Source organism: Bufo bufo, chromosome 2 (assembly GCF_905171765.1).
Source record: "Bufo bufo chromosome 2, aBufBuf1.1, whole genome shotgun sequence".
Classification (NCBI taxonomy): Eukaryota; Metazoa; Chordata; class Amphibia; order Anura; family Bufonidae; genus Bufo; species Bufo bufo.
Genome location: NC_053390.1, coordinates 523,756,720 through 523,900,898, shown reverse-complemented (window position 1 = coordinate 523,900,898; position 144,179 = coordinate 523,756,720). Strand labels below are relative to the sequence as shown.

Below are 144,179 nucleotides of genomic sequence, written 5' to 3'. Positions count from 1 at the left end.
CCAGAAACATTTTGGCCTCTGACACTCCCCTGTGCAGGCCCTGGGACTTCTCTGACATACTGTTAGATCAAATAATCATAGGTTAGATCAAATATTTTTAATTTCACCACTAATACACAGCAAACAGGGCTTTAGAAAATATCACAGCACCATTGAACGACAATTAGGCCCTAATTTTTTTTCTACTTTTGCACAACACAAGAGGATTTTCAACAGATAAGTGCAACGCCGAATGGCAAATACCGTATTTTTTTTTTTGACACTAATACACAGCAAACTGGGCTTTAGAGTATATCACTGAACCGCACAAGGGCAATTAGGCCCTAATTCTTTTCTACTTTTGCACAACACATCAGGCTTTTTAACAGATAAGTGCAACGCTGAATGGAAAATACCGTATTTTTCACCCCATACGACGCACTTTTCCCCCAGTATTCCATTGGTGCAAACATTATAGTACAAATAAGCAGTAGCTAACTAGAAATGACTGGACCCCACAGCAAATTTTTAAACAGCCCTCTCCCCCCCTCAAAAAAAAAAAACTGCAACCCCTCTCCTTCCGTGCAACCCCTGTAGCTGGCCAGCTAAGACCTGTTCTAGGTTGCTAATATAGCTTGTGTATTTATACAGCTAGACCTGCCAATAACCTTAATACAGTTCCTATGTTTATAAGTTAAAGACAAAAGCAGAGTTATTTACTGTGACTTCATGTTTGGATGTCATATAACTATTATATATTGTGTTCACAGGAGCAGAAAACATAATATGCCTTTAAGATTCATTATATAATGTAAGGTAAGGTAAATGACACAGCAGAAGCAACAGAAAGCATAGTTAAACTGTTGTTGCTGGGCATGAGTCTGGACCAATCCTAGCCAGCCTCACACAGCCCAGGAGTTTGACCAATTACAGCCAGCCTCACACACAGCTTGTGTGGGAAATTCCCTATCAGGAGCTGCTAGAAATTATTATTCACCAGAGAGAAAATCTGAACAGACATTCACTCCACTAAGAGCTGTGTTTTATGGAAGCAGAGAGGCCAAAATAGGTATTTAAAAACAGTTATATAATGTTCCTACTGTTAATATAGTGATTAGAACTGTATACTGAACCAGTTATATGTGTGTTTACTTACAGTTCCACCATTTGCAAACTACAAAGTTCACAATCCAAATTCAAATTCTATATTGCAATCCAAATTGCATACGACCATACCAGATCATACTTAACCAATCTGCAAATAGTTAATGCTAACGGCATACTGCAAATTGTGACCAAATTCAGCAAGTAGAACTATTAGTTAGACCTCAGATATACCTCGCAGAGAGATCATAAAGTGCCTAAATAACTTAAAGTGAGAGTACAGATACCCGAGAGAGAAATATATCCAGCATTTTATGTTGAATGACAAGATTGAACAGTTGAACTACCATCTTATGCATATCACCATTTTGTGATACTTTTTTCAACACGTGTTTTGTACATAGACAATCTGCTGCGGAGGCGGCAGTGTTATATGAAGAAAAGTTGAAGTTAATAAAGAAGTTATTTCAAGCATTTTGTGTGATCTTTAAACCTACTGTTTCCATAGAACGGCGCTAGAAGAATTACAGAGTAACAAACAGTCTGGTTAGACTAAAAGTCAGAGATATCAGAATTCTTCTAATGACACAGCGCATAAGGCACTTCATAGTGCTGCGCCTGCCACAACCCCCACTCCTGTGGCTAGTCAAGATCGCACTTTGATGAGGCCCGACAGCAGCTCCATCCATGTCCTACAGTGTCATTGTATATAATACCATTGTATAATACTGTTGAGGGGTCCCTGACAATAAAATCTTTTAGTCCTCATCCTGGGTGGGCCCCTTCTGTGTTTGGACCCCAAAGCAGCCACTCCCCTGCTTCCCTTATAGCTACGTCCTGCAAATAAGACTTTACAGCACAGAGTCAGCAAACGCAATGACCATTTGAATCATAAATGACAACAGCCAAGCTCAATGGATACTCACCTACCCTGCTGCCCCAATGCTCCCATGGTCTGTTTCTGCCAGCATCTCTTAGTTCCTTCCTGGCAGGCACAGCCACAAGCTTTGTCCACTCTATGCCCTCTGTGGCCTCCTTGCATTCTTCTTCCACTCATCTCTTCCCATAGGATGTGTTTGCACCCTCTTCATTTCTTAAAGGACCAGCCTTCATCCTAATCAGTTCCCAGCTTATGGGTAGTCTTCCTTGGGTATTTAAGATGTCCCCCCCCCCCCTTATCCACTAACAGCTATTCTGCCTGTCCCCTTTGGTGCCACACACCAATGTCTTTTGACCTGGGTCATCTGTCACTGAATGGAAACCAGTGGCCTGATGATTCCCCTGCAGCAGAGACCAGATCCCTGAAAGAGTAAAGACCAGGGGGGCCTATACTGTAGAAGTAGCCCTAAGCGAAATCCATCCACACCTCCTGTTTTACAGTTTTCTCAGATTATAGATTCTGGTGGTTTTCTCAAATTTGGATTACACAATGTATTTATGGAGCTAACTAGAGATTTAGTGACCCACTTGAGATTCGGTTCGGTTCAGGTTCGCTGAATTTTTGAAAAAGTTCAGTTCGGACCCAAATTGATTCGGACCAAACTGAAGTTGCTCCAATAACCTTGAAAATTGGTACTTAACACCCTTAACACCCTATAGTCTCCTACGACAAAAACTTGTCTCTTTTCATAAATTTTTTACGATTTCTTTCCCCTCTCCCCTCCCCAAGCTCTCAAACGTAATGGCATTAATAGTCAATGATGTCTGAGTGACACTGAGTAGTAGTGTGGTGAAGTGTACGGTAGAGGTGTGGATGGGGTGTATATTTCACCCGGTTTCCAGTTTAGTTGGGTGAGGTAGCAGAAGGCATAGCTCGCTGGAGATCTTTTGTTTAAGTTACATATGGGCTGGATTTCTTTGGACTGGGCGACAGGTTGGTAGTGGTAGTCTCTCAGTCCACACCCTAAAGGTCCGCATGAATGGGTCCAAATCCGTTCCATAATTTTGCTGAACGGGTACGGACCTATTCATTTTCAATGGGGCCAGAAAAGATGCGCATCCGCACTTTCGTTCCTCATCCGTACTTCCGTTCCGCAAAAAAATAGAACATGTCCTATTCTTGTCCACAGACACGGACAAGAAAAGACATTTCTATTAAAGTACCTGGCATTTCTATTAAAGTACCTGCCGGTGTCCGTGTTTTGCGGATCCGCAATTTGCGGACGTGTGGATGGACCCTTAATCCACTAGAGGTATTTCCCTGGCACAAAATGAGACCAGCTAGGATAATCACTGGGGGATAAAGCAATCCTCAGTGTGTGTGTCTTTCTTAGGAATTGAGAATTGAAGAGGATGAGTGCAGAGGCTCCGTGTGGTCCCAGCTAGGAGGGCTCGGGGGAGCCACAAGGCTGAGTAAAGCCTATATTTGGGATGTGTTGATGCCTTAAGAAGAAGGGCATCATGTGGTCGGAGTCGGGAGGACTGTTGGACCGTATCTCCCCAAGGTATAGCATGGTCACAGTCAGGAGGACTGGTGGGCCAAGACCCCAATGTGCCATGTTGGTCACAGCCATGAGGCTGTGTAAAGACAGATTTCCCAATGTGAACAGCAACCTATAGGTGAGATAGACAAGTGATGTATATTAGAGAGACCCTAGATGGGCAAGGTTTGTCTATTCTTGTGGTGTGACACTGGAACTGTGTTCATCGTGCCAAGTGATGCCAAACTTTGAAGTTTGATGTGCTGTGTAACAAATAAAGCACCGTTTGAGCTTGAAAACCCCCTGCTTGATGAGAAGTCTGTCATCACTGCCGCAAGCAGAGGGAGCGATCCTTACAATAGGTATAGGTAAACGCACATTTTACAGCATTAACATACAGCGTGTTTATCAAATCAACATTGTCCCTTATTCGGGGCAAATGATGTTTAATCCTTTCTACCCCGGGCCAGTTTTCACCTTCCAGCCCATGTAATTCTTTGCAAATCCGAAACGTGTCAGTTTATGTGGTAATAATTTTGGAACACTTTTACTTATCCAAGCCATTCTGAGAATGTTTTCTCATGACACATTGTACTTTGTACTAAATTTGAGTCAATATATTTTTCCTTTAATTATAAAAAAAATCCCAAATTTACCAAAAACGTTGAAAAATTCACAATTTTCTAAATTTGAATTTCTCTACTTTTAAGACATAAAATAGTTATCAGTCATCATTCCCCATGTCTGCTTTATGTTGGCATAATTTTGTAAATGTCTTTTTATTTTTTAGGACATTAGAAGACTTTAGAAGTTTAGCAGCCATTTTTCAAATTTTCAACAAATTTTCCAAAACCATTTTTTTAAGCACCAATTCACTTATAAAGTGATTTTGAGGGGCTTACATAATGGAAACCACCCATAAGTGACCCTATTTTAGAAACTACACCCCTCAAATTATTCAAAACTGATGTTACAAACTTTGTTAACCCTTTAGGGGTTTACAAGAATTAAAGGAAAATGGAGGCAAAATTTCAACATTTAATTCTTTATGCTGATTTTTCATGTTAATCAATTTTTTCTTGCAACACAGCAAGACAACTGCGACTAACAGCCTACTTTGGTGGGAGAGCGCACACCCTTACTCATTGCGCAGAGGAATACCCAAAGGTCAGTACCTCAGGTTACGTCGCAACTTCTCTAGCATGAGTAAATTCAAAATGCAGGCCAATGACTTAATAACCAGATTCAGCAATAGGGGATATCCCGATGGGATCCTCAGATCTGCATTTGAAGCGGCATGCACTGCTAACAGGGATTTGCTTTTGGTCCCTAAAAAAATGGACACTGGAACATCATCTATTAGTCACATACGAATCATTGGTACATACGATAATGCACACCTGCAAATCAGACAAACACTTATAAAATACTGGGATATCCTGTGTGCTGATCCAGACCTTGAAGAGGTGATTGGACCGTACCCTCAGATTACTTATAGAAAGGGGCGGAGTCTAATAGACTTCCAACCCCCACAAAAACAGGGAACTGGTTGTCTAGAAGACCACTAGGAATGTTTAAATGTGGGAAATGCGTAGCCTGTGGCCAGGTTAACACTACCAAAAAATGTAACAGCTCCCATACAGTAATTGAATATGAGATCCGGGACTTTATAAGCTGTCTAACAACGGGAGTAGTATACCTGGCCCAATGCAGCTGCCCTCTAGACTATGTAGGGAAAACAAAGAGGGAGCTTAGAAGCCGCATGAGAGACCACTTCAATGACATTGCCAATGAAAACCTCAGTGGCAAGACACGTAACCCAAGTACATGGGGGTGATGCATCCTGTTTGAAATTTGTAGGCATCCAACACATTCCTCAACCAAAAAGAGAAGGTGATTGGGACAACAAGATCCTGAGGGCCGAGGCGAAATTGATATTCAGGCTGAAATCTGTAACACCAAGTGGACTGAATGAATACTTTATCATTCAAACAATTTTTACATTAGAAGGCCTGTAACTAAAATGAGAGTAACCATCTGACCCCGTACCAATAAGCTTAAACCTTCAGGGAGGAACAATAATAATAAAAATGAAAATTCTTTGTTTACAGGTTGAGTCTGAATAGGCATTTAACTTGAACCAATCTACCTCTCTACAGTGTATACAGTGATCACCATCCAGTAATGGATGATGATCAGTGACATGGACATGCCCCGCATAACAGAATGAGATCTGTGTTGATTATTTAGATGCTAAATCATAAATATGGGGGCCTCTTAGAAATAAAAGAAATGAGGCGTTAGTTAAACCACATCAAGACATGACGTTTTTAATAGCCTTCGCCCTCCTATATTCACCATATATAATAGACACATGTCATGTGTCTATGACTGAGTGCACACATGACCATAAATCTCCCCCCCCCCCGCTTAATCAGGCAGTAAGGGTTAATAAATACACCCTAGCATGTAACATTATACACAAGGGATGAATTAACCCCAAATATGCAATAAGGTCTATTAAATATAACCCCAGCCTGAAAATATCATCGATCGGGGGTGAATGAGGTGCAAACTAGAGGATAAAGAAGTCATTGAACACACTCTCTCTATTTAAAAATATTATATTAATATATGGGCCAGATCTTCCAGCGGCCCGTAAGATGCAACTTAGTATAGATCACTTGTTACTGTATAAGCGGCGTGTCAGCGCTGAAATATACAGGAAGTGAGGGCGAGGATCCCAGCCGGGGATGAGTCTCTAGATCCCCATGGAAACTACCCCACCCCCTAGTGCGTCACATCTAGAAGGCGGGGAGAGCGACGGGCGGGCTGAGGCAGCTGAGCTCTGCACTGTCGGTCCTTCCAAGGATTGGTGAACGCGAATTGAGGGGGCGTGGCTTTGAAAATAAAAGGAGCCAATTTCAAACACAAAGTTGCCACTGCCTTTTCAAACACAGAAGCGCTGCCCAGCACAAATCGCTCACTGATGAGCCATTTAATTATGGCGAAACGCGTTGGATGGTGCTTGTAGGGAGTAGAGGGACTACTAGATCAGGCCCGAGGTTCCAGTGGCTGGGGGTTGCTCTTTTCAGGGTGAGTGCTCCAACTATAATCTACCAGTCTTTCCCCGCTCTAGATTACATGGTAAGGGACAGTAAAACTTGACTGATTAGAGCAGAGATCAGAGAGCACTCCAAGCAAATTATACCCCGTCAAGCAACCCCCTCCGCAAATTATCTAAAAGATAACAGGGCCAATTGCAAATGAGCACCCCTCCACTAAGAAAAAGAAATGCGTACAGTGGTGCATACAGAAGATTCTTAATAATACTGCCTCATTTGTTTTAACCAAAGCAAAAATAAAAGTTACGTATTATTTTTTCATTAAGGTACACTCAGTTCAGTGTAGTTTAAATTGTCGAGACCACTGAGTAATTAGAGAGTAGGTCTGGTACAACCACCTATATCACATTGTGTCTTATATCAACAGCAAACTAAACCTCAATATGCATCACTCTGATTCTGCAGTTTACAGAAATACCCTATATGTGGTTGTAAACTGCTCTATGGACACGTGGCAGTGGTCAGAAGAAAAGAAGCACCATATGGATTTTGGAGGCAGATTTTGCTAGAATGGTTTTTGGGCACCATTTTGTATTTGAAGAGACCCTGACGGGGTAGGGGTACTACAGTGGAAACCCTCAAAAAGTGACCCCATTTTGGGAACTACACCCTTCAAAGAATATATTAACCCCTTAAGGACACATGACGTACCGGTACAGCATGTTTCCCGAGTCCTTAAGGACACATGACGTACCGGTACGTCATGTGTTGCTCCGATCACTGCCGCCCGGCGGGCGGTGATCGGAACAAGGTGCCTGCTCAAATCATTGAGCAGGCACCTCGGCTAAATGCGAGGGGGAGTCCCGTGACATCCCCCCCCGTGTCGGCGATCGCAACAAACCGCAGGTCAATTCAGACCTGCGGTTTGCTGCAGTTTCTGACCGCGGGGATCAGAAACTTTAATATGCCTAAAATAAGATTTTTCACCCCCCCCCGTGGCCACAACTGAGCAGACGGGGAAGGTTCCCATGGCAACAGGACGCCTTTTTAGGCATCCTGCTGTCCATGGTGCTGAACAGATCTGTGCTAAAGGCATAGATCTGTTCATACAAAGTGTAAGTAAAATACAGTACAATACACTATATAATGTACTGTGCTGTATAATACAGACATCAGACCCACTGGATCTTCAAGGACCAAGTGGGTCTGGGTAAAAAAAAAAAGTAAAAAAAAGTAAAGAAAAAAGTAAATCTAGTAAATTTTATCACTGAATAAAATAAAAATTTAATAAATACACTACACATATTAGGTATTGCCGCGTTCGTAACGACCTGATATATAAAACGGTCATGTTACTTTCCCTGCACGGTGAACGCCATAAAAATAAAAAAATAAAAACTATGAGGAAATTGAAATTTTGCCCACCTCACTTCCCAAAAAAGGTAATAAAAGTGATCAAAAAAGTCACATATACGCCAAAATAGTACCAATCAAACTGTCATTTCATCCCGCAAAAATCATACCCTACCCAAGATAATCGCCCAAAAACTGAAAAAACTATGGCTCTTAGACTATGGAAACACTAAAACATGATTTTTTTTGTTTCAAAAATGAAATCATTGTGTAAAACTTACATAAATAAAAAAAAGTATACATATTAGGTATCGACGCGTCCATATCGACCGGCTCTATAAAAATATCACATGATCTAACCTGTCAGATGAATGTTGTAAATAACAAAAAAAAAAAAACGGTGCCAAAAAAGCTATTTCTTGTTACAATGCCTCACAAAAAGTGTAATATAGAGCAACCAAAAATCATATGTACCCTAAACTAGTACCAACAAAACTGCCACCCTATCCAATAGTTTCTAAAATGGGGTCAGTTTTTTTGGAGTTTCTACTCTAGGGGTGCATCAGGAGGGCTTCAAATGGGACATGGTGTCAAAAAAAACAGTCCAGCAAAATCTGCCTTCCAAAAACGTATGGCATTCCTTTCCTTCTGCGCCCTGCCGTGTGCCCGTACAGCAGTTTACGACCACATATGGGGTGTTTCTGTAAACTACAGAGTCAGAGCCATAAATATAGAGTTTTGTTTGGCTGTTAACCCTTGCTTTGTAACTGGAAAAAAAATATTAAAATGGAAAATCTGCCAAAAAAGTGAAATTTTGAAATTGTATCTCTATTTTCCATTAAATCTTGTGCAACACCTAAAGGGTTAACAAAGTTTGTAAAATCAGTTTTGAATACATTGAGGGGTGTAGTTTCTTATATGGGGTCACTTTTATGGAGTTTCTACTCTAGGGGTGCATCAGGGGGGCTTCAAATGGGACATGGTGTAAATAAACCTGTCCAGCAAAATCTGCCTTCCAAAAACCATACGGCGCACCTTTCCCTCTACGCCCTACTGTGTGCTAGTACAGTAGTTTACGGCCACATATGGGGAGTTTTTGCAAACTACAGAATCGAGGCAATAAATATAGCATTTTGTTTGGCTGTTAACCCTTGCTTTGTTGCTGGAAAGAATTGATTAAAATGGAAAATTTGCCAAAAAATCTAAATTCTGAAATTTTATCACCATTTACCATTAACTCTTGTGGAACACCTAAAGGGTTAACAACGTTTGTAAAATCAGTTTTGAATACCTTGAGGGGTGTAGTTTCTAGAATGGGGTAATTTTTGGGTGGTTTCTATTATGTAAGCCTCACAAAGTGACTTCAGACCTGAACTGGTCCCTAAAAAGTGGGTTTTTGAAAATTTCAGAAAAATTTCAAAATTTGCTTCTAAAATTCTAAGCCTTGTAACATCCCCAAAAAATAAAATATCATTCCCAAATTTTTCCAAACATGAAGTAGACATATGGGGAATGTAAAGTAATAACTATTTTTGTAGGTATTACTATGTATTATAGAAGTAGAGAAATTGGTAAATTTGGTATTTTTCTATAAATAAAAATGAATTTTTTTTTACTTCATTTTACCAGTGTCATGAAGTACAATATGTGACGAAAAAACAATCTCAGAATGGCTTGGATAAGTCAAAGTGTTTTAAAGTTATCAGAACTTAAAGTGACACTGGTCAGATTTGCAAAAAATGGCCCGGTCCTTAAGGTGAAATAAGGCTGTGTCCTCAAGGGGTTAAGGGGGGGGGGGGGGGGGGGGGTACTGAGCACTTTGACCCCCTAAGCATTACGGAATTTGAAAACACTTTGAAAATTTGCTACCAATTTTCTCCTGAATATGGCAACACCCCATATGTGGTGGTAAACTGCTGTGGGGGCACATAGCAGGACTCAGAAGGGAAGGAGCGCCATATGGCTTTTGCAGCGCAGATTTTGATGGATTGGTTTATGGGCGCCATTGGTTTTTATTTTTTTGTGATTGTCTTATGTGGGGGCTCATTTTTTTCAGGATGAGGTGAGCTTTTTAATGGCACCCTTTTAGGGTACATAAGACTTTTTGATCGCTTGGTATTACACTTTTTGTGAGGCAATGTGAAAAAAAGGCGTAGTTTAAAAAAAAATGTTTTACAGCCTTTACCTGAGGGGACATCTCATGTGATATTTTTATATAGCAGGTTGTTACAGACTTGACGATACCTAATATGTCTATAATTTTTATTTTTGTTAAGTTTTACAGAGTAAAGGCATTTTTGAACACAATTAAATCTTGTTTTTGTGTTGCCATTTTCTGAGATCCATATTTTTTGGGCGATTGTCTTAGGTAGGAACTAATTTTTTGTGGGATGAGATGACGGTTTTATTGGTACCATTTTGGGCTAAATACGCCTTTTTGATCGCTTGGTTTTACATTTTTTGTGAGGGAAGGTGACCAAAAATGGCTGTTTTGGCACTGTATTTTTTATTTTTTTATTTTTTTACTGCATTCATCTGACAGGGTGGATCATGTGATATTTTTATAGAGCCGGTCGATACGTATGCGGCAATACTAATATGTCTACCTTTCTTTTTTTTCCTATTTTTTTGTTACTTAATTATGGGAAAAGAATGCTATTTTTTTCCTTAAAACTTTTATTTTTTTATTATGCAAAACTTTATTTTAACAATTTTTTTACTTTTTAATGCATTGGCTATAAATGTATTACACACTGTAATACACTTACAGCCTTCCTGCCTGTGAGATCCAGGGGGCTGGATCTCACAGGCTTACATGAAAGGCAGCCCCGATGCCTGTGGAAGGCATCGGGATGCCTTCCTTGCCATCGGGTCCCCGTCACAGCAGCATGGGGATCCGATTGGGATTCCTCCCTCCACACACCCCACACATACCGCGGTCAGTGCTGACCGCGGCATAGTTCGGGTTAATGCGCCGGCATCTGTGTTTTCACCGATGCCGGTGCATATAGTAGGGGTATGGCTAAAGGTAACAGCCAATCCCCCGCAGCTGATTGGGTGGGGAGCCGGTCGATACGAACGCGGTAATACCTAATATGTCTACTTTTCTTTTTTTTCCTATTTTTAAAAAAATGTTGCTACTTAATTATGGGAAAAGAACATTATTTTTTTTTTACTTGAAACTTTTTTTTTATTATGCAAAACTTTATTTTAACTTAATTTTTTTGCTTTTTATTTCCCACAACTTTTGGGGGTCTGATCCCCTGTATAATGCATTACAATACTTCTGTGTGGAAAGCTCTAAGTTAGTCTCCTGAATATCTCTAGTGCACTAGAGATATCTAACAAATTCCTTACCTGTTTTGAAGTAAAGTGGTTGAGTAGCCACCAAAAACACAGCTGAAGTTCTGCTGTTTTGAAGCAGAGTGTCTGAGTAGCCACCAAAAACACAGCTGAAGTTCTGCTACAGTGGAAAGCTCTAAGTTAGTTTCCTGAATATCTCTAGTGCACTTAGAAATGATGCACTTTGAGAATGATGCAAGCCATAACAGATCCTAAGAGAGAATAAATTGTATGCTAAGATGGAAAAGTGTGTATTTGCAGTTCAGGAAGTGCAATTCCTGGGTTATCTACTCTCATTCCCAGGTTTTCAGATGGATCCTGAGAAGGTCCGTGCTGTGTTGGAGTGGGATTGTCCTGAAAATTTTAAAGCCCTTATGCGGTTTTTGGGGTTCACCAACTACTACCGTAAATTCATTTTGAACTACTCGACTGAGGTTAAACCTTTAACTGACATGACTAGGAAAGTTTCGGATATCTCAGTCTGGTCGGATGCAGCATTACAAGCCTTTTCAGTGGTGAAGGAGTGTTTTGCTTCTGCCCCTATACTGGTGAAACCGGATGTGTCACAGCCGTTCATTGTGGAAGTTGATGAATCCGAGGTTGGGGTAGGAGCAGTCCTGTTGCAGGGTACTTCACCTAGTAAATGACATCCATGCGCGTTCTTCTCTAAGAAACTCTCAGACGCTGAAAAAAATTATGATGTGGGTAATAGGGAATTGCTGGCCATTAAGTTGGCTTTTGCAGAATGGCGTCATTGGTTGGAAGGAGCATTTCATCCTATTACGGTGCTCACTGATCACAAAAATCTGGCTTAGTTGGAGTCAGATAAACGTCTGAACCCAAGACAGGCCAGATGGTCGTTGTTTTTTTACCAGATTTAATTTCATTGTCACCTATCGCCCTGGAGTTAAGAATATCAAGGCTGATGCCTTGTCACGTAACTTTCCTGGGGGAGGTGATTCGGAAGATCCTGGCCCGATATTGTCCGAAGGGGTAGTAATATCCACCCTATACCCCGACCTTGAGGCAGAGGTGTTGGAGGCCCAGGGAGAAGCACAGGATTCTTGCCCTCCGGGAAAGTTGTTTGTTCCTTCTGAGCTACGCCACAAGGTGTTTGAGGAACATAACTGATCCAGACCTTGAAGAGGTGATTGGACTGTACCCTCAGATTACTTATAGAAAGGGGCAGAGTCTAAGAGATAGGCTTGTGAATAGCCACTTCCAACCCCCACAAAAACAGGGAACTGGTTGTTTAGAAGACCACTAGGAATGTTTAAATGTGGGAAATGCGTAGCCTGTGGCCAGGTTAACACTACTAAAAAATGTAACAGCTCCCATTCAGTAATTGAATATGAGATCCGGGACTTTATAAGCTGTCTAACAACGGGAGTAGTATACCTGGCCCAATGCAGCTTGCCTCCCGCTCCTGTTATGGTGGACGGTAATTTGGAATTTCAAATTGCCAGGATAATTTACTCCTGATTTCTCCGTAGATCCCTCCAGTATCTCGTGCACTGGAAGGGCTACAGACCGGAGAAAAGGATGTTAATGCTAAGCGTCTGGTGAAAGATTTTCACAGAGTTCATCCAGATAAAGTGGGTCCTGGGTGTCAGGATGCTACCCGTAGAACGGGGGTACTGTCACACCCGTGACAGGTGGTAGAAGATCTGAAAGACTTGCTGCACGTGAGTGATCTGACAGCTTCTTTTGGTTTCACTTTGTCTGTGTTGCTGGTATGTCCACACCTACTTTTCAGGTGTAGATCGTGTGACCATTACTACTCCCTACTTAGTCTGGCTTTACCCATCACTCCTTGTGGTTGATAGCTCATTCTGGTTGTGGATTGTTTGGTGTCTGGATCTTGGCTGAGTTCCTGCTTTCCATTTACCCGGAGTTAAGTGTCTTTCCTTTTTGTATTGTGTTTATTGCCCTGTCTCTTGGTACCAGATCCGAGGCAGACTCTTGATCCTTCAGCTGGGAAAGAACAGGTCGACTGTGGCCCAATCTTTAGGGCCTTCTAGGGTGAGCCAGGCTTAGGTTCCTGGAGATGAACAGTCCTACCAACGGGGTCTGTTCATTCTGTTAGCAGTCAGGGCTCAGGTTGGGATTTTATTAGATGGTGACCTTTCCCCTTTCCCTAGTTTGCAGGCCTGGTACCTTCTCCCTCCCTCTTGTGTTTGGTGTGGAGTTCCTCTCCCACACCACGCCGTGACAGGTGCGTTTTTACAATCCTTTGACCCAACAGACCAGATAGTGAGGCACAACACATCATTCATGGAGCCCGAATTACTTCTCTAGCTCCTATCTTAGTTAAGGACATTACCTTGTTTATTCTTGTTGTGAACAGCAGGAAGATCCTTGCTTGGAGATATAAGTCTTAGCTGACTAGGCACCCAGGTCTCCACAAGATATTTCCAGACACTATTGGTCTACATATTCCTGGGATGTCTGAGACTATGTTACCTCCTGTGCACAAAACAAGTGCAAACTCCTTCCTTTGTCTGTGCCAGATGCTCCATGGCAACTTTGTCTGGCTATTTCCAATTCCTCCTATGTTTTACACTTCAAACTGTTGGTGCTTAACCATTACTCCTGATCTTCATTCTCTGCTCTGCATCCAGTCATCCCTGAAGGTGAGTTTGAGTTGAAGAGTAGGGATGAGCGAACCCGAACTGTATAGTTCGGGTTCGTACCGAATTTTGGGGTGTCCGTGACACGGACCCGAACATTTTCGTAAAAGTTCGGGTTCGGTGTTCGGCGCTTTCTTGGCGCTTTTTAAAAGGCTGCAAAGCAGCCAATCAACAAGCGTCATACTACTTGCCCCAAGAGGCCATCACAGCATTGCCTACTATTGGCATGGCTGTGATTGGCCAGTGCAGCATGTGACCCAGCCACTATATAAGCTTGGGTCACGTAGCGCTGCACGTCACTCTGCTGATTCAAGCATAGGGAGAGGTTGCAGCTGCGACGTTAGGGCGAGATTAGGCAGATTAACTCCTCCAAAAGACTTCATTCTGTGATCGATCTGCAGCTGTGGATCATTGAAGTGCTATTATTGACTTGCTCACTTTTTTGAGGCTGCCCAGAGCGTTTTTAGATCACTTTTTTTCTGGGGTGATCGGCGGCCATTTTGTGACTTGTGGTGCGCCAGCACGAGCTATCACCAAGTGTATTTAACCATCAATAGTGTGGTTATTTTGTGCTATATCCTACATCAGCTGCAGGCTGAGCATGTGTCACCGAAGTGCATTTAACCATCAACAGTCTGGTTATTTTTTGGCCATATACTACATCAGCTGCAGGCTGAGCCTGTGTCACCCAAGTGCATTTAACCATCAACAGTGTGGTTATTTTTTGGCCATATATTACATCAGGGGCAAGTTGAGCCTGTCACCCAGCGCCTAAAAAATAGACCTGACATTTCTATTCAACCAAATCTGCACAGTTTTAGCTGGTCAAGTTATTTGTAGTGACCGTCAAAGCAGCTTTTTTGTTCTGGGTTGAAAAAGCATTCCCAAATTTGCCATTCTGAAAATAACTAGTTTGTGGTATTTCAGGCCTACTTGAAATCTATCCCAAAAAAAAAATCTTACATTGAAGTTATTGATAGTGTCATTCAGAAAAACCTAAGACACACGCTAGCGTGCTGATAGAAGTGTCATTCTGTGATTAAACCTATAACTGTCACACAGCGCAAAAAAAAACAGGTCTCACATCTCTATTCAACCAAATCTGCACTGTTTTAGCTGGTCAAGTTATTTGTAGTGACCGTAAAAGCACACTTTTTTTTCTGGGTTGAAAAAGCATTCCCAAATTTGCCATTCTCAAAATTGTGGTGAACGGGAACAATGAGGAAAACATCTAATAAGGGACGCGGACGCGGACGTGGACATGGTCGTGGTGGTGTTAGTGGACCCTCTGGTGCTGGGAGAGGACGTGGCCGTTCTGCCACAGCCACACGTCCTAGTGAACCAACTACCTCAGGTCCCAGTAGCCAGCAGAATTTACAGCGATATTTGGTGGGGCCCAATGCCGTTCTAAGGATGGTAAGGCCTGAGCAGGTACAGGCATTAGTCAATTGGGTGGCCGACAGTGGATCCAGCACGTTCACATTATCTCCCACCCAGTCTTCTGCAGAAAGCGCACAGATGGCGCATGAAAACCAAGCCCATCGGTCTGTCACATCACCCCCATGCATATCAGGGAAACTGTCTGAGCCTCAAGTTATGCAGCAGTCTCTTATGCTGTTTGAAGACTCTGCTGCCAGGGTTTCCCAAGGGCATCCACCTAGCCCTTCCCCAGGGGTGGAAGAGATAGAATGCACTAAAGCAACAACCACTTATTTTTCCTGATGATGAGGACATGGGAATACCACCTCAGCACATCTCTGATGATGATGAAACACAGGTGCCAACTGCTGCGTCTTTCTGCAGTGTGCAGACTGAACAGGAGGTCAGGGATCAAGACTGGGTGGAAGACGATGCAGGGGACGATGAGGTCCTAGACCCCACATGGAATGAAGGTCGTGCCACTGACTTTCACAGTTCGGAGGAAGAGGCAGTGGTGAGACCGAGCCAACAGCGTAGCAAAAGAGGGAGCAGTGGGCAAAATCAGAACACCCGCCGCCAAGAGACTACGCCTGCTACTGACCGCCGCCATCTGGGACCGAGCACCCCAAAGGCAGCTTCAAGGAGTTCCCTGGCATGGCACTTCTTCAAACAATGTGCTGACGACAAGACCCGAGTGGTTTGCATGCTGTGCCATCAGAGCCGGAAGCGAGGCATTAACGTTCTGAACCTTAGCACAACCTGCATGACCAGGCACCTGCATGCAAAGCATGAACTGCAGTGGAGTAAACACCTTAAAAACAAGGAAGTCACTCAGGCTCCCCCTGCTACCTCTTCTGCTGCTGCCGCCTCGGCCTCTTCTGCTGCTGCCGCCGCCTCGGCCTCTTCTGCTGCTGCTGCCGCCGCCTCGGCCTCTTCCTCTGCCTCTGGAGGAACGTTGGCACCTGCCGCCCAGCAAACATGGGATGTACCACCAACACCACCACCTGCGTCACCAAGCATCTCAACCATGTCACACGGCAGCGTTCAGCTCTCCATCTCACAAACATTTGAGAGAAAGCGTAAATTCCCACCTAGCCACCCTCGATCCCTGGCCCTGAATGCCAGCATTTCTAAACTACTGGCCTATGAAATGCTGTCATTTAGGCTGGTGGACACACACAGCTTCAAACAGCTCATGTCACTTGCTGTCCCACAGTATGTTGTTCCCAGCCGCCACTACTTATCCAAGTGAGACGTGCCTTCCCTGCACAAACAAGTGTCCGATAAAATCAAGTGTGCACTGCGCAACGCCATCTGTGGCAAGGTCCACCTAACCACAGATACGTGGACCAGTAAGCACGGCCAGGGACGCTATATCTCCCTAACTGCACACTGGGTAAATGTAGTGGCGGCTGGGCCCCAGGCGGAGAGCTGTTTGGCGCACGTCCTTCCGCCGCCAAGGATTGCAGGGCAACATTCTTTGCCTCCTGTCTCCTCCTCCTCATACTCAGCTTCCTCCTCCTCTTCTTCCACCTGCTCATCCAGTCAGCCACACACCTTCACCACCAACTTCAGCACAGCACGGGGTAAACGTCAGCAGGCCATTCTGAAACTCATATGTTTGGGGGACAGGCCCCACACCGCACAGGAGTTGTGGCGGGGTATAGAACAACAGACCGACAAGTGGTTGCTGCCGGTGAGCCTCAAGCCCGGCCTGGTGGTGTGCGATAATGGGCGAAATCTCGTTGCAGCTCTTGGCCTACCTGGATTGACGCACATCCCTTGCCTGGCGCATGTGCTGAATTTGGTGGTGCAGAAGTTCATTCGCAACTACCCCGACATGTCAGAGCTGCTGCAAAAAGTGCGGGCCGTCTGTTCGCGCTTCCGGCGTTCACACCCTGCCGCTGCTTGCCTGTCTGCGCTACAGCGTAACTTCGGCCTTCCCGCTTACCGCCTCATATGCGACGTACCCACCAGGTGGAACTCCACCTTGCATATGCTGGACAGACTGTGCGAGCAGCAGCAGGCCATAGTGGAGTTTCAGCTGCAGCACGCACGGGTCAGTCGCACTGCGGATCAGACACACTTCACCACCAATGACTGGGCCTCCATGCGAGACCTGTGTGCCCTGTTGCGTTGTTTCGAGTACTCCACCAACATGGCCAGTGGCGATGACGCCGTTATCAGCGTTACAATACCACTTCTATGTCTCCTTGAGAAAACACTTAGGGCGATGATGGAAGAGGAGGTGGCCCAGGAGGAAGAGGAGGAAGAGGGGTCATTTTTAGCACTTTCAGGCCAGTCTCTTCGATGTGACTCAGAAGGAGGTTTTTTGCAACACCAGAGGCCAGGTACAAATGTGGCCAGACAGGGCCCACTACTGGAGGACGAGGAGGACGAGGATGAGGAGGAGGTGGAGGAGGATGAGGATGAAGCATGTTCACAGCGGGGTGGCACCCAAAGCAGCTCAGGCCCATCACTGGTGCGTGGCTGGGGGGAAACTCAGGACGATGACAATACGCCTCCCACAGAGGACAGCTTGTCCTTACCTCTGGGCAGCCTGGCACACATGAGCGACTTCATGCTGCAGTGCCTGCGCAACGACAGCAGAGTTGCCCACATTTTAACGTGTGCGGACTACTGGGTTGCCACCCTGCTGGATCCCCGGTACAAAGACAATGTGCCCACCTTACTTCCTACACTGGAGCGTGATAGGAAGATGCGCGAGTACAAGCGCACGTTGGTAGACGCGCTACTGAGAGCATTCCCAAATGTCACAGGGGAACCAGTGGAAGCCCAAGGCGAAGGCAGAGGAGGAGCAAGAGGTCGCCAACGCAGCTGTGTCACGCCCAGCTCCTCTGAGGGCAGGGTTAGCATGGCAGAGATGTGGAAAAGTTTTGTCAACACGCCACAGCTAAGTGCACCACCACCTGATACGGAACGTGTTAGCAGGAGGCAACATTTCACTAACATGGTGGAACAGTACCTGTGCACACCCCTCCACGTACTGACTGATGGTTCGGCCCCATTCAACTTCTGGGTCTCCAAATTGTCCACGTGGCCAGAGCTAGCCTTTTATGCCTTGGAGGTGCTGGCCTGCCCGGCGGCCAGCGTTTTGTCTGAACGTGTATTCAGCACGGCAGGGGGCGTCATTACAGACAAACGCAGCCGCCTGTCTACAGCCAATGTGGACAAGCTGACGTTCATAAAAATGAACCAGGCATGGATCCCACAGGACCTGTCCATCCCTTGTGCAGATTAGATATTAACTACCTCCCCTTAACAATATATTATTCTACTCCAGGGCACTTCCTCATTCAATAATATTTTTAATTTCATTTTACCATTATATTGCGGGGCAACCCAAAGTTGAATGAACCTCTCCTCTGTCTGGGTGCCGGGGCCTAAATGTGTGACAGTGGCCTGTTCCAGTGGTGGGTGACGTGAAGCCTGATTCTCTGCTATGACATGAATACAGATTCTGCGCTGACATAAGGCCAGATTCTCTGTTACGGGACCGCTCTCCTCTGTCTGGGTGCCGGGGCCTAAATGTGTGACAGTGGCCTGTTCCAGTGGTGGGTGACGTGAAGCCTGATTCTCTGCTATGACATGAATACAGATTCTGCGCTGACATAAGGCCAGATTCTCTGTTACGGGACCTCTCTCCTCTGCCTGGGTGCCTGGGCCTAAATGTGTGACAGTGGCCTGTTCCAGTGGTGGGTGACATGAAGCCTGATTCTCTGCTATGACATGAAGACAGATTCTGCGCTGACATAAGGCCAGATTCTCTGTTACGGGACCTCTCTCCTCTGCCTGGGTGCCTTGGCCTAAATGTGTGACAGTGGCCTGTTCCAGTGGTGGGTGACGTGATGCCTGATTCTCTGCTATGACATGAAGACAGATTCTGCGCTGACATAAGGCCAGATTCTCTGTTACGGGACCGCTCTCCTCTGTCTGGGTGCCGGGGCCTAAATGTGTGACAGTGGCCTGTTCCAGTGGTGGGTGACGTGATGCCTGATTCTCTGCTATGACATGAATACAGATTCTGCGCTGACATAGGGCCAGATTCTCTGTTACGGGACCTCTCTCCTCTGCCTAGGTGCCTGGGCCTAAATGTGTGACAGTGGCCTGTTCCAGTGGTGGGTGACGTGATGCCTGATTCTCTGCTATGACATGAAGACAGATTCTGCGCTGACATAAGGCCAGATTCTCTGTTATGGGACCGCTCTCCTCTGCCTGGGTGCCTGGGCCTAAATGTGTGACAGTGGCCTGTTCCAGTGGTGGGTGACGTGAAGCCTGATTCTCTGCTATGACATGAATACAGATTCTGCGCTGACATAAGGCCATATTCTCTGTTACGGGACCTCTCTCCTCTGCCTGGGTGCCTGGGCCTAAATGTGTGACAGTGGCCTGTTCCAGTGGTGGGTGACGTGATGCCTGATTCTCTGCTATGACATGAAGACAGATTCTGCGCTGACATAAGGCCAGATTCTCTGTTACGGGACCGCTCTCCTCTGCCTGGGTGCCTGGGCCTAAATGTGTGACAGTGGCCTGTTCCAGTGGTGGCTGACGTGAAGCCTGATTCTCTGCTATGACATGAATACAGATTCTGCGCTGACATAAGGCCAGATTCTCTGTTACGGGACCGCTCTCCTCTGTCTGGGTGCCGGGGCCTAAATGTGTGACAGTGGCCAGTTCCAGTGGTGGGTGACGTGAAGCCTGATTCTCTGCTATGACATGAAGACAGATTCTGCGCTGACATAAGGCCAGATTCTCTGTTACGGGACCTCTCTCCTCTGCCTGGGCCTAAATGTGTGACAGTGGCCTGTTCCAGTGGTGGGTGACGTGATGCCTGATTCTCTGCTATGACATGAAGACAGATTCTGCGCTGACATAAGGCCAGATTCTCTGTTACGGGACCTCTCTCCTCTGCCTGGGCCTAAATGTGTGACAGTGGCCTGTTCCAGTGGTGGGTGACGTGAAGCCTGATTCTCTGCTATGACATGAATACAGATTCTGCGCTGACATAAGGCCAGATTCTCTGTTACGGGACCTCTCTCCTCTGTCTGGGTGCCGGGGCCTAAATGTGTGACAGTGGCCTGTTCCAGTGGTAGGTGACGTGAAGCCTGATTCTCTGCTATGACATGAAGACTGATTCTGCGCTGACATGAAGCCAGATTCTCTGCTATGGCATAAAGAGACTGATTCTCTGCTGACATGAAGCCAGATTCTTTGCTATGGCATGAAGAGACTGATTCTCTGCTGACGTAATGCCAGATTCTCTGCTATGGGACCTCTGTCTAATTGATATTGGTTCATTTTTTTTTTTTTTTTTTTAAATTTTAATTCATTTCCCTATCCACATTTGTTTGCAGGGGATTTACCTACATGTTGCTGCCTTTTTCAGCCCTCTAGCTCTTTCCTGGGCTGTTTTACAGCCTTTTTAGTGCCCAAAAGTTCGGGTCCCCATTGACTTCAATGGGGTTCGGGTTCGGGACGAAGTTCGGATCGGGTTCGGATCCCGAACCCGAACATTTCCGGGAAGTTCGGCCGAACTTCCTCGAACCCGAACATCCAGGTGTTCGCTCAACTCTATTGAAGAGTATCCTTGATGTTAAGAAGGGTGGGAGAAGAACTTTCTATTTAATCAGTTTAATCAGAGGCGGCAAGTTCTTCACCACGGCGAATCAATGGATGTCGTATATCTTGACTTCTCCAAAGCATTTGATATTGTACCACATAAAAGTTTAGTATACAAAATGAGAATGCTTGGACTGGGGGGAAAATGTCTAAAAGACTAAAAGAGTTCAAGAAGAGCCTGGATGTATTTCTGGAGTGTAATAATATTACAGGCTATAGCTACTAGAGATGAGTCGTTGATGCAGGGAGTTATTCTGATTGCCTGATTGGAGTTGGGAAAGAATTTTTTTTCCTCTAAAGTTGGGAAAATTGGCTTTTACCTCACAGGGGTTCTTTTTTGCCTTCCTCTGGATCAACTTGCAGGATAACAGGTTGAACTATATGGACAGATGTATTTTTTTCAGTCTTACAAACTATGTTACTATGATTGGAAGGCATTTGGTCCTTAACCCCTTCACGACCGCAATCTGTATATATACGTGATATTTGCACATGCCCCGTCAAGCTACCACGTGTATAGACGTCAAGCCAGCTCTTTAATCCAAGCTCTGCAAAGCGCTTGGATTAAAGCTTCTGCCCCTGCCCTGCTGCTGTCACGGACAGCATACAGTGCAGTAATGCCGATAAGGGACCAATCAGAGTGGCCCCTTGCCGACAATCGATCCGATTGGTTAGTCTGTGCAGACTAACCAATCGGATCGCGGCAATAAAAAAATGCCGGTTTCAGGCTCTGATCGGCGCTCTGCAGATCAGAGCCTGAAATCAGGTAGTGTTCCTCATGCCCCCGATCTGTGCCCCTCCAAGCCCTTGGTGCCCCTCTGTGCCCCCCCAATCTGTGCCCCCCAGATCTGTGCCCCTCTCCTGCCTCCTGCGCTCATCTCCTGCCCTGATGTGGTCCGCCCCCTCCCCGCCCCATACATTAGTCCTGCGACCTGCCCCAGTCTCCCTCAATGAATGTTTGCGGCCGAATTCCCCCCCCTTTCCAGCGCTGCCCCCGGTCCCCCTGCTGTGTGTGATGGCGGCGGCTCCATTCCTGAGCAGCCGCCATCAGCAGGGAGTGTCAGCTCTATGCTGACACTTTGCTGTAACCTGTAACCCCATAGATGTAACTACCATCCGGGCTGCCGCGCTGCGATTACAGCGCCCGATGGTTGCCATGGCAACCGGACGCTTTCCAAAAGCGTCCGCTGTTGCCACCTACAGGCCATCTGATTGAATTATACTTTGCAATGCAAGAGCATTGCAAAGTATAGTACAGCCATCAGCCCCACTGGATCTTTCAGATCCAAGAGGGACTTGCTAAAAAAAAAAGTGAAAATAATAAAAGCAAAAATAAATAAATAAATAAATAAATAAAAATGTAAAATTAAAAAAAATTAATTGCCTTTTCCTATAAAAAATGAAAAAACAAACAAACACATATTAGGTATCACCGCGTCCGTACCGACCGTCTCTATAAATATATCACATGATAGACCCCGTCCGATAAACACCATAAAAAAAATAAAAAAAAACTGTAAAAAAAGCCATTTTTGTCACCTTACATCACAAAAAGTGCAACAGCAAGCGATCAAAAAGACTTATGACCCCCAAAATAGTATCAATCAAACCGTCACCTCATCCTGCAAAAAATGATACCCTATTTAAGACAATCGCCCAAAAAATAAAAAAGCTATGGCTCTTAGACTATGGAGACACTAAAACATCATTTTTTTGGTTTCTGAAATGCTATTATTATGTAAAACTTAAATAAATAAAAAAAGTATACATATTAGGTATTGCCACGTCCTTAACAATCTGCTCTATAAAACTGTCACATGACCAAACCCCTCAGATAAACGCTGTAAAAATAAATAAATGAAAACTGTTCCAAAACAGCCAATTTTTTGGTCACCTTGCCCCATAGTGTAATAATGAATGATCAAAAAATCCTATGTACCCAAAAATGGTGCCAATAAAAACCTCAACTCTTTCTTCAAAAAACGAGCTCCTGCACAAGACGATCGGCAGAAAAATAAAAAACATATGGCGTTCAGAAAATGGACACATAATTTCTTTTTCAAAAATTCTTCATTATGTAAAACTGAAACAAACCAACACAGAAAGTAGACATATTTGATATCATTGCGTCCGTAACAACCTGCTCTATAAAAATAGCACATGATCTACCCTGTCAGATGAATCTTGTAAAAAAATAAAAATAAAAACGGTGCCAAAACTTTTCGGTTACCTTGCCTCACAAAAAACTTAATATAGAGCAATTAAAAATCATATGTACCCCAAAATAGTACCAATAAAACTGGCACCTTATCCCCTAGTTTCCAAAATACGGTCACTTTTTGGGAGTTTCTACTGTATGGGTGCATCAGGGGGGCTTTAAATGGGACAAGGCATCTAAAACCAGTCCAGCAAAATCTGCCTTCCAAAAACCATACGACGTTCCTTTCCTTCTGCGCCCTGCCGTGCGCCCTTACATCAGTTTACGACCACATGTGGGGTGTTTTTGTAAACCGCAGAATCAGGGTAATAAATATTGAGTTTTGTTTGGCTGTTAACCCTCAATGTGTTAAAGAAAAAAATTTAATAAAATGGAAAATCTGCCAAAAAAGTGAAATTTAGAAATTTCATCTCCATTTTCCTTTAATTCTTGTGAAACACCTAAAGGGTTAACAAAGTTTGTAAAATCTGTCTTAAGTTACTTGAGGGGTGTAGTTTCTACAATGGGGTCATTTATGGGGGGTTTCCACTTTATAAGCCCCACAAAGTGACTTCAGACCTGAACTGGTCCTTAAAAAGTGGGTTTTGGAAATTTTCTTAAAAATTTTAAGAACTGCTTCTAAACTTCTAAGCCTTCTAACGTCCTAAAAAAATAAAATGACATTTCCAAAATGATGCCAACATAAAGTAGACATATGGGAAATGTTAAGTAATAAATATTTTATTAGGTATGACTTTCTGTTTTAGAAGCAGATAAATGTAGATTTAGAAAATTGTGAATTTTTCAAAATTTTTGGTAAATTTGGGATTTTTTCATAAATAAAGGTGAAATATATTGACTCAAATTTTTGACTATTATGAAGTACAATATGTCACGAGAAAACAATCTCAGAAAGGCTTGGATAAATAAAAATGTTCCAAAGCTATTACAACATAAAGTGACGCATGTCAGATTTGTAAATTTTTACCTGGACACTGGGGCATCAATGACCCTTGGTCATGAAAGGGTTAAGAAAGATCTTGGTAACATGCCGAGAATCAAGTCATCTGCCTGTCACCGCCGGCTCTGGGAGAGATCTTAGAAGTTCAGATAGATGGAAGACTCAGGAGTAGTTCAGGGGTATGGTACCAGGATGTCAATATTTTAATTTGATTTTCAATATAGGTAGTACATAGCTTTTAAGTGCTTTTTACCAGATCACCTTCCAGGATTCAGGGGTTAATTCGCTTCCCAGCAAAGTCTACCAGCGCAACATGTAATGATGTTTGTAATCTCGGGTGTAATCTAGGGTGTAAATTTGAGATATAAGGCCATTAGTTGAGGGACCTTGTTAACATATCCTTTCAAAAGGAGTCAAGGATGGTAAAGATAAAGACCCCATGGAAGTCTGAAAGTAATGTCTAATCTGATAACATGAAAACATTGTCAACAATGGCAGAGAGAGAGAGAGAGAGAGAGAGAGAGCATATGTCGACAATTTTATCTCAAAGAAGTAGTCAATATGGGTATGTGTAAGATGGGGATGAGTAGAATGTATACTAATGGGCAGTAGGAATATTCACTTGCCAAAGGTCATATAACCCACGTGCACATCCACATAGCGACCCATACGGTCCATCAGGGTAGTCTCAACCTTGAGTGGGCAAGACCTTACCAACAAAATTTCCACACCCGCCATTTTAGTAGATGTGTTCGCCATAAATGTCTTTGGGTGCCAATGTTTAGCCAGGCTGCTCTAACCACTCACTACAATTACAGAAAATCTAAAAGACGTAAAGAGAAAGCAGTTGTAACAAGAAAAAAACACAGACAAAACAGTAACCAGCTGAGATTAAAAATACCAGTAGTTTCCAAACGGGAACGGGAGTAATGAGAAAAAAATCTAAAAATACTGCTCGCAAAAAAGAGAGCAAACAAACGAAAAAATTCCCTCTGGGGACATGGTAGTTGCCATGAGGGAAATGGGCAACAACAGCTGTCACCGAAGGCCTAACAGAGTAAGAGAAAAAACATTAGCTACTTCCCAGCTAAAAATATAGGGGAAAGGAAGATTTAGTAGACTAGCAAGGATTACTGCAGCTAGGATAAATGTTACTGGTAGGTATCATCTAAGCATTTGTTCATGAAGGTGAAGTACAATCAGCATCCACAGCTCTCAGGCGTCTTTTGCATTGTTCTACTGTTCTCCATGTAGGAGGAAGAGAAGGTATCGGCGTCTCTACAGATTCCCATACAGGTAAAGCAGGGGTTTGCAATTGAAGAGTTTCACAGAAGGTCTCCAGGTCCTCAGGGGTGCGAAGAATCGCTGAGCAATTATTCTTTCGAGCGATGAAGCTGAAGGGAAATCACCACTAATATGGAATACCCGACTTGCAAAGCAAATCCAGCAATGGTTTTAGGGCCACCTCAAGTTGACCCAAACGGTGACTAATAATGTGAACATCTTGTCTTATTAGAGCAATTTCAGAGCTACACGTTTCTTTGACCTCAGATATTAGTGCACGAAAGTCAGTTTTAGTGGGGGGTTGTTTAACATTGGCCCACCAACCAGGGTAGGACTCATCCATAGATGCAGAAGAATGTGAGGGGGAGGTAGCCCAATGCTTGGAGGGGGTCTGAGATCTCAGGAGATTCTGGATATAATATATGAGCTGTCTGAACCCCAGGCTGAATTCCTCACATTATCACTAAAGGGGGGTATCTTACATGGTCTGGCACCTCTCTGAGGCTGGGACCGCATGATCAAAGGATGGGAGCCCTGAGGTGCAGTCCTGGCCTGTAACGGGTCTCCAGGCGGGTATCAGCCAGTGTACCTGCAGGGTGCAGGGGTGCTGGGCTCGAAGCACCTAGCTCATCACACAGGGTGAACAGGAGAAGAAAGCCCCATCACTTCACCTTCTACCATCTCCAATAACAACACTTCATCCTATGCAGGAGCGGAGATGTTTCTGTGTCTCCTCCATCAGTATAGAGCGAGCCTGGTGCTGCTGAGGGCAACAGTGTCGCACAGAGGGCTAGCAGCTGTAGGACATGAGGGTATTGCAGGCAGCGCTGCTCATTGATTGGTGTCATCTTGGATGGGAAGCTGCGGATCTCTTTTTTCACGAAGGCTTCCATCGTGAGAGCTGGAAGCATATATGAAGGCTTTGGTGGTTGCTTTGGGGGTCTTCTTTAACTGTCTTTTCCCCATTAGGAAGGAGTCTGAGCTAATGTGCTGTGCTAGAAGGCTGTCAGGGTGAGGAGCTCAGCACTCACGGGTCCTCCCCCATGGGCTTCTGGCCACACTCCCTTCGGCTCAACCTTTTCTAATACTTCTGATGATATGACATATTACACTTTCTGCTTTTCCAGTTGTTGCACTGGATAAACCTGTAGCAAGACACGTACTTACAAACCATGGAGGTATCCCAGAAGTACTCAAATTCCGGATGCAGGAAGTAATTAAATCTTTAATAGGGGATGGAACGATATTGATACACTTCTCAAATGTAAAGAAACCCAATGAATTAATAATTTAGGCACATTGGCCCCTAGGGGCCTGAATGACAAAGGATTTTACATGCTTTATTGAATAACTGACCAGTATCAGGGGACTTGTAATCTGCATACAATTTATTTGCAATTTTGCAAATGCATAACCATTGCCATACCCCTATTTATTTTTGCTTTTTCCATCCTCTCTTTTTCTCTCAGATGCATTTGGTTTTATAATATTTAATGCTATTAAGTATTTTTATTTCAATCTAAAATATGATCACCAGTTATTCTGGAAGATGTACATAATCTGCTGGTTTTTAGGTCATATGATTTAAGGCTCTTGGTGTGGCCCCCTCTCCTTTTCCTGTGTGCTGAAATTGAGTACATGCTGGGAAGTATGTTTCAGCCATTTTGGATTAGGAAGTGAGGATTCAATCCCCCTACATGTGGTCAGCACTTTGACCCTCCCCCACTAACACCCCTAAGGATAAGGATGTATGACGGGTCCCCACCTGATGAGCAATTCCTGCTTCCGGCAATTAGATGGTTCGCAAAGAGGGCATTATGTGACATGACACAACAGTAATTCCCTACTTGTGACCCTATTTCACATGGCGTGCAAACGCCGATTGAATATCAGTGTATTCTATGGACTGGAGGGCTGTGCATCCCGAGAGATTGACCAGCTACAGTATGTTGCCACTTCACCTTTTGATTCATGGGACCCGCAAGTATTAGTATCTTTTAAGTGGATGCAGTAGGCTCTGTTTGATATAAGTGATACCCAGTAACAATTATGATATTTGCTACATACAGATAATGTTAGATGACTTGATCATAAGGGTCTATCATAACATGGTTGAATTTGATGGACTTACAGTATGTCTTTTTTCAATCATATTAACTATGTAACGTAGGACCTAGTGGGGAGGCCGATACTGGTTATTTGTTGTACTAATACTGGAATGAACTACAGTTGGTGGTCATTAGAGGGCCTGTTATCTAAGTTTATATCTCTGTTTATGTGTATTTATAACCAGTATGCATCTTTGTGCATGTTTATGATAACCATGTATTTACAACTACATGTAAGTTTGCTATGCCCTGAGGAACTTTGTTCATTCATGTGATTCAACTGTATATTTATATTCATGTAATTATGCACCGAGATTTATTTTTGATAAGTTTAATATTGTGCACTATAAAGACGGGCATGATGACGTTAGCTTTTGGGCATCTTTATGTGACTGATTGACAGAGATGATCTCCCTTATCATCGTGGCCATTCCATTTTTGAAGGTAGGGTTACCCAGATGGTAGGGTAAGATCCTTCCCTAGGCCAGTCCCACCTGCCTTATATCTAACTTTTTGAGTAGGACATGAATTTAGATTTTATAATTTTACTAATAAAGGTTACATTTTAATGGCGGTGGTTCTGTGATAATATTTAGTTATACTACTACCAAATATCTTACTCACTGACTAGTTGGAGATATGATATGGTGTGATAATTCTCTGTGGGAGACGACACAATATGCTAATCTCATGAGTTTGTCATATAGTAGCTCTGTGACATATACTACGGTACGTAAGTAAAACAGAAAAACAACTGCAAATGTTTTTAACCAAATACATATAATTGATTTATTTTTATTTTTTCAAGTGTGCTGCATATAAACTGAAGGTGTACACAGAACAATAACTCTATTTGTAGCTCTTTTATGTCATAGTCAAGTACTCCTTTGGTTCTTTGCGATAAATATTTTCTTAAGTTATCCAATATATACTGGCTTAAGCCTTATAAAACCATAGTGTGCTACCCCCTCTCCATATGCTTATTTGCTTCATTATAACAAAGCCACCTATGATATCGCCAGTCAAAACCGGACCTTCTCACTGGTTAGAGGAATGAAGTGCGAAACACAACCCTCATGTTGTGCTGTGTTGTTTAGTAAGATATATCCTCTCCATTATACGAGTATCCCAAATTATCCAAATCTGAACTTCAGCCTATATCTGACAGGGCTGGTTTTCTTCTTTGGAGGGGGAACCATAGGCTTAGGTTTGACTGGATTTGACAGAGTCTTTTTCTTTTCAGGTGCTGTAACAGTGAATGAGAACTCGGGTGGCTCTACATGTTTGATCCTAGGAAGGAAATGGGTTGATATGTGTTGCGGTTTCACTCGAGGGCTGGAACCTTTTTTGGCTTTTCCTCTTTTATTTAAAGCCACATACCATCTTCTGCCTGTCTTTTCAGTTCTGTAGGTAGCTGAGGCATAAGTGTTATAGCTGTTTTCCTGATACCTCTCCATAAATTTGCAATCATCTGTAAATTTAGGCTGCAAAATAGAAAAACAATAAACATTTTTATTTATAGTAAAGAAGAGAAAAATTTAATATATTCAACAAAAATGCTTCTAAAATTGTCAAAATGTCCATAAATAGATAGTAATATCTATTAACCCTTTGAGAACCAGTTTTACCTTAAATGGGTTGTGCACTTTGGGGGGTTTTGGTAGACATTCCCCCCTCCCCGATCCCTCTTGGTCAGACCTGCAAAGGGAAGCCTACTTAGGCCGCATTCACATCTGCGGCAAGCTGATATGGCTGCCTGATCCAGCACAAATGCTGGCTTTCAGCTGTACCCAAAAATGTTGCATGCAACGGTTTTTGTCTGGCTGAAACCTGGCATTTATGCTGGAAAACGTCAGACTCACCGCCGGACCTCATTACAGTCATTGGGGATCCGGCGGTGAACTGTAGAATCCGGCAATGCTGGCTCCACGCTCCTTCTATCCCTGGCTTTGGGTGCGCCACTGCATTCCCAGGATATTAGCTGCTGCAGCCAATCGCTGGTGGCAGCGGTAACCTGCTCCTCTTGCATCAAATGAATATTTAACATGACGCATAGGTGAAAATGAAAATAAAATTTGACACCTTGGAAAAGCAGCAGAGCAGCCAAGGTTGGGGAGTGAAGGAACAGGAAGCAGGTAAGTAGGCTTCCCTCGCAGGTCTGCCCAAAGATGCACAGCCCCTTAAGGGACCCAATACTATTCTCATCACATATATATATATATATATATATATATACATATATATATTTTAACTTGATATAGTTGTATGAGACTGTTTTCTGCAGGAACGTTTACTTTTTTCAGGTGTTTGTTTTTTTTTAGAAAATTAAAGGTTCATTTATACTGTATTACTAGTAAGGCTGTCTAAAATTGCTTTTTGCAACTTAACCACCTCAGCCCCCAGTGCTTAAACACCCTGAAAGACCAGGCCACTTTTTACACTTCTGACCTACACTACTTTCACCGTTTATTGCTCGGTCATGCAACTTACCACCCAAATGAATTTTACCTCCTTTTCTTCTCACTAATAGAGCTTTCATTTGGTGGTATTTCATTGCTGCTGACATTTTTACTTTTTTTGTTATTAATCGAAATTTAACGATTTTTTTGCAAAAAAATGACATTTTTCACTTTCAGTTGTAAAATTTTGCAAAAAAAACGAGATCCATATAGAAATTTTGCTCTAAATTTATAGTTCTACATGTCTTTGATAAAAAAAAAATGTTTGGGTAAAAAAAAAATGGTTTGGGTAAAAGTTATAGCGTTTACAAACTATGGTACAAAAATGTGAATTTCCGCTTTTTGAAGCCGCTCTGACTTTCTGAGCACCTGTCATGTTTCCTGAGGTTCTACAATGCCCAGACAGTACAAACACCCCACAAATGACCCCATTTCTGAAAGTACACACCCTAAGGTATTCGCTGATGGGCATAGTGAGTTCATAGAACTTTTTATTTTTTGTCACAAGTTAGCGGAAAATGATGATTTTTTTTTTTTTTTTTTTCTTACAAAGTCTCATATTCCACTAACTTGTGACAAAAAATAAAAAGTTCTATGAACTCACTATGCCCATCAGCGAATACCTTGGGGTCTCTTCTTTCCAAAATGGGGTCACTTGTGGGGTAGTTATACTGCCCTGGCATTCTAGGGGCCCAAATGTGTGGTAAGGAGTTTGAAATCAAATTCAGTAAAAAATGACCTGTGAAATCCGAAAGGTGCTCTTTGGAATATGGGCCCCTTTGCCCACCTAGGCTGCAAAAAAGTGTCACACATCTGGTATCTCCGTACTCAGGAGAAGGTGGGGAATGTGTTTTGGGGTGTCATTTTATATATACCCATGCTGGGTGAGAGAAATATCTTGGCAAAAGACAACTTTTCCCATTTTTTTATACAAAGTTGTCATTTGACCAAGATATTTATCTCACCCAGTATGGGTATATGTAAAAAGACACCCCAAAACACATTCCTCAACTTCTCCTGAGTACGGGGATACCAGATGTGTGACGCTTTTTTGCAGCCTAGGTGGGCAAAGGGGCCCATATTCCAAAGAGCACCTTTCGGATTTCACTCCTCATTTTTTCCTGAATTTGATTTCAAACTCCTTACCACACATTTGGGCCCCTAGAATACCAGGGCAGTATAACTACCCCACAAGTGACCCCATTTTGGAAAGAAGACACCCCAAGGTATTCCGTGAGGGGCATGGCGAGTTCCTAGAATTTTTTATTTTTTGTCACAAGTTAGTGGAAAATGATGATTTTTTTTTTTTTTTTTTTTTTTCATACAAAGTCTCATATTCCACAAACTTGTGACAAAAAATAAAAACTTCCATGAACTCACTATGCCCATCAGCGAATACCTTGGGGTCTCTTCTTTCCAAAATGGGGTCACTTGTGGGGTAGTTATACTGCCCTGGCATTCTAGGGGCCCAAATGTGTGGTAAGTAGGTAAATGACCTGTGAAATCCGAAAGGTGCTCTTTGGAATGTGGGCCCCTTTGCCCCCCTAGGCTGCAAAAAAGTGTCACACATCTGGTATCTCCGTACTCAGGAGAAGTTGAGGAATGTGTTTTGGGGTGTCTTTTTACATATACCCATGCTGGGTGAGATAAATATCTTGGTCAAATGCCAACTTTGTATAAAAAAATGGGAAAAGTTGTCTTTTGCCAAGATACTTCTCTCACCCAGCATGGGTATATGTAAAATGACACCCCAAAACACATTCCCCAACTTCTCCCGATTACGGAGATACCAGATGTGTGACACTTTTTTGCAGCCTAGGTGGGCAAAGGGGCCCATATTCAAAAGAGCACCTTTCGGATTTCAAAGGTCATTTTTTACAGAATTTGATTTCAAACTCCTTACCACACATTTGGGCCCCTAGAATGCCAGGGCAGTATAACTACCCCACAAGTGACCCCATTTTGGAAAGAAGAGACCCCAAGGTATTCGCTGATGGGCATAGTGAGTTCATGGAACTTTTTATTTTTTGTCACAAGTTAGTGGAATATGAGACTTTGTATGAAAAAAAAATAAAAAAAAAAAATAAGCATTTTCCACTAACTTGTGACAAAAAATAAAAAATTCTAGGAACTCGCCATGCCCCTCACGGAATACCTTGGGGTGTCTTCTTTCCAAAATGGGGTCACTTGTGGGGTAGTTATACTGCCCTGGCATTTTCCAGGGGCCCTAATGTGTGGTAAGTAGGTAAATGACCTGTGAAATCCTAAAGGTGCTCTTTGGAATATGGGCCCCTTTGCCCACCTAGGCTGCAAAAAAGTGTCACACATGTGGTATCGCCGTATTCAGGAGAAGTTGCGGAATGTGTTTTGGGGTGTCATTTTACATATACCCATGCTGGGTGAGAGAAATATCTTGGCAAAAGACAACTTTTCCCATTTTTTTATACAAAGTTGGCATTTGACCAAGATATTTCTCTCACCCAGCATGGGTATATGTAAAATGACACCCCAAAACACATTCCCCAACGTCTCCTGAATACGGAGATACCACATGTGTGACACTTTTTTGCAGCCTAGGTGGGCAAAGGTGCCCAAATTCCTTTTAGGAGGGCATTTTTAGACATTTGGATACCAGACTTCTTCTCACGCTTTGGGGCCCCTAGAATGCCAGGGCAGTATAAATACCCCACATGTGACCCCATTTTGGAAAGAAGACACCCCAAGGTATTCAATGAGGGGCATGGCGAGTTCATAGAAATTTTTTTTTTTTGGCACAAGTTAGCGGAAATTGATATTTTTTATTTTTTTCTCACAAAGTCTCCCGTTCCGCTAACTTGGGACAAAAATTTCAATCTTTCATGGACTCAATATGCCCCTCACGGAATACCTGGGGGTGTCTTCTTTCCGAAATGGGGTCACATGTGGGGTATTTATACTGCCCTGGCATTCTAGGGGCCCTAAAGCGTGAGAAGAAGTCTGGAATATAAATGTCTAAAAAATTTTACGCATTTGGATTCCGTGAGGGGTATGGTGAGTTCATGTGAGATTTTATTTTTTGACACAAGTTAGTGGAATATGAGACTTTGTAAGAAAAAAAAAAAAAAAATTCCGCTAACTTGGGCCAAAAAAATATCTGAATGGAGCCTTACAGAGGGGTGATCAATGACAGGGGGGTTGATCAATGACAGGGGGGTTGATCAATGACAGGGGGGTGATCAATGACAGGGGGGTGATCAATGACAGGGGGGTGATCAGGGAGTCTATATGGGGTGATAACCACAGTCATTGATCACGCCCGTGTAAGGCTTCATTCAGACGTCCGGATGCGTTTTGCGGATCCGATCCATCTATCAGTGCATCCGTAAAAATCATGCGGACATCTGAATGGAGCTTTACAGGGGGGTAATCAATGACAGGGGGGTGATCAATGACAGGGGGGTGATCAATGACAGGGGGGTGATCAGGGAGTCTATATGGGGTGATCACCACAGTCATTGATCACGCCCCTGTAAGGCTTCATTCAGACGTCCGGATGCGTTTTGCGGATCCGATCCATCTATCAGTGCATCCGTAAAAATCATGCGGACGTCTGAATGGAGCTTTACAGGGGGGTAATCAATGACAGGGGGGTGATCAGGGAGTCTATATGGGGTGATCACCACAGTCATTGATCACGCCCCTGTAAGGCTTCATTCAGACGTCCGGATGCGTTTTGCGGATCCGATCCATCTATCAGTGCATCCGTAAAAATCATGCGGACGTCTGAATGGAGCTTTACAGGGGGGTAATCAATGACAGGGGGGTAATCAATGACAGGGGGGTGATCAGGGAGTCTATATGGGGTGATCACCACAGTCATTGATCATGCCCCTGTAAGGCTTCATTCAGACGTCCGGATGCGTTTTGCGGATCCGATCCATCTATCAGTGCATCCGTAAAAATCATGCGGACATCTGAATGGAGCTTTACAGGGGGGTAATCAATGACAGGGGGGTGATCACCACAGTCATTGATCATGCCCCTGTAAGGCTTCATTCAGACGACCGGATGCGTTTTGCGGATCCGATCCATGTATCAGTGCATCCGTAAAAATCATGCGGACATCTGAATGGAGCTTTACAGGGGGGTGATCAGGGAGTCTATATGGGGTGATCACCACAGTCATTGATCATGCCCCTGTAAGGCTTCATTCAGACGTCCGGATGCGTTTTGCGGATCCGATCCATCTATCAGTGGATCCGTAAAAATCATGCGGACGTCTGAATGGAGCTTTACAGGGGGGTAATCAATGACAGGGGGGTAATCAATGACAGGGGGGTGATCAGGGAGTCTATATGGGGTGATCACCACAGTCATTGATCACGCCCCTGTAAGGCTTCATTCAGACGTCCGGATGCGTTTTGCGGATCCGATCCATCTATCAGTGGATCCGTAAAAATCATGCGGACGTCTGAATGGAGCTTTACAGGGGGTTGATCAATGACAGGGGGGTAATCAATGACAGGGGGGTGATCAGGGAGTCTATATGGGGTGATCAGGGGTGATTAGGGGTGATCAGGGGCTAATAAGGGGTTAATAAGTGACGGGGGGGGGGGTGTAGTGTAGTGTAGTGGTGCTTGGTGCTACTTTACTGAGCTACCTGTGTCCTCTGGTGGTCGATCCAAACAAAGGGGACCACCAGAGGACCAGGTAGCAGGTATATTAGACGCTGTTATAAAAACAGCGTCTAATATACCTGTTAGGGGTTAAAAAAAACACATCTCCAGCCTGCCAGCGAACGATCGCCGCTGGCAGGCTGGAGATCAACTCTCTTACCTTCCGTTCCTGTGAGCGCGCGCGCCTGTGTGCGCGCGTTCACAGGAAATCTCGCGTCTCGCGAGATGACGCGTATATGCGTGACTGTGCGCAGGGCTGCCACCTCCGGAACGCGATCCTGCGTTAGGCGGTCCGGAGGTGGTTAAACATGTAATATGTCAGGGTCCAGAGATAATAAACATCACAGAAACAAAAATGTAACTTTTACTTTACATTAAAATTACAATAACCTAAAAGGTCATAAATAACTGCAATAATAATTTTACATACAGTATGAAACATCATGGAAAATGGATGACACACTGAGGGCAAAAAATGGACTTACAGACCAAACATGGACCTTTCACGAACATTGTCACAAACGAAACACTGACTATGTTGTCATGGACGTTATCATGGACGTGTGACTGAGACCTAACTCTTTTTACTCATGATTTATAGAATTTTTCTGTGTGTCCAAATTATTAGAGATTTTGGACTTATCTACTTTCACACTAGCCTTTTTACTGGATCCGGCAGGGATCAGCAAAAACGCTTTCGTTACTGATAATACAACCGTCTGCATCCGTTATGAACAGATCTGGTTGTATTATCTTTAACATTGCCAAGACGGATCAGTCATGAACATCATTGAAAGTCAATGGAGGACGGATCCGTTTTCTATTGTCAGATTGTGTCAGAGAAAACGGATCCGTCCCACATTGCATTGTGGGTCATGACGGATCCGTCTTCCTCCGCATCCCAGATGGAAAGCAAACCGCAGCATGCGGAACGGAATGCATTTTGGAGCATTTCGTTCTGTTCAGTTACATTTTGGCCCCATTGACAATGAATGGGGACAAAACTGAAGCGTTTTTATCCGGTATTGAGACCCTATGACGGATCTCAATACCGGAAAATATTAACGCTAGTGTGAAAATAGCCTTACTCTGTTATTTTCCCTGCCCATAAGCAGAACCATTAATGCTGACAAGGGCACTCTTGTTTTTAGGTGGATAAATAATTTTATTGCAAGTGACATGCCCTTTAAGCATGTGGGTTTCTCCCCCCCCCCCCCCCCCTTACTCACCAGATGCATTTTAAATGCTTTTAGTGCATGCATCTTTAAAAGACATAACTTTTTCAGTTCGGTTATGTAAATAATTTTTGCACCCTTTTTTGATACTACATGGGGCTTTATTCTTTCGGCATTGTTATTTTTGTATTTTTTTTATTCCCCAGGAAATGTTAAAAAAGGGAAAGTCAGTTTTTCTAATATTTTTCATTTATTTATTTTTTTGACTACCACAGGATGCATTTTTAAATGATGTCCCCTTTCCATAATGTTTTTTTGATATAGGAGATGTATGGGGTATGGTCACCAGCGGAAGGGCTAGAGGCTGCAGTGTGGCATGTGGGTAGTTTTTCTTATTACTTTTTAGGGCTTGTTTACATCTGCGTTGGAGGCTCACAGATTCTGTAAAAAAAAAAAAAACATTCATGTGGACTTTATTGTCTGGTAAATAAATAGGTTTCTAAACAAAACCTGGATGGACTCCATAGTAGTTAATGCAGTCTGTTCAGCTCCATGCATGTCAGTTATGTGCCGAATTTGGCACTTCCGCTATTTTCATTGTTCTACTCTTATAACGGAGCAGAAAAAGTTACTAGCGATGATGAGAACTCACCCTTATTTCTTTTTTTATTCTTTTACTTGTTTTTTATTGCTGATTTCTCCTGTAACTAAAGCTGACATGTTAGGACCTGTTACAAGGGGAATACAGCCACCAGGGTCTTTACCAGTGTTGGACTGGGGTGCCTAGGGCCCACCAGTAAAATTTTGGGGGCCCACCGTATAGATACATTCAAATATTACCTGCTGACACAGCAGCAAGATGCTACCAGATGATTGAATATGGGGGTCCCTGCATAGAGAAGGTAGGTCCTGGGGAGAAGAGGACACTGGCAGCTTTCCTCTATACCTAGGAGTCATCTCAGCTCTGATCGTGTCTATAATAATAAACTGGGGAGTTTCTTTAATAATCTGTCAAGTAATTTATATGTACATAGGCTGGTTGAGGTGCTGTACATTGAATATATGTATGTAGTACAGTAACTCTACTGTGTTATGTGCCACTTGTGCAGGGGGTGGGAGACTAGGGGCCCACATTGCTCAGGGGCCCACCGGGTGATTCACCTGTACCCCTGTGGGCAGTCCGAGCCTGATCTTTACAATGCTATAAAGCCTTACTGCAGGGTTGATCTGGGTCTGCTAAGACCCAGCAGCTCGTGCAGACACCCAGCCCCAATCAATCGCACGATTGCTAGGATCGGATCAGGAAGAAGCAGCATTGCCATTTCCTGATCTGTATATAAAGCACTTATCGAGCACTGTGTATACAGAAATGGAGAGAGCAGGGCCAGTAAAAATCATCCCTACTTTCTATATGGAGAGCGCAGCTTTCACTAATGGCTGGCTCCCTGCTTCTGCAGCTACACGATTAGCGTGCAGCTGCTAATTGCAGAGGTAAGCACAGGCCGCCTGGACGTTTAAAGTCTGTGAGCGGTCGAAAAGCGGTTAGGCCAACTCTTGCATAGGTTTTTTCCAACCAAAAGGGAATGGGACTTGACCCCATAACTCTATGGTCCCTATAGGAATCACATAGGGTATGGTTCATATGCACTTCATAGTAATTTGGATTTGACCAATTATATCTACCTATTGGAGTCTTAGCATTAATAGCCTGGCTGTCCATCAGATCATTTATCCTACATTTGCAGATCAATTCTTACCTACTGTATTTGCCAAAACATGCCATATTAACAATTAGGTAATCTGATAAGATTTTCATGCTTATTATGCAACGGTTATGTGGTGCTAATTCACACTAGCATTAGCTTGTTTTTATTGAAAATACCAAGGCTTACACATTCTCTGAAGTGTAAGGGAATACTTTCCCTCATTTGTGATCATTAAATGAGAAAATATAGTGTGCTCTGCAGACTCATCTGTATCAGGTTTCACCTTTATGCATTGTTTGGCTTGCGGCCAAAAGACATCTGCCCTCCAGTTCTTGAGAAATGATAATGTTTGTGAGTGACAACCTTCAGGTTTTTTTTTTCATGATAACCCATGTTATGTAAAGAGATCTTTTCACACCCGACGTGTAAGAAATAGTAGAACTGTAAGGAAGTTAATGTGTGATTCTCATATAATTAACTAAGCTGCCGCATACTGTAGGTATAGCGGTATTAACCATTGCAGACACTAGTTACCATTGCAAATCTTAATGTATAAAATATCAAAGGTACCAGATGATAAAAGCATTTTAATGAAATTCTTCTTAAAATAGTTTGTTTTGTCATAGAGAAATATCTTAAAATTTATTGTAGCATTGTATATTAGTGTTTTTAGTGTTTTTTCACCATGAAGTAAGAATCAAAATAATTATATACATATTTTTGTATTTATTTTAATGCAGTTGCATATCTAAATGCATTTTTGTACAGTTAATAAATGAAGCAATATAAAGCTGACTTTACACTAGTATTACTTGTTTATAACAAATACATTTACGGTATATACAGTATCTTATTCTTCAGGTGTGAACTGATGTGAATAGGTCCACTAAGGATCCATTTTTGCACAGAAGTCAAGGAATATTGTATGCCATATCTTCAGGTCTTATAATGATAATAGGATAACACGGTGACTGATACAAACTAAGATAACGTTATGGATCTGTTTCAGGGGGCAACAGAGTGAAAATTAAAAGGTTTTTCATTTGCATTAGTTCTGCTGTGTTACTATATATTTGTCATCATTAATGTTAATGGATCAAGTGAATAGGTTAATCCTACTTCTGCTCTTAGGCTACATGCACACGACCGTATGTGTTTTGGGGTCCGCAAATTGCGGATCCGCAAAAAAAACGGATGACGTTTCGTATGGCATCCGTTTTTTTTGCGGATCCATTGTAATAATGCCTATCCTTGTCCGCAAACTAGAAAAAAATAGGACATGCACTATTTTTTTTGCGGGGCAACGGAACGGACATACTGATGCGGACAGCACACAGTGTGCTGTCCGCGTTTTTTGCAGACCCATTGAAATGAATGGGTCCGCATCCTGTCCTAAAAAAAAACAGAATGGACACGGAAACAAACAACGCTCCATGTGCATGTAGCCTAAAGATCAGCCACGTTTCCACAGACACACGGGTACTGTAAGGGTCCATTCACGCGTCCGTAAGTGTTTTGCGGATCCGCAAATTGCGGATCCGCAAAGCACTGACACCTGCAATGTGTGATCCGCAATTTACGGACCGCACATCACAGACACTATAATAGAAAATGCCTTTTCTGGTCCATAATTGCAGACAAGAATAGGACATATTCTATTTTTTTCAGGAATGGAATTGCGGATCCCGAAAAAACTGATCCCGAAAATGCGGATGCGGATCCCGGAAATGCAAATTCGCATTTGTTCCAGCACCATTGAAAGTGAATGGGTCTGCAAATTGCAGAACGAATGCAGACCCAAATTACGGATGTGTGAATGGACCCTTAAAGAAAACACATGTACAGATGTAGCAGGCGTTAAAGTAATTCCTGGCGCGTTAACACACAAGCTTATCTCACTGGCTTAGTTTAACAATGTGCAAAGCTTGTTACACTGTTCAGTTAACCAATTTATACTGTCGTTTAACGTGTTAACCCACTGATGTTGGCACTTACTAGATCTGTAAAGAGCAATTGCTGATACTTTATTATGTTATCTTATTTTATCCATCTCTGCATGTGAAGCCAGATTTGTATCTATCATGGTTAATATGCTTATTGCCCAACAACAGCTATCTTCTTTATATGTCTGTATGCTGATTATTTTAAATGTATTGTCTGAGACATTTTGATCATGCATTCTTTATCCCCATTTTATTAATATTGAAAATGTATTTTATATGATACCTGACTACATAGTGTAATAAAAATATAAGCACAATGAAGTACAATGAGAGTTCTGGGCCCATTAACAGTGAGTGCAGGGGTGGGGGTACATTACTGGGGGCAGTGGGGGGAACTTTACAGTTGTCACTATAGGGACTTTATTCGGGACAGTGTGGGGATGAATATTACTAGAGGCAGTTGGGGGACATTACTGTGGGTGCTGTAGGAACATTACTGGGGGCAATGGTGGGATATTACAATATTACAGGGGAGCACTGTGGGTACATTATTATTACTTGAGACACAATAGAGTGCATTACAATTACTGGGGGCACAATAGGAGGATGATTACTGGGGGCACTCTGGGGCATTATTATTACTGGAGGCACAATAGGGGGTGTTATTAATACTAGGGGCACTGTGGGAGCACAATTTTTACTGTGGCACCATAGGGGTTATTTTTTTTATTACCGGGGTCACTAAGGGTCAACCAGAGTATTGTTATTGCTAGGGAACACTGTATGGGACATTTTAACTACTGGGGCCACTATAAGGGGAAATATTAACTACTAAAACACTATAGGGGTCATTACAGGGGGAATTATAACTACAGGGGCACTATAGGGGAGCATTAGACAGTCACCAATGGAGATCCTATAGGTGACATTAAAACTATTGGGGACACTATAAAGGTGGAAAAATACTACTGGGGCACTATAGGGGAGTATTACACAGTAACTACTGGAGGCACTAAAGGGGGGTATTATTAATACTATAGAGAGTCTTATTACTGCTAGGTTCACTATGGTGGACATTATTATTGGGCACAATATAAAGGGCATTAGCACTAACAGGGGCACTCATGGGAGCAGTATCATTATTGGGGGCATTGTAGGGGGCAGTATTACTAATAAGTGCACTCTGGGAGAGAATTAAGGCTATTGGTAGGACTTTTATATTACTATAGGGCAGGCATGCTCAACCTGCGGCACTACAGCTGTTGTAAAACTACAACTCCCACAATGCCCTGCTGTAGGCTGATAGCTGTAGGCTGTTCAGGCTGGGAGTTGTAGTTTTGCAACAGCTGGAGGGCCGCAGGTTGAGCATGCCTGCTATAGGGGGACTAATCCGGTTATAAAAATATCCCTTTTTGGGGTAAGATGCCTGTAGTGTTTATACACATATGTGGTTTCGAAAGAAGCAAAGGCTTGTTTTTAAGAAGTGCTCAAAAAATGATCCCTTTTTGGGCAGTAGCAACAGTTTTAATGTTACGTTAAAGAAAATTGATTTTGTCCTGAAAGTGAAGAAGCAATGAATTTTTCCAAAAGCTGTCAAACAATTATCTATTTTCTTTGGGAATAGTTTCAGGTTTGTTATACTGTGCAGGGTAGGGTTCCCTGCAAAAGCAGAAAAAATTTCAAACAAGGCAGGAGATCTATAGCTCTGTAGGAGTAGTAATAGTGGACATAATAATCCATTTGCAACTGTGGCCGGCTACTATTACTAGTGGACAGCTGCTGCTCCTGCTTGCACTACAGCCACCAACATTCTCACTGGTAGATGATGTGGTGCAGATGATTCAGCTTACAATGCCCCATCCATTGCCACTCTTTTACCATTTTATTTTGAACCAAATATCAACAAAAATAACCAGAAGTCAATTACACAGAGTCCAGTACCCTATAAATGTGACTATGTAGGGTCAGTAACTGTGATGCAGACTAAAATGGCAGGCACCACAGTATCAGTAAAACTGTAAATGTTCTGTTGTGACTATAGGTTATGAAGATTGGTGTGATTGTCATTAATAATAAATTGAGTTGTATAACCCTATGCAACACTGACTAACATCATGGATGAAATAGACTTCCTGAGGCAGTATGACTGTCTGTAACTGGGAATTATGTGTTGAGGTGATTCACATGAATAATGACTTGCGTATTGTCCTTAAATGCAGCAGCTCTCAGTAAAATGGCTGTCAGCCTGCTTAAGCTACTCAATGACACAGTGACTTCTATCCTGTCTCTAAAACCTCTCTCTGTCAATAAGTTATAGTTTATAACTAGGTATTGTCTTCTCTTCACTGTGAAATAACCTATCTGATCTTACAGGTGTTATCCAACCCCTATAATGACCCCCTCAATGCCCAGACCCCTAGTATACAATATACTACATGCTCCCCGGCACCCTTGTCGCTCCGGATCCCTGCACAGCTGCCACTGCCTCCCTAGCATCGTGGAGATTCAGCCGTGCGGGGATCCGGAGTGACGCGGATGCCAGGGAACAGGTAAGTACATTGTATTTATATAATTATATGTTTTGGATATGGTTTGGATAACCCCTTTAAATTAGCTGTATTCTTTTTGTTAACATATCTGTCCTCCAGTCTACAAGCCGAGAAAACATGGCACTGATATCTGGGCTCATGCATACGACCGTTGGCTGTTTGCAGATCTGCAAAACACGGATACCAGCCCTGTGCATTCTGCATTTTGCAGAACTGAATGGCACACCTCTAATAGAACAATCCTATCCTTGTCTGTAAAACAAACAAGAATAGGACGTGTTCTGTTTTTTTGTTTTTTTTGCGGGGTTGCTGATTGCATTTTTTGCGGCCCTATTGAACTTAATGGGCCCGAATTTGACCCGCAAAAAAATGTGGATCGGATGCAAACCAAAAATATGTTTGTGAACATAAGTCCTTAAAGTCCCTCATGATTGGCTGAGGATGACTACAAGGTATTATGGGCAAGCCCACTGACACAGGGTCATGTGATCCTCCATCTTCTCATCATCCCTGTATTCTGATACTGTATGTAAAATGGCAGACATGGGATTAATCATCTTGCAGCGTTTGCGCGTTCATAGGGCAATCCAGATCTTTTTAGCATGCCGAAAGATCAGGATTTGCCGGCGGCAGATTGTGCTATCTAATTAACCACTGTACAGCATGGGTACAAGCGATGGCATAACATTCGTTCCTCCTCATGGTGCGGAGGAGATCGCTGCATGTAATAGCAGCGGTCTCCTCCACTAGCGAGCAGGCGTTTTCCAGGAAGGAACGCTTCCCTTCCGAGCAACAAATATAATGTTAAATATATATTATTAAAATATAAAAAAATTGCTAAACCTACTTATGTATGCAGTCAGTTTAACCAGCGCAGTATCAACTGGGTAGGTCTTCTATTTCAATTCCTATTAACTCTTTTATGACAGGGGTGTTTTGGGCAAATTGGGCAAATGCTGCATTCTAAAGGTGATTTTTTTTTTTGTTCGTTTCTTAGTCAACCCCAAAGTGTTTTGTTTCTTTTGTTGAAGGAAACATAGGGCTTTCATGTATTTTAAACTGGAATGGATTTTGTAGGTGTTATTCAGGGGAAAAAATGTCATTCTTTTTCGGAATTCACGGCAAAACATCCTCCAAGTACAAAAGTTTTTTTTTTAAGTAAAGACACAAAAGTGGTTGTGGCTCGGGTAAAAAAGACTATAATTGGTGGCCATGGTTAATTATTATAAGGTACATACAGCTATCAGATTAAATTTTTTCTTCATGCCTCCAATCTGTGGCAGGGTCTCCATAGGAATATAGTCTCATAGACACCAATACATTGGGAGTCTATCAGTTAAGCAATTTACTGTTTTGCAATTTGCTACATTTTAAAAAGGATTCCAAGACTTAACTGCTGATGAGGTATCCTTGGGATAGGTCATGTATATATCTGATCGGTGTGGGTGCAACTCCTAGCACCCCATCAATCGGCAGTTGTGGTCTCTTCCTCAGCCATGTTTGGTATACACAGTATTAAACAGCTGATCAGCAGGAATGCTGGTAGTCAGACCCCCACCAATCAGATATTATTGACCTATCTTGAGGATAGGTCATCAGTATTTAATTTCCTGGAAAACTCTTTTAAATGTTCAAGGTAATATTTTTGTAAAGTATGGTGTTAAAATACAGATTGTAAGTAACAGTCAAATTTTATAAAATAATAAGGCAGATATATATTTTGCATCAGAATATTCCACTTTTGCCATTTTTAGTTTGTGCCAGACATGATTTGGATGGTTATATGTGTCTAAAAGTGGTGAAAAGAAAATATGACACAGTGCACCACAGAAATTCCTATTTGTGGTAATGTGCTTTACAGCATCAGAATGTTAAACCAATTTTTATACCTCTTTGGAGCTGGTATAGCTTTTGCCCAAAAGTGCCAAAAACTAAGAATTTGACAAAACAGGAATAGGTTGAGACAAAAATTTGCCACAAAAGTTTTCTATAAAACCATTGTGTCTAGCATGTCATAAGTTAACCAAATTTTAGTGCAAACCAAGACACTTTCCAGGCACGGTGACATTGATATATCTCCCCCAGTGTATAATTTGTAAAGATGTATACAAGACTCATCCATTAAATCTTGAAGTTTTTATTGAGTTATATTAAAAACCCAAAAACCTCCTATACCAAGAGTAAGGACAACAGAAGAACATCTGAAACATTTGATGATCTGGATCGAACCCTTTTTTAGGATGTTGTTTTTAATATGACTCAATAAAGACTTTAAGAAAATGAAAACAAAATCTTAAGAACAAAGTGCTGTACACATCTTTGGACATTATCAAGCTCCACAGCCAAGGCGGTTTACAATTACGGGCACCGTTGGTGGAGTGTGGTATGAACTGGATCATGTGACAAGAGCGGTAAGCTGGACTGAATGTCCAAATCTTGTTATATATGTGATCTCCCCAGTGTATACAGTTGTAGCAGAGCTATACACTGAGATTAGACATAATGTTCTGCATTCTTTCCAGAAACAGCACTTCTCTTGATTATGGAGTGTCTCTGACTTGTAGCTCAGCACCAAAAACTAATGCACTGTGTAGCCACATTATTGTCAGTGATGTTTCAGTGTGACATGCCGTGAATGCGAACTGACAATATCAGAAAATCCAACACTGTTGGTGCAGGTCACATAAGACTTTGCTATCATAGACCACAATGCAGGTTATGTGCAACTGTCTCTTAAGTGCAATTGTTCTGTGATTTGGTTATGATTTTAAAGCCAAAACACAGTTCTAAAATAGTATTTTCGGACACTAGCTTTTGCACGACACTTGACTCTCTGTAGTCCCGGCCCCAGATTGTTATACCCGGTAGAAATGAGTACACATTATTATAGGGGAAAAGAGTGTTTTGTCGCTCTATAGTCCCAGCCCCAGATTGGTATACCCGGTAGAAATGAGTACACATTATTATAAGGGAAAAGAGTGTTTTGTCGCTCTATTGTCCCAGCCCCAGATTGTTATACCTGGTAGAAATGAGTACACATTATTATAGGGGAAAAGAGTGTTTTGTCGCTCTGTAGTCCCAGCCCCAGAATGTTATACCCGGTAGAAATGAGTACACATTATTATAAGGGAAAAGAGTGTTTTGACGCTCTGTAGTCCCAGCCCTAGATTGTTATACCCGGTAGAAATGAGTACACATTATTATAGGGGAAAAGAGTGTTTTGACGCTCTGTAGTCCCAGCCCCAGATTGTTATACCCGGTAGAAATGCTTACACATTATTATAGGGGAAAAGAGTGTTTTGTCGCTCTATAGTCCCAGCCCTAGATTGTTATACCCGGTAGAAATGAGAACACATTATTATAGGGGAAAAGAGTGTTTTGACGCTCTGTAGTCCCAGCCCCATATTGTTATACCCGGTAGAAATGAGTACACATTATTATAGGGGAAAAGAGTGTTTTGACGCTCTGTAGTCCCAGCCCCAGATTGTTATACCCGGTAGAAATGAGTACACATTATTATAGGGGAAAAGAGTGTTTTGTCGCTCTATAGTCCCAGCCCCAGATTGTTATACCCGGTAGAAATGAGTACACATTATTATAGGGGAAAAGAGTGTTTTGTCGCTCTGTAGTCCAAGCCCCAGATTGTTATACCTGGTAGAAATGAGTACACATTATTATAGGGGAAAAGAGTGTTTTGTTGCTCTATAGTCCCAGCCCCAGATTGTTATACCTGGTAGAAATGAGTACACATTATTATAGGGGAAAAGAGTGTTTTGTCGCTCTGTAGTCCCAGCCCCAGATTGTTATACCCGGTAGAAATGAGTACACATTATTATAAGGGAAAAGAGTGTTAGTTCTTTAAAAGCAGCAATCATTTAACATATGCATACTGTCTACATGTCTTATTAGATGACTTTATGAACATGCATAGGTTATATTCTCACATTATTATGTGCATTTACCCATGCTGCCTATATGCATTTGCCCATGCTTCAAATATTATCCCTGCATATTTGACACCCTTTAAAAAGTGAATACATTGCATTTCTTCCACTGTTAGAAACAGCTCCAACTAACCGATTTGGCTTAGGGCTAATCATGAGGGCAGTGTCCTAGTAATCCCCTGGTTTTATCCCTTTACCCCTATACAAGGATCTGGTCTTTGCTTCAGGTGAGCCACCAGGCTGCTTTCTCTAGGAATGGTCCTGGTGTAGATGGCAGCGGGCACACAGCGGTTAGAGACTCCAGTGCAATGCATCATAAGCACAGGCAAAGCACAAAGACAAAACCAGGTGGAGAACAGACTGGCACAGTACAGTTGTGGCCAAAAGTTTTGAGAATTAGATAAATATTGGAAATTGGAAAAGTTGCTGCTTAAGTTTTTATAATACCAATTTGCATATACTCCAGAATGTTATGAAGAGTGATCAGATGAATTGCATAGTCCTTCTTTGCCATGAAAATTAACTTAATCCCAAAAAAAAACTTTCCACTGCATTTCATTGCTGTCATTAAAGGACCTGCTGAGATCATTTCAGTAATCGTCTTGTTAACTCAGGTGAGAATGTTGACAAGCACAAGGCTGGAGATCATTATGTCAGGCTGATTGGGTTAAAATGGCAGACTTGACATGTTAAAAGGAGGGTGATGCTTGAAATCATTGTTCTTCCATTGTTAACCATGGTGACCTGCAAAGAAACGCGTGCAGCCATCATTGCGTTGCATAAAAATGGCTTCACAGGCAAGGATATTGTGGCTTACTAAGATTGCACCTCAATCAACAATTTATAGGATTATCAAGAACTTCAAGGAAAGAGGTTCAATTCTTGTTAAGAAGGCTTCAGGGCGTCCAAGAAAGTCCAGCAAGCGCCAGGATCGTCTCCTAAAGAGGATTCAGCTGCGGGATCGGAGTGCCACCAGTGCAGAGCTTGCTCAGGAATGGCAGCAGGCAGGTGTGAGCGCATCTGCACGCACAGTGAGGCGAAGACTTTTGGAAGATGGCCTGGTGTCAAGAAGGCCAGCAAAGAAGCCACTTCTCTCCAAAAAAAACATCAGGGACAGATTGATCTTCTGCAGAAAGTTTGGTGAATGGACTGCTGAGGACTGGGGCAAAGTCATATTCTCCGATGAAGCCTCTTTCCGATTGTTTGGGGCATCTGGAAAAAGTCTTGTCCGGAGAAGAAAAGGTGAGCGCTACCATCAGTCCTGTGTCATGCCAACAGTAAAGCATCCTAAGACCATTCATGTGTGGGGTTGCTTCTCATCCAAGGGAGTGGGCTCACTCACAATTTTGCCCAAAAACACAGCCATGAATAAAGAATGGTACCAAAACACCCTCCAACAGCAACTTCTTCCAACAATCCAACAACAGTTTGGTGAAGAACAATGCATTTTTCAGCACGATGTAGCACCGTGCCATAAGGCAAAAGTGATAACTAAGTGGCTCGGGGACCAAAACGTTGACATTTTGGGTCCATGGCCTGGAAACTCCCCAGATCTTAATCCCATTGAGAACTTGTGGTCAATCCTCAAGAGGCGGGTGGACAAACAAAAACCCACTAATTCTGACAAACTCCAAGAAGTGATTATGAAAGAATGGATTGCTATCAGTCAGGAATTGGCCCAGAAGTTGATTGAGAGCATGCCCAGTCGAATTGCAGAGGTCATGAAAAAGAAGGGCCAACACTGCAAATACTGACTCTTTGCATAAATGTCATGTAATTGTCGATAAAAGCCTTTGAAACGTATGAAGTGCGTGTAATTATATTTCACTACATCACAGAAACAACTGAAACAAAGATCTAAAAGCAGTTTAGCAGCAAACTTTGTGAAAACAAATATTTGTGTCATTCTCAAAACTTTTGGCCACGACTGTACACAAATCAACCAGACACAGCCAGAGATACAGGATACATACAAATCCATGGAAAAGAGTAACAGACACTGGGGAATGGCAAACAGAACTAAGTCAGGATTCTGAAACAGAACAAGCAGTCTGAACTTGTTGCACAACTGGGGCAGGACATGCAATTAAGATAATATGTAGCAGGGATTATTAACTCATTAGACAAACAGGTCCACACAGAGCCAGGAAAGGTTAACCCTAGCAGTGCCAAACTGAAGAGATATACATAGCACAATGTCCATAATTCACACCCACAAGAAACCGACTCCAGGACGCAGGAACAGTGAACCGCCATTGAATACAATGGCCCAAATTCAAACACACAAGAAGCTGGCCCCTGTCCAGATGGAACAATAGTAACAAGAGAAACGCCATTGTAACACTCATATAGAATGTGGCACTAATATAATGAACTATTTAAAATTAAAATACCTATGTAACACCATTTGGAATAAAATTATAAAAAATTATATGTATGTCTAAAATACTGATGGTGTTGAGACTGTATCACTCAAAACATAAGTTAGTCTGCAGCTAGTTACTAAGGAATAATGCTGTTACAAAGTGTTAAGCGGTCTAGACAGCTGCAACCTAAGTCACATAAATAGAAGTGACCTGGCACATATCTATTTCATTCTGCCAACACATAAGACAATATATTATGCACATACCGGTAATTTATATATAATTGGCCTACTTCTAGGATTCAAAAGGAGGATGTTTTTGTGGTCTCTTCTAAGGGATAAATATAGGATATGTGATATTTACGACTTTTGTATAAAAAATGTATGAGAGGAAAAAAACACAACATTTAATAAATGTTAGGCTAAGTTCACACTTCAGTTATTTGGTCAGTTAGTTTTGGCTCCTAATAACTGATGGAAATAACTGACCAAATAACTGAAGTGTGAGCTTGGCCTTACACATTTGCACATGGGGTGATACATAATTCATTTGTAAACCTGCCTGATGAAGGTACCTCTGTGCTCCGAATGCTTGCAATTAAAAATTTTCCAGTTATCCAATCTCTAATCTTGGCAATTAGAGTGTGATGTTAGCTGTGTAACAAGTGATGCCTCTAAGCCCGTACTATCATTGTGGTGTAATAGTACAGCACTGATCATGAAATACATTTGTGCCATGATGTACTATTATGACACAGGTCGGGTAGTGGTTAAACCACTCAAAAAACCTTCAACAAGCCTTCCTCTCTGTGATTTTATAGAGAAGAAAAAGAGCAAGAAAAGCTTCAAACAAGAAAATTATTATGCTGGAAAGAGTGCAGCTGCTGCTGCTCGAACTACAAAAAAGATAAAAGGTCACGCTGTAGATAAAAATGAAAAAAGTCATGGATTAAAAAAATGTCATTTAAAAACGCCATTAAACACATTGACACATGCTTTTCAAGAAGATAAAAAAAATATTGATGTATATGGGCCAAAAAGCCACACCCAGAGCATACTGTAATTTAAAAAATGGCACTAACCCAAGAAATGCAACAAGTGAAGAAAAATTTCACTTAAAAAAATGCATGTTTGTACTGCTTTTAATAATTCCCACAGACTTACAGCTAATATCTGCAGTTCTAAAAAAAAAACATAAAAATGCAAAAACAAAATACAAAAAAAGTAAATTCGCAAAAGATCTTCTTTTTCCTAACAGTTACCAATAGTTTCTCTGGAGACCTAAAAATTGTAGGCTCTTAAGGCCATTTTACACCTGCCGATTTTTTGGCAGATGATCGCTAACTAGTGTTTATAGCGATTATCTTGCAGTGTAATACTGCTGCCGATTGCCCGATGAATGAGCAAATATGCTCGTTCATCGGGCAATTGTGATTTTTAAGCTTGCTTAAAAATCATTGTTTGCTGGTGGCAGATGGTGTTGTCTAATTTGATCTGCCGCCGTCAAACCGCTAGACATCATGGGGACGAGCGATGGCATAGTAATCGCTCCTTCCCAAGCTGCAGCGGGGAGGAATGTAATAGCAGCAGCCTCCTCTATTACGCTTCCCTCGCTTGTTCATTCGGCCTGTGTAATACAGGCTCTACTCTATAGACTTCTTTCGCTTGTATTTTACTGTCACTTTTGAATAATGAGATAGCGGGTCAAACGTCTAAGGGGTGTATTACACCGACAGATTACCTGGCAGATTTTCTGACCAATCATTGGTCAGATGGCTGTTTACACACACAGATCTTTTGTTATACACACCAACTATTGGTCTGATTGGACAGAAATTTGTCAGAACAGATCTGCAAAACATTTTTTTCAAGAGATGTTTTGGTTATTCCACATAATCTTTATGTTTTTTGGTGCGCTGAATCCAAAAATGACCTCCATTTTGTCATAGGACATCACGTTTCCTGATAATTTAGGTAACTATGTTAAATAAGGCAATACCTCAAAATAAATGGAAATAGACTTATACAATTAAAGTTTTATTCCAATTTTATCATGAAAATCCTTTTTTGAACTGAAATGAGCTCACCTACACACACTAAACTCGATTCTTCTTCCCTGTGAGGCTCCTCTTGGTGCATTTACGCTTGTTAGTAGCATCTGGAATGTCTCTCTGAAGCATCCAACAGTAGTCTGCCATCATTGTAATGCTACATTTTCCCTGGTATCTCCTTTCCATCTCTTTAATGTCTTGGTGGAATCGTTCACCTTATTCCTCAGTCACAGCTCCCAAATTTTCAGGAAAGTAGTCAAGGTGGGACTGGAGGAAATGCACTTTTTAACTCATCAGGCAACCTAAAGCTGGAAATGCTTTCAGCATTCATCTGACGATCATTTTGTAGTGAGGATCTTTGTTATTGCCTAAAAATTTCTGTACGACTTCTTTAAATGCAATCCACCCTTCTTTTTGAGAATCCGTCATGGTATTGACAAACTCTTGATCAACTATAAGCCTTCTAATGTCTGGTCCGACGAACACACCTTCCTTCAATTTTGCCTCCGACAGGCCTGGAAACTTGGTGACCAAGTATTTGAAGCATTCTCCATCTCTTGGAAGTGATTTTACGAATTGCTTCATCAATCCCAATTTTATGTGGAGAGGTGGTAGAAGAACTTTATGGGAAGGTACCAAAGTTTCTCGGAGGACATTTTTTTCACCGACTGTTAGCACCCTCGGCTACCAAGTCTTCTTGGTCCAGTGATTTTGTCGGTCTCGACTGTCCCATAGACACAGAAAACAAGGGTATTTGATATACCCAACTTGTTGCCGAGCAGCATGCACAAGTCCTTCAAGTCCCCACACACTTGCCAACCACAGTCTTCATATTTAAGTTTACGAAGAACCAATTTAAAGTTCTCATACGTTTCCTTCAAGTGTACGGAATGACCTACAAGTACGGAAGCGTAAAAACCACCATTGTGGAGTAAAACTGCTTTGAGACTTCTTTTTGAAGAATCTCTAAAAAGACGCCATTGCTCTGAATCATATTGGATTTTAAATTGACCCATCAGACCTTCGACATCGATGCAATAAACCAACTTGTCTTCCTGGGCGAAGTAAGGAATGAACTCCTTTTCATGATGTCTGAACCATGAAGATGATACACCTGGCAACAATAAATTCCTGCTTTTCAGCCTTGATCCGAGTAGCTTAGCAGCATCTTTGGGAAGATTCTAGTCTCTTACCAAATCATTCATCTCCTCCTGAGAAAACAATTTTCATCATCTTCAAAGTCAGATTCTTCAGAAAAGATTAACCCCTTCTACCATTAGAAGCACACACTCAGGGCTGAGGCTTACGCATACAGCATGCTGCTGAGTATCCCAGTAGTCAGACATGTCACTCAGAGCAGCACTTGTATTCACCCGCTTTACAGGGGGGGGGGGGGGGGGGGGGAGGATCAGAGATTGCTTACCTGCAAATAACAACAAAGGGCCAAGAAGAGAACTAGGGAAATTAGGAAATATAATTTTTTTTCCCTAAAACTTGCTTAGCTTATGTTTATATTGCTGACTATCAGATTTACAGTGCTATATTTTTTTTTACATAACTCGGACAACCCCTTTGAGATTTTTTCGCCATTTTATATCTTAAATGCACTTATGTGAATTAATTAATAGTATTTTAGACTTTAAATTTGGTTAAAAACACATAATATAAAAAAATACCCCAAATTTTTTTTTTTATATAAATTTGAAGACAATTTAGCATTTTGTGGCAAATCATGATGCCTAGGAGTTTTTTCTATATTTTATTTGTTTTCAGCACACCAAAATACATGGAAATTAGCTGAAAATAATCAAACAGCTTTTTAGTTGCAGACCTTTTGTTGTAATACAACCATAAGATAACTTGGCAATATTTGGCCCCAGGCAAGGCCCAAAGGGTTTCTCACCTATTTAATTGACAACCAAAGGAATATCCCAGCTTGGAAAGAGATTTAACTTGTTTAGCCTCATCTTCTGAACAGCCATTATAAAATCTCTTTGTAAGAGATCCGCTTGCCAACAATTTTACAATAAAGGCTCAAGAACTGAGATCTGTACTGTGATAGTATTGGCATGAGTCTTCTGTCTATCCTATCCTGGACGAACTAGAAGATTTTATTTAAGGTTGGCTTCTATTTTCTGGCCAGGCTTCATTTTCTGAATGGGGCTAGAATTCTAGAGCATAGTCTGATTAGTGTAGCAAGATCTCTGCTTTGCATATGAGTAACATAGTATATAAGGCAGAAAAAAGACATTTGTCCGGCCTGTTATCCTGCATGTTGATCCAGAGGAAGGCAAAAAAAAAAAATCCTTTGAGGTAGAAGCCAATTTTCCTCACTTAAGGGGAAAAAAGTTCCTTTCCTACTCCAATCAGAATAACGACCCATCTCTAGTAGCTATAGCCTGTAATATTATTACACTCCAGAAATACATCCAGGCCCCTCTTGAACTCTTTTAGTGAACTCACCATCACCACCTCCTCAGGCAGAGAGTTCCATAGTCTCACTGCTCTTACCGTAAAGAATCCTCTTCTATGTTTGTGTACAAACCTTCTTTCCTTCAGACGCAGAGGATGTCCCCTTGTCACAGTCCTGGAGATAAATATATAATGGGAGAGATCTCTGTACTGCCCACTGATATAATTTATACATAGTAATTAGATCTCCCCTCAGTCGTCTTTTTTCTAAAGTGAATAATCCTAATGTTGATAATCTTTCAGAGTACTGTAGTTGCCCATTCCAGTTATTACTTTAGTTGCCCTCCTCTGTACCCTCTCCATCTCTGCTATGTCTGCCTTGTTCGCAGGAGCCCAGAACTGTACACAGTACTCCAAGTGTGGTCTGACTAGTGATTTGTAAATTGGTAGGACTATGTTCTCATCGAGAGCATCTATGCTGCCTTTGATGCAACCCATTATCTTATTGGCCTTGGCAGCAGCTGCCTGACACTGGTTTTTACAGCTTAGTTTGCCGTTCACTAAAATTCTTAGGTCCTTTTCCATGTCAGTGTTACCCAGTGTTTTACCATTTAGTATGTACTGGTGACTTGCATTATTCCTTTCCATGTGCATAACCTTACATTTGTCAGTGTTAAACCTCATCTGTCACTTATCTGCCCAAGCCTGCAATCTATCCAGATCCATCTGTAGCAGTATACTGTCCTTTTCTGTGTTAATTACTTTACACAGTTTTGTGTCATCTGCAAAAATTAATATTTTACTGTGCAAGCCTTCTACAAGATCATTAATAAATATATTGAAGAGAATAGGGCCCAATACTGACCCCTGAGGTAATCCACTAGTGACAGTGACCCAGTCTTAATGTGTACCGTTAATAACCACCCTCTATTTTCTATCACTGAGCCAGTTACTTACCCACATACAGAAATTTTCTCCCAGTCCAAGCTTTCTCCTTTATATACTAACCTTTTATGCAGTACAGTGTCAAATGATTTGGAGAAGTCCAGATATACGACATCCATTGATTCGTAGCTGTCAAGTCTAGAACTTACCTCCTCATAGAAACTGATTAAATTAGTTTGACATGACCGATCCCTCAGGAAGCCATGCTGATATGGCGTTATTTGCTTATTTTCATTGAGGTACTCCAAGATAGCATCTCTTAGAAAACCTTCAAAAAGTTTACCCACAACAGATGTTAAACTTACCGGCCTATAGTTTCCGGGCTCTTTTACATTCTGCATTTCATGTGATTTATTTTCTTCAGTGAATACAGTAGAGAAAAAAATATTTAATAGCATTGCTTTCTCCTCATCGCTCTCTGCAACTCCCCCCTCATTACTCTGTTTACCATTTATATAATTGAAAAACATTTTAGGGTTACTTTTGCTCTCTTTGGCAATTCATATTTCTGTCTCAAGTTTGGCTGCTTTTATTTGTTTTTTACACATTCTATTTTTTTCCTTATAGTTTTTCAGTGCTTTCTCGCTATCCTCCTGTTTTAGTGATTTAAATTATTTCCCTTTTCCATTTATTGCTTTCTTTACAGTTCTATTTATCCACATTGGTTGCTTGTTCCTTAACCTTTTATTCCCATAAGGTATGTACTTCTCACAATTAGATTTTAGAATGCTTTTAAAAATATCCCATTTTGTGGCTCTTTTTTTATTTTTGAGGACATTGTCCCAGTTAGTTAGGCCTATGGTCTCTCTTATTTGGCTAAATTAAACTTTTTTAAAGCTTGGAATTTTTGTTCCTCCCTCAAGAAACACTCTTTTAAATGATAAATGGAAGGTTATTACTTTATGGTCACTATTTCCCAGGTGTCCCCCAACCTCAACATCTGTTGTTCTGTCAGGTCTATTGGTTAATACTAAGTCCAGTATGGCTGTCCCTCTAGTCGGGTCCTGAACCAGTTGGGAAAGGTAATTGTCTTTTGGTTATTGCCAAGAACCTGTTTCCTTTATGAGATATACAAGTTTCAGTTTCCCAGTTTATATCTGGGTAGTTGAAGTCCCCCAAAATAACCACCTCATTATGATTTGCCACCTCGTCTATCTCGTTAAGTAGTAGATATTCTGTGAACTCTGGTATATTAGGTGGTTTATAATAAACTCATATTAGTAATTTATTATTGTTTTTGCCTCCATGTATTTCTACCCACAGTGACTCCACATTTTCATGTCCCTCACTTATATCTTCCCAGAGTGTGGGCTTTAGATGGGACTATACATAAAGTCAGACCCCTCCCCCTCTCCAGTTTAGGCAATCTGTTCTAAACAGACTGTAACCCTGTACATTAACCGCCCAGTCATAGCTATCATCCAGCCATGTATCAGTTATTTCCACTATGTAATAGTCCTCCTCACACATCACTAATTCCAGTTCCCCAGTTTTATTAGTCAGGCTTCTGGCATTAGTAAACATACATTTTAGAGGTTCATGCATATTTTTTACCCTACACTTTTCCTTCTGAGCAGTTCTAGTCCTTCCATCCCTTCCCCAGTCCCATTACCTTGCCCCGTTCTCTATCTACACTATCTTCCCATCCTATAATGCAATTACCCTCCCCCAGTCCCTAGTTTAAACGCTCCTCCAACCTTCTAGCCATCTTCTCCCCCAACACAGCTGCCCCTTCCCCATTGAGGTGCAGCCCATCCCTACGATAGAGCCTGTAGCCAAGAGAGAAGTCGGCCCAATTCTCCAGGAACCCAAACCCCCTTCCTTCCTACACCAGATCTTGAGCCAATTGTTAACCTCCCTAATCTCCTTTCTTGTGTGGCTCGTGGTACCGGTAGTATTTTGGAAACTACCTTTGAGGTCCTTGCCCTAAGCTTTTGACCTAAAATCATTTTTAAGGACGCTCCACCTACCTCTAACTTTGTCATTGGTTCCGATATGGACCATGACTGCTGGATCTTCTCCAGCCCCTCTCAGTAATCTGTCAACCCGATCCGCGATTTGTCAAACTCGAGCGCCAGGAAGACAACACACTGTTCGACGATCCCAGTTTTTGTGACAGATCGCCCTATCTGTACCCCTAATAATTGAGTAAATGATAGATTGCAACAATCCCAAATATGGTTAGGAGGGGCCTGTAAATCTCTACCAAGTCAAATTCAGTGCTTTGAGACACTCTTACAGTTGGTTGCCTTGTGACACATAGTCTAGTGTGAGCAGTAGCCTCCAATCTGATGAATAGTAACAAGATGGCCTATCATGAGCCTTTTTATCAGAGTCTAGATTGTATTCACCCACTCAGAGGTCAAGCTTAGAATCACAGTCTCTATGTTAAACATGATCCAAAGAAACTGGCGACCTCTGGAGACAAGGGAGATTTTTCCCCATTAATAACCCTAGATTGGTGAGAAAATCAATAATTTATTTTTCTGCTTCTCAGGCTGACATGAAGCGGACATGAACTTTGTTCTCCTGTCTAATTATGGGATTATAATCATTCATGCCCATTAGTTTGAGCACTCTCACCACAAATACTAGTAAAAATTTGTGGAGCTGTTGTAATTCCAACTAGAAGAGCTACACACTGTTAAAAGAAGATAACTCAATGATCTTCTATTGCGAGTCTCAGAAATCTTCTGTATGCCTCTGCTACAGGAACATCTAGGCATTTTTTTGATCTAACATAGCCATGTAACTGCCATTCTCTATGAGGGACACAAATGAATAGTCTCCATCTGAAACCTCTTCTTTATAAAGGTATCGAGGTACCTGAGGTCTATTATAAAGTGAAATATTATATCCAACTTAAAGCCTAAGAAGAAGCTAAGTTCTGATGGTACAATGTCTTTGATCACTTGTTTTAAGATTAACTCTACTACTGCATCCAAGAGGTTTTTTTTTTCTTGTTGACTGTGAGTTGAGCTGAGTGAACTTCTTGAAATTTGTTTTAGGTCTGATTCTAAAAATTCATTTAGCATTACTGATTTGTGCATGAATAAATTCAACCCAAATAGAAAAGTGCTCAGAAAAATGCAGTATCTTGTTCTGAACAAGTGGTGCAAAGTTCATACCTTTATGGGGAAGATACTTGCCAATGTTTATACACACATGGTAGTATCATAAAAAGTTATGGCTTGTTCTGAATAAGTGGTCCAAAACTTCTCCCTTTTTAGAAAAAAATGTGCTAAATGGAATTTACAGGGAGTGCAGAATTATTAGGCAAGTTGTATTTTTGAGGATTAATTTTATTATTGAACAACAACCATGTTCTCAATGAACCCAAAAAACTCATTAATATCAAAGCTGAATATTTTTGTCAGTCTTGAGATATTTCTTGGCCCAGTCTTGACGTTTCAGCTTGTGTGTCTTGTTCAGTGGTGGTCGTCTTTCAGCCTTTCTTACCTTGGCCATGTCTCTGAGTATTGCACACCTTGTGCTTTTGGGCACTCCAGTGATGTTGCAGCTCTGAAATATGGCCAAACTGGTGGCAAGTGGCATCTTGGCAGCTGCACGCTTGACTTTTCTCAGTTCATGGGCAGTTATTTTGCGCCTTGGTTTTTCCACACGCTTCTTGCGACCCTGTTGACTATTTTGAATGAAACGCTTGATTGTTCGATGATCACGCTTCAGAAGCTTTGCAATTTTAAGAGTGCTGCATCCCTCTGCAAGATATCTCACTATTTTTGACTTTTCTGAGCCTGTCAAGTCCTTCTTTTGACCCATTTTGCCAAAGGAAAGGAAGTTGCCTAATAATTATGCACACCTAATATAGGGTGTTGATGTCATTAGACCACACCCCTTCTCATTACAGAGATGCACATCACCTAATATGCTTAATTGGTAGTAGGCTTTCGAGCCTATACAGCTTGGAGTAAGACAACATGCATAAAGAGGATGATGTGGTCAAAATACTCATTTGCCTAATAATTCTGCACGCAGTGTAGTGGACAGAGTCAAATAAAATATGCCTTGAGTGATACAGAATTGCAGTCAGGTACATGTATTTGTCTGTAATTAATGAAATTACAGACAAAAAAATGTTTTAGAAACCAATGCACAATTGGAAAAATTTAGCAGAAGAAATATGTGCAGACCGTGATACTGCATGTCCATTCAGATTTGGTACAACTGTTTAGTGTCCAGTGAAATTATGATGTTTAAAAAATTGGTATCAGCACCAGTACATGTGATGTTTTTAGATATGAATTGGGCTGCTTGCTGGCTCCTGCACATTAGAAAAAAGTAGTACTGTAGCTTCAAATAGCAATGCAAGCACTGGATTATCAGGGGTTGGCTGCAGCAAAGCAAAACATATTACACTAAACGACTCTTGTCCTGCCCTTAGCTAAAACCTCTCGCTCTCTATGAATTAATTAAATCAATCTATCTTTCCCTAAAAGACACTGAACTTGCAGTTCTCTACCAGATCATTTAATAGGGAACCAAAAATCCACCATGGCAGGAACTCCATGGCAGAGGCCATGTTTTTGAATGCGCTATCCACTTGCTATTGTTTTAGCCACATGGCCATATACCCAGCAGTGGAGAGGACAATAGATCTGGCTGCTAATTCTGCTGAGTGGTCTGTGGCATCAGAGAGGAAATCCAAAGCTAGGGACAAGTATGTGAATGGTACCAATCAGGTGTTTTGAGTTAGCACTGAAGTGGATTGAATCAACCATTCACAACAGGTGATATCACAGTTTATCTACTCTCTATTGACCCCTGCACAGGTCACAAAGCCTTCCTAGAAAAATCTCCTATAGAAGTCAATGGGGTTCCCTCTTATCTATTGTGTTTATGGCCATTGTGACGGCTTTGAAAAAACAGGAAGTCTTGATGTATTTAGGCCTATTGTGAAAACTGCATGATTTTAGAATTATTTTTTAAATATAGATAGGCCCATGAAACATAATAAAAATTAAAAAAAATCCCCGAAAATTCAAAAAAATATATGTTTAATATAAAAATCTGATTTAAAACCATAGGTCTTTATTTGATGACACATTCCCTTTAACCCCAGCCTGTTTTGTGCCTTACTGACTAAGCGTTTTTCTTCCTTTTTTCATCGTCGCGTTCCACGAGCTATAACTTTTTTATTTTTCCATCTATATCGTTTTATGAGAGCTTGTTTTTTGTGGGACAAGTTATAGTTTTTAATGGCGCCATTTTGGGGTACACATAACTTTCTGATTAACTTTTATTAACTCTTTCTGGGAGGGCGATGGGAAATGGCGTTATTTTTCAGTATAAATACCACAATATCTTTATTCTCAGGGTCACTACGATTAAAGTGATACCAAATACAAACTAAAAAATACAATGCAACAGCTCTCTGCAAACAAAATAAAGTACAAAAAAGGATTCTAATGCTAATGCTATGCTTATTATGTAAATTAGAGATGCTTGGCAAATACATTTTGTACAAAATTATTTGGGCCCGTCTGCCACACGTCAAGGCGATCTCTGTAAGACAGGAACCTAACACTAAATTCTACCTGTTATGTACCATGACGGTTACCATATAATTCAGGGAGTGTAGGTTCCACATGCATTCTGGCCCCACCTTAATTTTTGTCTTCTTTGGTGCCAAAATGGCCTCCATTAAATCCAGGGAATGCAGGTATCAACATGCATGCCGAGCCCACTCCACACCTCTCCTGGTACCAAATGGCTACCAATGAATGCAATGAGAGTCCACCCAATACCTCTCCTGGTACCACTAATTAAAATCAGCCTATGGGGCAGGCAGGCTGGTCAGGAGTGCACGACTGAAGTGTAAGCCACACCTCTAGTACAAACTGCAAAGAAAAAAAGTGTTTTCAGCCACGGCAACGTGCACCTGCGCATTGGGATGTGCTGGCTGACCCCCTTTTTTTTCTTTGCAGTGATACCAAATACATATATTATTTTTTTTTCGTTTTACTACTTTTTTTTACAATAAAACCCTTTTTTTTAAAAGAAATTTTTTTTTTTGCATTGCCGCTTTCCAAGACCCATAACTTTTTTATTTTTCTTTCTATGGAGTTGTGTAAAGGCTTGATTTTTATGGGATGGCTTTTTGATCGCTTGTTATCGCGTTTTTTGATGGCAACTAAGAATAAACTAACAATTCTGTCTTTTTTTCATTTTTTTTTTTCATCGTAGGGGATAATTTAAGTGATATTTATGTAGTCCAGGTCGGACGCGGCAATATCAAACATATGGGGGAGATTTATTTTTTTGCAATTTTTTTAATTAATTAATTATTTTAATGGGATATTTTTATTGAATAAATGTTTTTTTTTTTTTTACCATTTAATAGTCCCACAAGGAGACTATAACAGACAGCATTCTGATTGATTTTAAAATGCAATGCATTATCTGTATAGTGCATTGCATTTTAATATCAGTGCTATTCTGATATTGACCAGCAGGCTGCGCCAGAGAGGCGCAGCCTGCTGGAAACGACTCAAGGCTGGTCTGGGGCCTACACGAGACCCCAGCCAGCCTTCACACACATCGGCACGCCGCAATCGCATTTGCGGGTTGCCAATGGGATACAGAGGGAGTCCGCTCCCCTTGTCACCTCTTTACATGCAGAGGGCGCCATTGCCCGTGGCTTGTAAAGTGTTAAACAGCCCGGATTGGCACTCCTGCTGGTCCAGGCTGTTAGAGCAGGGCTGCGGCTCTCATCTGAGAACCGGGCCCCGGCTCCCCGCTGCACTGGGGACACGTGCAGCGCTTAGACTGGGCTCAGCCTAAGGCACCTTAGTGACCGCCGTAAAAAGGCGTATGAGTGGTCAATAAGGGGTTAAGATAAAGGCAACTGCTGATCAAACAACTTCATTGTTAGTGATGATCTCCAAATTGCAGGAACATTGTCTTCTAAATCTCTAAAGTAACAGGGACACAGCTACTATAGTGAAACATGGCCAAACCATGGATTCCATGGATTTCTTTCGCGCAAGGTTTATTGAATACAATAAAAGCATGTAAAATTACATATGCCAAAACAGCCTCATGGTGTTGTCGGCCAAACCTAATTTTCACAAACAAGATTTTTCCAGGGCTCAAATATTTAAATGATTATAAGGTGGAGTACAACCACCTTAAAAGAGCACCACACCCCCAAATGAATGAGGCTCTTGCTCTGGATTGATATGCCAGGAAGAGGTGCTAGCCTAATTTATTAACTTTAAAGGAATGTAGTGGCAATATCCAGCCAGTGGAAAGCAGAGCAGAAGAAAATGCCAGTTCCTTTGTGTAACGCAACGTAGGATGGACCCCCAGCCATAGTGATCAGAGCTGTTCCCTATGACCAAAATGCAGCCTCTGACCAGGGCTGCTACTGTAGCAGAAGAGTAAACCTACAAAAATTGCCAGTTCGCATGATGATCATGAAAAATACTTTATTGAACAATTAAGACAATTTGAAAAGTTTCTAACTAGCAATGCAGGAAAAATGGCAACAGCACTGGAGGAGACCACATAGGCAATAACATATATCAAGTGAATATAAAGATACCACAGCACAATGCAAGTACAAATAATGGCTATGATTGGTGTTAAGGAAATTATAAGGATGGAGCCAACCACAGCCATTTTGTATACATTTTGTATGGTCATATAATCTTTACATTATGTAGCAGAAGAGTGCCTACTCCAGCTATAAAGGAACAGGCACAGAGGAGACCATCCAATATAAAAGCGGTACCGTAGCAAAAAATGTACCCCTAGGTGTGCCAAAGTAGATCCAAAGATATATTGCAGGTGTAAGTGATGGCTGCAGTGATATGACATGGCTGCAGCAGGGTGGACTGGCCTGAAGATTGCTGCAGATGTAATAGCTGCACTAATAGCCAAAAGTGGCAGGTGAGAAATGCTGGGTCCCCTGAGAGAAAGAACCAGTTAGGGTTAGTGCTGTAAGAAATAAGTTGAGCCAATGCCAGCCACCTGGTGGTCTACTGGTCTAAAATCATCCCTGTGGCAGAAGGGGACCCCTAAATATGGGCTGTCTCTGAGTGACAACTGCCAAGAGATTTTGCAACAGCTACAGTTTGTGTACCCTCACATGACAGACTGTAAACATGCCGATACAACATAGGTATGTAGTATGGTTCAGTATGATTTACTTGGAGAAAACTTTATTTAACTCTTAATTATAACACTTAATAGTCCCACAAGGGGACTTTAACATACACGGACGACAATCCTGGGGGCCTTCATTAGACTACTATATAAAAACATCAAGACCCCATGATGGCATTTGCGTGGGTGCCAATGGGTGACAGAGGGAGGCTCCTCCCTCTGAAGTTACTTACCATCTAAGGCTACTTTCACACTTGCGGCAGAGAGATCCGGCAGGCAGTTCCGTTGCCGGAACTGCCTGCCGGATCAGGAAAAATGTATGCTAACTGATGGCATTAGTAAGACTGATCAGGATCCTGATCAGTCTTAAAAATGCCTGATCAGTCGAAAAAATGCATTGAAATGCCGGATCCGTCTTTCCGGTGTCATCCGGCAAAAACGGATCCGGCATTTATTTTTTCACCTTTTTTTCAGTCTGCGCATGCGCATACCGGAACGACGGATCCGGCATTCCGGTATTCTGAATGCCGGATCCGGCACTAATACATTCCTATGGGAAAAAATGCCTGATCCGGCGTTCAGGCAAGTCTTCCGTTTTTTTAGCCGGAGATAAAACCGTAGCATGCTACGGTTTTATCTTTTGCCTGATCAGTCAAAACGACTGAACTGAAGACATACTGATGCAAACTGAACGGATTACTCTCCATTCAGAATGCATGGGGACATACCTGATCAGTTCTTTTCCGGTATAGAGCCCCTGTCGACGGAACTCTATGCCGGAAAAGAACAACGCAAGTGTGAAAGTAGCCTTAGAGATTAAGTGTGGCTCTGCTGATTCTGGCCATTAGGACGGAAGCATGACTGTAATGAAACAGCTGAGATTCTGCTCTTTCCTGCACAGGAGAAATGTGCAACACTTAGATTAGGCTGCTATAAAAAAAAGCGGTGACCTAGCCTAAGTTCCCTTAGTGACTGGCATAAAAAGGATCATTGCTAGTCACTAAGGGGCTAATTTTCCCATTTACAAAACAGGAGAGAGTTAGTTGGTAGCAGCTGGCGATAATACAGTATGTCATAAGACTTGAAATTCTGAAAGCCAATGTTAGAGAATAAAACCCAAAATAGAGACACTGTCAGGGGTAATAGGCACAATAGAGTTGTTCCAACTCCAAGCTAAAGGATCTTTTCCTTTACAGATGTACTGACCATAGGCATGCGCACGGGGTGTGCTGGGTGTGCCTGGGCACACCCTAACTAAGCCTGCTGGCCGGCAAATACTAATGAGCGCTTCCATTTTGGAAGCGTTCATTAGTACCGGAGGACCAGGAAGCGGTGAACGCTATGTACTTACGGATTCTTGGTCCTCGGCTGTCGGCTGTGCAGGGCTGCGCACAGCGTGAGGCGCTTTGTGACGTCACGCTGTGCGTGCCAGTTCAGAGCAAATACTAATGAGCGCTTCCATTTTGGAAGCGTTCATTAGTACCGGAGGACCAGGAAGCGGTGAACGCTATGTACTTACGGATTCTTGGTCCTCGGCTGTCGGCTGTGCAGGGCTGCGCACAGCGTGAGGCGCTTTGTGACGTCACGCTGTGCGTGCCAGTTCAGAGCACAGCCGACAGCAGGAGGAAGACGATCGCGGGCGGCGAGGAGCGGCGGCGTCCAGGAGCAGAGAGGTAAGTGTTTTTTTATTTTATAAAAAATGAGGCTGCTGGGGGCATAATGGAGGCTAATGAGGCATATGGGAGCTATTGAGGCATCTGGGGGGCTAATGAGGCATATGGGGGCTAATGAGGCATATGGGGCTAATGAGAGGCATATGGGGCTAATGAGGCATAATGGGGGCTAATGAGGCATAATGGAGGCTAATGAGGCATAATGGGGGCTAATTAGGAGCATAATGAGGGCTAATGAGAGGCATGAGGGCTGATGATGGGGCCTAATGAGGCATAATAGGGCTAATGAGGCATAGTGGGGGCTAATGAGGCATAATGGGGGCTAATGAGAGGCATAATGGGGGCTAATGAGGCATAAGGGCTGATAATTGGGGCTAATGGCATAAAGGCTATATATATATATATATATATACATACACACACGTGCGCGGTGTGTGTTAGAGCTTTAGGGTGCACACCCTAATGCAATAGGCTGCGCACTCCTATGGTACGGACCCATATTTCTATAGATTAAAGCCAACTAAATTATTACAACTCTGACTAAAGACATCATTGTGTCCATACACTAGAATAATGTACGTCCTTCAATATTAATATGGGGCTATTAATAAGGTTCTAAATATGGGTTTTAGAGCCTTTAGGTGACAACTACACTAGACATATGCAGTATCCCAATGCTAAGGCAGTGTTCTACTGGAAACAGGTTTTATGTACATTTAATAGAGATACACTGCAAGACTGGAAATGTGATTTATGGTATAAGTATACATTTTCTGTGCAAAAAGCAGGTAAGAGTTAAAAGGCTGCAATTCTCATTCACTAGATGGGGCTGTATACTAGAGTCAGACAGTGAATATCAGCGAGACCAGAAAGAAATGATTTAGTCTACAGACAGTAGATGTCAGGACATTGATGAGTGTATATGCAAAGATTTTCCTGTGAAGCATACCTGTGTTGAAAGGAAGTGCAATTAAAAGCCCTGTGGAGATAAACTGCTTAATCAGAAGCTTATGAACTCCATAGCAGGCATTGTCCAGAAAGAAAAAGGCTTCCAGCCCTGGACGAACCCTAAAGACAGAATCTGGATATACCTACCCTACCATATCTTGCAGAGGAGACCTGTGGTGACAAAAACTGTAAGTACAGCAACCTGTAGAAAAGGTACAGAGCCGAGTCTGATGTTGGAGTCTGCCCTGTGGTTGCATTATCCAAGAGAAAGTGTTGTGGCCCTATTTCTTGATGCTTTTGCAGGTCAGGTCAGGTAGAGAAGTGCAGTGTGAAAGGAATAGCTTTAAAGAAGGCCGGATACCTCACCCAATGTGTCAGTTTCAGTAAATACATGCATTCCTCATGTAATAACAATTCTGGAGCATTTATTCTTATGACTCTATGTTGTACAATTTCTTTATTATTTCTACTAGAAGTTTATGAGATGGGTGTTACTAGTTGGAAGGGGGGGGGGGGGGGGAGGGGTCCCTGCATAGACTGACACCAGCAGCACTGATTGGATAGAGTCAGACACCTGCTACAAGTAACACACAGGAATACCTTTACTGCAGACTGCTGGCAACTTATTTGTCAGGAGAGGTAACAGGTACTCTTTAAGGATACGTCCTTGCCTGCTAAACTGTTACTGCAGTCGTGTACCCTGTGAGATCTGTGGAAATTGTACTTGAACTGAACTGCCAGTCCATGCATACTGAGAACTGTAACTGACATGCTTGAGTTTTCAGTAAAGAACTGTTCTATTGCAAAATTGCCCCATCACTGCTTCTACCGCTGCAGGGGACCCTGCCTTACACCTTACAATTCATCACCATTAAGGGTATCCTGAACCACTATCAGGCAGGTGATCCCCAGAACCAGGATGTGCCCAGAAGAAAAGAAAGGTGCACCCTTCCCATCTTGCTACTATCACTCCTATCCTCTCCTGGGCTCTCTTCTCCTGGACACGCAGCACATAGTAAAGCTTAAAAAAAATCCACACCTGTCTGAAGTCATAATTTCCACTGTAGCAGCCGCATATTATAGGATTTGCAGCAGTGAAATTATTTTATTGTCCGTAAACTTCCTCTTAATACAGTTTTATCAGTATTAAATAGTCAGCAAATACCAGAATACTTGTCTGGAATAGGCTTTGTAACCCGATCATAGAAATCTAGAAAAATCCTTTGAATTAGAGAAATGTGATGTTGTTTGAGAAGATGTAGATTTCAATGATCAAAAGAATTAACCTATCTGTTTTGTGGAACGGCTTAGCATTGCATTGCTGAGCTGATCCCTGTGCTGAACACAGATTACATCAGACTTTCCAAAAAAAAAAAGGGTTTCATGTTTAATAATTGTTCTACATGGGTATACAGAAGTCAGTGTAACACAATACATCTGTTCCTCATCACAAATGTAATATTCAACCTGGTATAGATTTTATGCATTTTCAATGCCAATTATGAACAATGTGTTATATTAATTAGATTTGAATTATGGGAAGTATTCATCAATATATTTAACATTTTCATTTGCTGAGATTCAGAAACTTACACTATGTGTAATCTATTCTCCGTGACCACTATGTGAAGGGAGACCTACACTCACTCTTTTTATCAGCATAGACGTCTGGGCCGGTTAGAAAATGGGTCTCTAGGCAATAAAGTAGGGTCCTCTGGCTTGCTATTTTTTTCAAAAAATTTCAAAAGTTGTATTTAACCCGTTCACTGCAAGGGGTGTCTGGACATTTTTCCCCCATACACATGTATTTTCGGAAAGCAGACACTTGGCACATTGTCAAGAAGCTGCTCATCACTCAGGCACCTTCATGCAATTTTGCGTCAAAATGTCATATTTCATAAAAATTGCAAAAAGTTGATATTAGTGGGTAAAACTGTAACCTAAGCAGAAAGCTTTTATGGACCACAACTCCTGAAAGTAAAAGTTCAACCTCTGCAGCTGTGAGTTTACACATACCACTTAGGCCTAAAGTTACATGTACGCATCTTTATAAAATCACCAGAACTGGAATAAGATTTTAAAAAGTGAACTAGAGGCATTACACTCTCTTTTGTCCTTGACTGATTGTTGACAACCAAGTCCACCTTCATGTAATTTTGTCGCAAACAGGAATTATTTTTAAAAGTGCATCAAAAGAAAAATTTGAACCTAAAACTCACATCCAAGCAGAGGTTCACATAAAAACAATGTAAATGTAATACTATCTTAAGGTGTGCAAATCTCATATATACCACAAGCATATGCATCAACAAAATATAGGCAATTCAAAATTGGGTCTTCATGCACAAATGTGTTAAAAATGTATACTGTAGATGGCAACTAGCTGCCATGTTACCAAAATTTAATTTTTTTTGAGCATGCAGAATTCCATTAGTGATGAGCGACAGGGGTTATATTCAAATTTTTGATATTTCACGAATATTTTGTAGAATATTCGGCATATATTTGAGATTATTTTATTGAATGCGAAAAATCGGCAATGTAAAATGTGAATTCATAACGCGAAATACTGTACAGGCGTGGGTCACTTTGGCTAAATTTTTCAAGCTGGTATAAGGTTCCTGAGACTGGAGAAAATGGTTGGCATGGCAGAAGATTAGAATAGCTTTATATGCAGATAGAGTGCTCCAATATATTTGCAATTGCGCTTATCGCCAGTGATTAAAATATTTTTTCACACTACGTGCAACTTCACATTTTAGCAGGTCTGACTACAGATTACTGATTGGTGCACTAAGTATTGTTGTGAACTTGACATTGCTTCCTTCTCATTTGCCCACAAGCAAGAAGCAGAGAGGAATCATGTGTTCAGATGGAAAAAAAGTACCGAATATTCGATATAACGAATATATAGCACTATATTCTAAATATTCACGAATTCTCAAAGTGGAGATATTCGCGATAAAAATTCGCTATTCGAATATTCGTGCTCAACACTACATTCCATATGCAAAAATGTGACCTAAAAATTCTTACACTAAACCACCTCTATGCAACTTTGCAGCAAACAGTAATTATAAAAATTGGATGAAAATTTTTATTTGGGACTGAAATGAGTACTCTGTCAGAATCTTTGTGATAAATAAAATAGAGTTTGAAACATACATACAGTACCACACATGTCTACATTCAATGCTGCATGTGTAAAAGAAATGCAAAAACTGCAAGAATGCACCACCCACCTTTTTCATGCAAGTATTAAGAATGATATAGTATATCACCCTATATCAGTGATGGTGACCTTTTAGAGACGGAGTGCCCAAACTGTAACCCAAAAATCACATATTGATTGCAAAGTGCCTGCATTCAATGCGCTGCCTGTGCCGTTCATAGTGTGCCCTATGCTGATGAATGGCACAAGTCTAAGGCATATTGGTTTACCATAGACTTTTTCCAGGGTGCGGGTGCCCACAGAGAGGGCTCTGAGTGCCGCCTCTGGCACCCGTGCCATAGGGTCGCCACCACTGCCCTATACTGTACAAACTGTTATCCTAATTAAAAATGATAAATTCCTAAACCTATCATAAACCTTAGCCACTTTCCGATAGGTATAATATAGGTACTTTATAGCTCTCGTATTATAGATATAACACCTAAACTTTCTGTAGATCATTTAAAAACGAGTTAAGAGAGCCATATCTTTTGTTCTAATGAACAGAGCGAGGTCCAGGTGTTGCATTAGAAATATATTAGACTCCTCTCTTGTGATAGTCATTTTCACTATTAGGCCTCTTGCACACGAATGTGTGCGCCCCATGGCCGTGCACAAACACCAACCGTGGGGCAGCCGCAGCGGATCGTGGACCCATTCACTTTAATGGGTCCGCGATCCGCCCGTTCCGCAAAAAGATAGTACATGTGGCTTCCGTAGGGTTCCGTTCCATTCTTCCGTTCCGCATCTCTGGATTTGCAGACCCATTCAAGTGAATGGGTCCGCATCCGTGATGCAGAATGCCCACGGAACAGCGCCCGTGTATTGCGGATCCCACGGAGCGCACACGTTCGTGTGAAAGAGGCCTTACTGAAGCTTGCAATGGGTATCACTACAGCAGTGATCTTCATATTATACAAGGAGTGCAGAATTATTAGGCAAGTTGTATTTTTGAGGATTAATTTTTATTATTGAACAACAACCGTGTTCTCAATGAACCCAAAAAACTCATTAATATCAAAGCTGAATATTTTTGGAAGTAGTTTTTAGTTTGTTTTTAGTTTTAGCTATTTTAGGGGGATATCTGTGTGTGCAGGTGACTATTACTGTGCATAATTATTAGGCAACTTAACAAAAAACAAATATATACCCATTTCAATTATTTATTTTTACCAGTGAAACCAATATAACATCTCAACATTCACAAATATACATTTCTGACATTCAAAAACAAAACAAAAACAAATCAGTGACCAATATAGCCACCTTTCTTTGCAAGGACACTTAAAAGCCTGCCATCCATGGATTCTGTCAGTGTTTTGATCTGTTCACCATCAACATTGCGTGCAGCAGCAACCACAGCCTCCCAGACACTGTTCAGAGAGGTGTACTGTTTTCCCTCCTTGTAAATCTCACATTTGATGATGGACCACAGGTTCTCAATGGGGTTCAGATCAGGTGAACAAGGAGGCCATGTCATTAGATTTTCTTCTTTTATACCCTTTCTTGCCAGCCACGCTGTGGAGTACATGGACGCGTGTGATGGAGCATTGTCCTGCATGAAAATCATGTTTTTCTTGAAGGATGCAGACTTCTTCCTGTACCACTGCTTGAAGAAGGTGTCTTCCAGAAACTGGCAGTAGGACTGGAAGTTGAGCTTGACTCCATCCTCAACCCGAAAAGGCCCCACAAGCTCATCTTTGATGATACCAGCCCAAACCAGTACTCCACCTCCACCTTGCTGGCGTCTGAGTCGGACTGGAGCTCTCTGCCCTTTACCAATCCAGCCACGGGCCCATCCATCTGGCCCATCAAGACTCACTCTCATTTCATCAGTCCATAAAACCTTAGAAAAATCAGTCTTGAGATATTTCTTGGCCCAGTCTTGACGTTTCAGCTTGTGTGTCTTGTTCAGTGGTGGTCGTCTTTCAGCCTTTCTTACCTTGGCCATGTCTCTGAGTATTGCACACCTTGTGCTTTTGGGCACTCCAGTGATGTTGCAGCTCTGAAATATGGCCAAACTATTGGCAAGTGGCATCTTGGCAGCTGCACGCTTGACTTTTCTCAGTTCATGGGCAGTTATTTTGCGCCTTGGTTTTTCCACACGCTTCTTGCGACCCTGTTGACTATTTTGAATGAAACGCTTGATTGTTCGATGATCACGCTTCAGAAGCTTTGCAATTTTAAGAGTGCTGCATCCCTCTGCACGATATCTCACTATTTTTGACTTTTCTGAGCCTGTCAAGTCCTTCTTTTGACCCATTTTGCCAAAGGAAAGGAAGTTGCCTAATAATTATGCACACCTAATATAGGGTGTTGATGTCATTAGACCACACCCCTTCTCATTACAGAGATGCACATCACCTAATATGCTTAATTGGTAGTAGGCTTTCGAGCCTATACAGCTTGGAGTAAGACAACATGCATAAAGAGGATGATGTGGTCAAAATACTCATTTGCCTAATAATTCTGCACGCAGTGTATTTTAAAGTATGAACAGGATAGGGACAGTGTAAAATGTAAACCTTATTGATGTTTCTGTGTTTGTGGTGCGTTTAGTGAGACTTATTTGGAGCTGTGATCTGGACACTGGAAAATGTCTGTGGCATGACATCAATAAGCAGTTTAATTAGGCCCAGAGGGGTGATGAGATGAGCAAGCACTCATCTACTCCTTTTCTGGAAAAAAAAGACCTTCCTTATGTCAGAGAGAAAGTATGATCTGTGTCTCTCTTCTGCCCTGCTGCCTGTCAGCATGTCCACCACTGCCCCCCTCCTCTGTGCAAGACAAGCCTGGCTGATATATCTAGCTGCTATACAGCCTGAGATACAGCCATCCGTAGCAAGGATGCATGAGATATGTCCTGGACTACTGAAATGCCAACTTGCAAGGATATATGAAATATGTCCTTAGCAGGGAAATAGGTAAATTACAAATTAGCACTTAGTATGACTACTGGAGCTAACAGTTGAGTGCAGCATTTTCTACTACCCTATCAGGTGGCTCCTTGAGGTCCAGGGCACTCTAGGAAGCATGGGCCACTAAAAATTGCCTGGTTTGCTATCTTCTTTAAAATTAAGGAATAGAAAGGGGAAGGAGGAGGACATGAGTACTTTTCTATGGTAGCATTGGTATAATGCTGTGATGATGGCCAAACTCATATAAATGAATGCAGCTCACCTGGTTTGTTTGTGGTATGATATTTGGCATAACTCAATAGTCGGCATATCGAGTCAACTGGACTGTGAGAGGGTGAGGACTTTCATCTCCAGAAAAAAGACAACATCCACATTCCTCCTTCACAGGAATGGTGTTTCAACAAAAGATTACCATCAGTGGAAAAAAAATGTTTCTGAACACTGCTGTATGCATCTTCTATACAAAATGACTGAAGAATGTGGTTGTGATGCCAACTCGTTTGTTGGAATAAAAACCATATGAAAGTATAAAACTTGGGGGCTACGAAATTCAGCACTGGACCATTTCCTTCATCAGGACAGATGAAGGTACTGAATAACCCTCACATTCAAATGATGTGGTTAGACATCTTCTTTAAAGATCTATGATCACATACAAAACAAAGAAAGGTGATTGGAACTACTCACTTGATCTTCATTATTGCCTACAGCGTAGCAGCCCTCTAAGTTCCTGCGAGTTCAGTGGTCTATGATCTTGGCAGTACTCAGTGGTAAAAGAAGACTAAAACATTCACATGAAGAATAATCCATGAAACATCACCAGTCATTAGCGATCCTTTATTTAAATATCAGTGCAAACAGGTATAGACATGGGAAGAATACAAGCAGCATGTGACCAAGCATCGTTAGATGCTTCCTCAAGGTCTCATAAGATTCAGCATAGTGATGCTTAAATTCCCTGCCCAGTGTATTCAATCTATGAATTTGGTCAGGATGGTCTTATGGAGATCCAGACAAGAGTAAGAACAAACGAAGTGTGACCTGTAAAATGAGTTAGGCCTCTTTCACATGTCAGTGAATCGCAGACTCGTGCTTTCAGTGGTATCCACGGACAGCTCACATATCTATTGACGTAAATGTGTGTATCCACACATCAATGGTTTTCCACAGACCTTGGGTCATTGGTCATACCACAGAAGCATCTCCTATTTTTGTCCATGATTATGAATCCCTCACGCACATTATGGGCTATGGGTCCGTGAAAATCGTGGACACAACACGGGTGCTATCTGTGCTTGGTTTGTGGTTTTCACAGATGATTGCTAGGATATGCTCTGGAAAAAGAAATTCAGCCTAGGGGAAAAAATGGACTCACGGACCAAACATGGATCCTTTACAGACATCATGGATGATCACTTTATATCTTGTGATGGATGTCACCATATGGACGTGTGACATAGGCCTTACAAACACAGCTGACAGATATTCATCTTCTGGCATTTCAGTAGAAAGGAGAGTATATAAGAAAGACAAACCTAAATTTAACCCTGAAAGTATGGATACTCTTGAGGGTGACATTCCAGCATGTACACTGGTTGAAAATATTTTATGTGAAAATAGGCACAAATTGACGGACCCGTTCTGACGTAGATATATCATAGAATTTCTTCAGGAAGGTGTTAAGTCCCCTGTGTTCTCTTCCTTGTCTGCTCTTTCTCTGATTATATCAAGGCATTGATTTATCTCTTGTAATATCACGGATATGGAAGGAAGTGCTTTGTAGTGGTTGAACTATCAAAAACAGTTGGTCATAAAGCCTGCAGACAAGGGAGTGAACATGGTAGTAATGAATAGGAAATTTTATGAAAACAGACCTTATGGCAATTAGAGGCTGATTTGACATACATGAGGTTGGCTGGTGACCTCACGTCTTCTATTAAACAGAAATTGTGGCCAGGCGTACGGAAACTGTCTAGTGTGCCGGCCCTCTGCTGTTTATGTAACTCCCAAGTAAATGAATGGGAGCTATGCAAACAGTGTAGCAGAACAAGTTACACTGCATCTGTAAGTCCTATTTGCATAGTTCCCATTTTCTACAATGCGAGTTATGGGACATCCCATTTAAAAAAGGTTTTGAGTTAAGCCACTGGTAAGCCCAATGCAGTGGCACTGCTATGGGTATGCCAGTGGCATTGCTGGTTACTCGTGTACTTCGGCTGACATTCTAGTCTTGGAATACAGCCTCCTGGTCGTTACTGCATAGTTGATCTGGGTTTGTTAAAACCCAGCAGTTCCTACAGATCCCTAACTCCTGGTGATCACGTAATCACTGGGATGGGAGAAAGAAGTGCCATGGCAGCTTCGTGATCTGTATATATGGCACTTATTATGTGCTGTGTATACAGCAATGGGAAGGCAACAAAGTTAATAAACCATCTTTCTCTGCCTTCTCTGTGGGTAGCAGGGACGTAGCTATAGGGGGCGCAGAGGTAGCAGCCGCTACCAGACCCAGGAGCCTGAGGGGGCCCAAAGACTCTTGTGCAAAATAAGAAGACATCAGAATTATAGAAAGTGCATGCTGGGAGGGCTCTGTTATAGATTTTTCTCTGGGACCCAGAATGTTCAAGTTAGTCCTATGGCTAGAGAGAAGGGGTTAGGTCAATAATTTGGCATGGGGGGAGCTGTTTCAATTTTTGCCTCAGGCAGTAGGAGAGCAATGTGCTCCCCTGTCTCTTGCCACAAAGCACTGAGGGAATGGTGGACCAAGCTGAACTCTGGCACCAGGGCCCATGAGCCTTTAGCTATGCCCCTGGTGGAGAGTTTTGCTGACAACCAGATCCTTGCTACTGCAGCTGACCCACCTGATGTTTAAAGTCATCCAGTGGTCCAGAAGAAGAGAATTTTGTTGTCATTTTTCAAATTATGCCTCCCCAGGATTCTGGAGGCACAACTGCTTTCACCAGGTGAATGATTATGTAACTTCATTTTTCCTGCATGCCAACCACCGAAATTCATGGGTACTCCTACACACTCAGGGTGACCATCTGAAATATGTGTCCCATATAGGGTTAATGAACAGGGTCCTTAAATTCCTTATTATAAATAAGAACCTCAATCTTATCCTATAAGTTGCATTACCGATGGGCAACTGAGGACGGTAACAATGTTTCTTCTCAAGTAGTGGGTTCCACTGGTTTTGCAGGAATATTATATGGCTCATATTTAGCCCCTCAAGTTCATATTATATATTTAGTGAGGAGTCCATGAGGTTGAATGAATATAAGCAGGGGAAGACTGGGAACTTATAGTGACCCAGGGAAAATAAAACTAAAAGTGGCCCCAATGTTGTAGATGGGTCCAAATTGACATACAGCAGGGCAAAAAATATATGGGGCCAATACAAGTTTGCAAAGGTCAGCAATACCAGAGTACAGCACATAATACCTTCTCAAAGAACAAAATACCAATGCAGCACAAAATACCAGAAGCTAGTCCCTCTATGGCGGGTGGCGGCCATCAAAAGCTGCCACATTCTGTCTTCCTCCTCCAATTAGAAAGGAATGAGATCTGCACACCCTCTAATGGTGGGTGCTCATAGAGGACAAGAGTCAATCCGTTACAAAAAGGGAGATCTATGGTACACCAGAAGATTCTTTTTCAAGCGATGCTTTAATACATATTTGTGCAATTACATCATTTTGTGTTTAATTTCCATCCAAAGTATACAGCAATATATGGGGCCATAAAAGGAAGTCCCAATGTTTTGGTCGAGTAGCGACCTTTATCAAGGGATCTTGGCCCATGTATGGAGGGAACACTTTGGGATTCATGTTCGCCTTAGCTGTACAGTGCGGGACACAGGCCAGAAGAGGCCTGCATCACATCACTGACAGCCTTATGGAGGTAAGTATAAGTGTTTATTTTTTTTATATGGTACTACTACTGGCACATGATTGGGGGGCATCTATGGGGCACCTGTTACTGGCACATGATTGGGGGGCATCTATGGGGGCACCTGTTACTGGCACATGATTGGGGGGCATCTATGGGGGCACTTCTTACTGGCACATGATTGGGGGGCATCTATGGGGGCACTTGTTACTGGCACATTATTGGGGGCATCTATGGGGGTACTTGTTACTGGCACATTATTGGGGGCATCTATGGGGGTACTTGTTACTGGCACATGATTGGGGGCATCTATGGGGCACTTGTTACTGGCACATTATTAGGGGGCATCTATGGGGGCACATCTAACTGGCACATCATTGGGGGGCACTGTGGGGGCATCTATGGGGGCATTTTTTACTGGCACATTATTGGTGGCACTTTTTACTGGCACATTATTGGGTGGCACTATGGGGGCATCTATGGGGACACTTCTTACTGACACATAATTGGGGGCACTATGGGGGCATCTACTGAGGCCACAAAGGAGGGGTATTTTATATGGGGGAAGGGGGAAGAGGAACACTATGGGGGCTTCTACTAAGGCCACAAAGAAGGGGTATTTTATATGGGGGCTCTGTATAGGGGTATTTTATACTGGGGCTCATTATAGAAACATAGAATGTGTCGGCAGATAAGAACCATTTGGCCCATCTAGTCTGCCCAATATACTGAATACTATGGATAGCCCCTGGCCCTATCTTATATGAAGGATGGCCTTATGCCTATCCCATGCATGCTTGAACTCCTTCACTGTATTTGCAGCTACTACTTCTGCAGGAAGGCTATTCCATGCATCCACTACTCTCTCAGTAAAGTAATACTTCCTGATATTACTTTTAAACCTTTGTCCCTCTAATTTAAAACTATGTCCTCTTGTAGCAGTTTTTCTTCTTTTAAATATTCTCTCCTCTTTTACCTTGTTTATTCCCTTTATGTATTTAAAAGTTTCTATCATATCCCCTCTGTCTCGTCTTTCTTCCAAGCTATACATGTTAAGGTCCTTTAATCTTTCCTGGTAAGTTTTATCCTGCAATCCATGTACTAGTTTAGTAGCTCTTCTCTGAACTCTCTCCAAAGTATCAATATCCTTCTGGAGATATGGTCTCCAGTACTGAGCACAATACTCCAAATGAGGTCTCACTAGTGCTCTGTAGAGTGGCATGAGCCTCTTTCTACTGGTAATGCCTCCCCCTATACACCCAAGCATTCTGCTAGCATTTCCTACTGCTCAATGTCATTGTCTACCTACCTTTAAGTCTTTTGAAATAATGACCCCTAAATCCCTTTCCTCAGATACTGAGGTTAGGACTGTATCACTGATTCTATATTCTGCTCTTGGGTTTTTACGCCCCAGGTGCATTATCTTGCACTTATCAACATTAAATTTTAGTTGCCAGATTTTTGACCATTCCTCTAGTTTTCCTAAATCCTTTTCCATTTGGTGTATCCCTCCAGGAACATCAACCCTGTTACAAATCTTTGTGTTATCAGCAAAAAGACACACCTTACCATCGAGGCCTTCTGTAATTTTGCTGATAATTATGGTGGGTACTATGGGGAAGGGGAGAGAGGAGTACTATGGGCTCATCTATGGGGGCACTAAGAAGGGGTATTTTATACTTGCAAATTATGGGGGACACTGAGGGCATCTACTGGGGCACTATATATGGGGCATTTTATACTGGTACATTATGGGGGGCACTAGGAAGAAGGTGGGAGAGGAGAGCACTGGGGCATTTACTTATGGCACTATATAGGTATATTTGGCACATTATGAGGGTACTATGGGGACATTAGCTCAACTGGGGGCATTAAAATGGGGTATTTTTTGCACTGGCACATTATAAGGAGAAATATTACTACTGGGGGGCATTATGATGGGCTTTATTACTACTGGGGGTCTATGGGGAACATGATTACTAGTATGGGCACTATGGGAGCATTATTACTTCTGGGGCACAGTGAGGACATGTTGGAGGCACTGTAGGAGCACTATTACTACCATGTGTACTCTAGCAGAGAATTATTGCTATTGGTGGGAATTTTGGGAGCACTATTACTGTGGGGGCACCTCGGCACAGTATCAGCTTACCGCAATTATTTTTGGGGGATGTTATGTTTACACTATTGGTGTCAGGGGCAATATTTGCTGGGCACAGTTATTTTAGGGCACTGTGTGCCAATAATTATTGAAGGGCACTATCTGCATTGTACTACTATTATCAGGGGGTTTATCTGTTTCTGCAGTATAGTATTGGGGAGCACAGTGGCACAGTATTGGGGTGGTAGGATGATTTGTCCAGAAGATGGGAGGATGATGGAAAAGTAGTAAACTAAGATCTTGTTTGTCAAACTGCAGAGACGAGAAATGGCTGAAAAATGGTGGTCTGGTCTGAAGGTCTGAAAGGAGAAGATGAGGAAAGAGAACATCTACAACAAAGGAGACGTCACTAGATGTAAGAGGTATGGGGCGCTGTATTACCCTGTATGTAGGGGTGGATGGAAGGGTTAGTAGTACAGTACTATCTGCATATTGTAAAAAAAAAAAAAAGTAATGTGCAAAATACTATATATTTGTGTCAGAAGTTGTGCTTTTTAAATTTTTTGAATAATGATACAGCCATTGTATTTGATACTTTTGTGCTGATTCATTTTTTTTTCTCTATATTAAGGAACACTATAGTCTCCAGAACCACAACAGCTAAACGCAGTAGTTCTGGTGTCTATAGCATGTGTCTGCAAGCTTTTTAATGTAAACACTGCCTCTTCAGAAAAAAAGGCAGCATTTACATTACTGCCAAGGAACACCTCTAGTGGCCACTCATCATTATTAAAGTTTATTACTCTACGAGGTGTGTGGATTTTTTGTGTGTGTGTGGGTGTGTGTTGTGCTGGAGGCCGTGATTGCATGCTAGGGTGTGGGATCCAGGGGGCCCAAGTAAATTCTTGCCCAGGGTCTAATCAATATTAAAGACGGCCCTGTATCCACATCTGGCAAAGATGCACAAATTTATGAAGAGTTTTCAAAGCTTATATGTGCTTTCAGCTAAGTACAATAAATTTATAGTAAAAGTCTATACTACATGAAGTTGGAGTTGAATGAAGAAAAATTTGTATGTCACTTGACTACTTATTATAGGCTCTTTTAAAGAAAGTGCTGGCAGCATGGACCGGTCAAGATTAAATACCTACAATAAGATTTGTTCTAAAGTCAACTACAGCTTTGTCACCATTCCAGCACCATTAAAAAGGACCTACCATCACTCTGCTTCAGTAACTACCACTATTCTTCATAAAATTATTTTATAACGTCTTTTCTTATAATTCTGTTTTGCAGAGTTCTGTTATTTCTCTTAGAAGTTTATGATTAGAGTTGAGCGGACACCTGGATGTTCGGGTTCGGCAGTTTCGGCCGAACTTGAAAAAAAAATTCGGGTTTGGGACCCGAACTTGACCCCGAACCCGAACCCGAACCCCATTGAAGTCAATGGGGACCTGAACTTTTGAGCACTAAAATGACTGTAAAAATGTCATGGAAAGAGCTAGAGGGCTGCAAAAGGTAGCAAAATGTGCTTAAGAGCATGGCAAATGCTCTGCAAACAAATGTGGATAGGGAAATGAATAAAAAAACCATAAAATACCTTAAAAAAATTAAAATTAGGAATGATGTAGGAGGAAGAGGTTGAGGAGGTGGTGAATGGGTGGATGTGGCCGTGTAGGCTCACATGGCGGTCTAGGTGCAAGCGGCGGCGAAGGAGGAATAGGTAGCCAAAACAGATGTGTGTTATTTAGCATTTTTACGTAGGGGTATCCCCCAAAATATTGGGACATATAAAAAAATAAAAAAAAGGAATAAGTGCACTTGAGTACAAGGATGGATGGTTGAGGCTGTTAGAACTGTCTATTCTGCACAAGGTACAGACAAGTCCTGAGGGATCCAAGCCTGGTTCATTTTAATGAACGTGAGCTTGTCCACGTTGGCTGTGGACAGGCGGCTGCGTCTGTCTGTAATGACGCCTCCTGCCGTGCTAAATACACGTTCAGAGAGTACACTGGCTGCAGGGCAGGCCAGCACCTCCAAGGCATACAGGGCAAGCTCTGGCCATGTGGACAATTTGGAGACCCAGAAGTTGAATAGGGCAGAACCGTCAGTCAGTACGTGTAGTCGTGTGCACAGGTACTGTTCCACCATGTTGTTCAAATGCTGCCTCCTGCTAACACGCTCCATATCAGCAGTTGGGGCCGGTTGTTGCGGCGAGGTGACAAAGCTTTTCCACATGTCGGCCATGCTAACCCTGCCTTCTGAGGTGCTGGCGCTGACACAGCTGCGTTGGTGACCTCTTCCTCCTCCCCTGCCTTCGCCTTGTGCTTCCACTTGTCCCCCGGCGTCAGTCGGTAATTCTCTCATGAGTGCGTCTACCAGCGTGTAGTAGTCAGCACACGTTAAAATGTGGGCAACTCTGCTGTCGTTGCGCAGGCACTGCAGCATGTAGTCGCTCAAGTGTGCCAGGCTGCCCAGAGGTAAGGACAAGCTGTCCTCTGTGGGAGGCGTATCGTCTGCGTCCTCCGTATTCCCCCAGCCACGCACCAGTGATGGGCCGAGCTGCGTTGGATGCCACCCCGCTGTGAACATGCTTCATCCCCATCCTCCTCATCCTCGTCTTCCAGTAGTGGGCCCTGGCTGTCCAAATTTGTACCTGGCCTCTGCTGTTGCAAAAATCCTCTTTCTGAGCCAGTTCTAAAAGACTGGCCTAAAAGTGTTAGAGATGACCCCTGTTCCTCCTCCTCGTCCTGGGCCACATCCTCTTCCATCATCGCCCTAAGTGTTTTCTCAAAGAGACATAGAAGTGGTATTATAACGCTGATAATGGCTCATCGCCACTGGCCATGTTGGTGGAGTACTCGAAACAGCGCAACAGAGCACACAGGTCTCGCATGGAGGCCCAGTCATTGGTGGTGAAGTGGTGCTGTTCCGCAGTGTGACTCACCCGTGCGTGCTGCAGCTGAAACTCCACTATGGCCTGCTGCTGCTCGCACAGTCTCTCCAGCATGTGCAAGGTGGAGTTCCACCTGGTGGGCACGTCACATATGAGGCGGTGAGCGGGAAGGCCGAAGTTACGCTGTAGAGCAGACAGCCGAGTGGCGGCAGGATGAGAACGCCGGAAGCGCGCACAGACGGCCCGCACTTTACGCAGCAGCTCTGACACGTCGGGGTAGTTGTGAATGAATTTCTGCACCACCAAATTCAGCACATGCGCCAGGCAAGGGATGTGCGTCAAACCGGCTAGTCCCAAAGCTGCAACGAGATTTCACCCATTATCGCACACCACAAGGCCAGGCTTGAGGCTCACTGGCAGCAACCACTCGTCGGTCTGTTGTTCTATACCCCGCCACAACTCCTGCGCAGTGTGGGGCCTGTCCCCCAAACACGTCAGTTTCAGAATGACCTGCTGACCTTTACCCCTGGCTGTGCTGAAGTTGGTGGTGAAGGTCTGTCACTGACCGGATGAGGAGGTGGTAGAAGAGGAGGAGGAAGCCGAGTAGGAAGAGGAGGCAACAGGAGGCAAAGAATGATGCCCTGCGATCCTTGGCGGCAGAAGGACGTGCGCCAATCAGCTCTCCGTCTGGGGCCCAGTCGCCACTACATTTACCCAGTGAGCAGTTAGGGAGATATAGCGTCCCTGGCCGTGCTTACTGGTCCACACTTGATTTTATCCGATACTTGGTTGTGCAGGGAGGGCATGGCTCTCCTGGAGAAGTAGTGGCGGCTGGGAACGACGTACTGTGGGACAGCAAGCGACATGAGTTGTTTGAAGCTGTCCGTCTCCACCAGCCTGAATGACAACATTTCAAAGGCCAGCAGTTTAGAAATGCTGGCATTCAGGGCCAGGGATCGAGGGTGGCTAGGTGGGAATTTACGCTTTCTCTCAAAGGTTTGTGAGATGGAGAGCTGAATGCTTCCGTGTGACATGGTGGAGATGCTTGGTGACGGAGGTGGCGTTGTTGGTGGCACACCCTCTGTTTGCTGGGCGGCAGGTGCCAACGTTCCTCCAGAGGCAGAGGAAGAGGCTGAGGCAGCAGCAGAAGAGGGAGCAGGAGGGGCCTGAGCCCTTTCTTAGTTTTGAAGGTGGTGACTCCACTGTAGCCCGTGTCTCACATGTAGATGCCTGGTCATGCAGGATGTGCTAAGGTTCAGAACGTTAATGCCTCGCTTCAGGCTCTGATGGCACAGCGTGCAAACCACTCGGGTCTTGTCGTCAGCACATTGTGTGAAGAAGTGCCATGCCAGGGAACTCCTTGAAGCTGCCTTTGGTGTGCTTGGTCCCTGGTGACGGTGGCCAGTAGCAGGCGAACTGTTTTTGCGACGGCTGCTCTGCTTTTGCACCCTGCTCCCGATTTTGCTACGCTGTTGGCTCGGTCTCACCACTGCCTCTTCCTACGAACTCTGAAAGTCAGTGGCACGACCTTCATTCCATGTGGGGTCTAGGACCTCATCGTCCCCTGCATCGTCTTCCACCCAGTCTTCCTCCATGACTTCCTTTTCGGTCTGCACACTGCAGAAAGACGCAGCAGTTGGCACCTGTGTTTCGTCATCATCAGAGACGTGCTGAGGTGGTATTCCCATGTCCTCATCAGGAAACATAAGTTTTTTCACTTATGCACTTCTTATCCCAGATGTGCAGTATATATTAGAAGGTTTCTTTACCCCAGTAACCAAAAAGATGTATTTCTGGCCTAAATGTGACAGTCACTTATGCACGTCTTATCCCAGATTTTGCAGTGTATTAGAGGGTTTTTTCACCCCAGTAAGCAAAAAGATGTATTTCTGGCCTAAATGTGACAGTCACTTATGCACGTCTTATCCCAGATGTGCAGTATATCAGAGGCTTTTTCACCCCAGTAACCAAAAAGCCGTATTTCTGGCCTAAATGTGACAGTCGCTTATGCACGTCTAATCCCAGATGTGCAGTATATTAGAGGGTTTTTTCACCCCAGTATCCAAAAAGCCGTATTTCTGGCCTAAATGTGACAGTTACTTATGCACATCTAATCCCAGATGTGCAGTATATTAGAGGGTTTTTTCACCCCAGTAACCAAAAAGCCGTATTTCTGGCCTACATGTGACAGTCACTTATGCACGTCTTATCCCAGATGTGCAGTATATATTAGAAGGTTTTTTTACCCCAGTAACCAAAAAGATGTATTTCTGGGCTAAATGTGACAGTCACTTATGCACATCTAATCCCAGATGTCCAGTATATTAGAGGGTTTTTTCACCCCAGTAAGAAAAAAGGTGTATTTCTGGCCTAAATGGGACAGTCACTTATGCATGTCTTATCCCAGATGTGCAGTATATCAGAGGGTTTTTTCACCCCAGTAACCAAAAAGCCGTATTTCTGGCCTAAATGTGACAGTCACTTATGCACGTCTAATCCCAGATATGCAGTATATATTAGAGGGTTTTTTCACCCCAGTAACCAAAAAGATGTATTTCTGGCCTAAATGTGACAGTCACTTATGCACGTCTTATCCCAGATGTGCTGTATATTAGAGGGTTTTTTCACCCCAGTAAGCAAAAAGATGTATTTCTGGACTTGCAGACATGCATATAGCCTGTGCTGGTGCACTATCATTGCATAAAATGGCTGCCGATTATGTATTGATATTGACAAACTGAAGCAAAAAAAAGTTCGTTTTCAGCAGTAGTTGGCTCAGGGCAGGCTTAAAAAAATTGTGCATTGCACCCACAAAACACATTTGCTATAGATCGCTGAGTACAAAAAACTGTTCTTGATAGGATTTCTCCCTGATCTCTCCCTCACATCAGCTGCAGCCTCTCCCTACACTAATCCGAGCAGAGTGACGTGCAGCGCTACGTGATTCCAGCTTAAATTGAGGCTGGGTCACATGCTGCAGTTGGCCAATCACAGCCATGCCAATAGTAGGCATGGCTGTGATGGCCTTTTGGGGCAAGTAGTATGACGCTTGTTGATTGGCTGCTGTGCAGCCTTTCAAAAAGCGCCAAGAAAGCGCCGAACACTGAACCCGAACCCAAACTTTTACGTAAATGTTCGGGTTTACTCAACTCTATTTATGAATAAATATAGATTGCCTGGTTGTTACCATTCTCCTTTTGAAAGGGGGATGTCCCCACACAATCTCACGCTGGCAGCACTGGCTGGACAGTGTCAGAGTGTGCAGAGACAGGTCCCCAACTGGTAACCCCAAGCTGCCTATTTATTCATAGATTTTCAGAAGAAATAACAGAGAAACGGTATAATGCAGAATTATAACAAACAATACTCTCAAATTGTTATGTTATGTAGAATAAAACTATTTAACAAAGGAGATATGTCAGAAGAGCTGACAGATCCTCTTAAACCCCTTGAAGGGAATCTGTCACCAGTGACCTCAGTATCCTACTATTTGCACAGACTTATCCTACTATTCACATAGACAGAAAGCTGTGGTTCACCTGATCAGAATGTGTTTTTCTTTTGTTGATCTGAGTCTCTGTTCCCTAGTTACTATACGTTTTCTTAATATCCAAGTTGTTTATATCAATGAGGGCGTCACCATTGCACTTGTTGCACCCAAGCTCTAATCATTTCCATGGCCAGCCCGCACCTTACTGCTTGGATTGACAAGGCCAGGTAGTAGCAAAGCAGCGGAAAGAGGCTGACCACAGAAATGAGTGGTGTTTGGGTTCAACATGTGCAATGGTGATGCCCTCATTGCACCAAAGGCCTAATTTACATATTAAGAAAAAGTATTATAACTCAGGAACGGCGCCTCAGATCCACAAAATAAAAACAGCATTTTAATCAGGTGACCCACAGCTATGTGTTTATGCAAACATTCTGATAGGGAGGTTGCTGGTGACAGATTCCCTTTAATACACAATGATATAACTGTAGATGATTTTTGTGTAAGTAAAGTGTGGTTAGAGCTCACAAGCTGATCCTTCTCCATATGCAGAGGATGCTGGCTGTGTAATACAGATGAAACACAGCTACAATTATCAGGATCAGAGATGACTTCAATCCCATTTATTTAACTCCTTTTTCTAACTTCAGTTGTACACAGGGGCAGTCTTATCACTTAATGATAGCAACCCTGTATGTGTATACAGAGATAGTTGTCAGTCACTGATAGCACAGCGGAGGAGGGGTGGGGTCTTAATTTCAGAAAAAGCTGAGGTTTAAATGTATAAATTACAAGTTTTCCTGAATTTGTTTCCTACAAAACTATATATCAATCTGCTTAGCTCCTCCTGCTATATAACATACTGCCTGCAGATTACATCATATTTTCACGGTGATGGGTTCCCTTTACTGGAAGACTGTAAAAATATAATAGACTACAGTAGTATACTTTTGAAATCTATAATATAAGTGATTAGATGATCGTATGATCCACAACCTTCGCTATAGCAGGTCTAGGAGCCTTCGAAAGGCGTCAGGCTGCCATAGCAATCAAACGGCTCTACAGATCTTAGTATGTGGAAGCCGTTTGGTCCCCAGGAGGACAGCACTCCTGAAAAATAACAGTTTAAAATGACCATGGTATCTGAAGGGTTAAAAGTCCAATTACAAACTGTGCTCAGTTTTAATAGCTCACTGTGTTTGGGGTGGCCCCAACGCTATGCCAGACCCCCAGACACCGTTGAGGTGTCACCACGTGTTGCTGCTCTCCAGAAGGGATGGTAAGACGTGGTGCACCCCAATGGTAATTAAGTCCAGAGAGCCAAGGTCTGCAGTAAACCAGTGTGCTCCTTTACTGGAGAAATTTACGTGCAAAACAATACAGGTGAGACATAGGGCTGGCTTCTCCAGTCTCCTCCCTGGCAGAAGAAGGGTTTGAGGCTGAGAAAAGGGCTGAGCTAGCTGTCCCTCTCTCTCTCTCAGAAGGCTGGAACCCTGGCCAAAGCCTGGAGGCCCACGGTCTTTGGCTCTCCTTATATACAGTTTCTAGCTGAACCTTCTACTGGGAGGGGTGGAGTGGAGAAACACTAGCCAAACAAATAGAACATTACAACTTCAGTCTCTCATAGACTTACATTAGAACTTCAATGATACTAAATGACAATGACACAGCAGTTTAGCCAGACAAAAACTGGACTTCAGGCATAATAACAGAGCTAAACCAGATATTCACAAGGTCAGTCTGTCTTTGGTGGTAAAAAAAATCTGTTTTCCCCCTCCAAAACATGCTCTTCTTCAACTCTTATGGTCACTGTGGAAAATTAACAGCTTCTCAATTTTAGCTAGAAAGTCTCAACATTCTTTCAGTATTCATTAACCCTTTCCACAGTGCTGTGCAAACACATTGCAAATGAACAGAATATATATCACAACATAGATATAAAATGCAGTTACACAGTATAAGTCAATGCAAGAAAAAAGGTAAGGAGTTGATGACTTTGCATAGGCAAAATAGGGGCAAATGTCCACAAACGTCCAGACCTCAAAGTTTCAATGCTTCGGCGCCCTACAACTGCATGAGTCAGGAGCGAGGAGTAAATAAGTGTGTAATACAGAGGTGCTAGATTTGAGATGTGCTAGTGCCAACATCAGTAAGCTATTGGGATGTCAATCACAGAGATGGTAGTAACCTCTTGTTTTGCCAAATCCAGCTACATATCCCAGTGACTCCACGTCCCAAACTGAGCTTAGGTCAGCTCAATTTATAAATTTTATTTCTAGAAAATAGTTTGGCATGGACAGTTTTATTAAAAATACAGTAAGTTTATAAACACAGTAATGCTGCATATACAAAAATGTTATGACATTTTGCCTTTAAAACTTCAATAAGCCCTCACACAGCTGTGTTGTCACGGGTGTCAGAATATGGCGATGCCAAGAATTTTTTAATGCTGCTAAAACATTAAAACTATAAAAATTTGGTATTGCTGTAATTAATGTTGAGCGAAGCGAGCTTCATCCGAAGTCGCTTCGTTCAAAACTTCGGAATAATACTGTATGAATCTAACTCGGCTCAAAGTTTTAAAGTGGTTTTCCATTTTAAAAATCAACTACCGAAGTTATTCAACAAAGTCACGTGCGACTTTGTGAACAACTAACTTTGGATCATCAGATCTCCGTACAGTATTAAGCCTCATGCACACGACCGTTGTTGGGTTCCGTGTCTGTTGTTCCGTTTTCCGTGATTTTCTGCGGACCCATTGACTTTCAATGGGTCCGTTGAAAACTCGGAAAATGCACCGTTTGTCATCCGCGTCCGTGATCCGTGTTTCCATTCCGTGAAAAAAATAGGACCTGTCCTATTTTTTTCACAGACAACGGTTTGCAGACCCATTCAAGTCAATGGGTCCGTGAAAAAACACGGAGGCACACAAGATTGTCATCCGCGTCCGTGATCCGTGTCTGTTTTTTTCCTATCATTTTCAAGGCAAACTTGACTTCGATTTTTTTTTCACTTTTCATGTCTGGTGATCCTCCAAAAATCAAGGAAGACACACGGAAAAAAAAACGGAAACGGATCACGGAACAATGGAACCCCGTTTTGCGGACCGCAAAAAAATACTGTCGTGTGCATGAGGCCTTATTCTGAAGTTTTGAACAAAGCAACTTCGGATAAAGAATCCGAAGCTCGCTTCGCTCAACACTAGCTGTAATCATACTGACCCGCAGGATAAGGATGTTAGGCCATTTCATTGTAAAAACCAAGCCAAAAAAACATGATAGAATTTCATTAATTTTTTTATGCCATAAAGAATTTTTTTCCCAAATACAAGATACAGTAAATTAAATGGTGCCATTAAAAAGTTATGCCACAAAAATAAGCACTCATAAAGCAAATTTTAATGAAAAATTAAAAAAGTTATGCCTATTGGAAGGTGGGAAATAAAAAACAAAAATGTGAAAGCAAAAATTGTCCTGCTCCTAAAGGGGTTGTGCAGTGTTACAGTATTGATGACTTATTCTCAGGACAGTCCAATGAGCAATAGCGGAGGCAGCATATCCGATGAAAAAAATCCCTTTATTGGGAACTGCTTACATGTAAAAACGTGGTTACAAGAAAATTGCTACGTTTCGGCTATGACATAGCCTTTGTCAAGCATAGGGTGATCCCCAATTACCCCTGCTTAAAAAGTATAAGCCACACCTCCACAAACGGACGTGGCCAATCACATACTTCAATAATGAATACATTATCCACCATATATCCAGGTGTGTGAATACATAATCACCTCATATACATACAGCCATCCTCCCGTGTATAGGGTGAATCGCTAAGGAACACATACCTCCATGAAGCACGCTTGTATCGCGTCCACCTGCTTCGAGAGCGCATGTCCAGGGAGGCGGAGTCTTGCACTCACGTGCCCGGCTCTGGTCACATGATCGGAGACCAGCCCATCCTTGCGACCAACAGTGCCGCCGAGCCGCCTCAAACTCCTCCTCAGAACGCGCTCTGTTGCTAGGGACACTTAGCTGACCGCCCGCCCCGAGCTGCTGACGTCAAACATCCCCACAGTATACTTAGAGCACAGCGATCATACATCAATCCCCCGCAATGGAGGGGGGGGAATTCCTCCACTGCCTTCTGCGTCATGGAGCCGTGTTCAGTGTGCAAAACAATGTGACATAAGTGTGTATAACTCTACAATAAAAACAAGGACGTATTAAAAATCACTAGACTGAGTACAAAATTCTTGACCTCAAGATCTGGTGAGTGCGACTCTTGATTGATGTATTGTATTATTCTCAGGACAGGTCATCAATATCAGATATTGACAGGGGTGCATGGAGTCAGACCCCCACCGATCTGGTGCTGATGACCCATCCTGAAGATACCGTAAGTCATCTATATTGTAGCAATGCACATCTACATTATGACAGGCAATGCAACATCTCTCTCTCTGTTTTTCTGATGAAAAATGTTGACTAGTTTAGACCATCATACCACTGTTAAACAAAATAAGCAATGCAACAGCTCACTGCAAATCAAATAAAGTACAAATTTGTATCCTAATAGCAAATGCTGAACTAATAAGTTAGAGATACTTAGCAAATCATTTTGTACAAAATTATTTGAGCCCGCCTGCCGAACGTCAAGGCAATCTCTAGTTAGATGGGTTCCTAACACTAAATATACCTGTTATGTGCTATAGCGGCTATCATAAAATTCAGAAAGTGTAGGTTCCACTTACATGCTGGATCCGCCTGAATTTCCGTCATTTTCGGTGCCAAAATGGCCTCCATTACATCCAGGGAAAGCAGTTACCAGCATGCACGCTGGGCCCACTGGAACCTACACTTTCTGAATTTTATGATAGCCGCTATGGCACATAACAGGTATATTTAGTGTTAGGAACCCGTCTAACTAGAGATTGCCTTGACGTTCGGCAGACGGGCTCAAATAATTTTGTACAAAATGATTTGCTAAGTATCTCTAACTTATTAGTTCAGCATTTGCTATTAGGATACAAATTTGTACTTTATTTGATTTGCAGTGAGCTGTTGCATTGCTTATTTTGTTTAACAGTCTTGTTCTCAGCCATAGCAACGTGCCCCTGCGCATTGGGATGTGCTGACTGACCCCCTTTTCTTTGCAGTTTGTACTGGAGGTGTGGCTGCCTCCCCAGTCGTGCACTCCTTCCAGCTCGTCTGTCCCACAGGTTGATTTTAATCAGTGTTAGTATTTAGCTTGGCCTGCTCCCCCCCACTCACTGAGGCCATCTGGCACCAGGAGAGAGATAGTGTGTGGACTCTCATTGCAGTCCTTGGTGACCATGTGGCGCCAGGGTGCATGCTGGTAACTGCTTTCCCTGGATGTAATGGAGGCCATTTTGGCACCGAAAATGACGGAAATTCAGGCGGATCCAGCATGTAAGTGGAACCTACACTTTCTGAATTTTATGATAGCCGCTATGGCACATAACAGGTATATTTAGTGTTAGGAACCCGTCTAACTAGAGATTGCCTTGACGTTCGGCAGGCGGGCTCAAATAATTTTGTACAAAATTATTTGCTAAGTATCTCTAACTTATTAGTTCAGCATTTGCTATTAGGATACAAATTTGTACTTTATTTGATTTGCAGTGAGCTGTTGCATTGCTTATTTTGTTTAACAGTGTTTTTCTCAGCCATAGCAACGTGCCCCTGCGCATTGGGATGTGCTGACTGACCCCCTTTTCTTTGCACATCATACCACTGCTATTGCTATTAAAACTCTGCACAAAACTCCTGCTATGAGCTTTTATAAATAATTAGACCACAAAATGCCACACCAGAAGAAAGAACAGATGTCACTTTTGTTTTATCTTCTTGTTTAGTTCTCCAATCGTTAAACATTTGGGTCAAGTTTCTCCATTATTTGTGTTGTTTCTGATGAGCTGAGGATTTGCACTTCTTAACCTTGGAGTGTAACCTGTCTAATTGGATGCCACTTCCAGCATTCTGCTCACTGTGATAATTAACCAGAAGGTGGATGGTTTAATTTAATTTTACTTAGTGTCCTTGACATAAATCATTCTGCAAAAGGAATAATTAAGTCTGTAAATGGACCCGCTGTAGATCACTAGCAAATTAGCAAGGTATCATTTGTTAATATAATGCACTCCTCACTTCTTCTAAAAGGGAAAAGCTTTTGCTCCGGGGAAAAAATCTGTTTAGGACTGCATTCCGTGCCTCCATTTGACAGCAACATTGTCTCCACTCAGAGATGTAAAATTACATACAGATGAGCCAAGAAGCAGTTCAGCAGATTCATAGAAACAAGACCGTGGAATTTTCTGAAGAGATTAAACATAATTCAATTTATTTGGGGTCCATGCACATGACAAAAAAGAGTAAGGAGACCCTGTACGGCAGCAAATGGTGGACCCATGGGTCCATTTTACAGATTTCTGGGAGTCGCTATATGGTGTGTCCATCAGCCATCATATTTTTCCTTATATGTATATGGTTGCTGTATTATGCATCTATGCATCCTTTTAACATTGATCTGTAAAATGATCATGTGTATGGCCTCCAGAACATCAGCTATACAGAAAAATGTGGATGGTCTACTTGAATACGTAATTGAAGGGAACCTGTCACTATGAAAATGCAGGGCAACCTGCAGGCAGTATGTTATAGGGCAGGAGGAGCTGAGCAGATGGGTGTCCATGAGTGCCACCGTGCAGGGCATACTTTGAAGAGGACACAATGCTAAATCAATGCTGCATCTACTTCATTCTCTGGATCCAAGAAGTCATACCCGCTGATTATAATGTGATGGTACATCGCATTGAGATGCCAACACTTAAAGGGGTTGTCTCATAAAAAATATTCTACATTTTTCAAACCAGCACTTGGATCTGAATACTTTTGTAAATGTATGTAATTAAAAATTTTGTATAGCCATTGAGTTATTCAATAAAATGTATCTGTATAGTGCCACCTGAGAAAGTACATGCCCCCTGAGCTGCTAGCTCGAAATAAATCTAGAAGAGTAATTGCAGCAATGAATGGTGAGATCTCTGGATCCATGTGAAGTACAGGGCTGGTTCTAAGTGTGCTAAAAAAAAGACTGCAGTGTTTACGGTATGATATGATTTTCATTGTTAACATTACTCATAGGATGACAATGACAAACATTTGTAATGCACTTTTCTCACAGGGACTCAAAGCACAGGGAGAGCTATCTGACTGAGGTGACTCTATGGGAAGTTGGTGGATGCCATGTAGGCGCTCAACCTCAACACACACTAGAGTCACTTTCGTAGAAGGCCAATTTGCCTATTTGTATGGTTTTTTGGAGTGTAGGAGGAAACCCACGCAGGGAGAACATACGGGGGGAACATACAAACTTTATGCAGATAGGTGCAGGTCCCACTAATGGGCCCATTCTTATCTAGAGAACAGGCCCCCGGAAGTAAAGAAGAGCACACCATTCATTGCTATAGGACTGCCAAAAATAGTCCAGTCAGCACTCAACTATTTTTGGAACTCTGGTGATCAGAGAACAGGAACTTCCAGCGTCCCTTTCTGAAAATAGGAGTGGGTCCCAGAGGTGGAACCTGCACCTATCTGACATTGATGGCACATCCTAGCAAAGTGATGGCGAACCTATGGTACTCAGAGGCGACACTCAGAGCCCTCTCTGTGGGCACCTGTACTCTGGAAAAAGTCTATGTTGTACCAATATGCCTTAGACTTTTCCTGCCATTCATCAGCGCAGAACGCATTATGAACTGCACAGGCAGCGCAATAAATGTAGGCAGGATATTATAGCTAAATGATAAAGTACATAGAAGATATACTATATTGGTATTCAGGTTAAATTGCTGTGTTGGCACTTTGCGATAAATAAGTGGGTTTTGAGTTGCAGTTTGGGCACTCGGTTCACTATCACTGTCCTAGCAATATGCCATCAATGTCCCCGATGGGAATAACCCTTTGATCTTCCTGTCATTATATGAATGATATCATTAGACAAGTTTATTAGGACTACATATGCTTAATGAAGAACTCCTGCAAAATTTTTATTCTCTGACCTGTTAGAAAGGTACATGATGTAATCTGTGGTGAATGTAATGTTCTTACCAGTGGCTGTATACCTCCCTTATGCTTCCCACCTGTGTCATGTGACCAACAATCAGACTTTCCAAATAACACAGCATCTTATGTGTGGACAGGAAGTCAGTTTCTCCATGTATTCCTATGGCAGCCTCAATGTCGGTCTTATAAGAATGAATAGTGAAGTAACTGACTTCCTGTCCTGTGTCAGTTGGAAATCAGAGAGTTGGTCACATGACAAAGCTGAGGATCAGAAGGAAGGGGATAACTCACAAATACCGTCACTGATGAGAAGATTACATTACATTCACTACAGATTACATCATGTACCTTTTTAGCAGATCAGCGAATACTATTTTTTTGCTCGAGTACTTCTTTAATATACTGAAAAACACAGCTCTTTGAAATACAAATACTGTTTTTATATTTCGGCTTAATGCGTAGGTTAACTTGGAATTCACGCTACCAATATTGTTTCTGCGCAGTACAGAATATGAAACTGTAGACCGATGATGAAACTAAACAATGTTTACAAAGGGATCAAGAATTTTGCAGAGTACTCTATTAACAGCAGGAAAAGCATTTAGGCATTTGCTGATTTCATCCCAGTTAAATCCTCCATATATACTATATCACTATTTGTCACTATAAATCATATATTTGTTTTCTTAAGGCAACTGTCATGCAGCGAGTTTCCGTCTGCAGATTCTGCAGCCACCTGTCCATTACTAATCCTACCCATGAGGGTTACACATTCACAGTAAAATGATGAGAAGCAGCAATATTTACGGCCTGCCTTATGTTGTGCGATGAAGCCAGCGGAAGACACAACATGTGATATGAGCCTTTTAATTATTCTTTGATCACAGTGCAAACTGCAACAGTATGTCTAATTAATTGGGCATGACATCATCACTACAAAGAGATCCAGTTCTAGATAAGAAACATCAATTGATGTTGCAGATCATCAAGGTGCCAGGTATATTTTCCACATTACATCCCTCAAATGCCTTCCAATTTCAGGATAATGACCTAAATTTATTATTGATTTATACATTAAACATGTTTGCTTCAGATATGTAATTGCCCATGCACATGACCGTCTTGTAGAACCGTCTTTATCTGGATGTGTGCTTCTGTTTTAATGGTGGTACATATACAATCTGTATTCTGAAAGTATATGCACGCATGTTCTATCAAGAACACAGCTTCCAGAAGTGGCAACTCCATAATAAGGCTAGAGCTACATGTCGCAGAAAAGTGACGCGATTTGTCTGCAACTTGCTGTCGTGCAACCATGTTAAAACTGGGATTTGGCCGTGAACGCATGTCGCACGCAAGATTCACTCCATTGATATCAAATTACGTGCGACATACGAATTGAGACACAAAATCCGACAGAGTTTGATTTTATGCGACTTTTGTGTCACATGTTGCATGTCACGTGTCACACTGTGACACCATTGACACACACATATCGCACAAGGGTCTATGACTGTGACCCCTGAATCGCAAAAAATCCTACCCTGCTGGATTTTTTGGCGATTAAGGGGTTACAGTTGTGACACATGTGTGACTCATGCTGCAACCCCATTTATTTCTATGCTATCACCGCTACAATGTGATGCCCTTGCGATCCTGGCTGCGACCAGTGTAGCCAAACCCTCAAAGGCACCATGTTGGTAAATGAAGAAATGTAGAAGGTCAGCTAGTCCAAATTAGTCCACTCAATCATCCAGCAGCATCTATGGAAGATGTATGTTTTGTTGTAACTACACCCAAAATCTAGGAAATTTTAGACTATGGCGATAGGCGTTTGTTAGATGGAAATGTAACCACCTCTATCCATACATACCTGTGAGCGCGACATTGTTAGTTTAAGTTATTACAAGTGTTTGTCTTTATTTTGCTTCAGCCCATAATTTACATAAACAAATTTAACAGATCCCATTCCTTTCTATGGGATTCAGACTAATGCCATCTTTTCAGTTAAAGAGGTTGTCACATGAAAAATATTCTACATTTTTAAAGCATCATCTAACTCTTAATACTTTTGTAATTGCATATAATTAAAAATTTATTATAGCCACTGTTATTCAATAAAATCTATCCGTATAGCACCACCTGCTGTTTGCTCTTTTCCATGCTCAGCTCCATCCTTCCACTGAAGAGAGCTGCAGCAGAAACACACCATGAGCTGTCAGCTTAAAATAAGGCTACTTTCACACTAGCGGCAGCCTTCTCCGGCAGGCTGTTCCTGCAGGTGAACAGCTTGCCGGATCCGTGCTGCCGCTAGTGCACGCGTGCCGCTGGAGGTCTGCTCCAGCCCTATTGACTATAATGGGTGCGGGCCGGAGTTCCTGTGGCAGCACAGCAAACATGCCAAAAGGCGGCCGGAATAAAACTACGACATGTCAATGGGGCCGGAGCGGACCTCCTGCGGCACGCGTGCACTAGCGGCACCACGGATCCAGCAGGCTGTTCACCCGCCAGAAGAGCTTGCTGGAGCGGCCAAGGATAGGCAGGGAAGTGGTCATGTTCGCACGTGACCACATGAGCATAGCCATTCTGCATCCTATGGAGCAGAAACCACGGCTCTGCAGTGCTTATATAGCCAATACAAGGACAGCTGGAATAAAGTATCGTGATTTACAATATGTACCAGAAAGATACAGTTTAGGGCTTTTTCAATTCCAGCAATAACTATAGCTATTCTGCAATTAAGGGACTAGATAGACACTGCCTGTATACTATGCTGCTAACTTTATTAGGGCTTGTTAACATCTGTGTTGGAGGTTCCGTCAGAGTTGCCAACCAGAATTTTCCATTTTTCTGGACAACTTATACTAAAATCAGGGACAGCCAACATTTTTTATGGACATATTGGGAAACCATGATAAAGATAATTAATACATGTGTATAGCTCAATATACTGATAAAACCTCATTACCAGCATTTACTGTGGACCAAGGCGGACCAAGAGGTACCTGAGAAAGGTACCAGAGGTGCAGGACCGAAAGATGAGGCAGAGGCGTAGTCAGACAGGCAAAAGGTCAGGGCAGGCGGCACAGGTATGGGTCAGGCAATCTGAGTCAGCAACAGGAGAGTCAAGGCAAGCAGATAGGGATCTAACAGCTAGCAGAGTCCAGGAATACATATACGAGTCAGGAACACAGAAACACTAGCAGAAAACAGGAACCTTAGCAGGACACAAGGACCTTGACACTGATGCATCTGGAAAGGGGGCTGAGCCACTTATATATGCGCAGGAGGGCTAGGATAGGTCAGCGAGGTCACATGACCTAACCCATAAAGCCAAGGAAGTGACACGCACCGGCCCTTAAGGAAGTGCTGAAGGAAATAAACAGCAAGCATGCTGTGGCCAGGGCTGAGAGCAAACTGTGGAGCTGATACCAAAACAACAGCACCCACACAGACAGAGCACAGGACCGCAGCGGTCAATAAAAAGCACCAACAGCAGATCATCGCTGAACGCCGGGACCGCGGCGGTAAGCAGGGGAACAGTGGCGCACAGCAACCGCTGTTACAGAGTGGAGAGACCCAGGCTGGTGATATTAGTCTCTAGTGCCTACCTGACTGCTCTACTCTGCAGCTATGAGCCCAAAGAAGAACATCAGGTTGAAAAGGCCTGGTACATAGGTAAGTATTTATTTGTACCAGGCACCAATGACTTTATGAGTCATATGAACACAATAGTTGTCCTGTTTTGGTACCAGACAGTGGGGGTTTTTGCTCTGGTAGATAGGGTAAGTAGATGCAGTAAAGAGGCAAAATACAAGTTCTTAACTCAAACTTCAGTGTTTATTCACACTTGCGGCAGGTACATAAAACATCACGTCACTTTGCAGTCTTTGGTGATAATTCACACACAAATGGAAAGTTCAATTTGCACAGAACAACATGTCACTATGCAGTCTTTGGTGTTAATTCACACACAATAGAAAGTTCAAATTGAACAAGTCACCTTGTTGGCAGTTCTGCCTCCAATAGCCCACAGCAGGCGTTAGGGGGCCTGTTCCCCCTGCACATGGGTCTCAGCCCTCCAGTCTGGCACAAAACCTCAGATCCCAACACAGAGACTCAGCTGCTGAGCCCAGCTGCCTATTTAAGGACAGCCAGGTGCTGCCTAAATCCGGACCGGCACTTAAACTCCGGTCTGGTATTTGACCTTACCTGACTGGAAACCAGCCCAGCCGCACATGTTGGGAGGAATATACCTGCCTTCCCAGACAAAAACACTCGCTGTGTCACATACCCCCCCTTTGTTCAACCTTGAGGGGGTGAACACACGCCAGACAGTGTACCCGGGACAGGGCATCCGCGTTTCCCTGAAACCGGCCTGCCATGTGTTCCACCGAAAAATGAAAGTTTTGTTAGGACAGAAATCATCAGGTGACCCGAGCATTGCTGTCCTTGGCCTGGCTCATCCATTTGAGAGGGGAGTGGTCAGTCACCAGGCGGAACTTTCTCCCCAACAAATAATAGCAGAGAGATTTGAGTGCCCACTTGATGGCCAGGCACTCTCTCTCCACTATAATATACCTGGTCTCGGCTGGGGTGAGCTTACGGTTGAGGAAAACAACGGGATGTTTCTCCCCGTTGACTTCATGAGACAGTACAGCACCGAGGCCTATTTTGGAGGCATCGGTGCTGTACTATAAACTCCCTTTTGAAGTCGGGCTTTACCAAAACCAGGGACCCACACAGGGCCGACTTCAAAGCGGAGAAAGGCTCTTCCGCCCAATCATCCCAGTGAACCATCACTTACTTGTGTCCCTTCAAGAGCCCTGTAAATGGTGCGGCCACCATAGCAAAGTGGGGAACAAACCTCATGTAATAGCCCACTATTCCCAGGAATGACTTTACTTGCCTAGTGGTGACAGGTCGGGGCCAATTTCTTATCGCATCTGTAACGGACCGTTTCAGCAGACAAGGGGTTAAAATCCGTTTAGGCGATAAGCCCCTTTCTGAGAGACAGGCACAGCTACTGCAGGACACCAACCTCCCGAACTGGATACAAAGTAGCACTCCAAACTGGAACCTCACGAATAGCTGCTAGCAGACGAACAGGAAAAGCATACAATCCTGGCAATCGGTCTTCTAACAGCATACAGTGAATCCCCCCAATAACGAGACAAGGCTCCGTTTTGAGGGTCAAGCAGTGGTCTGACTGTACTTGAAGTACAGCCTCTTTTATTCACAAAAAACAAACATAGTACTGCCCACAGGGGTTTGAAATACAACCAATCAGTAATTAACAACACATACAATGTAACTACAGCAACCAATCGTTCACGCCCCCAGAGGACCAGAATGAAGACTGGGACATAGGACAACATATCCCCACAATGCATCATGGTTTCCTCCTCTCTGTCCAGACAACCTGAAGAGCAATCCAATTATCTCTGAGGACAAAGGGAGATCGCCAATACACATGTGCAGACAACAGAACAGACATCACCCTTTAAACACACAATGGGACAATAGAAACACACCCAGCATATTCCCTCCCCTTATCCTGAGAGGAGACTCAATTATACATACAGTTAAACATACTTTCTACCCAACTTTCATAACTCTAAAACCATACATCACATTCACATAAAAATTACATATTCGCAATCAATCCATTCAGGGGAACAACATATTAAAAAATGGCATGAATCAGACCAGGGGTTCAAAAGTTAGTAAAATATCTTTTAGGCCCTGGCTGGCACATGGCTATCTGGCTCAAACCAGTTTTACAGAGCCCTCTTTCCTGGAGACCATGGGAAATAATCAAATTATATCCAGGGATAGAGGCAGACTCCATTGAGCACATGGTTGCAAAAAGACATAAAATACACAAGGTTACATTTACTACATAAAATAAAGACATGCAACATATCCCCAGATAGCTTAGGTCTGAGCGCATATTATTGAATGGCGCTCAGACCACGCACATACAGTTCAATTGCCATGGAGCTTAAGTTTTGCATGGGCTGATGATAGGGCCCATAATCCTGGGGCAAGAGGCCAGCAGCCAGTCCTCTCCAAAGCCCAGTGGCGAGGTTGGTTTCGCCACAGCATCTATTTTGTTTACTTGGGGTTTGATGACTCCACGCCCAATCACATACCCCAGGTATTTAGTCTCTTCTAACCCTATAGCACATTTTTTCGGGTTAGCGGTTAGTCCAGCCTTCTGAAGGGAGTCCACTACAGCCTGCACTTTGGGTAGGTGACTTTCCCAGTCGGTACTGTGGATGACAATATCGTCCAGGTAAGCCAAAGCATACCGACTATGTGGACGAAGCACAATGTCTATAAGTAGCTGAAAAGTGGCGGGGGGTGCCATGCAGACCAAACGGTAACACCTTATAGTGATACAGCCACTCAGGTGTGAAAAAGGTAGTTTTCTCTTTGGCAGCCTCCGTTAAGGGCACCTGCCAGTACCCTTTTGTGAGGTCCAAAACAGAAAAGTACTGTGCCTGTACTAACTTCTCGACTAGATCATCCACCCGGGGCATGTGATACGTGTCGAACTTAGAAATATCATTAAGTTTACGAAAGTTGTTACAAAACCGCAACGTCCCGTCCGGCTTGGGTATCAATACTATAGGACTGGCCCACTCACTTTTTGACTCCTCAATGACGTCTAGCTGCAACATTAGCTGCACCTCCTCCGAGATGGCTTGTCACCGAGCTTCGGGTACCAGGTATGGTTTTAACTGGACTTTTGCCTGAGGCTCAGTGACAATGTCATGCTGGATTATGGAAGTGCGTCCAGCGAGGTCCGAGAACACATTCGTGTTCCGACTAACGAACTCCCTGGCCTCCTGAGTCTGTTTAGAGGTGAGGCTGTCAGCTATTTTTACTGTGGCAGCGGCTTCTCTTGCATCAGACAGAGGGGCCGAAACCTCTTATCCTAGAAAACCCGGCTGCAGGCTGTCTTGAGTACAGGTTTCCCTATCTTTCCATGGTTGGAGTAAATTCACATGGTAAACCTGTTCCGGCTCTCACCTCCATGGCTGGTGTACCTTGTAGTTTACATCTCCAATTTTCTCGAGTACCTCGTAGGGCCCCTACCACCTAGCCAGGAATTTACTGTCCACGGTTGGCACCATAACCAAAAGTCGATCACCCAGGTTAAAGATCCGGACCCGAGCCTTCCGATTATAGACCTGACTATGGGCTCGCTGAGCTGCCTCCATATGCTCCCTAACAAGAGGCAACACTGTCTCTATCTGATCTTGCATCTGGGTAACATACTCAATGATACTTTTATGTGGAGTGGGTTGTTGTTCCCACGCCTCTTTGGCCACGTCCAAGATTCCGGGAGGGTTTCTGCCATATAGCAGTTCTAAGGGCGAGAACCCAGTAGAGGCCAGGGGTACCTCTCGCACTGCAAACATGAGATAGGACAGAAGGAGGTCCCAGTCCTTCCCATCTTTAGACACTACCCTTTTCAACATATTTTTTTATGTTTTGTTAAACCTTTCTTCCAGACCGTCCGTTTGTGGGTGGTAAATGGACGTCCATAGTTGTTTTATGAGCAGCAATTTACAGAGTTCCTTCATCACTTTGGACATAAAAGGGTCCCCTGGTTGGTCAGAACCTCTTTAGGTAGTCCTACTCGGGAAAACATTTCCATTAACTCCTTCGCTATAAGTGTGGCAGAGGTATGTCGCAGTGGCATAGCCTCCGAGTACTGAGTGGCGTAGTCTAGGATGACTAAGATGTGTTTATACCCTCTGGCGGACTTCGGTACTGGGCCAATGAGATCCATAGTTATTCGATAATCGGGAGAGGTACTAGGGGACTACGGAAATGTTGCTGGGGGCTAGTTATCTGGCAGGTCGGGCAAGATTTACAAAACTCTTCCACCTCTCTGAATATGCTGGGCCAGTAAAACCACTGTAGAATACGATCCTAAGTTTTCTGCAGCCCCAGGTGACCCCCGAGAACGTGTTAGTGGGCTAGATCTAACACGAGTTTGTGATAAGCCTTGGGGACCACCAACTGTTCAATAGGCTCACCCTGTAGTTGGTTTATCTGATACAACATACAGTATACTGATGAACCACAAAATTGGGAAACACTGACTCTGCCCCAGGTTGTTGTGGTTCACCATCTACTATTAACACATTTTCCCAGGCTCAGGATAAAGTTGGGTCCCGACATTGGGCGGTACCAAAATTATCCCTGGAGACATTGAAGTCTGCCAATTCAGGACCCGGCAGCAAGTCCTCCACATCTCCCACCATCACACTTAGCAGGGTTTTCTCCCCCTCTTCCACTGAAGTTGCGGTAACCCCGACCGCTGGCCCTTCGGTCTTGGGTTTCCAGGGTTCTGGTCTCCCCCCTGAGCAGGACCACTCTGCTAGGGTTACCCCTGTCTCATGGTAATTCTGGTAGCAGGCCACAGTGCCGGGAAGCCCGGGAAGTCTCTCACTATTATTAGTTCATAGTGTAGATTGGTGGCGATGGCCAACTCGTGGGTCCACCTGCCGGCAACCTTGGATAGAGACACCATAGCGGTGGAGTAGTCTTTTAAGTCTCCATGAATACACATTATCCCGACTTTCCGGCCAGTATACTCAGCGGGCCGTACCAGTGTAGCCCTTACCAGGGACACCAGACTCTCTGAGTCCAGCAACGCCACCGCCAGAGTGTTTCCTACTTCCACCTGGCACAAGTGGTTGTTGTCTATAGTCTCTGGGGTACCGGAGACACATAGCTTCCTGGCATATAATGAGTGGTGGTAGCCATAGTTAGTGTCCACGGGCTCACCCCGATGGGGACAGTCAGCAGTTATGTAGCACCGTCAGCCGAATATCAGAGCCTGGTCCATAGGGGGTACATCCCGAGCAGGTTTTGTTGGCACAAGTCGCCGGGCCTGGGGTGGAGATTTCCGGGGTTTGACTGCCCCCCTCCCAAAAGAACCCCCCTGTAGATTCCTGGTAGTCTCATAGCGTTCCACCAGGTCCACAATCTCAAGGGCATTACCAGGAGACACCTGGCCGATCCAGTGATGGAGAGGGTATGGCAAAGTCCTCCAGAATAAATCAGCCAACAGACGGTTCAGCATAGCAGTGGAACTCAGCACGTCAGGCTGCAGCCATTTTTGCAACAGGTGTAATAGATCATAATACTGAGGTCTCGCAAGTTCAGCAGGGTTAAACTCCCACTGATGCACCCGCTGGGCCCGGACCCCCAGTCTAGCCAGAATATCACCCTTTACTGTCGGGTAATCGGCCGCTTGATCGTCCGGTAAGTCGAAATACACCTGCTGGGGTCCAGATGCCAGAAACGGAGCGACAACCTTAGCCCATTGATCTCGGGGTAGCTCCTCACGGCCACCTTTTCAAACACCACCACATAGGTTTCGACGTCACCCGAGGTGGTCATCTTGGGGATCGCCGCACGGACCGCTTTTCAGGCATCGTGGATGCTCTGGGATGCTCCTGCCGCCTGTAAAGCCATCGCATGTTTTAACAGCAGCTGGTTTGTTTCTTGCTGCTGCTTATCAGCCTCCCGCTGCTGCAAGTTAGCCTCCACGAGAGCTTTCACGACAGCTTCCATTTTGTCGAGGGACATAGGTTGTAATCTTGCTGGTTTAATGTAACACATACAACCGTGCCCGGAAAAAAAACTAAAATATTTCGGCCTTAACGCCAGCCTCACTGCACTTGCCTGCATCCTCCACCAATTCTGGGGTTCTTCTCTGGTAGATAGGGTAAGCAGATGTAGTACATAGGCAAAATACAATCTTTAGTGTTCAATCTCAAACTTCAGTGTTTTTTCACACTTGCGTCAGTTACATAAAACAACACGTCACTTTGCAGTCTTTGGTGTTAATTCACACACAAATGGAAAGTTCAATTTGCACAGAACATGTCACTTTGCCATCTTTGGTGTTAATTCACACACAATGGAAAGTTCATATTGCACAAGTCACCTTGTTGGCATTTCTGCCTCCAGTAGTCCACAGCATGCGTTAGGGGGCCTGTTCCCCCTGCACATGGGTCTCAGCCCTCCAGTCCGGCACAAAACCTCAGATCCCAACACAGAGACTCAGCTGCTGAGCCCAGCTGCCTTTTTAAGGACAGCCAGGTGCTGCCAAAACCCAGACTGGCACTTAAACTCCGGTCCGGTATTAGACTTCACCTGGCTGAAAACCAGGCCAGCCGCACATGTTGGGAGGAAAATACCTGCCTTCTCAGACAAAACCTCTCGCTGTGTGACAACAGTCACTTTAAAGCAAGGTCACAAGCACACGGAAATATATAGAGATGATGGAAGTTTTAAAAAATTCGATTCGGCAGCTTTGGCGAAGTTTCACAAGAAATTTGATAAGTTACGAATCAATATAAATCAGGTATACCCAGGCCACTCTGCCTCAGGACACAAGGTGCAACTGTGCAGCAGGTGGATTGAAACAATGCTGCGGTGAAGAACTGAACAGCCAATTAGCAGTTGTCTTTCATTTAATAGTGAAAACCACACTGTATAGTTGGTCTTCATTGTTAAGGGCCGCGCGGCACATTTAATATATCTTAAAACAGGGGCTGTACCAACTTCTCTAACCCCAATTATCTCCTGCCTTACAGGTGGGAGCCCTTCTTCTGCCATCTGCTTTTCCTCATTTTCCACCTCATCTAATATCAATGAGAATATGTAATCAGAAATATCCAGCTCCTCCTCTCTCTGCATCTTGCTGACTTTTCTATGGAGATACTTTTAAGGATTATTTGGAAGAAGTAAAGCCAGTGAAATGTGAGGTTGGTCATCATTAAGACCTGCCCCCTTCCCCCTAAGGGGTGCAGACTGGATAGTATTGGTTGGCATGCTGACAGTAGAATAATAAAGGCTTCCATCTTATTGGTATTGAACTACATATCTTATTCTACGGCTTATGTAGTAATAACTAAATGTAGAAATAAATAAAACTGATTCAGAATAAGTCTCTATGCACTCTCTCTGCAGTCTCCCTGCATTCTCCCGGCATTCTACCTGCACTCTATTTTTTTATTAATCGTTTTCAGCAACCCTGTCCCTAGCACATGAGCGCTTGCCACGTCTCTCTCTATGCTCAGTTCACAGGACAATGGTGGATACCGGATGGGATGAGGGTTTTATAGGGCTGTGACATCACAGAGGATGACTATCTGCGGATTGGCTAGGTGCATGGCATTATGGGTGACCTTGCATTCCCGGGCTTGTCTCCTCTACACTTAGTTTTGCTTTATAACACTTGCAGATGCCATTTTAGGAAAACCTGATTCGCTACCATGAAGCACGAGAAAATTTGGATTTGTTGCGGATCGAAGTTTTACTAAACTTTGGACCAAATTCCGCTTCGAATGCTTCTCTTCTCAACACTAAAAATATATTTTAAGCTAATCTGCTGCAAAATCAAATTGTTACATATGGATTTTGTAGCAGATTTGCCCTAGATTTCACTCTTTGCATTACAACGAGTGAAATCCACAGTGACAATCCACAAACAGAATTGATATGCTGCTGATTTTAAAATCTGCACTGCAGGTCAATTTTGTTTTGGGAAACTTCCGCAACAGGTAAATTACATTTTCTCACAATTTCCTCTTCTTAGCTGATACTGTATGATTCTCAGATTCATTTTCCATTGCATTATACCTTTCTCGTTTCCATGGTTACGACCACCCTACAATTAAGCTCCGGTGGCCATGCTTGCATACTATCACCAACCGAAAAGCAATCCCGTGGTTCTGACCACCAGAGAGGCCAGTGCCTTTTTTTGCAAGCGCGGCACCCTAGTTGTATTGCAGGGTGGTCGTAACTAGAGATGAGCGAATCGACTTCGGATGAAACATCCGAAGTCGATTCGAATAATACTTTGTTTAAATACTGTACGGAGCGATACTGTACAGTATTAGAATTTATTGGCTCCTATGAGCCAAAGTTATTACTTTGCGAAGTGAACCATTTCCCGAACTCGGGTTCGGTTTCAAGTGGTACCTTGGAACCGAACCCGAGTTCGGGAAATGCTTTTTTACAGTAGAAATTGATTGTTGAAGTTATTATGCGAAGTCTCGCGAGACTTCGCAAAGTAATAACTTCGGCTCATAGGAGCCAATACATTCTACATCTATTCAAACAAAGTATTATGCGAATCAACTGTTTCATCCGAAGTCGATTCGCTCATCCCTAGTCGTAACCCCTGAAAATGAGCAGTGTATAATGTGATGGAAAAATGATTCCAGCCAGCAAAGGAAGCAATATAGACATTCACAATGCATTAGTAAGTGTCTTTTATTAACTTTGTCTAAATGATAAATTCCATTTGCTGAAGTGAGACGACCCCCTTAATATTTACATGATTTATGCTAATTACAATATTTTATGCAATTAAAACAACAATAATTTGTCACTTACCGTTGCATGAAGTTTTCCCTTTTTTGACATGGCCAGAAATAAGTTGCTGAAAACTCCTCTTATTCCCACAATCCCTTGAGACACAGCAAATATTTCCAAAATACCTAAAATGACAGAAATGCCAAAATAAAGCATTGCTCATGGCTCTTGGAAAGAGAAGTGGGGAGAAGAATAACAGCTCTCATGTTCAATAGCTGTGTGTATCTATCTTTCATGAAGCCTGTGTAAATCCATCACCCATTTTATTAGCGCTCACTTGAAACTGAAGACTGCTTAGATGTCTGGGGATATGCCTGGGAGTTTTCTCAGAGGCATCAACTGTAGCTGCTTAAGCCGCTGCCATTTGTTGAAATGCCCAAACCAAATGGATGATGTCTAGAGCTTCCCGAATTCAAATCTCAGAAACTGTAATGCTTCTAAAATGGCACACTCCAAGGAATCCATGCTGCTGTTTTCTCAGTATTGTAGATCACAATTCACTTCAGCTTCATAAATGTTGAACTGACCATTATAATGACATGACAAGTTGCAAGTGACCCTTTGCTTTGACTGCGAGTAGAGAAGTGGATTTTAAGGAGTATGCCTTTAATTTGAAGTTATCCCCTATTCCCATGGTGGCCCCAGCAGTAGGACCCCACCAATCTAGTAGTTATCCCTTATCCTGTGGATCTGCTAGCAGAATGTTTTAGAACTTTTAGAGTTTTATAGGAATAGATTCGGCAAGACTTGCAATTTATACATTTAAGTTGCAGTTTTTTCTGAGCTTAGTTGTACATGGAGGTGTATTATCAGTGATTGACAGCTATGAATACACTTACACAGAAAATGCTATCAATCACTAATAACACCTCCCCTGTGTACAACTATTAGTGACTAGCGATGGACGAACATCTGCCGGGACGGTTCGCGAACGCGATCAAATGTTTGCGAACCGCAAGTTCGCGGCGGGTCCCATTCATTTTAATGGCAGGCGAACCTGAAAAACCTTCAGCTCATATTTGCAGCCAAGAAATAATAACTAGAAGTGCACAAATGGTCCCACAACATGGACAGTGACATACCAGATGTATTATTTGAATTTGCGATCTCCATTTATTATTTTTTTCAATGCGAAATATCGGCAATATAATTTTCGTGTACGCACATGTGCAAATGCACTATACAGTACCCAAATGCACTATAAAGAAAGTATATTGGTATATAACACCCCGCTTCAATCAGTTTTTTTGGGGGGACGACTGGTATATCACACCAGTAGAAATTATTTGTTCCAATAACGCTTGTCCCTCTATATACCTGCAGTAGAAATGCACTATAATATACTTTATAACATAGAAAGTATATTATAACATTGTACAAGGAAGGCAATCCATTAGAATATACATAAAGATAAAACTTAAAGGGAGTCTGTCATCAACATTTCACCTTTGTAACCCTTCCCATAGCTTTCTAGCAGCCTTACAGTTAATAAAAAACGTTACCTTTATGAGCAATCCTGGACTTATAAAACCGGCAAAAAACATCTTTGTAGCATATGCAAATGAGGGCTCGCAAGTGCCTAGGGGCGGCGTTACCCTCGTAGGTGCCTAGCTTCCTCAGCCTTATCGTCGCTTCCCCCCGCCCCTTCCTTCCCTCTGCCCGCCCATCCTTTCCCTCTGATCGCCCATATACTAACTTCTTGTTTCGCCGAGATCCCGCGCGTGCGCACTCAGTCCGTCAGCCGGCGCATGCGCACTGCGATGCCCATTCCTTGTACGGCATCACAGTAATTAATGTGCACGCGCCGGCTAACACAACAAAGGAGGAGGTCCATCGGCGCATGCGCTGACCGATGGACTGAGTGCGCAGGCGCGGGATCTCGGCGAAACAAGAAGTTAGTAGATGGGCGATCAGAGGGAAAGGATGGGCGGGCAGAGGGAAGGAAGGGGCGGGGGGAAGCGTTAGTGACGATAAGGCTGAGCTAGCTGGGCACCTACGAGGGTAACTCCGCCCCTGGGCACTTGCGAGCCCTCATTTGCATATGCTACAAAGATGTTTTTTGCCGGTTTTATAAGTCCAGGATTGCTCATAAAGGTAACGTTTTTATTAACTGTAAGGCTGCTAGAAAGCTATGGGAAGGGTTACAAAGGTGAAATGTTGATGACAGACTCCCTTTAACCTTTAATAATTTTGCACAATGTGCATTCTGCACATCGCCGGCACTATAATAGAAAATGCCTAATCTTGTCTGCAACTGCTATTTTTTTGCGGAAACGGAAGCACAGATGCGGAAGTGCGGATGTGGACAGCACATTCCGGCCCCATTGAACATGAATGGGTCTGCACCCATTCCGCATAATTGTGGAACGGATGCGGACCCATTTTGCGGACGTGTGAATGGAAAAGATATCCCTCAAAATGAAAATAAATTAAATTATTAAAGTTAAAGGGGTTCTGCACTTTGTTTTAACTGATGATCTATCCTCTAGATAAATCATCAGCATCTGATCGGCGGGGGTCCGACACCCAGGACCCCCGCCGATCAGCTGTTTGAGAAGGCAGCGGCGCTCCAGCAGCGGCGCAGCCTTCTCACTGTTTACCGCTGGCCCGGTGACGTCACGACTACTATCAACTAGCGTGGTCGGGGCTAAGCTCCATTCAATTGGCTGTCCTGTACCACCTGATGGATGTGTCATGGGTCAAAGTTCTTCACAATGTAAAAGAATATGGCGGGCACAAATTTCTCCATATGTTCGCAAATTTCTCCATATGTTCGCAAACTACCGCCGGGCGAACCATAAGGCCATCTCTATTAGTGACTGACAGCTTTCTATGTGTACATACTTACACAGACAATGCTATCAATCAGTAATAACACCTCCCCCGTGTATAACTATCAGTGACTGACAGCTATGTATACACACTTACACAGAGAATACTATCAATCACTGATAACACCTCCCCGTTTACAGTTATCAGTGACTGCCAGCTATTTATCTATGTACACAGAGAATGATATCACTCATTAATACCACCACCTCACCGTGTATAACTATCAGTGACTGACAGCTATCTATGTATATACACTTACACAGAAAATGCTATCAATCACTGGTAATAGTTGAATGGGCCATATAGGGCTCTGAAAAAAGCAGAGAGTAGAATGTATAAAATTACACATCTTACAATACAGAGCAGAAAACGCTTGATTGATTGATATATAGGAAAAGATTCAGTAAAACTTGCAATTTATACATTTTAACCTCTACTTTTGTTGATGTCATTTTTACATGGGGCAGTCTTATCAGCGATGGACAGTATTCTCTGTGGATGTGTTTATACAAAGACAGCTGGCACTCACTGTTAGTTTTACACAGGGGATATGTTATCAGTGATTGATAGCATTCTGTGTGTAAGTGTGTATACAGAGATAGCACTCACTGTTAGTTTTACACAGGGGATATGTTATCAGTGATTGATAGCATTCTCTGTGTAAGTGTGTATACAGAGATAGCAGTCACTGATAGTTGTACACAGGGGAGGTGTTATCAGTGATTGATAGCATTCTCTGTGTAAGTGTGTATACAGAGATAGCTGTTAGTCACTAATAACTGTACACAGGTAGATGTTATCAGTGATTGATAGCATTCTCTGTGTAAGTGTGTATAAAGAGATAGCTGTCAGTCACTGATAGTTGTACATGGGGAGATGTTATCAGTGATTGATAGTATTCCCTGTGTAAGTGTGTATACATAGCTGTCAGTCACTGATAGTTGTACATGGGGAGATGTTATCAGTGATTGATAGCATTCTCTGTGTAAGTGTGTATAAAGAGATAGCTGTCAGTCACTGATAGTTGTACATGGGGAGATGTTATCAGTGATTGATAGCATTCTCTGTGTAAGTGTGTATACAGAGATAGCAGTCACTGATAGTTGTACACAGGGAGATGTTATCAGTGATTGATAGCATTCTCTGTGTAAGTGTGTATACACAGGGAGGATGACGTGATGACGTAGACACGTAGACACGTACGTCGCGCTCTCCACCGCTCCCCAGGGCTCGGCTACCTCGCTATTCTGATCCTCCTGGCGTCCCTGCAGTCTCGGCGGTGTTTCATGCCCCATGCCCCTTATGGTCGCGGGGAATGCACTCCTGATCCAGCCGCTGACTAACCGCTGACTAACCGCTGACTAACTGCTGACCTCCAACAGCTGACTCCTAACCTCCCGCTTGCTCCTGCCCTCTCCGGTCTCCTCCTCCCCCCCCCCTTGTGTTGCCGGGACGAGTTCTGTGCCGAGGCGACTAACCTGCTGCAATTGTGAATGCTGCCTGATCCCCTTCCGCATGTGCGGCTCTCTCCTCGTGTCTCCAGCTTTTCCGGACCTTCTCCTCCCCTGTGCCGCGGCGGCCACGGTGCTGTGTCCGCTCTGACTGACAGCTGTTGAACGGACCGTTGGGCTCCATCGGGGGACCCTGCCTCCCTTCTGTTTTGTGGATCGGCGGCTTTGCTGCCATCCTGGTCGGCAACACTGCACTTCAGGCGGACGGACGTACATCCAAGCTGGTGAGATTGTTCCTTCTTTTTCTCTCTGGCTTAGTGTGTATCCATATGCCCTCTGTTTCCAACGCTAACTACTGACTAAAACTGCCCTAGCACCTTGTGATACTTTCAATCCAGATGCACTGAAGCTTACTGATAGTACCCTCACTGTTGAGGTGGTCAAAGAGCAAAAGAGGGCGAGGGGGAAAGAGAAAAAAAAGGAAGAGAAAAAGAGAAGAAGCGAATTATAGATACAAATATAAAGGGAATGAGCCATAAAAGCTATAAAAGCTATAAAGGCACAAAGTGAATATAAAGCGAGGGGAGAAGAGAAGGAAACAAAAAAAATAAAAAGAGGATAAATAAAAAAAAAAAAAAAAAAGAAAAAAAAAGAGAAAAGAAAGGGGGAGAGAGAAGGAAAAAAAAAAAAGGGGGGAGAGAGAAGAGAGAAAAAAAAAAAAAAACAAAGGGGAAGGAAAGAAGAAGGGAAGAAAAGGAGGAAAGAAAAAAAGAGAGAGAAGAGGAAAAAAAAAAAAAAAAAAAAAAAAAAAAAAAACAGGAGGCATGGCTCCAAAAGCCAATAGGCGCTCGGGTGACCTCGCTAGTCAGAAACAGGCCACCAAAACTTTTGAAACAACAAGAATAGATCAGTTCCTGAAGTCTCCAAGGGTTAATACGAGGGGCGGACAAAAGGAGCTCGCCTCCAAAAAAAATGATGACCTGGAGGCGACTGAGATAGAATTACAAAAAGCCTCTAGACAACTTGAAGAACAAGAGGGTATAATGGGAGAAGTTATGCCCAATGATAATTCCTCTCCGCTAGAAGAAATACTCCTAGCAGTCAAACAAAACGGGGACTTAATACAGGCTGTCACAACCCAACTTGGATTCATCCAGGTTGATGTGGGTTTGATAAGAGATGACTTGTCTAAAATCCGAGACAGAGTTGATAATCTTGAGAGTTCTACTGCCTTGATACAGAAAGAATCCCAAAAAACAAACTCTGAAGTCTCGACATTGAAACTAGAGTGTAATCTCTTAAAGAAAAAGATGGCGGACCTTGAGGATAGGTCGCGAAGATACAACGTGAGAATAATAGGGATCCCAGAGGGCGCTGAAGAGAAGAATTCTACTCAATTTATACAGAAGTTAATTTTCGAGAATTTCGGAAAAGACTCCTTCTCCCCACTGTTTATGATAGAAAGAGCCCATCGGGTCCCAGGGGGTAAACCGATCCCAGGGAGACAACCTCGGACATTTCTTGTTAAGTTATTGGCTACAGGGGATAGGGATATGCTATTGAGAAGGGCGAGGGAATGCTCACCGGTTATATATAATGATAATAGACTGGCTTTTTTTCCGGATTTTTCAAAAGACATACAAGAAAGGAGACGCACATTTACGACGATAAAGGAGAAGTTAAGAGAAAGGGACATTAAATATTCCCTCATGTTCCCAGCAAAATTGCGGATTATTTTTAAAGATAAAACTCTATTTTTTGATACTCCAGAAAAAGCCGCGGACTGGCTCGAACAAAATGATCAGTGACTTAATAGTTGCAGAATTTGGTGGGAACAATAACCGCTACGGGGGGTCTATACCCCCAACTGCCCCCTTTTTCTTTTTCTTTATCTTCTTCTTTCTAATGGGGAGGACCGAGTGTGGGGAGTGCGGGAGGGATGGTCATAGGAGAGAAATCTACTACAATACGTGGTGGATTACCTATATGGGGGGATGGGGTGTGGGGTTTGGGGTGGGAGATGGGCTGTGGTGCGTCAAGTTTATCTATTTTTTTTTTTTTTTTTTTTTCCTCTCTAACCGCTTTTGATAATGACAACTAGAATCCTTGCCTGGAATATACGTGGATTGGGGGATAGAGGAAAAAGACAAGCGATCTTTGATTTGATACAGGTTCACCTACCAGCAATAGTATGTTTGTTAGAAACTCATCTTACTGAAGAGACCTCTAGGGTGGTCGGCAGGGGATGGGCTGCGCACACGTATCATTCTACCTTTTCCAGCCACTCTAGAGGTGTGACTGTCTTGATACATAGACAGATTGATTTCGTCTGCGAGGCATCCTCTGTCGACCGTCGGGGGAGATTTATCTTTTTGTACTGTAAATTAAGGGGGAAGACATGTATCTTGGCTTTTGTCTATATCCCGCCGCCATTTTCCTTTTTGGTTCTTAATTCTTTGTTATTGTTTATGGATAAATGGCCAGAGTGTCCAACAACGATTATTGGCGACTTCAACTGTGTCATTGATCCTCTGCGTGACAGGGTCTCTACAAGTGTCAGGAGAGATAGCCCGATTCAGGGATCTCCCCTGGCACGGTTTTGTTCTGAGGCGGACTTTGAAGATGTGTGGGGACATCTAGGACAGGGGAAAAGGGCCTTTTCATGCTTCAGTAAATCAGGTAAATCTATGTCTAGAATAGATCTAGCATTGATAAATAGTAAATATGTGAAATTCGCAAAACGAATGAAATATGAAACAAGGTCAATTTCGGACCATTCACCGCTACTCCTTGAACTCTGTTTAACTCAGGAAAGACACACACAAAAACCCCCTTTTAGACTAAACCCTTACTGGTTAACAGTAATTAAGACACACGAAACAATTCAGAAGGAAATTTGTCGATTTTGGGATAACAACTACGGCTCAGTAAAAATCCAAGTGGTATGGGATACATTTAAGGCATACATGAGGGGAATAATGGTCAGTAATATTGCGAACCTTAGAAAGGAGTATGGGAAAAAACAGAAAAATCTGGAAGAACTCGCATCAATGGCGACACAATCCTTTTATATGAATAAGACGGAGGAGAACAGAGAAAGTATGCAAACGGCCACACAAGCATACTCCAACTTTTTATTGGACAAGGCCCAACAGAGCCTTTTCTTTAAAGGGCAAAAATATTTTGTGGAATCTGGGCGACCTGGTAAACTTTTGGCCAGAATAATCTCAAGCCAACAATCCAAAAAATATATAGATAATATTAGATTGGTCAATGGTAAGATGGTCAGCGGGCAGGGCCCTGTAGAGAAGGCTTTTGTGGACTATTTTTTGGATTTGTATAAAGCTGATCTAAATATCACAGATGATAAGATGGATGCCTATCTTGATGACATTTCTTTTCCAACTATCTCGGAAGCGCAAAAGAAAGCACTGGAATTGGATGTCTCAATACAGGAACTTGAGGGAGCGATTAAATTATGTTCGGCCAATTCCACCCCTGGCCCAGACGGACTTCCATTTGAATTCTACAATAAATATGGGGACCTTATTTTCCCCAGACTGCTGGAGGTCCTCTCTGATTCAGTGGAGGACGGGAAGCTACCAGATTCAATGTTGGAAGCCGTAATAACATTAATTCCAAAAAAAGGTAAAGACCCCGTAGATCTAGAAACATATAGACCAATCTCACTGCTCAATGCAGATGTAAAGCTCTTTGCGAGGATTTTTGCCACAAGGCTTTCAGGGGTTATCTCCTCCATTGTCCATCCGGATCAGAATGGCTTTATTCCAAATAAGGGCACACACCACAATCTCCATCGGCTCTTTGCTAATATCCAGGCCCCTGGAGGGACCGCTCGCTCCATCCTGTCACTGGATGCCTCTAAGGCCTTTGACCGGGTGGAGTGGCGATTCCTCTGGAAGATTCTGGTAAGGATGGGCTTTGGGGAAAGATTCATAGGCATTCTGAAATTGCTGTACAGATCCCCCAGCGCAAAATTGAGTCTTAATGGAATCCTGACAACTAGCTTTGATTTAAATAGAGGGACGCGTCAGGGCTGCCCACTATCCCCATTGCTATTTGATATTTATATTGAACCTCTTGCGCTGGCCATCAGGCAGGATTATCAAGTCAAGGGATTTGGTACGCTAGGAGCGCAGGACCGTATTTCCTTATACGCGGATGATGTCCTTTTTTTTATAGACCATACGGAAACAACTCTCCCCAGAATTATTCAAATGGTTAAGTCATTCGGTGAGGTGTCCGGTTTTCTTATAAACTGGTCTAAGACCAGCTTGATGCCAATAGACCCCCTGTCACAGAAAGAGGTTCATGTGACGCAGCTGGATATCGTTGACTCTTTTCAGTATCTGGGTTTGATTATCTCATCCAGGGTTCAAAATTTTCTACAACTTAATCTGATCCCTATGGTGACAAAGATTAGAGCTAAAATAGGGATCTGGTTGAGACTCCCCCTGTCTAGAGCTGACCGAGTTTCATTGGTCAAAATGGTGATACTACCACAACTTCTTTATGTGCTTAGGAATACACCCATTTGGATACAGGATAAATATTTTAAACTTATGGAAAGAATAATTAATGATCTAATATGGGGAAGAAAACGAGTGCGAATAAAGTTAGAACATTTGTATAAATCATTGGAGTGCGGGGGTTTAAATCTCCCTTACTTTAAAGGCTATTTCATTGCTACCCAGCTATTGATGTGCTATGAATCAGAAAGTAGTGCATGTTTAGGGAAAATAGTGGGTAGCCACGTTCATGGTAATATATTCACTCTTCTGGAATCTGGGCTATTGAGGAGCCATGAGCAGGGCTATAGCGAGACTATAAAATTACTCCTGAAAGTGTGGGCTATTACTAGGACATGGTTGAAGGTAAAGGGTTCACTTACATTTACGCCTCTTTGGCATAATCTGCACCTCCAAAGGTTAGATGATATTGCAGCTGACACATTTTGGCAAAAAAATAAAATTCTGTATATTTCACAGGTAATTAAGGATAGAGAGATTAAGTCATTTACAGAGATATCACATAATATAGAAAATGTTTCATGGTTTAGATATTTTCAACTGCGTTCAGCATTATCCAGTTTGGATGATAAATCTGTGTTGGATATAGATAGTTCATCTTTTTTGAATGATTGGGTAGGGGGGACACCGCATAGAATGAAGATTTCAAATATATATAAACTATTACTTAAGGCACGATTTAGTGATACACAATCACCAGGACAAAGAGCGTGGGAGATGGACTGTCCGAATATACAAATAGAAGGGTGGGAGAATATTTTTGGGAATCTAGGTTCACTATCCCAGAACTTTAACCATGTGCTAGTACATTTTAATATTTGTCACAGACTATATGTTACCCCTTTATGGATGAATAAATGTGGATTAAGAGACACGTCTAACTGCCCTAAATGTGACACCTTAGGTGCGGATTATTTTCATATGATCTGGACGTGCCCAGAACTTATAAAATACTGGAACAGTATTCACAACTTCATCCGCCACAAATTAAAAATACGAATTCCTCTTGAACCACAAGTGTTTGTGCTTAACGATCTTTCCAAAATAAATAACCATAAGTACCAAAAGATTTTCCTAGGCAGAATACTGATGTTGGCCAGAGTTTTGGTCAGTCGGACCTGGTTTGCTCGATATACTCCAGAGATAAATACATGGATAAACCTAACTAACAAGGTAAAAAACTATGAGAAAATTATGTACAAACAGAGGGAAGCTGAGGAGAAGTGGATCAAGATATGGGGCGGTTGGAGGACTTGATTAGTTTGGATAAACTCTTTTTTTTTTTTTTTTTTTTTTTTTTTGACGCACCACAGGTATGGGGAGGGGGGTGGTTACGGGGGCAAGGGGAAAGAAAAAAAGGAAAAAAAAAAAAATACTTTTGTACTGTAATTCTCTGTTCTTTTATATACTTCAAGTAATAAAGATATAAAAAAAAAAAAAAAAAAAAGTGTGTATACACAGATAGCTATCTGTCACTGATAGTTGTACAAAGGGAGGTGGTGGTATCAATGATTGATATCATTCTCTGTGTAAGTGTGTATTCATAGATAGCTGGCAGTCACTGATAACTGTAAATGGGGAGGTGTTATCAGTGATTGATAGTATTCTCTGTGTAAGTGTTTATACATAGATATCTTTCAGTCACTGATAGTTTTACACAGGAGAGGTGTTATCAGTGATTGATAGCATTCTCTGTGTAAGTGTGTATACAAACATAGCTGTCAGTCACTGTTAGTTGTACACAGGAAAGATGTTATCAGTGAATGATAGCATTGTCTGTGTATGTCTGTATACAGAGATAGCTGTCGGTGTTACTATGGCGTATCATTTGTGCCATTGTACCGTGCACTCAGACTCTGGCTTATTGTGGGTTTGAATTTGTGCCGTTGTGTTCAATGGCGGTTCATGTTGCCACTGTTTTGAGCGTCCTGGCCACAGTTAGTTGGGGGTGTGAATTTGTGCGGATGTGCCTTGTAGCTCTCTTCAGTTCAGTATTGGTTTAGGTAATTTTCCCTCGTCTTGTGTTTGCATCTGCTTGACTAATAAGTTTGTAAAGTTTGCTACATATTTCCTATATTGCGTCTGGTCTCTGTTGGTCATCTGACTTTATCTGTTATCCAGTTCTGTTTGCCACGCTCACCAGTCTTTTCCATGCCTGGCCTGAATTCTGTCCCAGTTCCGTTTGCCATGCTCTTGAGTCTGTTCTGTGTGTGGTCTGAATTTTGTCCTACTTCTGCTTGCCAATGGATTCTCAAATCTAGTTTTTGCCTGATCTGCCTTGCCAAGTTTCTGTATCTTGACCGGCTATAGTTCAGGAATGAAAGTTGGTATCTGATTGATTTCTATAGGCAGCTAAGTCAGTTTCCCTTAACATTGGTTTTGATAAAACTCCCCCTTAGTGTTTCCCTAAATTCAGTGTGTGAGGCCTCATTCACTTGAATGTGTTCAAAGTCATCAATACACAGATGTACACCATAACTTGATATCATGTCACAAAAGCCAAGTAAATATCTGCACAATATCTAAATGGAAAATGTGTTCGGATCTCCAATACATTGATATTGGGTGTTTTAACACTACACTCCCACACAGTAGGTTCTTAGTATAACCACACTTGATCTTGGGGAGATCCATAATTTAAGTGAGTTGTAAGAGTAAGGGTTCATCCACACGGTCAGGTTTCCTGATGCCAAAACCAGGAGTGAGTTCAAGAAAGAGAAGTCCTATCTGTCCTTTACACTTTCTCTCCTTGTATGATCCACTTCTGATTTTGTCTTCCAAAATTGCATCAGGAATCCTGACCGTGTGGCTGTACCCTTACAACAATTTAGTGATATTCATCATTGCAAAATATATTTCACTTTTTGTAAATATGGTTGTTGCATGTGCCAAAAAAGCAAACACTATTACAAACGATATTGTATGGAATGTTTAGCATTTGATTACTGCCCTCTTATTTTGAATTCGCAGAAAGCCATTGCATAACTGTAGTTGGTTATATAACTATATATCTATTGTGATCAATTATATAGTAACAGATTTGAAAGTTACAAATAATATATAGATGTGTTCTTCCTTACATATTCTCTTTGTTCAACATAACCTGAGATGGGCGGCATGAGACATCTAGCTATTTAAAAAATATGATTTTGTGATACTCTGTCACAAGATGCCTATGCTATGTCTCTCTCTCTCTGGCCACCCAGTGGTTGTTTTGGGAGCTGCAGCCTGCCAAGGGTTGTAGTAGCATATTGTAATTTTGAGAAAATTTGAGTTAAGGTAAGGCTTGACATACATCTAGAATTCTATGTGGCATCCTGCAGTAATGATCACGAGAAAAAAAAAAAATCCCATTAGGCAGTACTCAATTTTATGAAAATATATCTTTGGATCAACCAACTATCTCTAATAATCTAGTAGCCTTAACCTGCGATATTTTGTTTTTCAAGAAACTCCTCCTTTCTATAGTCTCACTGCTCTTACAGTAAAGAATCTATGATGATAGTGAACCTTTCTTTTCTCAAGATGTAGTGGATGGCTTTGTTATAATAAAATTTTTGGATAAGAAAATATAAGACACATACTAATATGATGACACACCAGACCTTTGAATATATTAAAGTGTAATGGCTAGATCATCTTTAGTCTAGTAACTGACAACGCCAGTGGTCGGAAGGTTGTACAATATATTTTAAAAAAACTCACCTGTCCACAGTTCTGCCATTCCAGCACCACTTATGACTAGTGTTGAGCGCAAATATTCGAATCGTAAATTTTAATTGCGAATATCGCCACTTTGAGAATTTGCAAATATTTAGAATATAGTGCTATATATTCGTATTCACAAATATGCTAATTGCAAATATATCGCCAATTTTTCGCGAATTTATTGTGAATATCAGCACTTAGCAACATCCCTAGCAACCAATAGGAAAGTTGCCTACCCCTTAGTTTTGATCGCGAATATTCTAATCGCGAAATTGACGATTTTCGCAATCAAGTAAATAATGAATGGAGATCACGAATTCTCGAATTTGCTAATGTATGGCAAATATTCGAGAATTCGAAATATCGCGAATTCGAATATAGCCTATGCCGCTCATCACTACTTATGACTACTAAGTTCAGTGATTGGCCTTAGTCATCCTAGGAACAAGCCACTTTCACTCCGGTTGAGATCAGAAGCAGCAGGGAACTAGGCAATAGCATTGGATGAAAAGACTGTGGACAGGCAGGGGCATTGCTAGGTTAAAACATTCAGGGCATTGGCCCCTGATGTTTTGTCCCAGGCCCTGAATGTACTGCCTGCCAGCTAGACATAACTGTATTGCCATCCTCAGGAAGGCACTACAATTGAATCTAATGCATTGGAAGAGCTGAAGGACCTGTGATGACAAGTAACACATGCAGTGGTTGAGAAGGACCTGCGATGATGCCACAGACATGTGACCAGTGCAGGAGAGGACAGCAGAGAATAGAAGAAATCCTGGTGAAGAAGCTGTGGCGATGTCTGCTACATGAGGAGAGGTAAGTGAAGAGAGAGGCAGAGCAATGCTGGGAGTTGTGGTCATTTAACTGGGACTGTATGTTAGGGATGAAGGGAGGGGTGTAATTTACATGGAACTGTGTGTTGGAGGTGGCAGGGGGAGGAAATGATGTTATTTACATGGGACCGTATGTTGGAGGGGGCTGTGGGAGGGGGTGATGTTATTTACATAGGACTGTATGTTGGAGGGGGCTGGGGGAGGGAGTGATGCTATTTACATGGGACTCTATCTTGATGGCAGCTGTGGGAGGGGGTGATGTTATTTACATAGGACTGTATGTTGGAGGGAGCTGGGGCAGGGTGATGTTTTTACATGGGACTGTACATTGGAGGCGGTTGTGGGACAGAGTGATGTTATGTACATGGGAATGTATGCCGGAGGGGGCTGGGGGAGGCAGTGATGTTATTTACATGAAACTGTATGTTGATGGTGGCTGTGGGAGGGAGTGATGTTATTTACATGGGAGTGTATGTTGAAGAGGTGATGTTTACATGGGATTGCATGTTGGAGGCGACTGGGGAGGGGGTGATATTATTTACATGGGACAGTGTGTTGAAGGCGGCTGGGGAGGAGGTGATGTTATTTACATGGGACTGTATTTTGGAGGGGGCTGTAGATAGAGAGGGATGTTATTTACATGGGACTGTATATTGGAGGGTGCTGGAGAGATGGTGTGATGTTATTTACATGGGACTGTATGGTGGAGGGAGGAATACAACTTCAGGGGGCATTATAAATACTGGGGGAACTTCAGGGTGAGCATTATAACAGTAGGGGGCAGTATAAATACTAGGGCACTGTAGGGGTATTATAAATCCAGGGGACATTATAGGCGTTCTTATTACTACTTGGGGCTCTATAAGAAGGAACTAATAGATCTGCCTTATTTCTACTAAGAGCACTATGGGGGTATGCAGAGAGCTTAATTACCACTGGAGTAACAATAGGGGGGCCTTATTTTTTCTGGAGGCTCTGTGAGGGTATTATTAATACTGGAGGGCTATCATACTAATGGGGGCACTCTTGGAGAGCGTTATCACAGTTGGGGGCACTGTAGTAGGCAGTATTACTAATGAGGGCATTCTAGAAGGGCATTACTATTGGTGGGACTATGAGGAGCACTATTACTATGGGGGCACTCATTTTTCTTAGTATTTTTTAGGATATTATTTTGTGGTATTGGGGAGCACAGCGAGCAGCAGGATAACACTGAGGGGACTCCAGGTTGGGAGATGATGATAGAAATGTGAGGAAGCTAAGATGTCTGTGTGTCACACTCTGCAGATACGAGGTGCAGCTGAAAGAAGTTGTCCGGACCGAATGGAGAAGATGACAGAGAAGATCTACATTGGAGGAGACGTCATCTGGAGACCCTGGATGTGAGAGGTATGTGTTGCTGTATAGCAAATACAGGAAAATGCGGTGTGTGGGGGTAGAGGATCGATTTAGAGAACTGCGCCATATTCATTGGGGCTTGGGCCCTGGGTCTTTTGATACCCTAGCAACGCCCCTGTGGACAGGTTAGTGTTTTTCTTCTTTTTTTTTTTATGGAGCACTGTGAAGAATTCCCCAGTATCCGTTCAGTTATTTTACCTCCCTGCTACTTAATGCCCATGGATACCTACTCCTAACAATGGACGTAGACATCTTTGTGTATCAAGGACATGTGTACACACACTTCCTGCTTCTGGCAACAATCCTGATCTACTTAGTGAAAATACACGAGATAAGACTTTGAAAATTGTCTTGGAAAAGACACAGTAATTGCTTTTAAGCCATGTGACCAAGCCCCTCTTTTGTGGATTGAGTTTCCAGGACTCCATTGTCTCGCTGGCTCAGAGGAGGAGTTTGATGCTGTTTAAATTGAATGTCCTTGTTCCAGCATGAAGCTTTGGCTTCTGTATGGATTATTATGCGACACCAGCGATATTTTACTCTATGGATTCTTGGCGATATTATTTCATGGGAATAAGGGAATGACAGACAGTAACTCATATTCAGACCGTCACAAGCACATCTTCCAATCACTGGGGATGTTGGGTTCTAGTCTGGACTGCAGTCTACATAATTTATACAGTAACTTTGGTTCCCCACCTCTAAATTCCAGCTCGCATGTGTCTCTCCAAAACTGTACACAATGTTCAAAACATGGTCTAACTAGTGAGTCATTTAGAGATGAAGCTAAGTTGCCATCAGATGCATCTATACAAATTATTATTTAAAGCATCCTGTAATTTGAAGCAGCTTTCCAGCAGCTGCTTGACACGAGTTACTGCAGTTCATTTTATTGCCCACTAATATAGCAGTCTTTTGGTTGCAGTGGTAGCAAATGTTTTCCCATCCAAATCAATTACCTTGTATCTATTACTGTAGTGTTTGCCTAAACTTCGAATGTCCTCTGGATTACTTTACACATTTACTCATTTACTCATACCATTGAGTAAGAGAAATTGCAATGTTCTCCCCATCGCCTTATGCCACAAGTCTTGTCAAATGCAGGCAAATAAATACTGAAAATGATTTTATATTCAGTACAGTATGTTTACATATTGTATGACCGTACACATGCTTTTGTCTTCTCCCCTTAGTTCTAATCAAGAAGAATTATATAAGAGACCAATAATGGTATAGGAAATGCCAATCTTGATAAATCTCCCCAATGATTTCACATTCCTTGCTCGACAAGATGTCCTCCACCATCCCTGGAATACAGGAGGAAACAAACCAAAAATATGCCAACTTCCACTATGTATATGGCAGTTCTAGAATTTGGTGTCCTCTATTCAATTGTATGAAAGGGGCACACAAGGGAGAAAAAACCCCACATAAAAATGAAGTCCTCTATCAACAGCCTACTCCTTAAACTATCTGCATTGAAGCCCATGTCACATTTACTCTCTACAGGTCACAAGTTTTATTTGCATGATCTATTTTCGGTTATTCTGTTTAATGGTATAGAATAGATGTATAGAAAGACAGCTAGAAAATGTGATAGATACAGTAGATATTTTAAGTATAAAATAAGATTCCAACGTTCATAATGTATTTTTTCTGTGATCCATACTTTTTGTACATACAGTAAAAGGTATAAATCAGCAATTAGTAACAAGGGAGCTGTGGACATTTCTTGGACTTTGACATGAAGATATAAGGTTTTATTGAAGACTTGCACTCCTATTGTCACACCTACTGTCTTTCCACAGAGAGTATTATATTCTAGGCTGGTGACAGTATTATCCTATAGAATTAAATTCTTAAGCTGAACAAAAACACACATAAATAGTCTCAATTTAATGGAGGCAATAAAAGGAGTAAAGTTGAATGAAGTTTCACTTTTTTGAAGCTCCTGGAAGATTATGAGAGAAGTACAGAATCGGCCATGAAAAACAGACGCTATTTCCCCTGCGTAATTTGTACAGGATAATGCCTATCGGGCATTATCTGTACATAGAAGTCATCTCAACCACCTAATGCATTTATAATAATATACTAGGTAGTCTGATAAATAATCTACCCATTTTTTTCTTTTATATGAACATAGGCTGGTTGAGGTACTGTATGCTTCCTGTCTATATGTAGTGCAGTCAGTCTACTTTGTCTTATAGGTGCCCATTTTATGTCCTGCCATTGAAAGACAGACACCGTCTCCTTCATTTGCAGTGGTGTCATGAAAAAAACAAAAACTGGGCTGCTGTGGATTGTAACCGTATTGTCTATAGTGACAGGTTCAGTTTGGGATCCAACAATGGTCAGGTTTCACTTACAGTGGTCTCATGAGGAGTGCTTCAATCCTGCCTTTGCTGTGGAGGGACACACTGCGCCAACAGCTGGTGTAATGATCTGGGGAGCCATCAAAAACAACTATTGTTTACCCCTGGTAGTGATACGAGGTTCACTGACAGCTCAGCGATATGTTCAGGGCATCCTGCAGCCATGTGTTGCCTCTTATGCAAAGGCTTCCAACTGGATAATGCTTTCCCACACACAGCAAGGGTTTCCAAGGAATTTTTTCTGCAGATTGCAATACTTATTTGGCCTTTCAAGTTGCCAGATTTATTATCAATTGAGCATTTACAGGACCAGCTAGGAAGTCAGTTTTGGCTGGATCTACAGACTCAGCTGGAACATCTGTGGTCAGGAAACCATACAGAACTTGTAAGCCCAACAGTATCTCACTGTGTATCCAAGCTAAAGGTGGCCCAAAGGGGTACCAGTGAAACATGCCAGGAGAGGAGTGTTACAGGGAGGAGGATGGTAGTGGCAACTAGGGTAGTAGTAGTCCCAATGCACACAATGACCATGTCCCTCTCCCTCGCTCCCATGGTAGTTACAGTAAATAGTGGGGGCCACATGATGATAGGTGTAGTTCTCATCCAGGGCACACCCAGGTTATGGTCTCCTGCCCGATGGAAGGTGAGATTTCAGAGTGCTCATGTAACACTTTTCTGTATTCCAATCCAGCCTAGTGATTCTCACTAGCAATTCCTCGAAAAAATATATGTCTACAAATCTCATTGTGGGGTGTAGACTGTTACACAGAAACACAAACGTTCCCAATGGTATGACTGTGAGATGGAAGCCTTTTTTACCAGCCAAGGGTTGTGAAGTCCATAAGTTATAAACATGCATTAGATTCACAGACTACTTCCATGCACCCTCCTGAATGCTCAACCTTCTCAATAGTTCTTTTCTACTCTCAGTCTTATGGGTTCTCTGGAGTCCTCCGTGGGTCCCAAATTCAGATTATGTATGCCACAGGACTGAAGTTTCGGTAAGCTGCTTATACTTGAATCAACTCCCTCTAACTGACTCACTTCACAGGAAAAAGCAAGCCCAAGGGAAGGAAATTAACCCAGTGATTCAGCCTGACTTTACAGGAAAAAGCAAGCCCAGGGGAAGGAAATTAAACCAGTGATTCAGTACAACGGTGAAGAACATGTAACATATAAAACCCAATCAATTAGCGGTGACCTAATGGGCCACTACACTAGAGCGTCCTTTCAGTTGTACAGTTTTTCTCAATAAACGTATCCTTTTTTTTATATATATATATATATATATATATATGTATATATATATATATATATATAATCATTATAGTCAATCATAAAGTTTCATGCAATTCTAACAACTCCTTCTTGGTGCGTTATTCTTTTTGTCAATGAGTATATTCATCTATCTTTATCTAACATCATTCATCTATCAATCTCCAGAGGCCTAAGAGGACTATCTTGTCTTTCTATGGGCAGCCAGCAACTCATATGAGACAATTAAGCACCTGTATCTCCCAGGAAGCTCCTGTTAACTCCTTTATCCCCTGCATAGAAACTCACATTTAACCCCAGAGTTACATATTGAATGTCTAGAGAGAGAAAAATCTACTACTATGGATTTAGAAGAAGGAATGAATGATTGAATGAATGGTGTCTCGACCATTTCACCTGCTTCTCTGTGAGATCAAAAGACCAGGGGAAGGGAGCAGGGATGCATCTGATCATGTTAGTCTACCACTGGATGCGGAGAAGGTGGACCAGAAGAATAGACAGCAGGGGGCGCTACCAAAAAGGAAAATGTAATGCACATAAAAACAATATTTTTATTGCATGTATATTTCAATAATAGTTTATTTGAAATGCCCTATTTATTGTGCATAGGAATGCTTTTTGTGGGATAACCCTTTTAAACGGAGTCTGTCAGCAGATTTGACCAGCTGTATGCCAGATTTGACCAGTTGAAGACCGAATGGTCTTCTTTTCCGACAACCAGACTTGTCACACACGTGGCCACTGTCACACCAATTGCGCATACTCTCCTTTTATTACTTTAACCACTAGGCCTACATGAAGAATACACTGCCTTAAGCGTTATCGCACTTGAGGTCCCCTATCACATAATTCCCCAACAAACATGGTGTCTCTCCAGGGTCATATTGGAAGGGGCACTGCATAATAAACATTAGGAGAGGTAAGCCATAGTGCTTTACTTTTAAATAAACAGGGTCAACACCATTTAAATGATAAAATAATAAAATGATTTATGTTTTATTCATGTACCGTATAGTAATAAATCCTAGTGTTCATTCTTCAGTGCAGGGCCCTAGCTTATTGGCAGCAACTACTCCCAAACCTTTCTGCCTCTGATCTTGATTAACGTCTACTGGGAAGGATGTTGGGTGGTGCAGAAGGAGAAAAGGGGCTTTGGGAGAGGGGGCTGCTGATAAGCCAGCATCTTGCACTGAAGAATAAATGCCCAGGGGACACTTTAGGCTTTATTAGCATACGGGCCATGCATTTTCTCAGGTATTGTTACAATATCACAGCAGTCAAGTTTCCATTGAGGTTTTAGTATATTTTGCACCAAGAATAGTGCTGAGGGCCTGCTATTAAAGAGGACCTGTAACCTCATTTTAGTAACTACTTGAATTTCCCATGTAATAACAATTCTGGAGAATCTATTCTTATGACTTTATATTGTGCCATCCTAATCCTGATAAAATGTGAGAAATGCCGATGTGAACATGTAAATAACATAATAATACAATATTCTAGTATTGCCATTGTTTTTATAGTAGCCCTTCATTTGATCCTATGAGATAACGAATAAAGAACGCAAATGGGAAATATCCTGGTTTCGCATTTGTAACGGCTGGACACTTGTGCTATATTATGATTACCCCCCTCTCCTTGTGTGTTCCTTTTAGGAGACATTTCTCTCCTAAGACAAAGCTTACCGTGTGGCCCTGTATCCCGGCAGTAAATAGAATTTTGTGAAATGCACCTGTTAAGCCGAGCTCCTAAATTCCCAGCATTGTTTCTTTGACATATACACAAGTCCCCATGTTTCTATGGGCTGTCAAACAAGTCAGTCAGAGCTGAAATCTCAAATAATTCCATACACAACCAGTGTTGATTGTGAAAAGTTTCACTTTGGTAGTTAAAAAAGACCATAGCTTGTCTGAAAAGAGCATTAACCTAAGAGTACGGCCACGCGGTCAGGTTTCTGCATGCAGTTTTGGAAGCCAAAATCAGGCATGGAACATAAAATGAGATAAAGTATAAAGAACAGATAAGACTTCTCCTCATTTTTTGAATTCACTCCTGGTCTTGACTTCCAAAACTGCATCAGGAAACCTGACGGTGCGGCCGTAACCTTCGTGCAGCTTTTAATCATTTCCATTATGCATGGAACCTATGTGGATGAGCTCAGGCTTCTTCTCATCTCAAATATCTCTAGATTTGGAGTTACGTGAGATAAAGTGGTGAATACGGGTGGGTCGTTTTTCTCAATATTATCCTTTTTGAACGGGTTTGGAGACTATAAGCCTCTCAGCCTCACAAGAAGCTTGAAATGGCTACTTACGGGGGAACAAAGAATTGCTTTCAAGTGCACTAGGTTTCCTTTTGAAAGTGAAGCCAATTTAAACTAGCACATTCAAATCTATGTGGAGAAATTGTATATCAATAGAAATCATTCTTCCGCAGAGGTTCAGATGGTGTCTACTGTGAAATGCAGCATGTTCACTAGATTTCATATCTAAAATTGAGCCACCTAACCTGCCAGCAAGTGTTTGCAGTTCAGATTTAAGCCATGAATATTTGAGAAGAACATGCAAACTCCAGGTTGGTACTTTGTTAAAATCCTACTGGCAGCACAGTAACACTAAATATAAAAGCGCAAACCCTCTCATTAAACAAGTAATAAACTACCGCAGTTGTTTCCGATTGCTCCTATAATGTTGGAGTCACACCAGCGCCGTTCCTTATGTTGCTTGTAACACCTGTGTTGCTCTTTGATGGATCCTATTAAGGCCTCTTGCACATGAATGTATTTTCATTCCGTGTCCGTTCCGTTTTTTTTACGGACCGTGTACGGAACCATTCATTTCAACGGGTCAGCAAAAAAAAAAAAACATGCATTCCGTTTCCGTATTTCCGTTCCGCAAAAACATAGAACATGTCCTATTATTGTCCGCATTACGGACAAGGATAGTACTGTTCTATTAGGGGACAGCTGTTCCGTTCCGCAAAACACGGAATGCACACGGACGTTATTCGTATCTTTTGCGGATCAGTTTTTGCGGACCGCAAAATACATATGGTCATGTGCATGAGCCCTAACTTTAGGGGGATAAAAACTGATGCTAAAATACACGTTTGTCTCAGTTTGTACCCAATCAAGATTCATTGTTCATGGGATCTTGAAAAGTCAGCAGTAGTTGCCTGTTCACACAGTTTTTTCTTTCCTGGTTTCTTTTCTTTTTAAAGGATCTATATGGATAAACCACATTATGTGTATAAATAGAACCAAAGCCTAACGTCTTAATCTAAGTATATTGATTTCATGTCATATTCTTCTGATTACAAACTGTTCATCTTATTATTTCACTTAGATCTTATATATACACTCTTCTTTTTGTAGCTTTGCAGCAGGACATGTCCAGCTCCCTTCTGCTTCTTCTCTGTAATCATAAGATGTTAGACGCTGGAGGGCACATGCTACTTTTAAAACTTTTAGCAAACTTTACAGAATGTCTTTTGATAACCTTGCACTTTCACAGTGTTTTGTACCATAGAAAAGAATAGGATCTGTCAAATGATTCATCGTGATCAGTTTATTATAAAAATCTGCTAGTATGGACAACCTCCAAGAAAGGTGACTGATCCATTTTACTGCTCTGGACACATATCACTAGTGTGTGGTTGTTAGAGAGGTCCTCAAGCTCTGCTTTCTGACAATATATAAATTTCGACAACATGTCAGTGTAACATAAACCCAACAGTTGATAGTTCTACTTCTGCTTCATGGTAAAATAATGAAGTTACTGTATGTTTATATATATATATATATATATATATATAATTTTTTTAAGCAAATTTGAGTGCAATCTTACATTCAAATTTGACCCATACTCATCCAACTTGCATTTAATTGTGAACCTCTTTTAGTATGTTACATATACAACAGGTCTTCATAGAAATATTGTGATTCAATTCCTATGTATAATATATATATATATAATAAATAAACACATGGACACCTTCACACTCAACTTTGCTATGCCATTTTTTACTGTTACAAAAATGCTATAGTGTACTTTTTTTTTGCATACCACATGCATTTTTATTGGCTTTGAAATATAATTTTTATCAGACCCTATTTTCTATAGAGAGACGAAATGATATCTGAAAAAAACCAAAAACACCATTGTTTTAACGTGTTGAAAAAAAAAGAAAGAAAAAACGCCAGAGGCACCACCAACACCTCCAAGTTGCAAAAAAAAAAAATCCCATTAACAAAAAAAAACAAAAAAACTTGTGTACTGCTTTTCATATATCCCATAGAATTTAAGTTAACATCTAGAGCTGTTTTTTTTTTTGCAGCAAAAACTAAATTGCACGATAAGTCACAGGTGCAAATAACACATTAAAAAAGTGTCTAAAATGCCACAAAATACTATGAATTCACCCTTAATATAATAAATAGAAATATTAAACAATATTTTCCCATACCTGTGTTTAATAAACCGGTTAATCATTTGAAGAATATGTCCTTACCACTTCACAGATTATAGAATTGTACATTGCAGTATATGCTTTTGCCTCATGCATTTTGAATACTCTCTGATACTTTCTACCTCTAAGTTCTTCAGTAAAACTCATTTTAGATTGTCCTGACAACTGGATAATTCCTTTTTATTTGGACTGAATAAAACATAAGTTTCAAAAGCTTATCATCCATTCCAAAAACCCTTCATTTCAGTCTCACAAGGCGGAATCCATCATGCTGAGCTACTTACTGAAGTGTGGCGAGATTATATGACTCTGATAAAGGCTCTAGTTTTGCTGTAAAATCATTATTGATATACAGTATATATAGCTTGCCTGTCTAGGGTGCAAAGTAAACATCGAGAGGCATTAAATATATGGAGTTTACCCTTGAGAGATCCCAATTTATACACAATCACATAAATGGGAAAGAGGAGCTGTATGTAGAGAAGAAGTGGAGAAGTTGAGAACCTGTGTTTATCCTGTACTATACATAGGTATTATGATAGCTTAGGTCAGTCTCTTAAAGACCTCACAAGTGCAATGGAGGATATAATGGGCCTTGTCTGCTGTGTTAGATGATCATGTTTGTAAGGAAACCAGGCTTTAATAATTGATAGGAGGCTTTTAAACTTTATGTCTTCTATAGATTATAAAAAGATCTTATGGAATGCTGCATATTTTCTCTTATTATTTATATATGGTCTAACCTGATTAACTATGGTTATGAATAACAATAATAGATTAGATAGATAGATAGATAGATAGATAGATAGATAGATAGATATGAAATAAGTGCTGTATATAGATAGATAGATAGATAGATAGATAGATAGATAGATAGATAGATAGATAGAAAGATAATAGATAGATATGAAATATTGCTGGGCATAGATAGATAGATAATATATAGATAGAAAGAATGTAGATAGATAGATAGATAGATAGATAGATAGATAGATAGATAGATAGACAGACAGATATGAGAGATGATGGATGGATAGATATGACATAGAGAGAGAGAGGTGATATAGATTGATAGTCATATTAGATCGGCAGATAGATAGACAAATAGATTGACAGATAGATAAATTAGCCAGATATATATGAAATAGATAGATATGATATAGATAGATATGAGAGAGAGAAATTATATAGATTGACAGATAGATATGAGATAGATATTAAATAGATGGATAGATAGATAGATAGATAGATAGATAGATAGATAGATAGGAGATAGATAGATAGATAGATATGACATTGAATAATATGAGAGAGATTATATAGATATTAAATAGATAGATTTATATAGATAGATATGAGATAGATAGATAATAGATAGATAGATAGATAGATATGAGATAGATAGATAGATAATAGATAGATAGATAGATAGATAGATAGATAGATAGATAGATAGATATGAGATAGATAGATAGATAGATAGATAGATAATAGATAGATGTTAGATAGATATATAGATAGATAGATAGATAGATAGATAGATCATAGATAGATAGATAGATCATAGATAGATAGATAATAGATAGATAATAGATAGATAGATAGATAGATAGAAAGATAAATATATATATATATATATATATATATATATATATATATATATGAGATAAATAGACAGATAATACATATATATGAGATAGATAGATAGATAGATAATAGATAGATAGATAGAAAGATAAATATATATATATATATATATATATATATATATATATGAGATAAATAGACAGATAATACATATATATGAGATAGATAGATAGATAGATAGATAATGTCCTAGATAGACAGATGATAAATTCTGTACATAGGTAGATGATATACAAATACAGTATATATAGATTAGATAAAATAGTATTAGATTGTCCTAACAAGCCCTATGTACAGTCCTCACATAGCCATAAAATATAGATTATTGATGTTCTCCTGTTATAATTATAATTACAATATTCAATATTTTAACTCACTGTCACCAAATAAGGACATGGCACCTAATACATCCAGTATAATAATAAGCAGAAAGTTATTAGCCTAGTCCAATTCTACTGATCAGTAGTAGTGTAGAAAGAAACAGAACATACTTTTTACATACAGTGCGCACATTGATTCTATCTATTATCTATCTATCTATCTATCTATCTATCTATCTATCTATCTATCCATCTATCTATCTATATTTGTATTGTACCGACTACATAAAGTGACTGTACAGAAAGATTTCCTGGATGGAGTGTGGCCGTGCCAGAGCAGCAGGGCATGGAAAGCACAGCATGGCACAGCGCAGGTTACTGGAGGAAAGCAGCTATGTGGCAGCATTGATATGAAGGATAATGACTGGAAAGCACTTACTTAAATGATTAGCCTCATGTGAGCCATTGACTCTGCCATCCGGGTGGATCTGGAGATGGAATCCAATGCCCACTCTGCAGTACAGACTGCCAGTCCTGCGCCCTGCTGTGCTCCACTGGGAGCCGCTGGTCTCTGCTCCCAGGGGTGGGAAGGAGGCAGAGGAGGCTCTGGAACTGGTGATGTGGTTGCTGGAGACCTTTAGGAGCTGGCCCTTGGCTTTCTTCTGCTTGGGAGCTGCTAGCACTGCTGTCCAGAGCTGGGATGTGGAGAGGAAGAAGAATGTGACAGAGCACAGTGAAGGCAATCTCATTCTTTCAATAGGGAATATCCCAAGTGCATCTTGCTGCCCTAGTGGCTCCTGCAGCAGCTGCCGGTGTGCCAGTCTGTAGCCTGGTGTGGAGTAGGTAGGTATGGTTCTGGCACTGCTAGGGATATTTATAACCCTGGTGAGCTCACAGCCTGCAGCACACGCCGGATCAGGAGGGCAAGGCTGCTCTCATGGTAGAAGTCTCCTAAGAAGTCTCCTTCAAGTTGGATCTGTTAGCAGAACTGTGGTGGGCACAGTGCCACCCCTGGGGGATTGGAGAAACTCCATAGATCATATGGAGGGGGATCCCAGCTGGACACAGATGTCTTCAATCTCAACAGAATCCAACATCCACAACAGGAGTGGTGGTTTCCTGCAGACTCCCAGGGGAGGGCGCTGCTGTGCATTACCCTACCTACTGAGTCGATCAATGGGGCAAGCTGATCCTGGAGCATCTTCTTAAGTGCTGTCTGTAGGACACCTGAAGACTGGTCAGATATTCATTGATGGGCACAACCAAAGAGCTGTCAGTTATCCTTTAGTTTCTAGGAAGAAAATGCATATATACTCTACATAAATATATATCCTATATAGCTCCATTGTACTTGGCAAGAGGTTCTGCAGAGTTGATTGCTACCTCTGAACAGTATAGCATTAGAGCGGAGATTTCCTATCTACCTGCATGCCATGTCTTAGTCACCATTCGTCTGAGCAGATGCATCCCAGGTCTGTGATGTGCAGAACGAATGAGGTTCAGAGCAGATTGGGAGCCATGTGAAGGACCATGATGAATGATTGATGACAAATCACACTGGACTCATCCTTAAGAAACCTGAGAGGAAAAATCCCTCTTCTCTGCAAAAATCAATCTGTCATTTAGCAGTGAGAGCAGAATTCTTCACATGCTCAAGTATATATGTTTCCTGCAGAGGATCTATAGTGTTGTCTCACACTTACAGTGTATTATATTATGCTGCTGTCATGTACATAAACTCTATTTTGTATGTGTTCACCAACATTTTAGGCAGATTTGGATGGAACCTTCGATTATTGCAAATTCTTGTTGGACTCATGCACACAAACATATTTTTTGTCCGCATCCGATCTGCATTTTTATGTGGGTCGGATGCAGACCCATTCACTTCAGTGGGGCCATAAAAAATGCAGACAGCACACCGTGTGCTGTCTGCATCCGTATGTCTGATCTGTGGCATCCGCAAAAATATAGAACATGTCCTATTTTTGTCCACATTACGGACAAGGATAGTACTGTTCTATTATGGCCCGGACGTTCTGTAAAAACGTACAATGCACATGGCCGGATCTGCAATTTGCGGACCAGTCATGTGCATGAGCCCTAAGGGTACGGCCATACGGATCGTGTATGTTCCGTATGCGAAACCATTAGTTTCAATGGGTCTGGATGAAAACGGAAGTTACTCAGTGTGCATTCGGTTTCCATATGTCCGCATGTCCATTCCACAAAAAAATAGAAAATGTTCTATTATTGTCCGCATAACGGACAAGGATAGGACCGTTCTATTATGGCCAAGTTGTTCCGTTCTGAAAAAAGTGGAATGCACACAGACGTCATCTGTATTTTTTGCGGATCCTTGTTTTGCAGACCGCAAAATACATACGGTCGTGTGCATGAGCCCTAAGGCAGAGTGGCCTGGGTATACCTGATTTATAGTGATTCATTACTAATTAATTTGTAATTAATCAAAAGGAAAAACATCTGAAAAATATGTCAAAAATTTGTGATAAAAAAGGCCCCTAAAATGCTTGTAAAAATGCATGAATTTAATGGTATTTTTTAAAGGTCCCAAAAACTAACTAACTAAAAAAAGGACGGGTATGGCCACACTATCAGGTTTCATCAGGTTGATGCAGTTTTGGAGCAAAACTCAGGTTTTATTCATAAAAGGAGAGAAAGTATGCAGAACAGATACGACGTCTCCTCTTTTTTAAATTCATTTCTGGCTTTGGCTTCCAAAATTGCATGTAGAAACCTGACAGTGTGGCCGTACCCTTAGGGTATCTGCTCATATTGCAAATTTGTATGCAGAAATTCCGCATTAAATCCACACCAAAATACTGCTTTGGCATTTTTTTTTGTGGGTTTTTTAATGCAATTTTTGTTACGGATTTTGGTGCGGATTTTCTGTTTAAACAACCCTATTGAAGAAACAACCCTATTGAAGTCTGTGGGGAAAACCACTATATATAAGGTGGAATCTCGCTAACAATTCAACAATGTCATGGATTTTAAAATTTGCACATCAGGTCAATTTCCGCTTATGAAAAATATACAAAGCATACATGAAATTTGACAGATCTTATTCACTTTGCTGATAATGAGTTACGCTGCATTTTTTTCAACACGAAAATATGCATGAAAAATAAACACATGTAATCTGCAATGTGTGCAGTTACCCTAAAATGCCTTCTTTGCACATGAAGTACAGTATGAACGGCAAAATTTGTATTAAATCGTGCAGTTTATTTGAAATCGGAAGATCCTTTTTAAAACGACTAAGTAATATATACAGTCAGGTCCATAAATATTGGGACATCGACACAATTCTAACATTTTTGGCTCTATACACCACCACAATGGATTTGAAATGAAACAAACTTTAATTTGAGGGTTTCGAGCTTTAATTTGAGGGTATTTTCATCCAAATCAGGTGAACGGTGTAGGAATGACAACAGTTTGCATATGTGCCTCCCACTTCTTAAGGGACCAAAAGTAATGGGACAGAATAATAATCATAAATCAAACTTTCACTTTTTAATCTTTGGTTGCAAATCCTTTGCAGTCAATTACAGCCTGAAGTCTGGAACGCATAGACATCACCAGACGCTGGGTTTCATCCCTGGTGATGCTCTGCCAGGCCTCTACTGCAACTGTCTTCAGTTCCTGCTTGTTCTTGGGGCTTTTTCCCTTCACTTTTGTCTTTAGCAAGTGAAATGCATGCTCAATCCGATTCAGGCCAAGTGATTGACTTGGCCATTGCATAACATTCCACTTCTTTCCCTTAAAAAACTCTTTGGTTGCTTTTGCAGTATTTTGGGTCATTGTCCATCTGCACTGTGAAGTGCCGTCCAATGAGTTCTGAAGCATTTGGCTGAATATGAGCAGATAATATTGCCCGAAACACTTCAGAATTACTCCTGCTGCTTTTGTCAGCAGTCACATCATCAATAAATACAAGAGAACCAGTTCCATTGGCAGCCATACATGCCCACACCATGACACTACCACCACCATGCTTCACTGATGAGGTGGTATGCTTAGGATCATGAGCAGTTCCTTTCCTTCTCCATACTCTTCTCTTCCCATCACTCTGGTACAAGTTGATCTTGGTCTTTTCTGTCCATAGGATGTTATTCCAGAACTGTAAAGGCTTAGATGTCGTTTGGCAAACTCTAATCTGGCCTTCCTGTTTTTGAGGCTCACCAATGGTTTACATCTTGTGGTGAACCCTCTGTATTCACTCTGGTGAAGTCTTCTCTTGATTGTTGACTTTGACACACATACACCTACCTCCTGGAGAGTGTTCTTGATCTGGCCAACTGTTGTGAAGGGTGTTTTCTTCACCAGGGAAAGAATTCTTCTGTCATCCCCCACAGTTGTTTTCTGTGGTCTTCCGGGTCTTTTGGTGTTGCTGAGCTCACCGTTGCGTTCCTTCTTTTTAAGAATGTTCCAAACAGTTGTTTTGGCCAAGCCTAATGTTTTTGCTATATCTCTGATGGGTTTGCTTCACTGATAGTGACAGCTCTTTGGATCTCATCTTGAGAGTTGACAGCAACAGATTCCAAACACAAATAGCAGACTGGAAATGAACTCTGGACCTTTCATCTGCTCATTGTAATTGGGATAATGAGGGTATAACACACACCTGGCCATGGAACAGCTGAGAAGCCAATTGTCCCATTACTTTCGGTCCCTTAACAAGTGGGAGGCACATATGCAAACTGTTTTAATTCCTACACCGTTCACCTGATTTGGATGTAAATACCCTGAAATTAAAGCTGACAGTCTGTAGTTAAAGCACATTTTGTTCGTTTCATTTCAAATCCATTGTGGTGGTGTATAGAGGCAAAAATGTTAGACTTGTGTCAATGTCCTAATATTTATGGACCTGACTGTAAATAAGTCTATATAAATATGAAGGAGGCTAATGTAATGCTAGAAATACTAAGTACCGTGTCTGTTCATATTTCAGATATTAGCTAATATAGTAATTTCCAACACAGGGATTACCCTGCCTGTTTTTTTTTTTCTTAATCCTCGCCGCCCAAGAGCCCAAGAGCCATACCTTTTTAAATTTTTATTTTACATAGCCATATGAGAGCTTCTTTTTTTTGTGCTAGAAGTTGTATTTTTTAATGAAACCATTTACGTTACCAAAGCTTGTATTGGAAAACAAGAAAAACCTTTATTAAGAGTTGAAATTGAAAAAAGTCTAATCTACCATGTTTTTTTGTTTTTACACCTTCATGATGTCCTAAAATTTGTGGGTCACTATTATTACGGCAATACCAGATTTATGTGATTTCTATTATGTTTTCAGATGTGGCGATACCAATTATGCTTATTTTTTATATTGTTTGATTTTTTTTGTTTGTGAAATTGGGAAAGGGGGTGATTTGAAAATGTAATATTTTTATATTTTTAAAAACTTTTTTCTTTTCCCATTTTACACTGTACTTTTTAGCCCCCTTAGGAGACTTGAATATGCGATCTTCTGATCACATGTACCATAGATTTCAATAGTATACTATTGCAGTCTGTGAAATATTTACAGGCTGCCTGTCAGGCAGTGCCACCGGCATAGCTTTCCAGACAGCTCTCTATGGCAGGGCTTGGAACCTTCACAAGGCCCCATGCTGCCATGCCAACTGATCAGGGTCCTGCAGGTTTGCTGCAGGGGATCCAATCAGAGGACAGAGAAAGTCCCTTGCTCTGTCTAACCTCACAGATGTCACAGTTGCTATTGACAGAGACATTTGAGGGGTTAATCGACAGAGATCGGTGTCATTTCTAATCCTAGTCATTGTCAGCGAGTGTCTGCTGTATTAGCCAGTGAACTGGCTCCTTACAATTGCTTAATGCATATGATTGATGTACAGATACTTCATATAGTGTTAAGCGATTAAATCCTTCTTTGTGCCATAAATCTGAATGTAAGGACAATCTGATCACTGTGCATTTGCCTGCTTTTTGGTGCCATTTTTTTATTATTTGACATTTTGTACATGCATTTTGGTTCTGATTTGTAAGCAAAATGTGTGTACAGTATACAGCATATCAGTATTTTGCTATAACATCCGGCTGCAGTGTTTTTTAACTTAAATAAAAAGGCTACAAGAGCATCACTGAAAATGAATTGTAAGTTCTGAGTGGGAATGCAGATCACTAATGGGTGGGTGGACCCAAGCAAGGCCGGGTTGTGTGTGAGCCATGCAGCAGCACAGGGCACATTACCCTTTACTCCTGAAGAGGGAGCCAGACCAGCTCTTCCATCAGTAGTCAGTCTATCCTTTTACTCCTCACTCAGACTGTACAAGGAGCCATCAGCCACTCTTACCTGACATCCGTGAAGGCTCCCTGTGCTCCCCCTACAGTTTATTTGTGATGGGATGCGGTAAAGGCTTCCTCTGCTGTCTTGTTGGGAGCTGTTGCTGGCAGTTTGGGTGATGTAATAACATCTTCTAAATCTATTTTATCATGTCTACTATTTTTTATCTATCCTCAGGATAGGCCATCAGTATCTGATCATTGGGAGTGGGTCTGACACCCAGGACCCCACTGATCAGTTGTTTATCAGCAGCATATCCATTCCATGTAGACCTACCCTTAAAGGGGTCCTTCAGTGGTGATGTGCAGTTTGGAAACACTTCACCGCTGGAGCCATTCATTGGCTGCAGAAGTGCATGTAAGGCCTCATGCACACGACAGTATTTTTTCACGGTCCGCAAAACAGGGTTCCGTTGGTCCGTGATCCGTGACCGTTTTTTCGTCCGTGGGTCTTCCTTGATTTTTGGAGGATCCACGGACATGAAAAAAAAAGTCGTTTTGGTGTCCGCCTGGCCGTGCGGAGCCAAACGAATCCGTCCTGACTTACAGTGCAAGTCAATGTGGACGGATCCGTTTGGCGTTGACACAATATGGTGCAATTGCAAACGGATCCGTCCCCCATTGACTTTCAATGTAAAGTCAGGAGTTAATATACCATCGGATTGGAGTTTTCTCCAATCCGATGGTATATTTTAACTTGAAGCGTCCCCATCACCATGGGAATGCCTCTATGTTAGAATATACTGTCAGATATGAGTTAGATCGTGAAACTCAGATCCGACAGTATATTATAACACAGAGGCGTTCCCATGGTGATGGGGCCGCTTCAAGTTAGAATATACTAAGAACTGTGTACATGAAAGCCCCCTGCTGCCTGGCAGCACCCGATCTCTTACAGGGGGCTGTGATCCGCACAATTAACCCCTCAGGTGCGGCACCTGAGAGGGGTTAATTGTGCGAATCATAGTTCCCTGTAAGAGATCAGGGGCTGCCAGGCAGCAGGGGGCAGACCCCCCCCGGCCCCCCCTCCCTCCCTCTATTGTATTTTTTTCATTGGTGGCACAGTGTGCGGTCCCCCCCTCGGCCCCCCCTCCCTCCCTCTATTGTATTATTTTCATTGGTGGCACAGTGTGCGGCCTCCCCTCTCCCCCCCGATCATTGGTGGCAGCGGAGAGTTCCGATCGGAGTCCCAGTTTAATCGCTGGGGCTCCGTTCGGTAACCATGGCAACCAGGACGCTACTGTAGTCCTGGTTGCCATGGTTACTTAGCAATATTAGAAGCATCATACTTACCTGCTGCGCTGTCTGTAACCGGCCGGAAGCTCCTCCTACTGGTAAGTGACAGGTCTGTGCGGCGCATTGCTTAATGATCTGTCACTTACCAGTAGGAGGAGCTCCCGGCCGGTCACAGACAGCGCAGCAGGTAAGTATGATGCTTCTAATAATAATCTGAAAATAATACAATAGAGGGAGGGAGGGTGGGCCGGGGGGGCCGCACACTGTGCCGCCAATGAAAATAATACAATAGAGGAAGGGAGGGGGGGCCGGGGGGGACGGCACACTGTGCTACCAATGAAAATAATACAATAGAGGGAGGGAGGGGGGTCGGGGGGGCCGCACACTGTGCCACCAATGAAAATAATACAATAGAGGGAGGGAGGGGGGGCCGGGGGGGGTCCACACTGGCCACCAATGAAATTAAAACTGGGGAGGGAGGGGGGTCTGCCCCCTGCTGCCTGGCAGCCCCTGATCTCTTATAGGGGGCTATGATATGCACAATTAACTCCTCAGGTGCAGCACCTGAAGGGTTAATTGTGCGGATCACAGCCCCCTGTAAGAGATCAGGTGCTGCCAGGCAGCAGGGGGCAGTCATGTACACAGTTCGTAGTATATTCTAACTAGAAGCGTCCCCATCACTATGGGAACGCCTCTGTGTTAGAATATACTGTCGGATATGAGTTTTCACAAAGTGAAAACTCATCTCCGAAAAAGATTTTATGCAGACGGATCTTTGGATCCGTCTGTATGAAAGTAACCTACGGCCACGGATCACGGACGCGGATGCCAATCTTGTGTGCATCCGTGTTCTTTCACGGACCCATTGACTTGAATGGGTCCGTGAACCGTTGTCCGTCAAAAAAATAGGACAGGTCATATTTTTTGGACGGACAGGAAACATGGATCACGGATGCGGCTGCAAAACGGTGCATTTTCCGATTTTTCCACGGACCCATTGAAAGTCAGTGGGTCCGCGAAAAAAAACTGAAAACGGCACAACGGCCACGAATGCACACAACGGTCGTGTGCATGAGGCCTAAACATGAGCATATTTTACCTGGAAGAAAACAATCCAGGGACTGGAATATGAGGGGTAGCCTGGGCACAGGACTGGTGTGTCAGGGAGCAGGTGAGTTTTAGTCTTTCATTAGGACTAGGGATGAGCGAAACGACTTCGGATGAAACATGCAAAGTTGATTTGCATAATACCTTGTTTAAATACTGTACAGAGCGAGCGCTCTGTACAGTATTAGAATGCATTAGCTCCTATGAGCCGAAGTCATTACTTCAAGAAGTCTCGCGAGACTTTGTATAGTAACTTCATAAATCAATTTCTTAAGTAAAAAAACTTTTCCCGAACTCGGGTTCGGTCCCAGGTGGTACCTTGGAACCGAACCTGAGTTAGAGAAATGTTTTTTTTACAGTAGAAATTGATTTATGAAGTTATTATGCGAAGTCTCGCGAGACTTCGCAAAGTAATAACTTCAGCTCATAGGAGCCAATGCGTTCTAATACTGTACGGAGCGCTCGCTCCGTACAGTATTCAAACAATGTATTATGTGAATCGACTTCGGATGTTTCACTCATCCCTAATTTGGACATTCATGTTAGGGGCCATAAATAAATAGTGATGTACATTTTTGAAAAACCCCTTTAAATGAGTTATCCCATAAAGACACTGTGCATATGCCTTATTAGGGCATGCAGATGTTACAGTGCCCAGGTCCCCTGTAAAATAGATGACCATTTATTGATGCTGTAATTACCTGTTGTGTATACTGGATCTGACATCACAGTGGATCACTCCTCACAGCAGACCAGCAAAGTGGCTTGCAGTGTTGAAGGATACTTTTTTTAATGGACAAGTATTTGGAATATCCTTGTCCTAATTTTCATCTGGTGAAGAGGTTTTCAAAGAGTCATCATTAAAGGGGTTGTGCATGTGGCACAAGGTGAGCAGGTCACCGCTGCTGCCAGTGATTGGCTGCAGCAGAGTCAAATGGGAAGTTAAGATCCAGGTGGCCCAGCAGAGCAGCAAAGGTCAGAGAGCGAAGGAGCAGATAAGTATGCTTCCTTTCGCAGGTCTGCCCAAGAAGGGGGTTTGCCACAACCTCCCCTTCTTCCTTCCAAAGTGAACAATCCCTTTGAAGGAACGTTCATCACTTCCAAGTTTAAAGTCCTGTGTTCAGCACTACGGACAACAAACTGAACACATCAAATAGCTGTGCATCACAGGGAACGTACCTGGTTGTTGTTGCAACTTTCTGTGTTGATAACCTTTAAACCACCAGAGATATTGCAAGCCTGATTGCAGCAATTGATTTATGAGAAAACGCTACATGACCCACTTCCCATTGAAAAAATGTGCCCTTTATCCAATATGGCGGCTTTCAAGATGGCGGCCAAGTTGCAGATGTAGCCTAAAATATATACCTCCTCACATGTGTTTTGCTGGGGTATTCAGATATTTCATTTTCTCTTTTGTTTCTGAAATAAAAGGGTGTACTGCGACTTTTGACTCACAATGCAGATAGAATTGTGTTCAGAATGTTTCAGTGACTGTGTAGACCTTGGAAACTAATGTTTAAATGGAGGTCGATGGGACCACTAATGAAACCTCAGCACATGGCCCATCAGAATGTTAAAATAGCTTTGCCCTTGGGAGGGTGCCTTTCAACATACAGTGGTCTCTTATCTTACGATGGTCTCAGGATACAATATTTTCAACATACAATAGTCTTTCATCGGACATTAGGGGTAATTTATTAAGCTGAAATATGCCTATATTCGAGTTCTCCCCACTCACACCGGGTCTAAAAAAATGGGTGTGGTGTGGGTGGTGTGTTTCAGGCGTAGAAAAAGGTCTAAATGTAAGGCAGCTAGGAAGCTGTATTACATTTAGAACTGGTGGAGGATCCGCCAAAGTTATCTAGAGGCCAGTGCCTCTACATAACTTCGGTTGATCCACCGCCAGCTTAGGGGCTTATTAAAACCGATGTCTACAACGCAGGTCTTAATAAATGTGCCTCATTGTGTCTAGAACCAGACTCAGCATACAATGCCTCAGGAACTGCTGATCTGTAGTATATGTGCTTGCCTGTAATCTCCAACCAAACATAGGTATTTCACTAGTAGAGATGGCCCAGCGGTCATTTTGCTGTGAATTTTGTGTGTTCGCCGAACATGCGAAAATGTGTTGTCCGCTGGCGACATATTCTTTTCAATTGCGCCCAACTTTGACCCATGACACACACATTGGGTGGGACAGGACAGCCAATTGAGACGTTTCAGCACATTAACACACCCCCACCCTATATCAGAACCCGATCTGGCAGCCATTTTACATTCTGTGTTTTGCTAGTGTAGGGAGAGGTTGCTTTGTGGAGCAGGGACAGACTGTTAGGGACACCAAACACTAGCTAATAGGGCCACAAAAGTCCTTTTAAGGACTGGCATAGGTGTGCTATTGATAGGTGTGATATACTAAGGGGTGTGATATACTTATAATATACTTTCTAACATAGAAAATATATTATAGTGTATTTGTATTGTGCAGCAGTTGTGTGCGGTTCTGCTGCGATACCGCAGCTATATAGAGGGACAAACGCTATTGGAATAACTAATTGCAACTGGTGTAATATACCTGTTGCCCCCAAAAAAACTGATTCAGGGGTGTGATATACCTATAAAATATTTTCTAACATAGAAAGTATATAGTGCATTTGTATTGCGCAGCAGTTGTATGTAGTTCTGCTGTGATATCGCAGGTATATAAAGGGACAAGTGCTATTGAACAACTATTTGCAACGGGTGTGAAATACCTGTTGCCCCCAAAAAAAACTGATTGAGGAGTGGAATATACCTGCTTCCACAAAATACTGATTAAGGGGTTTGATATACCTGCTTCCACAAAATACTGATTGAGGGGTTCGATATACCTGCTTCCACCAAATATTGATTGTGGCCTGCGATATACCTGCTTCCAGCAAATATTGATTGAGGAGTGCGATACACCTGCTTCCACAAAATACTGATTAAGGGGTTTGATACATCTGCTTCCACCAAATATTGATTAAGGAGGCTTTATATACCTGCTTCCACAAAATACTGATTGAGGGGTGCGATATACCTGCTTCCACAAAATACTGATTGAGGGGTGCGATATACCTGCTTCCACCAAATATTGATTAAGTGGTTCTTTATTAGTGATGAGTGGCATAGGCAATATTCGAATTCTAGATATATCGCAAATTTTTAGCCGAATATTCGCAAAAAATTTGCAAATTTGCGAATTCGTGACCTCCAATCACTATTTACTTGATTGCGAAAATCGAAAATGTTATATATTCGCAATAAAAATTTGCGATTAGAATATTCGCGATCAACACTAAGGGGTAGGCAACTTTCCTATTGGTTGCTAGGGATGTTTCTAAGTGCTGATATTCACGATAAATTCACGATTAAAATATTTGCGATCAACACTATTCGCGAATACGAATATATAGCACTATATTGTAAATATTCGCAAATTCTTGAAGTGGCGATTTTCGCGATTAAAATTCGAGATTCAAATTTTTCCGCTCAACACTATTCTATATACCTGTGTCCACAAAATACTGATTAAGGGGTTTTTATATACCTGCTTCCACAAAATACTGATTGAGGGGTGCAATATACCTGCTTCCACTAAATATTGATTAAGGGGTTCTATATACCTGCTTCCACAAAATACTGATTAAGGAGTGCGATATACCTACTTCCACAAAATACTGATTGAGGGGTGCTATTGCTATATACATTTTTCCACCAAATACTGAATGAGGGCTGCGATATACCTTCTTCCACAAATACTGCTCTTCTCTACGGACTTAGGCAGAGGGTCATTTAGAAAATGACAGGCAGAGGAAGAGGCAGGCCATTCCGCAGAGATGGTAAGGGTCGGGCAGTGCACCAGGCGGGAGCCTAAGTGGGAAGTGGGAGAAGGCGCGTGTGATAACTTCCAAGGACGCACCAGAGTTGGTTGAGAGGCTCACTCAGCCTTCCGCTTCTGCACCCTCCTCATCCTCTGTATCTGCACCCTCCTCACTCTCTGCTGTGTGCACCCCCAAAGACACCACCACCACTACCATAGCCTCTCCACTCCAGTCAGAGGAATTATTTTCCCATCCATTCCTAGACCTCACTGATGCGCAGCCATTCTTGGCATCAAATGAAGAAGAGGAGGAGGTAGCAACGGCCGCCACTCAGCGGTCTGACAGTACCCAGATCACCCCAAGGAGGGTGGCCCCCACTGTTGCTGCTTACTCCGAGATCTCTAATGACAGTGGTGGTGTCACGGCTGAGGATGGGGAAAACCCTCAGCCGTGCGATGCCAGGAGATGGTAGGTCGCTACTTGGCCAGGACCACAGAATTAGGGAGCAGGTCACCTCCTATCGCATCCTTAATCTGACCCTGACTCCTAGCTGCATGAGCCGAACTTGATGGTAGGAGGGCTCATGCTCCGGAACCTCGGATCCCTACTAACCCTCCGCAGATCCCTGAGCTAGGAGCTGGGTAGACGGCCCGTTCCTCTTGGACGCGGAAAAACAGGAGTCTAAAGTGGCCAAGCTGCAAGGGGATAGGAACAAGAACAGCCTATGGATATGGCAGGAGAACTACACTAGTTCACACCTACCTGCCACAGCCTTGCTGACTGGATCCCATGCTCACAGCTGATGTCCACACTATAAATAAATGGACACAGCAAACACACATACACACACACACAGGAACCCAGATCCATAGCTGCATTAAACATGAAAGGAAAACAACATCAACTTAACATCACATATAAACATTTATGACCACAAGGGTGGCCCTCACTGGCAGATGGTAAAAGACCAGGAGGATGACTCCAGCTTACAAACAAGGCTGGAGTACCCCTCAGACTTCCGATCTTAACTGAGGCTTTATAGCCCATGTAGCCACACCCACACACAGACACACCCAGTGTTCACACAAAGAAGGGAGTTAACCCTTCCTACACCATGTCAGGGAAGACAGCCACTTAAAGGGGACGTGCACCAATACAAAAACATTGTGCACAACAAACACAAGGCACACCTAATAGACAGGTTGCCAGGTGCAACCGCATGCAATGACAGCGAGCAGCCTAGCAACCAGCTCCAACTGCTCTACTGCCACATACCTCATGTTGCCAGTGGCAACCACAGGTGAGGCAACATACTTCAGCCCTCACCTGTGATTGACAACAACCACAGGCAACTGCATGCGGTTCAGGAATCACGGCCATTACCATGGTCGTGACAGGTGGTGAAGGTGACGATGATGACGTGTCGATGGATGTCACGTAGGTGCCCACAAGAGAGGAAGAGGAGGGGAGTTCAGAAGGAGAGATGGAGCAGCAGATAGGGAGGAGAAGCAGGCAGAACTCGCAGTGCACAGGAGGCAAAAAGCAGACTGCAAATGTATCTGGAGTGAGCCATCCACCATGCACGGTCACATCTTGCGCTCCCAGGACGCCAGCACATGGCTCCGCAGTGTGGGCTTTTTTTAACATGTCAGCTGCTGACTATAGTTTAGCCATCTGCAGCCTGTGCTGTTAACTAGTGTTGAGCTCGAATATTCAAATCGTGAATTTTAATCGCGAATATAGCACGTCGAGAATTTGCGAATATTTAGAATCGAGTGCTATATATTCTTATTCACGAATATTGTTGATCGTGAATATTCTAATCGCGAATTTATTTCGAATATATCGGCACTTAGCAACATCCCTAGAAACCAATAGGAAAATTGCCTACCCCTTAGTGTTGATCGCGAATATTCTAATCGTGAATTTTTATAGCGAATATATTACATTGCCGATTTTCGCAATCAAGTAAATAATGACTGGAGATCACGAATTCTTGAATTTGCTAATTTATGGCGAATATGTTGCCAAAAATTTGTGAAATATTGCGAATTTGAATATTGCCTATGCCGCATATCACTACCGTCAACGCATAAGTCGCGGTAAGCGCAACACTCACCTAGAGACTAGTGTTGATCACGAATATTCGAATTGCAAATTTTTATCGCGAATATAGGTACTTCAAAAATTTGTGAATATTTAGAATATAGTGATATATATTCGTAATTTCGACTATTCGAGATTTTTTTTATTGCGTAATGCGAATTTTAGTAATGCAAATTTTTATAGCGAATATTTCAATTGCCGGGTAAAAACATGATTCCTCCCTGCTTCTTGCTTGTGGGCCAATGACTCATTGGCCCACAAGCAAGAAGCAGGGAGGAATCATGACTTTAAATGGGAAAAATTATGAATATTCAAAAAAACTAATATATAGCACTATATCGAATTTATTTGTTTTTTCGAATATTCATAATATTCTAAAACAAGAATATATAGCAATATAGCGAATATAAAAAAAGGAATATAGAGCAATTTAGCTAATATAGTACTAAAATCTTCTTTGTCTAATAGTTGTCATTAATTCTCATCTGAAGTTTAGATTGGAAAAAAATTACAACTATTAAAAAAAAGATTATAGCACTATATTAGTTAAATTGCTCTACATTTGTTTTTTTTGAATTTTCGCTGTATTGCTATATATTCTTGTTTTAGAATATTACGAATATTTTAAAAAACTAATATATTCGATATAGTGCTATGACTCATTGGCCCACAAGCAAGAAGCACCCCTGCCGCTCATCACTACTAGAGACGACCGCCTTAAGAAGGCACCTGGCCTCCCATCACCAAGCCCAGTGGGAGAAATGCCGTCAGAACCCACAAAACCACACTCCCGGCGCTCCACATCTTGCCTCTTCTCCTTCTCCTTTCTCCTCCCATTTGTCCTCCACTCCACCTTCCACAGTGCCGTTGTCGCGTTCATCTGGCAAAAGGCAGGCTTCCGTGGCCCAAATGTTCGAGCGTAAAAAGTTGATGACGCCGGATAGGGATCAACCGATTATTCGATTTACCAATATTATCGGCCGATATTCATGATTTTCAGTTATCAGTATCGGCATCTAACCTTGCCGATATGCCGAAAAACGAATCGCGAACATGGATCGTGTTGCTGTCAGCGCGCTCCACGTTCCCTATGCAGCACAGGGGAGAAGGAAGCAGTGTTTCCCTCCCCCCTGTGCCGCCGCTGCCATCAATGAGAGGAGAGAGGAGAAGAGGAGGGGAGTGGCCACTGAGCCACCAATGAAGTTTACTCACTCATTAATTCAAATACAGG

General features: G+C 42.3%; 1 protein-coding gene across 1 annotated transcript; it reads right to left on the bottom strand.

Annotated features, from left to right (window-relative positions):
- Positions 1-28,197: 28,197 nt before the first annotated feature.
- Positions 28,198-129,168, bottom strand: FGF5 (fibroblast growth factor 5). Its single transcript, XM_040420448.1, has 3 exons — positions 128,758-129,168; positions 103,481-103,584; positions 28,198-28,986 (listed from the first exon to the last, which is right to left on the bottom strand). The coding sequence occupies exons 1-3, from the start codon at positions 129,065-129,067 to the stop codon at positions 28,636-28,638; spliced, it is 765 nt and encodes a 254-aa protein (XP_040276382.1). The 5' UTR covers positions 129,068-129,168; the 3' UTR covers positions 28,198-28,635.
- Between the last annotated feature and the right edge of the window lie 15,011 nt (positions 129,169-144,179).

Excerpts from the sequence above, each read along its gene's own strand:
- FGF5 (XM_040420448.1), bottom strand. The coding sequence starts at position 129,067 with ATGAGATTGCCTTCACTGTGCTCTGTCACATTCTTCTTCCTCTCCACA. Across the intron at positions 103,585-128,757 it reads ACATGAGGCTAATCATTTAA|GTATTTTGGAAATATTTGCT; the intron begins GTAAGTGCTTTC and ends CTGTCATTTTAG. Across the intron at positions 28,987-103,480 it reads AGGGAAAACTTCATGCAACG|CCTAAATTTACAGATGATTG; the intron begins GTAAGTGACAAA and ends TCTATTTTGCAG.